The sequence below is a fragment of the Sceloporus occidentalis genome, unplaced genomic scaffold, assembly GCF_023333645.1.
Source record: "Sceloporus occidentalis isolate IW3139 unplaced genomic scaffold, rSceOcc1.0.p SCAF_419, whole genome shotgun sequence".
NCBI lineage: Eukaryota > Metazoa > Chordata > Lepidosauria > Squamata > Phrynosomatidae > Sceloporus > Sceloporus occidentalis.
The window spans coordinates 230,206-357,500 of record NW_028317399.1 but is presented as its reverse complement, the minus strand read 5'-3'; the positions used below and the strand labels follow the sequence as shown (position 1 = coordinate 357,500).

The 127,295-nt window shown below is 39.7% G+C and overlaps 7 protein-coding genes across 7 annotated transcripts in view; 4 read left to right on the top strand and 3 right to left on the bottom strand.

Moving 5' to 3' along the window:
- LOC149272796 (amyloid beta precursor like protein 1-like) overlaps positions 1-13,318 on the bottom strand; it is a 14,806-nt gene extending 1,488 nt beyond the window's left edge. Inside the window, exons 1-13 of the mRNA XM_089506730.1 lie at positions 13,250-13,318; positions 5,881-6,030; positions 5,452-5,581; positions 4,488-4,600; positions 3,793-3,965; positions 3,447-3,619; positions 2,895-3,016; positions 2,646-2,720; positions 1,072-1,230; positions 853-981; positions 565-664; positions 201-335; positions 28-51 (exon numbers count right to left, since the gene is read on the bottom strand). Of these exons, the coding sequence (XP_089362856.1) occupies positions 28-51; positions 201-335; positions 565-664; positions 853-981; positions 1,072-1,230; positions 2,646-2,720; positions 2,895-3,016; positions 3,447-3,619; positions 3,793-3,965; positions 4,488-4,600; positions 5,452-5,581; positions 5,881-6,030; positions 13,250-13,318 (1,552 nt within the window). The remainder of the gene's footprint in view (positions 1-27; positions 52-200; positions 336-564; positions 665-852; positions 982-1,071; positions 1,231-2,645; positions 2,721-2,894; positions 3,017-3,446; positions 3,620-3,792; positions 3,966-4,487; positions 4,601-5,451; positions 5,582-5,880; positions 6,031-13,249) is intronic.
- A 5,930-nt stretch (positions 13,319-19,248) lies between these two features.
- On the bottom strand, positions 19,249-28,192 carry LOC149272795 (kin of IRRE-like protein 2). The gene is made up of 16 exons (XM_089506746.1): positions 28,111-28,192; positions 25,540-25,599; positions 24,419-24,568; positions 24,030-24,179; positions 23,744-23,901; positions 23,447-23,597; positions 23,159-23,264; positions 22,896-23,041; positions 22,563-22,690; positions 21,795-21,921; positions 21,476-21,576; positions 21,117-21,315; positions 20,745-20,849; positions 20,132-20,229; positions 19,943-20,008; positions 19,249-19,671 (listed from the first exon to the last, which is right to left on the bottom strand). Exons 1-16 carry the CDS (start codon positions 28,190-28,192, stop codon positions 19,249-19,251), a joined length of 2,250 nt encoding a protein of 749 aa, XP_089362872.1.
- Positions 28,193-29,319: 1,127 nt separating this feature from the next.
- On the top strand, positions 29,320-68,282 carry LOC149272794 (nephrin-like). Its single transcript, XM_089506745.1, has 30 exons — positions 29,320-29,451; positions 31,420-31,540; positions 58,530-58,727; positions 58,924-59,046; positions 59,206-59,337; positions 59,464-59,542; positions 59,719-59,822; positions 60,042-60,163; positions 60,751-60,922; positions 61,040-61,197; positions 61,294-61,435; positions 61,567-61,691; positions 61,925-62,090; positions 62,377-62,506; positions 62,850-63,022; positions 63,145-63,285; positions 63,498-63,638; positions 64,125-64,246; positions 64,556-64,721; positions 64,988-65,144; positions 65,775-65,926; positions 66,062-66,173; positions 66,407-66,588; positions 66,709-66,762; positions 66,877-66,999; positions 67,313-67,337; positions 67,485-67,593; positions 67,701-67,815; positions 67,958-68,058; positions 68,157-68,282. Exons 1-30 carry the CDS (start codon positions 29,320-29,322, stop codon positions 68,280-68,282), a joined length of 3,903 nt encoding a protein of 1,300 aa, XP_089362871.1.
- Positions 68,283-70,519: 2,237 nt separating this feature from the next.
- Positions 70,520-83,112, bottom strand: LOC149272793 (NF-kappa-B inhibitor delta-like). The gene is made up of 11 exons (XM_089506744.1): positions 83,058-83,112; positions 74,328-74,404; positions 73,565-73,804; positions 73,250-73,467; positions 72,901-73,006; positions 72,030-72,180; positions 71,877-71,924; positions 71,359-71,510; positions 71,148-71,264; positions 70,880-71,044; positions 70,520-70,591 (listed from the first exon to the last, which is right to left on the bottom strand). The coding sequence occupies exons 1-11, from the start codon at positions 83,110-83,112 to the stop codon at positions 70,520-70,522; spliced, it is 1,401 nt and encodes a 466-aa protein (XP_089362870.1).
- A 480-nt stretch (positions 83,113-83,592) lies between these two features.
- On the top strand, positions 83,593-113,419 carry LOC149272792 (peptidylaminoacyl-L/D-isomerase-like). Its single transcript, XM_089506743.1, has 22 exons — positions 83,593-83,608; positions 85,355-85,378; positions 85,578-85,718; positions 91,159-91,290; positions 91,552-91,607; positions 98,614-98,643; positions 100,027-100,056; positions 100,946-100,975; positions 101,882-101,911; positions 102,074-102,103; positions 102,810-102,839; positions 102,960-103,044; positions 104,130-104,159; positions 105,303-105,353; positions 106,589-106,618; positions 106,705-107,916; positions 109,735-109,782; positions 110,664-110,708; positions 111,895-111,924; positions 112,611-112,658; positions 113,178-113,222; positions 113,379-113,419. Exons 1-22 carry the CDS (start codon positions 83,593-83,595, stop codon positions 113,417-113,419), a joined length of 2,214 nt encoding a protein of 737 aa, XP_089362869.1.
- A 261-nt stretch (positions 113,420-113,680) lies between these two features.
- On the top strand, positions 113,681-120,563 carry LOC149272791 (peptidylaminoacyl-L/D-isomerase-like). The gene is made up of 6 exons (XM_089506742.1): positions 113,681-113,711; positions 114,949-114,978; positions 116,946-116,975; positions 117,785-119,011; positions 119,511-119,540; positions 120,421-120,563. The coding sequence occupies exons 1-6, from the start codon at positions 113,681-113,683 to the stop codon at positions 120,561-120,563; spliced, it is 1,491 nt and encodes a 496-aa protein (XP_089362868.1).
- Positions 120,564-122,110: 1,547 nt separating this feature from the next.
- LOC149272790 (peptidylaminoacyl-L/D-isomerase-like) lies at positions 122,111-126,608 on the top strand. The gene is made up of 5 exons (XM_089506741.1): positions 122,111-122,192; positions 122,989-123,018; positions 123,828-125,054; positions 125,556-125,585; positions 126,466-126,608. Exons 1-5 carry the CDS (start codon positions 122,111-122,113, stop codon positions 126,606-126,608), a joined length of 1,512 nt encoding a protein of 503 aa, XP_089362867.1.
- Positions 126,609-127,295: the final 687 nt, after the last annotated feature.

The window sequence follows — 127,295 nt, the reverse complement described above, 5'->3', positions numbered from 1 at the left end:
GACTTCCCCTTTGAAATGATGACTAACCTTTCCTGTCGATCTGTTGGGAGTCTGCTCAAGAGTCCAAAAAGCGAGAGCGAGCGACAGCAAAGAGAGACAAGAGAGAAAGGAAAGGATGAGAGACGGCACAGAGGGGAGTAAGACTGAACGGACTCAGAGAGGAGGGTTTCCAAGGGGGATTAAAGCTGAGCATTCCTCACCTTCTCCTTGTGACGTCTCGGCAGAGTTTTGGGTCGGCACTCTTATTTCAGGATAGTCGCTGTCTTCATTCAGCTTCTTCTGCGTTGAGCTGAGAAGGTCTCCCGCTTTCACCCACTCTGTGTGCAGCCAGCTTTCTGTCGGGCCGCAATAAAACCAATTAGCCCCACATTTATACTCATATTGGGTCTTGGACACGATGGACCACTCTTCGTACCATTCAATGCCCAATAATTATATAATTACCTAAGACTTTGTCTCAATTGTAATTGAGCGTGTTTAATTATCATGTGACACAAGAGCTAATGCTGATAGGCTGTTCAATAGAAAAGGCTCCTGAAAAGATATACGTTAAGATGTACCCACCAATTTGGTCCCGGAGCTCCGTCGTCAGTTCTGGGTTGCGGTAAAGCAAAGACAGGGACTGGTTGACTCGTTCTTCGATGACTCGGAGATGGGTGAGAACCTGATACAAAAACATTCAAAAAGATTTGAAGCCAAACATGTAATCAATCAAAATATTATGTAGATTGGAATCTCTCGGTCTCATCAGCCCTTAGTATATTCCCCAAAAGTCAGAGATTTGAGGAGGGGCATAAACCCGGAGAGCTCAGTAACCTCCGAGAACCTGACAACGTTGAGTTTCTCTGGTACCTGGAACTGAATGGTCTCCGCTCTGTCCGGCTCCGCACTGCTGACATGTTGGTAATGCCTAACGGTGTGCCGCTGGTCTCTTTGCTCTGCCCGGATGTAGCGCTTCAGTGCCAGTAACACTCTCTCCGACTGTCCAATGAGAAGGCGCGAAAAGGTTTAGTTGGAGAAACGAGACACATTAGAGATGTGTAAATAGAGATGTGTGTGTCGGCAGCTTACATCTAGGGGCGAAGTCTGCACGCTGGTGAGGTAGTTCTCCAGGGCTGCTCTTCGGTTATCGTTCAGAGCTGCCACCACGCGGCCGAGATGCGTCTCCACGAGGCGCTGACGTTGGGTGGAGATCTGTCCTTCCAGGGTCTGCAGGATGGTCTGGAAGTGCTGGGGTGTGGAACAAACCCGTTGAGTAGTAACAAATGGACATCTTTGACTCTACGCATACGTTTTCGAACTCTTGATGAAGACTTTTATAGAAAATGACTATTCTTTGTTCCATCGCCTGGTTGTTATGAAGTCAACCAGAAGTTGTGGAGTTCCGACCATTCTGCTTCTGCTCTCAATAAACCGCTTATATTTTGCTAAAATTTGCCAAAGTAACAAATTATTTTGTTACCCGGAGAAATGTTGGCTGATTCCGCAATAACAAATACTCCAAGCCTACAGGCTCTCCCTGCATGAAAACAGGTGTCTGATTCAGATTACATGTTGTGTTTGCGCGAGATGATCCCAAAAGCCTAAACCGCTGAACATTATCCGTGTTATGCAATCGCCTTGCGCTTGTTCGAAGCTGAATATCAGGCGTGTATTACCTTTCAAATACATCCGTTCTATGTAACATTATATACCGCAATCTCCTGTAACACGAGCCTGGAGGATAAATGCAAAAGCTCCCTAAAAGCTATCGTCGAGCTCAGATGTATGGGATCTGCTGAAGGAATCGCTGATGTCTCTGGGCTTGCATTTTGTTACAATAACATGCGCGATGCAGAGCTAGATTTCTGATTCACTGGGGGATTGCTATATATTGATTGATATATTAAAAAAAGCCTGTACTTATTATCACCAAAAACCCTCCTTCCTCCTAACTCTTTTAATTTTTGCTCTCTCCACCTTCTATTTTAGTTGCCCCTGTCATCTTTCAGTGTAATTTATTCTTTTTATTTTATCTGCCATTTCCCTCTCCATTCACCCCTCCCTACTGGTTAACCCCCCCCCTCTATATTGTTAATTTACCCCAGGCCCCCCCCACCCCAGGAGCAACTTATATTACTATGGAGGATACAATCATAGAAACATGGAGTTTAAGGGCTGATCAGCTGCATCTGCACCATCAAGTTGCCTGTTGCCAACCTCTACCATCTCTGCTTGGAGGCTGTGCTAAAGACGTCAATATATTGTACATAGTACCGTGGAGCCCATGTAAGCAATTGGGCAAAAATGGACCGATATGTTTATAGAACAGACCAGCAGGGGGAGCTCCAGGACTATGTGCCTATCTATACACTGCAGAGTCAGCATTAAAAATATATGTTCAGAAGCAGAGACATTGTGTTCAGGGCCTTGTTATATTGTAACCTTGTACCTTATTCGCTGGTAGTCACCTACGTATAAAGACGATCTGATATCACAATATGGACGTGGCTATAAATCAACTTCCTGCTGAACCATAAAGGTCCAAACGATTCTTATGACGTAATTCATGCCGGATTATAATCTGGGTTGTATAAACTCATATATCCTCAACGGGCTCACTTCTTGGGAATCCACCATAAAATGTAAAAAGTGTGCCCATTTACCTCATTGAGCGCCTGGCGATCTGATTTGGGCAGGTTCTTGGCGTGGTTGTCGGCCTCGGCCCATTCCTTCATCACCTGTAAGAACATAAATGATTCCAATAACATCAGTAAAGATGGAACACCCAGGTCCGGAGGAGCCAGTCTTACCCAGAGCATACAACCAGCTGGATGATAAGGGCAAAAAAATTTATCTGACTCATATAATTGGTGGCCAGAAGGGTAATAACCACATTATCACCCTATACTAACCTCATTGATCTGTTTCATACGTCTTTCCTCCAGCTCCATTTTTGCTCGAAGGAAGTTGGCGTGTTCTGATCCATCACGTGGTGACTCAAAGTATATGTCTACTCCGTCGGTGGGACGAGAAACTGTCAGAGAGCAGAGCTATGTGTCATTTCATTGTGGGATCAAAAGCTCGAGGACCTGATCAAAGCAGACCTGCTGATTTATGAGCTCAATTCATGTCCTACAACTTTGCTTTATTGGCAAAATATGGGTTCTTAGGCCAATAAGTAATTAAAAGTAAGTTTTTTCCCCCAAGGAATGAGCATGTTTTATTATTGTTGGCATACATCTAAACCATCTTAGAAACCTTTTCATTATGGATTTGAGGTCTTTTTAAGAAGAATTCACACTGGCGATGACATGCAATGCGCATTGATTTACCACAGTTAGTCTTGTCAGTGTTGAAATCAGTAGAGGTCCTCATGTCTCTTGTTTATGTCTGTTCAATACTTAAGATTGTAAGAGTATTTCTAGAATGTGTATGTGTGCACAAAATATAACATTGTGTCTGACCTTTGACCTCTGGAGGAAGGGTTGGTGCGGCACTGGTGGCTTCCTCCTCGTAACCATGTCCAACAAAATAGTCATCCCATACGGATGGGTCTTGGTCTGCAGTTGCCCCAGCGTTGTCTTCTCCTCCCTCTTCCAAGACTTCGACATTATCCTCCTCAATCTCTACATCATCACTAAATGAAAGAGAGAAAGATTATAAACGCTCCTTGGCAAACAACACTCCATCACAGAGTGGCCTCTACCCAAATGGGTAATTCCTTCTCGCTGTGACATCCTTTATTTCTAGACTTGCCCCATCTTAAGGTTCATGCAATGCCCAGTCATAGGGTGACACATTCCCTCTCACCCTTTCTCCATGTCTTCTGGCTCCGGCTCTGTGATGGGTTGACCTCTGGTTGGTTCTGCCGGTGGTGGGTTACGCGGTGGGCAACATACATATTCCACCCCACGGAAACGTTCAGAGGAACATGGAAGCAACATCCCATAACTGTGAAGATCCAGGTTCTCAGAGACACAGGCCTAAGGTCAACAGCACCAGGGTCATATTATATCTGGAGGAACCCCACATATCAAAGACCCAAACTAAGACTGTGTAACTAAGATTTTTGACCATGTAAAGAATCTATGTGAAAAGGCCTAGAAATATGAAGGGAGATATATCCGTGTCCATGATTCCTGGAGCCTAATATCAATGTTATAGTAGTCCATCAACATTCACAGGAAGGGCCAAACCAATTGATAAGCATATTAGCATCTCATAGGACATATAGAGGGTTCTATTATAAGAGATTTGTGTATCATTAGATATCATCCCTATGATGGGATCTGCTTATGAAAAGGCCGTCATCATGGCCGAGTTTTAGAAGTGATACATTGTTTCTACTGTTGTAGAGTTGATCTTTAGTAGCCTCTGTCACTTGAGTTAGTTGTTCTGCACAAACCATGACATAAGTCCTTTGTGTTATGCTATGATGTCATTTTTGGCTCTTGTTAGCTCCCCCCCAAGGTAAATGAGATAATCCACAAGGCAGGAACTCTTACCCCGCGGGCAGTCTCGTGCCAGTGCTGGTAACTCTCACACACATCCATCTGTTCACGATGCAGGAAACGGCACTTGTCGGGGACCAAGAGAGCATCGCTGACGAACTCACTCACTACGAGAGACATAGACCGCACAGAGCATGTAAGAAACACTAGATTTCCATCGGTGACAAAGAGACCGCCAGAAACACGGACCCCTAGGACAGCTTTCTAGCGGCAGACTTCCGACTGGCAAATGGCAGAATCGCACAAGCATATGGGAATAACAGAAACAACTAAAGCGCGTGAAAAAAGGTCTCAAAACAAGAAACAAAAACAATAGGTTAAAGGCCACCAAAAACACTTGGAAGTTTTGTGTGATTTGCGGAATATCAAGTGGATTTAATTTAGTTCTGGCGCTCTTCTGATATATCACAGGACAGTCAGCACTGCCCTGCCCAGCCCTTTGGCACTACATGAGTTAATAAATAATGAAACACAGAATGGAATGCGTCTCAAACAGGACCTGTCCAAAAACTTCACTCCTACCAGAGAAATCATTTTTTATTTTTCTTCTTTCAATAGAGCTCCTTTTATCCCCCCCCTTTGAGTTTTTCCCAGGTTTTTAGGGCTCATCATCTAAGCAGTTAAATCATTGAGATCACTTTTTTTTCATCTCACTTTAAGTCACCCAGAGCTCAGCGATGAGTCAATACCTACTATAGGAGGCCTTTTTTAAAGAACGACGTCAACGAAGACGCATAAAAAGAGATTTTTTTTTCACGCCACTCCTTGGGAGATGCAGGAAGAACAAAGCACTTCATTTCCATCCAATGTCATCTGTGTTTTCCCTCGCTTCATAAATCTACTATAATTTAATGTTACATTGTAACTCAGCCGCTGAAGGCAACATCAATTGATAACAGATGTTCCATTTTCCTCCTATACGGGTCCCAAGAGGCGGAAATCCATCATAGACGCTCACCCAGGCAGTGATATGGAACCACAATATGCTGGCGACCTTTGCACTCTACCCTCTGGTTCGGGCACCAGTTTGTCACTGTCACCGGTTGGGCGCCCTCTGTAACTCCGGTGATTTGTAGCTCGGGATAAACCTATCCACAGGGAGGAAAGTAAAACCATTAGCGTGTATTGGCAAACAAAGAAAATGGAGGTTACCAGGTAGACCTTGAATCAGTACCACTGATGGGTGGCTTCTAAGCGTCCATCAACTTAATGGACACTTAGAAGCCAAGTGGCGCTTAATTTTATGTTTGCAAGCAGTGATCTTTAGAAATTTGTATGTTTCTAAGAATTGGATAATTTCATCCCTTTTTTATGGGAAGACGTTAAGGCTACGCAGTTGTCCGAGCGGAATGTAGAGCCATATTTGGGTTGAAGATTCCAACCGTACCTGTCTGCAGTACTGTAAGATCTCATCCCGGGTCCCCAGGCAGTTGGGGGTCCCTCGAGGGTCTGACACCCAGTCTCCAGTTAGCAGATCCATGTGTAAAGGAACCCGTCCGCAAAACAGCGCCAGCTGGGGGCGCCATGCCGAGAGGCTCTACGGTGAGAGATAGAGAAGTAGAAAGGGTGAAACAGGTCACAGGTGAAGCAGGTAGACATTTTGTTTAACAAAAAGTATCTAAAATCCTCTGGTCATCACTGTTTATCACCCCAGGGCAGGTAGGATGCAGCTCTACGCTCCCAAGACTAGGGGCAAGGTGAAGGGTTCACCAGTTCCAAAGGCCGAGTATAAGGTCTTGTCTTCTGGATCTTGGTTGCTGTCCCATCTAACTAAAAGCAGCACATTATGTAGCCCCCCCAGTTCTTTATTAAACTAGGTGAAGACGTAAATTTAGAGCAGCAGCGATGGGAGAGAAGATGACAAAGTCGTCGGGGAACTAGCCCTAAACCTAACTCAATTAACTTAATTCCAGAGGAAAGGTTGGAACTTTTGCATGTGTCTGACGGGCACCCACGAGCACAATGAGGGTCTTATAGTCCATAACATCTGTAATAACCGGGGCGCCTCCACTGCCCTGTAGGAATCTCTTAACGCCCCCAACACCAACCCCTGTGCCACATGCCCCAGTTTGTAATGGTCATGAAGAAGGCAAATTATACCAGCTATCAAAATTTCAGCACTTGGCACAAAAATGGAACTTTCCAAATTATTATGTAAACGAAATATCTTTGAACATTTGTTATTTTGACCCAGATAAACACATTTCTGTTTGCCGGGGGGGGGGGGGGGTTGGTGGGGGGGCAGTATGTTGAACATTTGTGTGAATGAGAAAAATAATTAAACCAAGAAAAATAAACATAGTTTTTTTTAAGAAAACTAAACACGGAGGACACAGGAATCCTTAACGAGCTTCACATGTAGCCTAAAACACATGTTATTGGCGTGAACGGAATCGACCGTCTGAATTTGTTGCCCCGTCTCGTCGGGAGAAGTCTTTATGATGTTTAATTGCGTTTTTCTCCACGTTTAGTTTGTAAAACCTGGTGTCTGGAGATGTCTGACCGTGGGCTACGCAATGACTGGCCCTAATCCACACATCTTTATGAGGATCTGGATGGCCATCAAGTCTGCATTTGGCCCTCAAGCAACAATATAGTATAATTGTTATAATACGTCTGCTCATTATTATCATTATTATTATTAGAAAAAGAATAATGGGGTTTATTTACACCAAAAACTTTATAAAGCCATTTCCTGCCGTTTCTATACACATTATTGGGGCTTTTAGGGCATACCCAGCAAATGTTCTGAGCTCCTAGAAAAGAGGGGTACCAGGAAAGGAAAGAGGGGCATCGGGGGATGAAAGAGAGGCAACAAGGGAGGAAAGAGGGGCATCGGGGGATGAAAGAGAGGCAACAAGGGAGGAAAGAGGGGCATCGAGGAAGGAGAGAGGGGCATTAGGGAAGGAAGAATGAACACAAAGGAAGGAGAGAGTGGCATTGGAGAGGAAGGAGGGGCATCGGGCCAGGAGAGACGGGCATTGGGGATGAAGGAGGGGCACAGGGGTTTGAGGGCTGAAGAAGGACTGACTAAGTTAGAGAAGGACACCTGGCAGGGTTGTGTTTATCCTGGATGCTGCTCAGCTTCCCCAAGACTAACGTCCACAGTTACTGCCCTTACCCCTGAGGGTCGGGGATATGATTATGTATCTCATCACTTAAGGATATGATGCTATGGAGGCATCTACATGTCTACCAACAATACATGTCGGGGTATTATCCTGTTAGTAATATCCAGCTCCGCTCTTTGTGATTAATTTCCATCCGCTAAGTGATCGTATAGTATTACATGTCATTATAGGTAATTCTAGTAGCCCTGCATGTCATCGTAGGGTATTACAGTGCCCTGCGTACTATTATATATCTGTTATTGTGTATATTATGGGTATACGGAGACTGAATGGTCGGATTAGTGCTTCTAGGGTTAGATATTTTTTATTATTTTGTATTACCCCCCCCCACTCATTCACCCCCTACTCCACTTTGTCCCGGTTAGCTGAAGGTGATAGGGCCCAGGGGCCACACATCTCAGAGGACCCCCAAAGGATATTTTTTACTCTGAGGGATACCTGGTGTCTCGGATAACCCTTCCTCCCTATCTCCATTTCCACCCTTTGCCCTGTGTATCCTTTCAATGCTACCCCCTCTCAGGCCTTCAAGCTCTAGCTGCCTCCTTCTCACTTTCAGAGATGGGCTGCTATGGCAACCGTTCCCGATGGAGTCCTGATCTCTCATTCTCTGTTGCTATGGTGACTCTTTCCCAAAAGAACGTGAAGGCTGTTACATCTTATTGCTCTCTCCCCATCCAGCTCACCCCCTCACTCCTTCCTCCTCTCTCTCCTTTACATGTCACATGGTCCTCATCCTCCAAAATCCCTTATCTCATCCTCCATCTCTCTCTCTCTCTGCTGCTCGGCTCATATTCCCGTCCCCTTCTCTGTTTCCTCTCTACAGCCACTCAACACTCACTTTTGTAATTTTCTCCCCATTTGTCACATTTATCACTCCCTGGTCACATTTTCTTGAATTTTCCTGTTTTCCCCAAATTGCGAGTCTACATCTAACATGAAAATCTCCAAATAAGCCAAAAAGAGGAAAAATTTAATGGGGGGATCATAATGTTGGCTTCTTGTTTATAAATAAATACAAAATATTCTTCCTTCTTCCTATCCTAGCTCTCCTCTACATTTATATATAACATATATGATGTCATCTTTAGATTTTCCTAATTTTCCTTTTCCATAATTTTTTTTTCTTTTTTTCTTGGGTATTCAATCTAAAATTTTCTGCATTTCTGAGTGGAAATATGCCAAGTTAGACACCTGACTTAATGTGTATATCTCCATTTTTTCTATATTTGTTTTACATTTTTTTCCCCAGGAAGCAGTTATTTTGAACTTTTGATTACTTTAAATTTAAATGACTTAAGTGACTTATTAAATTTATATATATATATATATATATATATATATATATATATATATATATATATATATATATATATATATATATATATAGCACTGTCAAGGCATTGTGTCCAAAGATTTATGTATCTATGTTTCTTCAGGTTCTCTTGAAGTTATTTTAAGATTTTTTTTTGGCACACTTGAGTCAAGGATGATGTCATAATATTATTTCTGCACATTAAGCTGAAAAAGGTTGTGGGTACAGTAGAGTGAGTAGGATGTGATATACACAGTTTAAAAAAAAAATATTTTTAAAGAAATACTTATGTGAAGCTACATGTTTGTAGATATATTTATATATATTTTTTTATTTTTTTTATTTTTTTTTTGTTTAGGGACACTAAAATATAGTGCACAAAAATATTAGATTTTGGCTGACGTTTATAATTTTTTTTTTAGTGAGAGGCAGCCATAAACATTTGCCACTGGAGAGGTTAATGTACTTGACACTAAGGAAAAAAAAAAAAAAGTTAAGGAAATGTATTTTGTAAGCATTTCCGTTTACCGGTCTCACCCATGGCCTTTATTCTGACATATGGTCACATAAAAAAAAGCCGCTATAACCTTCTGTGTCAACCTACGTGTCGAGTAGGTCCAGCCAAAGGGTTAAACATTAAAGGGCCTTTTTCAATAACGGCCAAAGTGATCGGTAAAATCACCAAGGCTCGATTCCTTGCCTTCCAGACTCAGACGGAATGATAACACATAAAAAACAAAAATAGGAATAAAACAGCGGAATGCGATCAAATGATTGATACACCCTGTGAAAAGTTGCCAAATTTAGAAATCGTCAAAGGCCTTAAGGGTACTCCTAGAACGTTAAATGTTTCCAGAAGCGCCCTGCCGCTCTCCCGCGCCGTTAATTTGTCCCAAGTTCGTAATCTTCTTCTTATTAATATTTTTATTTTAAGGCAAAATGTCTGGGTTTTTTTTAACGTGTTATCATTCTTTTGCGCTGTAAATCGATATCAAGATTCTGAGGATAATCCCTAAGGAAGGAAAATATTACTGTTTTCAAACCAAGAATATTAGGTTACTCCCGACTGTTTCTTTTGGGTGTTGACCTCACCCTCTCATATTTCAATGTATTATGTATTGATATATTTTTTTCTGGTATTATTACTCGGCTATTTTGTTTAACTATTTTGGAACTTCAGTGCAAAAAGTTAGTCTGCCGACGTGAGGGACTGAGTACTCAAAACGTCTACCGACGAATGTTCTTCATCAGGGTAAACATTGACTTCTCCACCACCTGCCTTGACGTTCCCTCAACCGGACCAACTACCATTACTGTTAAAACTATGGACTTGTAAGGGACCGTGTTGGCTACCAATGAGGACCATGGCGGACCCCATCAACACCACTTAGGAACGAGAGAATAAAACATGTCCGCTATACTCTCCATTTCTAATGATATGTGGACCATGTGTAGAGCTTCAAAGACAATGCACGTGGTCCACATGTCATTAGAAAAGGAGAATATTGTTGTCTTCCATAGATTTATACAAAAAAATAGGGTGAATGAATTGCTTTTGATTTATTACACGGGGGCTTTTCCTTTTCCATGGGGTAGTAAAATTGCAAATGTCCCTAAACATTTTGAGTGACCACTTGTGGGGCACTTTAGTTTTAGGGGGTGGGGCAGGAGTTGGGATTAGGGGGCAGGGCTTTTACCCAGACATTGATACTTTGTTACTATAATCTTGATAACGAGTTGGCTATAAATTGAAATAGACCAACGAGCTAGGACCGTAATAAGGTCTGGTCTTAGATTAATGGACCCTGCAGATCCTTGTACTGCGCCTCATAAGATGTATATGTTTTATTACACCCCGCGGATGTTCAGCGTTGTAAATAAGGTTAGAGCTCTAATTACGTTAAGTGCCGTTACGTGGCATCAGAAATTCGCTGATATATCCTCATCCAGATCAAATCCATATTTCTTATTCTTTTACATCAAAACGTCACGTCTGCTATAATACCCCACGTCCATTTTATTTATTGAACCAATTGCTATATATTGTATGGGTGGCACTTACAGTGTCTCACGCTCCCTACAGGAGGCTCAATTGTGCCCCCTATGGGGTGGCAACACGACCCACTCGTGCCCCCTCGTGTGGTGGTACTGGCTCTCATTTACATGCTGGCCACCCCACCAGTTTTTGGACAGGACTGGCCCGTCAAGCTTGTTACATTGTATCTTCTTTGTGGTTTTTTTTGTAATATTATATATATTAATTTCTTAGATTTGTTTTTTTTTTTATAGTAAATTTGGAGTTAAAAACCATGTATTCCCCTGCCTTATCTCCAGCGATGAATTCTGGTTAAACTAGGCCTGGTTAATGTTTTGATTAATGAATCCGAATGTTTGTACGTCCTAAGAGACATATATAAGACAGCATTACAAACAGCGTTTAGTGCGTGGGTTTTTTATTTGCACTCGGAGCTCCTGGATGAAAAGCACGAGATGCGTCTGTAAATAATACCCAGCTTCTTGTCTTTAAACACAAATATCAAGGCTGTCCAGGGAGGCCCTCAAGGTTTACGACCCTGTCTGTGTTTTTTTTTTTTACGGTTTCTCTGGCTAAAGCATCTCGTCGGTTAGCAATGTGCCACGGATTGCCCTGATAACCCAGTTAGGGTCTGGACCACGTCAGAACTGGATTGGGATAAACCGGTTGGCGGTCTGGACTTGCCCGGCTGGAATATTCACATTTCCGTCATGTGAGGAAACAATGTAACACATTTCCAATTGTTTTGCTCGTCGATATGTTTGGGGCACAAACGTTCTTCATAAACGAGATGAAAATGCTAAGCGCTTGTTTTGGTCAACACGTCGGGGATCTGTATCTTTCTCCCAAACCCCCCACCATCTAAAATTTACAAAGATGGGTGGTGATAAACCATTTGTGCCCCTACCACTACGGCCATTGTTTATGGTTATTGTCTATGAATCATGTGAGTACGCGCGACATAGCACTCTTGTTCTGGTGGGAGAAAGGTCCCTCTGTGTTGTCTACAGGGCGGAGGGCAGTGCCAGGGGGAGACGGAGGAGGAAGGTTTTTTTTCCACCAGCGTCTGACCCCCACCCCCACCTGCTCTATCCAGCTGTCCATGCGCGCATCAGCCGAGCTGATGCTCGTGAGGTCTGGGGCTTTGATCTAAATCAGGCTCTATTGAAACCTTGGTGCACCCAACGTGATGCAGCATCTGTTGAACCTCACTCCAGCCCTGCGATGACTTTACTGGCCTCGTTACAGGTGCTCATTAAATCTTCTGCACAAACAGACACCCAAAGGATACCTCGTTAAGGTTCTGGCACCGCACCTGCGTTCTCGTAGTTTCCTTGTGGTCTCCGTCACAGAACCATCTCACAAGTGGCTCTGCCAGTCGCCTCATTAGTTCCGCAGCCCCCACATCCACCCCCATTACAGAGACTCATTTCTGACATCCAGCAAGGACTGCTGTTCCATTACAGAACCCATCACGCAATTAGTTCTTCCATTAATCCCCCGTCCTGGCACGCACCACCTCCTGCTATTTCAGTAGAGATTTAACCGCTCACCCAACTGGGCTACTGCACCATTCTCACGCACACACGCAGCGGGCTACAGAGCTATTCCAATTCTGTGCTTGCAGAATCCTTTGCAACAATGTGTTTCACCTCCCAAAACAAAGTACGACCCATGTCCACTTGACCCAATCCCAAAACCCAATCTTCTAAAACGTACCGACCCCGATGAGCTGCCCTTTGTATCCCCAGGTAACCGAAGCACCTCCTTTACCTGCCATGCACAGCACAGTTTTCTTCCATATGATTTGGTCCGTATACAATAGGAACACGCAGTCTCTTAATGAATGTACCGACTGCCAACAGTCTCATCTGCTTTTCCAGAACCGTCCACGCAACCCACCATCTTACCTGCTTCATCCACCACAATCTGCAATCTCTCTATAGACCCTACGACTGACCTGTCTACAAGAACAACCCCCTTCCTCTCTGTTACGGCTCACCACACAATGCTCCGCCATCGTGCCTTCATTTCTTTTGAAGGCCCTGTGACACGACCGAGAAAGGGTTAATTCTAGCAAGCAGAATGCCCTCAAACGCCACCGGCAAAGCGGACGAAATGACCTCAATCTTTCCATGCAGCACCCCACTGCCATTATAACCGAAATACTCCACCCAACCCAGCTGTGCCCGTTGCACCTCCATGTCACCCCTCTGCCCGTTCTACAAACATCAATACCTCTACGTACCCCACGCCACCCTTGCCAGGGCCTCCTCACCTGTATGCTCAGCAGGAGGAGGCAGCTCACACACAGAAGGGAAGACTCCATTCTCCCGGAATTCCCCATAGCGTCTCCAGTCCCCTTCGGCTCGTTGGGTGTAGGTGGCCGGCCGCTTGCGTGGTTAGGTGATGCTGATGTAGCGGCTACCTATGGTTTGAGGCTACTGCCTGCCACAGCCTGAGTGTCACAGATATGATTGGCTGGGCTGCAGATGCTTTGGCTGTCAGTCTGTCACTGGTCACCCCGGTCTGTCTCAGATATTCTCAAAGATGTCTCTGCCTCGGCATGTCACACAGATGTCGGGGGATACGAGTATGTCTGTCTCTCTGTACAAGCCTTGCTTTGCTCTACAAAGACATGCCCCATCCCCCCTCCTCATCTGTCTCCTTTCTCTCTCCTCCCATCCGTCGCTCTATCAATCCCTCCTCCCTCTCTCCATTTCTTTCTCTCTCTCTTTTTTTCACTCCACCCTTTCTCCTCCCATGGAGATCTCTCTCTCTCTACCAAACCAAAGCAGGGAAAACTACATGAAAAATTTAGTGACCATGCAGAATGACAGAGAGAATACACAGATCTGGTCTTCAAAGCCTCTCTGTAAACCTGCGCAGAAAATAATAGTGGATTTATTCTGGGGAAATTATATTTTCTAGTGTTTTTTTTCCAGTTTTAAAGGGAGAGGAACACCAAATATTAAAAAGAATGATACAGATTACTTATTTCTGACATCCCTAATCCTGGTATACATTATACTATATGCCAGGCGCACCCCTTCGTGCTTTACTGATAAATGGAATGACTTGTATAGAAGATAAATTATTCACTTTTGTTTTTCTCTTTTTAAGCTATTTTAACAATTTCATGGCATTTAAAACGCTTCATTGTAGAGAGGCATTTACACTGCGCTCCATGGCTTTATTCCAACATGAATATCTCACAATATATCTGCCCCAAAGAGGGGCAGTTTTGTGTTAGGGGTTTGATAAACGATGAATGTAGGGCACAGAACTTTACTCAGACTTTTTTTGTGACTTTGTGCTCTTTAGAGGTGTATTTGTGTAACTGAGTGGGGCATTTAGAAGAAGAATAATGGGGTTTATTTAACCCGTTTAATTTATAAAGCCGTTTCCTGCTGTTTCTATACACATTATCGGGGCTTTTAGGGCTGTACAACCCTGCGATACCCTCGTACCCAGCAAACATTCTGACCTCCTAGAGAAGAGGGGCATCAGAGAAGGAGAGAGGAGTAACAGGTGAGGAAAGAAGGGCATTAAGGGAGGAAAGAGTGGCACAGGAGAGGAAAGAGGAATTGAACAAACTAAACAGGACAAAACACTTCTGCTTACATATTAAATGGAACAAACGCGTAAGTAAAACTGAAATGAGAGTCAGAGGGGGTGGTAGATAAGTGGAACAGCCTCCCAGCAGAGGTGGTAGAGGCTAATAGAGTGAGGGTATTTAAACATGCATGGGGTAGGCATATAGCTCCAGAATCTAGGGCTTCTATAAAGCCATCATTACTTTCTCACAATCTACATGGCTGCTCTTCCCCGTTAGGTTATCTCTGCCCTACTGTTTAGTCGCTGATTGTTGCTGATTGGTTGAAGGCAGCCTTTGAGACAGGAAGTGGATTAGACAATGCTAATTCTGCCACAGGCTGCCACTCATCTCTTACTGTCCAAGATACCGGTAGTTTTGATGAATGAATTGGCTGGCGATAAAAGCTGCTAATGGGTCCCCTTTAAAAGCCTCACCTGAGAATTTGACTCGTTAGCAGCCTGGAAGAGCTTCTCTCTCTCTTAAGTGTCTGAGATTTTTGGCAAGACGTCTGACTTTCATGCTACGTGGCCCTGAACGAAGTGCTAAGTGCCCTAAAGAAGTCTTCTTACCCGCGTCTCACTCACAACTTAAAACCTATACATGGTATAGAGAATAAATTATAGATGACCCCCCTGCATTAAACATAAGGAAGGAGATTTAGAAGGGCTACTTGCGCTGAGTTATTATGTGATGCCGCAGAGCCCAGCCTTCAGACACCCGTTTATCTTTCTCAACAGACGGCTTCGGATTTTTATAAATCCACAAACGGCCATTAAAATGTCAGGAGCGGTAAATGAAAACTAAAAAAAACACACCGGGAGCGGAGCTGTAAGCGCCTTTTAGGCTTATAATGGACATTTCCCTGCCGGTATCACTGAATTAACAGAAGGGGTTGAGTCTACCGTCCCCCCAGCAAAGATTTCGACAGAAATTGAACCGTAGAAAGAAATATATCCTGATAGAAATTGAGGAATTCACTGTTTGTTAAACGGTATATAATTGTAGTGATGACATAATATTGGAATACCTCCTAACGTGTCATACGACCAAATAAGGGCACTTTTGTTTTAAGGGTGGAGCTTCAGCCAGACTTTTTATGTCACCAATTGATAGTTGTTTATGTACTTAAGGCCTTTAGAGGAAGAACATGATTGAATATAATTCATTTTCCTTAATCAGTCGTTGGTCTCGTCTTAGATTCAGGAGCCGTATGTCTATCCACACGTGTTTAAATCCCCTCACTGTATTAGCTTCTACCATTTCTGCTGGGAGGCTGTTCCACTTATCTACCCCCCTCATTGTGCCTAATTTCCTCCTGGAGCGACGTGTATATCTTTTGCCTGGGAAAGGGTTAATCTGAGCCCTGCAGAGGCATTATCTACCTTTCAGTTTATGATAAATGACCTGCTGTGAATGCAGCCTGCTAAGTAAGTCAGGTTATCTGCTGGCTGCATAATAAAGATAAGGAGGCTCTCTGCTCATGTTACCAAGAAGAATGCAGATGGCCAGTAGTGGGCGCCATTGTGCTTCCAAATTACACCTTCGCTGCTGCAGTAATCATCTGGAAATCCATTCTTTGTACAACTCCCATCATGCTCTACCAGCCTGGAAGTCACAACAGGGGAAAAATAATTAATCGTTAAATAGTTTCTTGGTGTTATCCAGCGCTGCAAATCACATATCACTCATTTTACTGATGCATTTTATTTTACGTTTGGTTATACATATTTCTCAGCGTGGACAATTGCCAAAACCCGCCGTTTCCCATGATCCCTCTGTGCAGACGGCGTCGGGATCCTCCCGTCAGCCCGAGCAGGAAGTTGTAAGCCGCTTCCTGTTCTCTCCCCGCGGTGTTTTAGTGGACGGCGCAGGAGCCTCTAGCGCTAGAAATTGTTTCCAGCCGCGCAGGCCCCTCCGTAACGCTATTATCACAGATACCTCAGGGGAGGGGTAAGGGGTGATTTAAACCAAGATGGCGGCTCCCGCACACAGCACAATAAAATATATGTTTAGGAAGCAAAGTATGAATGTTATGTGCTATATAGGGCCAGGAATTAGGATCGGGAATAACCTGCAATGTGACAGTTCTTTCATTGAGTCTTTTTAATGGAGGCGCGAGACTGCTTTAAATCTGTTTGATGAAAGTTGTCTCCCAAAATCCAGGGACAGTCTAGATCCTCAGTCTAACCTCTCCTAAATGATCCACTACTTCCGCTGCTTGAGTAACCACTTATGTCCGTACAATGGGCAGCTGGTCATTACTTTTCAGACCCGTGGTGCTTCGGGGAGACCTCCCGCTGTGTCCTGTGGTTGATTAACTAAACAGATAAACGCTCTTGGGGTTGGCTTTTCATAACGCATAGTTAATGCAGACAGTGGAAGCTGACTCGAGTTTGCATATGAAAGAAGAAAGCTAAGTGAGTCAGCAGGGGGCTCAAGGCCAATATCTACCTCCTTGTGAAGACTAGAGGAGTGTGAGTTGGCTCAAAAGCTTCCAATGTAGAGTTCTGGTCCTCATTAAGTGTCCATCTATACTGCTGGTCTTGGGTGCCGCTCAATAAGTCCAGTCTAGACTTGGGCTTAGCTCTATCACTGGCCGGCTCGCCCATCAGCTGAGTTTGTTCTGGTGATGGATACTCTACTGTCACTCTATACAGGTGGGACGCCCAGCCTCTTTTTGTCAGTTGGCCTTAACACGAAGAAGAAGAACACTTTTTGGAAGCCTTACCAAAGCTTGAGATCTTTAGACTATGGCCTCATTGGACCTTCATCCATCTCCAGCTACGAATCCCACCATGTCCTAGAATGCTGCCCTTGGCCACCAGACTCTTTTCAAAATGCTGTACACCTAAAGCGGTGTTTCTCAACCTTTTTTTCTGGCCATGTAACAGATTTTCTAGTTATTAATATCAAGTACCTTTTGCCCAAAATGCAGTAGCAGGTTGAGTCCCACCATGTGCCTTCATGTGAAAAAAAAAATGGTGGCTTAGGACCTGTGCTGTGTTCCCTTTTGTAGTGATGAGGGTGGGAATATTGTTATTTTTTAAATATATATTATACATTTATATTGTTAATACATGATAAATGTTTTCTTAAAAATAAATATACTTGTTATTGTTTGACATTTATTTTTTTAATTAAATATAAATATTTTTCATGAATTTACAGATAAAAACAGTCATTGTTTTGCATTTTAATATACACACATAAGAAAAATAACAAAGGAAGGCAAAAATATATTTATACAATATGATATTTAGAGCAGGAATTTACTTCTATACATAGAATGGAAGAAAACAAAAACTTTTAAGGCAGGAAAAAGCGTGAAGAGTCCGGAGTTGGGGGGGGGGTCGTCACAGATAAAATATGATTTAAAAAAAAAAAAAAAGCTTATTTAGCTAGATAATTCTTAACTTTTAATTTACAATTAAAAATTTGTGACCTGAATCATGTAAATGTGGAGCATGAACATTGTCTATATACAAGTAGTATATGCAAATTAGCATTTCCAATAAAATATGATTAATTTGCATATGATCTTAATATTTCAATAAATGTAAAAAAAATTCTCGTGATCTATACATTTTCCTGCAACTTTGCTAACAAAAAAGGCTTAACTGATTTATTACTTCTTTATTATATGATTTATTATCATTAAACATTTGATCTCAATCTTTGGAGTGTTGAACATCTGTGGTTTAGCCCTCATTGGAGTGAAAGGGGTTAATAAATAAATTAGCAGCCTGCGGAGGGTACAAAATATATTTAAAGCAAAAAAAAAAAAAAATTATTAATTACCAACTTTACATCAATATGAGCCAAGCAGGCAATTTCCATCCTGTTACTCCCACTTAGTGCTTCAGAAAAAGAAAACATTTTCATAGAAATTTGTAGGCAAATTCCTTAACCCTTTGGGGGTAGATGTGTGATAATAAGCAAGAGCTTTTACTCCTCCAAGGAATACCCCCACAGTTCAAACCTCCCATAGTTCTTATGCCCTATAGGGCCCTTCTACTGGTAACAGGGAGGGTGGGGGGTGCTTCAGTTCATAGCTCACCCCTCTGGGACCCAAAGGGTTAATATTTACTCATTCTATATTAAAAAAACAATAGTGATTAAAACCACATTGCATTATATACAGTGCCGCGCTTCACTCTATGTGAAATACTAAAAGGCATTTAATTCTGCAGTACCCAACATGGCCACTAAGTGTTGCTGTTGGCATGCCCCGGTCTTGTCACGTTTTCAGCTGTCGTAATACTCGTTTGTTTACCCCAGCCTTAAAATCAAGTCTTATTTAGAGGCAAATTTCTCGTGTTGTTCTAAATAAATTAGCAAAACTTTGTTTCTTCTTCTTGATTGTTTGATATGGGTGGGCGATGATGGACGTATTTGTTCCTAGAAGTCCTTATTGGAGTGCAGCTTATACTTTTTTTTATTTTTTACGTTTGTCTATTTCTGGTTTTCAGTTTTTGCCATGACACTTAATGTTTCTGGCCTTATAGGATTGTTTAGTGAAGTATCAAAATGTCAACAGGAAGACACAAGGCAGCCATTTTGAACTTGTTTAAAAAACAAACAAACAAGATGGCTTCACGTTTGTTTCTTTCTCTCCAAGCTAAAGTCCTTACGCTTGAATTTCCTCAGCCATTTTGGGCAGTCCGGTATGAGAAAGTAGGTCACACGTGAGTCTGCATACGTTGCTGTGTAGGCCGTCCATAGTCGGAAGTTGTGGAGAGCGAGGCGTAGGAGAGGCGTGAGAGAGTGGGGCCTTGTTCCAGGGAGTCGTAGCGCTCGGGACGGACGTAGCTGCAGAAAGCTCTAGCGTAAGGTGCTGGATGGTGAGCAGGGCCTAGTAACATATGAGACGGGCCTTGGGGCATGTGGATGCGGTCACTTGCTGGACGCGGAGTGGTGGCATATCGGTGCGCATATTCATATAGCTTGGGAGGCCCGGTTAGAGAAGGGGTAGGGCACATCGGGGCAAGAGAGGCAGGCGTAGAATAAAGCGGACGAGGAGGAGAGGAGAATTCTGGGTAGGCAACCGTTGTTGGGCGGGATTCTTCTTGAGCGCGAACTTTGTAGTAACCATTCGTTGGATCCTGTTAAAGAAAAAAAATAGTCACAAAAATATCCAGAGGGGGAAAAAAAAACCACTTAAAAATAATGAGAAAAGGAAGAAAATAATGAATAAATAAAAATGTAATTTAACCTGTAACTAAAAACACGCTACTAGAGTTTATGTTTTGATCTTCACAAAAGTAGTTAAAAGTATCCAAAATTCCATAAAATATCCATTACTCTTCTCTAATTAAAAAATTCAGATTTTTTTAATATAATGTTTGAATGATTGGTAGTTCTTATTAAACTCACTTGAGGTTCATCAGGAATGTCGCTGTGCTCCGTCTGTGATGTCCCCCGAGACTCCGTGTCTGTGTGCTGGGGCAGAGAAAAAAAGGATATATTAATTTTTTCCCCAAAAAGTTCAGAATTCTTAATTTCACACCTGTCTGACCGCAGTGCATGGACAGCTGAACTACAACGAGAATTATGATGTCTCACCAGTGGTTCCTTGAGGTCTTCTTCAGAATCACTGGGGTGTTTTTCACTGTGCTCACTCCCGGACATGTCCACAGCAAGAATTTGAGTGTCTTTAACATCTAGAGAGAGAAAGAGAGAGAGTTATTGAGAATTCTAGAGAGGCGTACAGTAGAGAGACTGCATGGCAGCCAAAGACAGAGAAGCTAGTATAGAAAATTAAAAAGCGTAACCATGCATTTCAATCAAAAAAACGGGGAAAGAGCTCTAAAGAAGAGGTGTCAGACGTTATGATTGATGGGAACTCGCTAGAATAATTTTATATGGTAAATAATGTAAAACTTCCAACAGGGACGAGTCAAAACCCACAGCCTATACTTGGGTAGACTTAGACATGTCTCATCCGGAATGTAAGAAAAGTAAAGGCCATGAGAGACTCACAAACACTGATACTGAATGACAGGGGGAAGACGGTGATAAAACCGTTAGAGACGCTCATAGCACGAACATTCTAAACACTGGTATTCGGATATACGTTTCTCCCTTACAAGGAAGAGAGATATAGAACAATTGATGGCAGATGTAGCCAGGCGGACGCAGATAGAGGTTATCGGAAGAGACGAGAAGCCTTGCTCACCTTTTCTTGGCCGACGGCAGCACAGCACAATAATCGTCACCAGCACAAAGAGGCAAAGTGTCCCCGAGCCCAAGGCGATCGCCAGGAGAGTAAGAGGCAAAGCAGCTGGGAAAAAAAGACAACGGAACGATCAGATGATAAAGCTGACAGCTACAGCTTATATAAAAGCCAGATGATGCCATTGGCTCATTGTGTTGTTACATAGTTGCACAGGTTGAAAAAAAAAAAATTAGATTTAGATTCCATCATGTTCCACCCGGACAGGTCTTTGTATTGTCCTTGAATACATGAATGGTGCTATCAATGGGATGCCTTCTTCCGGGGAAGGTTAATAGTTTGGAAAGCCTGTCCCATAAATATAAGAGAGCTCACCTTGTTGCCTAAGGGAGATGATGACAGAGTCCTCCCCGAACTGATTAATCGCGCTGCAGTTATATTCGGTCAGGTAATCAGAATGCTCGGTCCCATCAATAATCAGGTAGGAGACTGCACCGTTGTTAGTCGCCCTTGTCTCCACTGAAAAACGACCCCAGGTTCCTTCCTCGAGACTCTGCTTGTCCCACGTCCAGACCTGGAAGACAAAGAGATGTGAGAAACAGGAAGACTTTTGGAACATCAACAAAGAGGACGGCGTAGGGGAAATCGCCGCTTGTAGAAGAAGACATTTAGAAAAGGGGCAAAGGCTCAACAAGAAGATATCAGAAGAGCATCGATAGGAAAATGAAACGTACGATTCTGTCAGGGGTCGGTGTAGTCTCGACCGTACACTCCAGTCGTGCCTTCGCTCCAAGAGTGCTCTCGTAGTTTGTATCACTTGTGATAACTGGAGGCCCTGGATGGTGAGCACGAAATCATGAATTAACACCAAGCTTTCATTGTACAGAATTCAGAATCTTCAGAGATTTATTACACTTCCTAACCAATTCATAAAATAATTACCTCCTAAGCAATACATTTTGGGGTAAAGTGACTGATTTTATTACCCGACAATCTTTGGGTTGCCCAGAACATTCATGGCAATGAATTTCATAGCTCCATCTTTTTTTTTACCTCTCACGGTCAGTGTCACTTCTTGCTCCATGGTCCCGATTCGTGGCACGATGGCTTTGCACACGTATGTTCCGGCATCTTCTCGGGTAACTTTATTCAAGGTCAGGGTGTTTCCATTACTTAGGACCTGGGAGACATACAGCTTTCTTGAGAAACACGGCAAATTGAAAAAAAAGGACTACCTGAACATACAAAGAGGCGTTTCAACGTCTACAAAGCAAACTTCCTGAAGCCCTTTGTGGACAATACATCCCGTTCTCGAAAAGAGACCCAGGAAACAAGTATCACGCAGGACCAACAATAAATTTCTCCCTCATTCGCTCACTCCCGACAGGTTGTTATAATTATCCCCCACCACGTGAAGCTGTGAGAAAAGACGGATAATATATGACGGTTGGGCTTACGAACAGATATTTTTAGAACGGAATGGAAGCCAGCAGGATATCAGGACCCAGTTTATGGAAACAAGATGCTAATGTTTAGTATTCTTTTAACTTCAGTGTTTATAATACAGTTTCCTTTATGTAATCAGCTTTAGAAAAGGTTTATGTAGAATTTAGGAACCTGTCATGTTAAACCAGGAACCTTCTTTTAGAAGACAGGAACATCTATGAAGATCTAGATCAGACTCCTTAACGTTTTTCACATTATTTCTCTCTGGTTCTTTGCCTAAGCCACAGGCTGTAGGTCAATAGCCATCATGTAGATGGTTCCCCGATAAATGTGAAGAGTACTCCTGGATTCTAGACATTGCTTTTTTGGACTTACCTCTCCAGATCCTCTCTTGCTCCAGAACTGGGTCGGGGTGGGATTCCCAGTCCAACCACAGAAAAACGAAGCATCTCCACCTACATCCACTGTCATTGGACGGGGCTCGGTTAGAAGACGTGGGCCAACTAGAAAAGTCACCAATGAAATAGATTTGTGGTCAGTTTAGTGGACTTACTTCCAAATTAAGCTTTTTACTTGGTCAATAATGATCAAAAACCCTAAGCTAAATATCAGTATTTACTAATTACCCCTAAAAATAATGCCATTTATCTTATAAAGCTTTTGCTGCCGGTCTCACAAGGTGCAGGAATCATAAGACGTAATACTCACACAACACATTTACTGCTGTGCTCACGTTGCTGCTTCCAACGCCGTTGGTGACCTCACATGAGACGGGAGCTGTGAAGAATGTATGGTCCACGGTTACATGGTAGCGGTCGGTTGACACGGGCAGTGGTACGCCACCTTTCGCCCATCTACAAAAGAGAGGAGCGGATGTACATAGATTGAGTCAAAACTAGTATTTACAACGCACCAGCAAGAAACAGTTAGTACCTAACTTAGCTCGACAAAATTAATATGGACTAACTGACCTGTAGCCGGCGACCTCTGGGTTGGAAACAGCAGTGCAAAGAAAAGTGACGGAACCTCCTTCTGAAACTGTTGGTGGATCCACCGAGAGCGTCACTTTTGGGGGATCTGTAAAATATGAAAGTCAGATAAATAGGTATCCCCCGCTCATCTGCTGCATGATCATCATGGGTCGTGATGTTTTGTGGCATGAGTCTGCAGTGGTTGCCCCATTTGGTTCAGTTTGAAGTTCCAGATCAGACTCGCGGACCTTGAGCATTATCTACCATGATCTAAAGAGTGAAACTCACATTGCACACTCAGCATCACCGATCTTTCCCGTCCCTCCGGCAGGGCATCATTCTTGACTCGACATGTGTAGGTGGAACCGCTGTCTTGGAGAGTAGGGGTGATTTGGAGACTGCTGACAGCACCCTCACTCTTGCCATCTGATAGCAACTGCTACATGGGGACAGAAGAAGGTAGAGAGGCAGAATGTAAGAGTAAGTGATGGGAAAATGGCAGCTCTATCGTTCAGAATAGACGAGTCATTGGTCAAGGTGAGACAGCCACGGGTCAAAGGTATAATTCCATATTAACCAACTGACCTTGAAATAAATTGCCCAGTCCAGCTGTTTTCCATCACGGTACCATGTGATCTCTGCTGCAGGTTTTGCTACAGGAGCGAGACACGTGAGATTGTATGGGACGTTCAACAGGACATTGAGGACAGGAGACCCTGGAATCATTGGTTCTCCTGGTGGAACTGAAAGAAGTAAACCAAGACACAAAATAAGGTATGGATATCAAATATATATCAAAAATATCAAAGGCAGTTTAGAAATTTAGTCGAAAAGGCCATGCTCCATGCCAGTGTGAGTTGGGCATACTCACTTAGCACAGTCAGATGAGCTCGCTGTGACCTCAGCGCTGCTTGAGTTGCTTGGCACTCATAAATGGCATCATCATTCAGCTCCACTCCCTCAATGTGCAGATTGTGTTCCCCTAACGCAGGGTCCCCAACGATAGAATAACGAGACCATCCTATGTTAGAGATAAGAAGGTGAGTCCCTCATGTGCTTTAGCCTTCTAGTGCACAAGATAGTCATCATTATGACCCAGAAGCCTTCTCCTGATCCACAACTCTTAGATTAAAAACTGTGCTTAGTCCAGTTACACAATAACCATTAAAGTTTGAAGAACAGTGCTGCCAACCCTGAGCAGAAGGTGGTCATACGGGTGTTGGTTGAACACACTCTGGTGCCTTCCAAAATCTTGATTACCTGGTAGGTCTCTCTCGGCTCCCAATGCCAATCCATCCATCGTCCACTGGACAACCCCACGGTACCCTATCACCACGCAGGGCAGTGTTACGGATTTTCCAGCTACAACCACCTGGTCCGAAGGCTGTTGTGAAAAGTGGGCTCCATAACCTGCCAGGGAGGAGGACATAGATTAGCAGGACTCCAGAATACCAAGAAGTTCTGGAGGCACATCTCACGTTACATCTATATCTGTTGCTAAAAACTCTTCTTTGTCTCCTGTTTGGGACAAAAGCCAACATAATTTTTTTTTCTATGACACCTTCAGACGATTTGCTTATTGAAAGCAACAGATTTCTCCAACCATAAACATACATTCTATCACTGTATAGAACTCTGGCAAAGTTAAGTAATACGTTTGCAGAAATACATTGTAACCCACTCCGGATACAAAAAAAGAAGAAAAACAATTCACAATATCATTGTGTTGCTGGAGTAGAGTAACATCAAGTTAATGATGTATTATTCAGAAGCAGAAGCATGTTAAATTGATATACCTTGACGGGAGGGTAAGATATTTCAAATTTCATATGTTGCTAGACAGCCTGGGGGCAGCAGTTTTCCGTTACACTTGTTTTGTTAAAAGTGCTTTGTGAGCCGGAGGCTGTTGTTGAGACACCGCAGGAAGTGAAGCGTGCGAGGGAAAATTAATTCCCCCAGTCTGCCCATAAACAGTATAATGTCAATATGCAAAATACGTTTCATATAGGATGAAAGCGTTGCATTAGTATTCCAAAAATGTAGAAAACATTAAACATGGAAACCAGTTTCCGATCAGTGATGGGCTTTAGGATTTTTTTTTGCAGGTTCTGGTCCAAGTGGACACTCTGTACATGGGTCGACGGGAATGCTAGTAGGCCATCAGAATCACTCTGGCATTTGAAGGGTTGGTGGGGAGGTCAAATATGGTTCTGGGTTTTGGAGAAGATCCCAATACTTTTAAATAATGACCCAGAATTCAGCTTTACGGGTGACTTTGTCATCTTGGAGAAGCTTTGGGGAGAAGACACTAAATAAAGTAATTAAAGGGCTATTTATTGGCATAATCATTTTATTTACGACGACGGAAAAGAGTGACATACGGGACAACAAAGAGGAGCGCAGAACTTGGTCATTGTCCTGCATCTTGCAACCCAAAGCACCTAAAAGACACGGGATAATGCTGAACTAGGGATACCTCTTATGAGATCACCATGGGAATTACATGGATCCTCGGACATATTCAGCCCGTATGTCTCCATATGATTAATGTCCTCCCCGCCATTCGTCTATCATTGGAAAGAATCTCTCTTTTTGTGCGATTTTTGGGGCCAGGCCTCTTCCTTTGTATTCCTGGCTGTCTCTAAAGCCCTTTCCTGTCCCCTGAGTGTCTCTAACAGATTTTTAAAAGCTGTTTTTTCAGAATTAATCCACTTTCACTCCCTTTCATGCTTTCTTTGGCTTTGTGTAAACTGACAGCATGATACTCGGTGGGGTTGAATGAAGGAGGGGGGTAGGGTCCTAATCTCTTGTTCTGAAAAAGAGGGGTAAAGAAGAAAAAAAAAACACCCATGGGGGGGCAACAAAACAGGGATTTAAGGCAACCTCTGCTGGAAACGTGCATGGCGGCGCACTTAACCAATTCACTGCCGGAGGATCCGCTTATATTTCTTATCTGGGAGTCTGTGTTAATCTGATTATTAACTCTATCCTAGGTCTGTTCTTTAAAATTGCAAACTACTTCTCATGATGAATAATTTAGTCCTCGTGGTGATGAGTTGACTTTAAACTGGGCTAGATTCAAGTGCTAGCTCTTCTGCCAAGGATAGGAGGGCCATTGTTCCCCTCCCTGTCTGTGGGGGGGGCTGCGGAGTGTTAAGTGGAAGTTAATGCACCATATGGTGTGTTTAAAAGACCATTTGTCTCGTGTGCTGGTTGTGGTTTTTGTGATATGTTTATTGGAGCGTGATGGATCCTATTCATACATGTACCGCCGGGGTCACAGGCCTCCCTGTTACACAGAGACAGAGGGGCAGACAAACGGGGGAAAAATGCCCACTGTGACAATGGAGCCATAGAGAATGTCACCCAATTAACCAGTAAAATTCCAGAATGGCCGGTTCCAGTTAAGCGAGCTTATTGTTTCAGCATAGAAACCAAATTATCCGACTGCTTGTTTGCCTAGCTGCAACATACCATTTCTACCGGATGGCTGTTCCAGGTATCCCCCACCCTTCTCCTAACTCTGCCAGGCACCAACTTATATAGTTCCTCCTCGGCGGGACAGCAGGATTCGGGACTGCAAACCCGCCGAGAATGTACACTGCGCATGGAGGGTAGCGCTTCCAGTTTGAGTGGCACGCTACCTCCCAAGCCCCGCCCCCTGGCATGTAGAACTTTGCCCCAGAATTGTCCATCTTCGGGAATTCCGAAGGAACTGGTGAAGATTCTCTATGGCTGACTATGGGTTTTAGCCGCCAACCGGGCCGCGGTCAATTCGCGTGAGACTATGCCCAGGTGAGGTTGGCCTCCTTTTCTCCTCCAAGGGCCAAACATTGAACACATTAATAACCTGTACTGAAAGTCTCTCGCGTGCTGACGAGGCAGCCAACGTTGAACTGCGCCGTGATTATATATAGAAAAGCGTTCGGCTTGTGAAGAAATTGCTGGCTCCAGGCTGTGCGGCATTGTGATGGGTGAAATAACTTTCCATTTTTACTCAGAGCCAAATCTCACAATTACGAGGCGTATTGTGCTCGAATTGAATGCCACCAGGGCGTCTGCTTAACCCCTGCGAGAGCGCGCACAGCCCTCGAAATCTTCCCACCTCGAACAGGAGGCCGGCACAACGTCCTCGGTCTTAGACTTTTCTCATACGTTACTCAACTGTCAAAGACGTACCATAGAGAGCAAGTGTCCGATGTGGCCCCTGGGAGCCTACAATTCTGCCATGGTGTTATATATAAGCACCCCACCAAGAAATGAAGATTGTGTATCCATGTGAAAAGTTTCATCACCATCTAGAAAGCCTAGCGTGTCTGCAGCGATGAAGTTCTAGAGCCGGAACCCCACCAACCCGCCCGCCATACACACCAACAAATTCCTCTCTGTCACCACTTGAAGGCAAGATAAGGAGCAGTGGTCGTTACATATTAGCTCCCGAAACGATCTACACATTCCCTTGAGTGCAAAGAAAATTCTTTAGCCCTTCTTCAGTCGCTGAAAGGGTTACGGAGTCTGGGCTTTAAGCAGACGCTTTAATAATGAGATGTTCTTCCAAGGCCTTGCAGCACCCAGGCCCCATGGATAGGCTCTCCCCCTCTCTTCTCCTTATCTCTCCATTCAGCTCTGTTATCCCGTCAGGGGATTAGCACTTTGCTGAATGCAGACTTAAGTGGTTACAATTAAAGGAGAAGGAATAAGGAGAGGCTGGCATTATGCTGCCCCGACTCAATGGGATTTGAGATATCGCAGCACGGAATATTCTCTCCGTTCCTGATAATATGAAAACCGCTTATCAAGTAGCGGAACGTGATTTTTCTTCCATTAAAGGCAGGCGAAAGCTGGAACGGCAGCCTCTGACACAGGGGCGGACGTAAGAGTCTCCGAACCCACGTAACACATTTCCTCGCATATAAAACACTCTTCTGGTAGACCTTTTGTGCCGCACGGACCTGCTTCGAGTCTCTCCAAGCGCTTTAGAATTATAATCAGATACTTTTTTCTGTGTGAAAGCCGCGTCTTAATAAGGTCCATCGATGCAGCGAATCGCACCGAACGCCGCGGGATTAAGGAGCTTCTTTGGAAACGACCAGAATACGGACGATGATGGGTCAGATTCTGGAATGCTAATATTTGGCAGTATCCAAAACGAGGCCCTTTTTCTAATTTCACTTCGGGAGAACCTTCTCCTAATTGTGGAAGATGGTTTGGTTCAGTTATTATTTCTTTAGATGTAGGTCTATCCCAGGCGTTCTTAAAGTCAACCAACTCATCTGAAAGACTGATACATGCCCCCACCAATAGTATTTCCTACTGTTACCCCTTAAAACCACCCTACCCTTAATTTAAGGGCCAGTCTTCCTATCCGAACGTGTTCTTCAACGCTCGAGAACCATCACTACTTCAACATCAATGGAATTCCTCATTACCATGTCCATAGCAGCTCTTGAGTCTGGAGAAGGAACATCATTTTGGACGTTAACCAGACCGGCTTGGCTAGTGTCAACGTTCTCAGGTTGTTTTCCAGATACTATGAGTAGCGCAAACATATATCATACACCGTATGTGTATTTTAATTCCTTCTGGATACACTTGGAGAGTCGATCGATCCATCAAATCGATGGTGCAAAACCCAACCTGCACATTATTTCCCAAAATAACTAATCATGGCCCCAAACTAGAATTATCACCCAAAATGACCAGTGCATGCAGAATGGTTCAAACCCAGAATTAGTACCCCCAAATAACCAGTAACATCTAGAATGGCCCAACATCATTACCCAAACTAACAAGAATGGCCCAAAACCATCCAAAATGATTTCTTTTTTGGAGCCTACAAAGGTGGACCTAGACCCGGGCAGGTCCTTGTTTATCCTTGACTCGGACTCTTATGGCGCTCAGTTGCAGTTGACAAAGCACACGAGAGACAATCAGTGGCTTTGTTGGTGTCACCTAATTCCTGTGGGACCAAGCCGTTTCACGCGCTGATAAGCATGGCCAGTCCGAGGACTCACATACCTGCAGCTTGTCTCCAGATATTGTGATATCTGCAAACCTCCAGCTCTACTATTAGGGCCCCTTCTCCCTGCCTCCGAGATGAAAGCACCACTTCACGGAGTGGAATGGGAGCCACTGTTATCTCTGGACGTGTCCGCACCGCGATGACAGCCAGACATTTCTGCAATGTGACCTGCTCACCCTACCTATCTCCTCTCTCTGACGAGGTGCTGGCAATAGAAAGGCGCAGGTTGAATGGTGACATTTGGACAATGGAATTCATCTTGGCCAGAAACGTAAGGAAATATTTACTGAGGTACAAGAAGAGATAAAATTGCCTCCTCCCGGGGGCTCCTTTCGAAGCCAAGATTTGAAAATCCATGCAGATCAACAACAATTCTCATGATCCTTCACCATGGGAAATGCAGTCTAGAAGACATGTTAACATTGAGCTGGTCCCAGGAGGCTGTTGACTTGGTTTAACACAATCCCTTCTTAATTCTAGGTGTGACATTTCTTAACTAAACCCAGACACCTGTGCGCAAGGAAGGATACACTTGTATGCGCTGATCTATTAAGGGCCCCTAATGGTGAAGAATAGTGTAAAAGCTAACAGCTGGGCCATTATTTGGGAAATAGGGCCCCCGGGACCCCTTTCCAAGTTGTCTCTGTGCTCAGTCCTCATATTGCACTTTTATGTACACACATGCATAGTATAGAGCTGCGTATACCGACAGTCAGTCGTGTCTGTTCACAACTACAGTGGATATAACCCCATGTGGTGCATCCACATATAATAATATACATCCTGCTGTTTCGGGAAATGGCCGGCCTAATACTCAGGACTGTGTACATATAATAATACTCTGCAGTCCTTCAGTTAACAAACAGACAGAAACTGTATAGAAGCCCAAACTGTGCTACTAGTTGGGGCATCCTACAGACCACCTGCCCCTAGAGACCACCAGCTAGAACTCAGAACATCCTACAGACCACCTGTCCATAGATACCCCCAACTAGAACTCAGAACATCCTACAGACCACCTGCCTATAGATACCCCCAACTAGAACTCAGAACATCCTACAGACCACCTGCCCATAGATACCCCCAACTAGAACTCAGAACATCCTACAGACCACCTGCCCATAGAAACCAACTAGAACTCAGAATATACCACTGATGCCCATATCGAGAAGTAAGTACATCCTACAGGCCACCTACCCCTACCCATTTAGACATTTAGCCTCTAGAGGCCTCAACAAGAAGTCAAAATGTCTCTACATAACCCCCACCTAAATGTCGGAGCATCTTACAGGCCAACAATTGCACCAACAGAACCCCTCAATTTGTGGTCCAAGTATCTTCCTTAACATCCTATTGCCCACCTATCCCACCAAAAACATCTCCATCTCCTCCTATGTCCCTGGATACCCACTAAGTTTCTACTTTTAGCATCTTACAGCTCGTCTGTCCCACCCGGCTCCCTGAAAAACCCCAAGACTCAGAGCGCAATAAGGCACCGAAGATTGAAAATGAATGAGGCAGTATCCTGATTAAGGTGCGAGTAATGGAAAGTGTAATCCTCGCAGGACGCCGGCTGCTCAGGGCTTAATTACTGCAGTAAAACTTGGCAGGTGAGTATCTCCATCTCGCTAATAGTGGAATTATTTGATAAGAATATCTCAGGCTGTCCCTAGAGAGAAGCACTGTTCAAACACACAACTTGGGCCCAGCAACCCAGCAGTCAACGGGTTAAACCCCTGACGAGAGGCGCCGGGGAGAAAAATCAAAAATGGGGGGAGGACCCTCATACATAGCCAAATAAATTACCCATAGGGAGGCAAGACACAGAACAACCCCCCAAGACCAAGACAAAACCATTCTTATTTTGGGGTGTTTTCAGCAACTGGATCTGGAGCGATCCGCACCCCACACCACATTTTTCATATAAATTGTCCAAAAATCATTAACATAAATAATATTACTCTACTACAAAATATTATCCCTGGACCTCATTATTAAAAAAAAAAAAAAGAAAAAAAATGGTGAATTATTGCAAAATCAATGCCTTTTTTAGAGCTTGTTTTGTAAATTGCGATACATTCTCCAAATTGTTACATTCTATCTATCTATCTATCTATCTATCTATCTATCTATTATCTATCTATCCATTATCTATCTATCCATCTATCTATCTATCTATCTATCTATCTATCTATCTATCTATCTGTGTTTGAGAGATTATCTTACTTTTTTTCATCAGACGTGTGAAGACAAGGACACAAAGTATCAGATGATGTATCTCCATCCTCAGAATTCTTCTCCCCTCTTTCTCCAGGTGTTAGGTGGACGGGGTTCGGTTGGCGGCTGGGGACGGGGTCCAGGTATGTAACACACTCCAGGGTTTGTCTCGTCTCGATACAGGTAGGACACGGTGCTGTGTGTGTGGGTCTCTCTGCTGTCACCGTGGGCTGTCTACTCTCCGCTTGACTAGTTCACTTGGATATATCTACTCCTCTCTGCATCAGTCTCCTGTGCTCCCTCTCTCTGCAGTGGATTTAATGAGACTCTATTCCCTCCTCTCCTCTCCACCCATTGGAGAGAAAGTTCATCCTGTTAACAACAAAAGTCTTTTTTCCCAATCTCTCCTCCCACTCTCTCTGCCTCTCCTCCTCCTACCTCTCTCCCCTGATATTCTCTCCCTCCCTTTTATCTCTTTCATAAACTCCGAACACCCTCTAACAATGGAGGCTTACCACCGACTCAGCGCGTCTCAATTAAAAAGAAAATATTTCCTGCACCCCTGGCCCACCTGGGGCCAAATAAACACCTCCTGATAAATTAGCCAGGCTAACGCAATGTTATTCCTCTCCCTCCGACCCTTTGCGTGCCGCGGCTTTCATATGCAACCTGTTGTCTACAAGCCGAGGACTTTAAGGGCTTAGAACCCAAAGTGTGTTGGGTTGAATTTAGGAAGTTGGCGTTCCGTTGTATAATGCTCGGGGTAAAAACACATTCTTCTCCACGCAATGTTTTTAGTTAATGGTTTTGGTCAGTGGTTGGAAGGACCAGCCTGGGTAGTAGAGGCGGCTGGACTTGCCCTTTCACACTTTGTGTAACTTGATGAAAACTCAGTGGAACATCTTCGAGTTCCATCAAGAGAATGTAGAGAGAACCTGGCGGTTCTGTGGATGTCCTGAGCTTGGTCTGAACGTAGCTGAGATGCACTAAAGGTTTGGTAATTCTTTGGTAACAGCCTGAGAATAATCGCCGGGGATTGTTGTGTTACGTCACAGGAGGCTACTTCTAAGGTTGATTGGTTGGACTCAAGAAGACTGCTGAATCACAAAGTTCTCAGTAAAGTCAGCAGAGACCCTGGACGGCTCTGTAAAGTTACGAGCTACTGGGTACCCGAAACGTTCCCTCTGCTGCGTGAATGCTGGCATGGGATGGGGGTGAGGATGAATGGAGGCGAGGAGTGTAATTTTTACATCATTAAAACTCCCGATGAGGTCACGATGTGCACAACGTTTCAGGAACCTCCCGCTTTGTCTCTGGTCAGTGCTCCAGCAGAACCAAACTAAACAGTGAGCCTTCTGCTGGAAATTTTTCCTCGACTTATTCTGCCCGGCTCAAATCCTGACCATAAGGCAAACATAGAGACCTAGAACCTTCCAGCAGATCGGCCCCCATCCGGCCCCCGTCTAGTCGCCCGTTTCTCCTGCTGTAAAGACTCAAACCTTGATCAGTCGTTGGTCTCGTCTTAGATTCAGGAGCCGTATGTCTATCCCGTGCATGTTTTATACCCTCACTGTATTACCCTCTACCCCTTCTGCTGGGAGTCTGTTCCACCTATCTACCACACTAGCAGTAAAGTAAAGTCAAGCACATGATAGCTAATATCTTTCGTCTTGCTTAAGTCTCTGTTTGGAGAATATACCCATTGGCTCATGGATGGTCTCTCTGGCACATTAGTATTTTAGCTGCTACAGCGGGAGTCTACTCGGTACTAAAATGTGATGTCTCACTCTCGTCTGAAGACGCTTTTGCAATCACGCAGACACTCCTGTTGTCACATGGAGTGTCTCTCTGGTGTACCTGCAAAGGTTGTGCATTGATAAAAAATCGCAGTCTAGTGGCTCAGCTCTCAGCGTTTCACGCCAGGGAGGAGATCTAAGAATAAACTCACTAACAAGACACCATGATGTAAACCTTTGGGGACCAGCAGCAAATGTAACTGCCGCTCGTTTCTTTTTCCATCCCTTTATCTCCACCGGGGCCCAAACTGAAACCCCGGTGAAAAGAGACCAAAGCAACTTCATGTATGGGACAAATAAACAAACTTATAAAAATAATAAAAATAATAATCATAATATACATTTTATTACATAATTATTATTATTACATGATTTTATTATTTATTATTTATGTTATTGGTAATATTATTATGTATTTATATTATGATGATTATGATTATTATGATTATTATTATTATGTATTTATATATTATTATTATTATTATAGCATGATTTTATTATTTATTTATTATTTATGTTATTGGTAATATTGTTATGTATTTATATATTATTTTTATTATTATTATTAATATTTGTGAAACAAAGAAATCTTAGCTGATCTGCAAGTGTATTCTTTCCTCTTTCTATGGCAACAGCTTATCAGTGCTAGTGTTTGTGTCACATGACAGTTCATCATTCCCTGAATAATTATGAGTCAGGCAGCATTTCTGATGATTAATGAAGGATTGCTAGAAATAATGTTTCTAAAGCTATACATTTTTATATAAACTTCTTAAATTCACATGAAAAAGACCTGTTCTAATTAACCCTTTCTTTTTAAAGTATCTGGAAACTCTAAAATAAAATTAGATTGTGAGCTCTGCGGCACAGTGGCCTGGTGTGCATTGGTAATTCTCACACTTATATCTTTCCCCACGGTGTATTCAGTGCGCCGCATAAAAAATTGATTTGTCATCGGTTATCGCGCCTCTGCCTGCAACTAAAACTAATCCCTCCAAAGCACGGGAGGCCACTAAAGCGCAGCATGCCTCACTTTCTCAACTTTATTTCCTCTCTGCAAACATTAAGCCGGGTGCCGTCAGACACTGCAGGGAAAGGCAGCCCATCAGGGGTGTAACAGCCTGAGACCCAGGGGCTGGAAAGTAGGAGCTCCTCTTTAATGACTCAAACCTAAATCAGTCATTGGTCTCGCCTTAGATTCAGGAGCCGTATGCCTATCCCATGCATGTTTAATACCCTCACTGTATTACCCTCTACCACTTCTGCTGAGAGGCTGTTCCACTTATCTACCACCCTCTCAGTAAACTAAAACTTCCTTCCATTCCATCTCAGCCTCTGTCCCTCTAGTTTTAGATTCTGGCCTCTTGTTCTAGAATTTCTCCTCCTTTCCCTCCTGTCCTTTATACATTTTAATGTCTCTCTCCTATCGCCTCTCTCTCTTCTCTCCTCCAAGCCAGACATATAAGTGCTACAGCTTCAGAAACCAGTAAGAACCCAACCACCGATCATTTTGGTTGTCCAAATGCAAGAGGTTTTAGGAGGACAGGTAAGTGGACCTCCCATGGACCTCTAGTCCTCCTGCGGGGGCCAGCCTCAAAAGCTTTACCAAAACAAGATCACAAGGTGACAAACGCACGCAGATTTCCCACAGAGCTCTCCTCCTCCTCCTCCCGGGGCTCTTGGTTTTTGCTGGAAGATGGAGCTGGCATTTCGTTATCTCTGATTATACGAATAATAAGGATTTGCCGATGTTCTGCTCCACTTCCAATGATGATTAACGCAAATTGGACAATAAAAGGGCTGCGATATTTTCATTTATAAACTTAGCGATGTTCCCGCTTCAGGGCGAGATAATACTTGATACATTTAACTTGTGAGGGAAAAGGAGATTTTGTTTATACATTCTGAGAGATTGCGCAGCCAATGGGAGATGCTATCTCAGCCTCGGCGATCTTCCGTCGGAGGAATAGCATTCTAGTTTGGAACCCCCGTCTAGTACTAATACCAAGGTCAACGTGCCAGCCTCGTTATTTCAAATCGAAATCGGGACACCTTTGTTGGGGAGGTGGGGGTTGGCTGGAGGCAGGGAGAAGTGGGACTGAAGGCAAGAAGAATCCCAGTAGAGGCAAGATTGGACGGTGTCGGAAAATTAGGTCTGTCGCGTGAAAAATGGGATATATGGGACTGGTCGTCCATTGGTTGTCACTGGAGGGAATGTCTGATTAAATGGTAGAATTTCATCCCCACCTACCAAATACATCCCAATTTCTATTTTATATAAAACCCTGAATTGAGGGGACTTTTCCACCTAAGTATGGAAATGACTATTCCCCAGTTATCGCTCCAGGTAACACAGGCGGTAATTGGCTTATTCTCGGTTTATTACAGATTATAATGCAAACCTCCCACTCACTTCCGGTGCTATCTCTCCCGGCTCGTTGTCGAAGCTGTTAATGTTCATCTCTTCCTACATGAGCTTTGCTGGAGAAACTGGAAGCTGTTCATCTTCTATAGGGACCACCATACATGAGTGAGGTCCCTGACCAGGCCCCGCGGTGATGCTTCCTGCCCAGCATAAGAAAAAGTTACCCTTCATGGACACCAGGGTCACTTGCAGGACCGGTGGAAGTCATTGGTGATGATGGGGCATTTGGGAAACCCTGGAGGTCCCGGCCCTGTAGCCTCCGCTTTGCGTCCGTTCCCTGGTCCCTCGGTGGGGTGTGACTTGAAGCCCCTGGACCTCTAGATCTGGCCAACATGACAACATGCGTTTTAACTCAGATACATCCAGCATTAGGAAAGACAGGCATGGGGGGTATCAAGGCATAAAAGAGGGGCATGGGGAAGGGGAGAGGAGCATCAAGGAAGTAAAGAGGGGCATGACGGGCAGAATGAAGGGCATCACGGGAGCAAAGAGGGACATGTTGGTTTGGGATTTGAGAGACTGGTCCAACTATACAGGGACACTTGGGAGGTATACATTCAATAGGGATTTGTTCACACCCCACTGGCATATAGAGCGTTAAAGAAGTGTGTCTTTCTTTCCAAACATGCAAATTTAATTAATTACATTAACACATTATGTTTGCCTTTGCAAATGTTGAATTCCTTCCCCCATATTAGCGTCAAATTCTTCAAACCTTTAATTGACATATTTGGGGGGAAATTTTGGTGGCTAACGGTTTATATTTATAAAAAATATACAAATCTATATAATATATAGGTGTCTATAAAAGTCTATATATATATAATATGCATATATGTCTATATAATATATACATGTCAATGTAATATATAAAGGTCTATATATAAATATATATATACGTGTCTATATAATATATACAAGTCTATATAATATGTACATGTTTATATAATATATATATGTGTCTATATAATATATACATGTCTATGTAATATATAAAGGTCTATATAGTATATATATATATGTCTATATTATATATATATAATATAATATAAATATATATATATATATATATATATATATATATACATGTCTATATAATATATACAGGTCTATATAATATGTACATGTTTATATAATATATATGTGCCTATGTAATATATACGAGTCTATATAATATATACGAGTCTATACTGTAAAGACGTATGCAGTGCTGAGACCTCTCCGTATCAGGGGAAGGCGGCTCTGCAGACTTCTGGCTATAATATATAATTTATCACTGCATGGAACAGATAAGAAGAATAAAATGATCTGGAAAGGAAACAGAGAGAGATTCAGGGTATTATAACGACCCCCACTATAATTGAAATTTTAACCCATTCCCAGACTGCACAATGCGGCGGGGCCACAGGGGTTAAAGCTGCCTGTCTCTATGAGACAGCAGAGATTAAAGAAACAGCTCAGACCGTCCATCTGTAAGCGCGAGAGACCGTCAGTACGTCAGTGGCTATTCCTGTCTGGTTGTGCCCTCGCCGCCAGGCAGGGTTCCCTCTAATGCACCAGGAGGTTAGGGCTTCTTTAACCTTTTAAGCTCCAGATGGAAGCATTCTGAGCTTCGCACAGTTGATCTACCCCTGGCATGTTTTAAAAAGCATGCTCGTGTATAGCTCAAAAAACATTCTGGATAAAGTCCTTGGTTTACATACGCCCTTGATCTATACACTTGAAAGCACAATTTGGAAATGGAATATGATATTTCAACTTGTGAACCCAGCATGATGCAAGCCATAGCCAGTATAAGTGAGCCCCGTCCCCATGTTGCTGGGATAAATCACTCCTGGATCCTACTTCGGATCTGCTGCTCACGAAAATACAAACATGTCAACAAAAATTCCACCTGACAAAATCTAAGGTTACGCTTTAAACACAGATGTTACAGTTCGGTTTTTAACCCGTTCAGTTGGTTCACCGTCGCTACTCCTCTGACATTGAAAGAGTTAAGAGGCCGCGTACGAGCCGTGCACAAGACAGAGCGGAGAATTTCTCCCCATCAGATACGGTAGATTTATAAATACATCTGTTATCGCTCTTATCCCGTCTCGGAGCTGCTGCAGCTCCGTCTAATTCTCTCCCTTGAATAGTTCAGCCGTATCTGATCTTTATGATGGCTGTACTGCAGCCTCCATACTGCTCCATCTAATCTCCCTTACGCCTTGCGCTGTGATGCGTTTCTGCTGCTGTAAGCACGCTCTGTAATGTTGGCGATACAAGTTAACGGAGCGGTGATTTACAAGCGGAAGCCCTGCACTGAACACGGCATGTCATGTGGGCACCAGGACCGTTAGCCAAGAGTAGATGGGCAGGGGGTAGAGCGGCAAACCATAAATATTATTGGCCTGGAGGAGAAATCTTAGAACAAGAGGCCACAATCTAAAACTAATGGAAATTTTAGTTTACTGTGATGGTGGTAGATAAGTGGAACAGCCTCCCAGCAGAGGTGGTAGAGGGTAATACAGTGAGGGTATTAAACATGCATGGGATAGACATACGGCTCCTGAATCTAAGACGAGACCAACGACTCATTAAGGTTTGAGTCTTTACATAAGTAAATATATACCATATATATTAGGGTGACTGAGTTGTCCCTTCAAATCTAAACATAACTTGGTTTTTATTTTAAATATCATTAAACGATCTTCCTAGATTGTAAGCTCCTTCGAACAGTGCCCTCCTTACCTTTTGTATCGATGAGCCCAAATTGTCACGCGCTACTTATTGTGTCCCGATTACTAATTGTAAAAAGATGCGGAATACGGTGCTGCTAAATAAAAAGTAAATAATCATAATAGTGAATGGTTTCCCATCATGAAATCAGTGAGTTTAATTGATTGAATATTATCCTTAAGCGATACTGAATGGCAGACAATTTATTTCAGTTCTACTTAGTTCTGACGGCGCTTCCGTTCCGATTCTTTCATCAGATACAATGTATCCTTTCCGCGTTGGGATAAATAAATAAAAAATACAATAATAATAAATAATAATAAATAATAAACGTCCCATGGTTTGAAAAATCGGATCATCTTAACATATACGCATATACATTATAATATATATAATATATAACATATATATATATAATTTTATATCTATATATACAGGATATACAATATATTTATGTATATTGATATATATATTTATGTATATTTATATATCTATATATACAGTATATATCTATCTATATAATTATATATAAAACTGATAATAGAATGTGAAATGGGACGGGCGTCTTCTGTCCTGATAAGACAGGAGAACGTTTTCGCCACTATGTTTAACCCCTTAAGGACAATGGGCGGTCCGTAAACCCATTAAAAACAATGCATTTTGAGCCCGTACATATAAGGGCTTTGTCATTAAGGGGTTAAATTACACAAAAATGTAAAAGAGGACCCGTCGGCTGTTCCTGTGAAGCCACCGGCCTGGCAGGCTAAGGGCTGGGATTCTAGACGCAGGTGAGTCGCGCAGGATCAAGGGAATGAAACGAAGGCTCCTATTGTAGCACTAATTGTATCGCGCAGAATAACCCGACCGTATTATCATATGAATTATATGTTTGGAAACACGTCAGGCTGGTTGCCTTTCAGCGCCGTTTGAAGTAGTGTCGAGATATAATAGTCATTCAGGAAATAATTCCCAGCACGCTGCTAATATAAGGCTTCACAATGTATCACATCAAAGTGAATATTGGGTAGAGAAGATTTAATATCAGGCTCTTTGTCGAGATAATATTTTAATTATAGAGGCGCCGTCGATGGGATAATGGAGATACCCGAAGCTTGGTTAAACAGAGAAGATATAAGAAAAGAAAGATGTGGCTGGAAGGAATCGCGTGGTTAATCCATTCCTGGGGTTGAATCATCATAGAATCGATAGCAACTCCCATGTTACCGGCGGGTGTTAGAACGTGAGGCCGTGTATAAAGTATCCTCCAATCTCAGCGTCTACCAACAGTGGCGGGGGAAAAAATACAAATTAAAAAAAATATATAAAAAATTTATAAAAAACTAAAAAACAAAAAAAAACAATACAAAAAATAGAAAAAAATACAAAAAAAAAAAATAAATAATACAAAGAAAATACAAAAAAAAAATAATAACACAAAGAAAATACAAAAAAAAATACAAAAAGGGAAGCACACCTAAAAAGCATATTAATTAAAATTTTGAGGTTGTCTAACAATGACGGGAGAATGATTATGTTTGTCTTTTGTGAGTCGGTGTTGAATATGTCCCCAAATGGCCAGAGAGGGGCAAATATGTCTTAAGTGGGTGTGGTTAAAGGCGAGGCTGGGGTGGGGCTTTACTTTTAATGTTGTGATTTAATAATAGCGATTTATTGTACAGCGCTGCTGAATATGATGGCATTATAAAAAAGTATGTAATATTAATCCTAAAATCATTTATGGGACTAAGAAAAATAATGTATATTTATTTATACTGTTTAATTTATTGTATTTTATCCGTATGACCAATTCCTCTAAATTTCAAATTAAATGTTTTTAAGATTTTAAGTATGGTGGCTATGTTCGCAAACATGCTAATATAGTCCCTGTTGTACCGCTCTACTGATTATGTGTGCGATTTAAGGAGATAATAAGTAGTCAATTAGAATCCAGATTCGAAAACGCGTAAGGAAATCTATACCGTAACCAATCGCAGGACGGATTAGCTTTAATTATGGAAGCTGTTTAGTAAAGTGCGAGATATCTCGCGCGCGGTTCTCTGTCCTCTCCAACCCGCTTACGGAGAAGTTAAGTGGGGGGGGGAGGGTAACGGCGAGGAGAGAACAGATTGTCGGCTCTGGTGATTTGAAGAGATTTAAAATGGAAAGGCAGATTTCCTGGAGCTGCGGTGCTTTTAAATATGTTTCTTCCCTAATCTCCGCATCCAACGCTCTCGCAAAGAGACATCTCCCCTGGCGCTCTGTCCACGCGTGAGCTCTGGGGGGTCCGCTCCAGCAACTGTCCCCGGACTCCTTTTGAAATAAGGGATTTTACTTGAAAGCTGGAGGAACCTGACGCACAAGATTCGGGGCAAAAATGCTCCGAGTTATAGGGTTCACTGGCTTCGGTGTCTGACAGATGGGTATTAATGAAAGAAGTGAGTTCCGGCACGGAGGGGGTTAACTCTTTAATGGCACACCCCAATGGAAATAAAGTCTGATTTGGGGTTCCCGTGTATAATTTGTGGGGTTACACACGGAACCTTTAGTCGAAGTTGACTCCTTTAATTGAGCCGACATAGAAAAAGATGTCAAGTTTTATAAGCTTTTGGGACCTCAGAGGTCTCTTTTCCAGGTGGGGTCACACAGACAGCACTCTCAGCCTTTTATCCACCACTCATCTGCGCTCTAGCCTAGCCGTCACTGTTCTCACAGCCTGCACTCTGTCTGTCTCTCTCCCTATTGTCTCATTCTGTCACTCTCTCATCGTGCTCTGTCACCACCTCTCACTTTCCGCAATCCGCCCTCTCATCCTGTAAATCACCCCATCTCCCTTCCCGATGTCTCTGTATCACCCTCTGTCATCTTGTTCCCCCTGTCACTGCTTGCCTGCTTGCCTCTATCACGTCCTGCCATCTCATGCTGTCTCCCCCACTCTCTCTCTCTCTTTAATCTGTCACATAGAAGCTGTTGGAGAGATTGAGGATTTCTGCTCTGGCAGGGATTTGGGATTCTCGTTGTGTTTATTTATCCCGAGACATATGCATTAAGTAAATGTGCAGATAATATACCCTATGTACAGACAACACGTAGAAATGGATGTGAATGATACAAAGTATCCACCAGTCTTTCTCTGACCAATGACAATAAACGTTTAGAAGATCCCTCAAAGGGTGCCTTTACTGGAATGTAGACCTTAGTTCAGCTTGAATGGACCTTCACTGATGGCCTATCTATGGACCAACATAGAACTGATGCTTGGAGAGCTTCCATCGCATTCCACTGCCGATGGCCACCACTTGACAACTTCTTAGGGTTATAATTCTTAATCTTCTACGCTATGCCAATCAGATCTTCAGCCAAGACTTTTTCAGAATTCCCAATTCCATCCTACGTCATCCAGGTCAGACATTGAGAAGGGTCACACTATCTTCACAGCCTGGGTTCATAAGGGTCAACCTGAGTTGAAAGCCATTAGTGCCCCTTCCTGGAACGCAATTATGACCCATGTGCTCTTCAGTCTTAAGCTTTTTGACCCTCTTGTTTTAGCAGATCACCCTTCATGCCATCATAGTTCCTTCCTAGTAGAAATTGCATAACGCCATCTCATATAAAGATACTGGGATTTGAAATGCTGGTTATCAGTTGGGAGGCAACAAACCCTAAATAATTACTAGCCTGGCTATACCACCCCTCCCCAAACCTATTTAAGTTGTCCCCATATTATATATCGATGAAGTAGAATATAGAAATAATTTTTGCAGGTTGACCTATTATCTGATATTGAGCTTTTTTCTTAGTATAGATGTAAAAATATCCAGTTATGGGCCAGTGTGTGTTACTGGGGGGGGGGGCTCTTGACCCTTTCCCACTCAGCAGGGGTAGTTATTAAGCTCATAGGTGTCTGAGAATGTTGCGTCCTGTCCTGTATTCCCTGCCCCGACACCTGCATAGGGCAGCTGTATACCAAACCATCCATATCTCTCGGCCTTCCATTCAAGCTGTCGGGTTTCCCATGCTCTGTGGAGCTGCGTGCATGCGGCACTCACTGGTTGTGTGGGGGAGGGAAGTGGGAACGGGACCTGCTGCTTCTATTCATTCTGGATGGAGAGCTGGCTGCCTGGGGTTGGCGGGGAACAGGGAACGAGTTCAATGCAGAGGCAGCAGGGGTGACACACCATCCTTCCCATTTTGTATGAGGCCCATTGTGAGCCGTGCACACAGCCTTCCTGAAACATGTGGCTTCGCTCCCACACGCTGCGGGGAAAGAGGACAGGACTGATGAGGTCTGGTCACTTCTTCAGGACTAGCTGCCAACCAAACAGGCCGGCCTTTTAATTCTTCCGTCGCCGAAGGCTTCGGTGATCACCGAGCCGGTCTACACTCAAACTCTTGAGAGCGTATTGTGCCAGGTTGTGGTGGGCAGATGGGCAGGAGAAAGAAAAACGTCTCAAAATACTTTCTCTTAAAGTCAAAATCCTATCTTAACAGTTTCGGCGCTGGGATGCAGGTCTAAGATGGAACCGAGATGGAATGAGCGTGCGAGCGCCAGTCGCACCATTTGGTGTTAAGCACCACAGCTCCCCAGCTGTTGAGGTTCTGCTGGGACCTCATGGCAGATGTCGTCCAATATAAGCTCGGAGGCCGCTCTCGGATACATTGCTTCAGCGTGATACAAACATTCTTTTACCATCTTACGCACATTCTCTCGAAGCACACAGGTTCATGGCGTCAACCATGTTACCAACACTCAATGATACAATCGCTGTATTAGCCACGCACACTCTGGGGTTCTAGGTAGTAACTACAACACAGCGTCGGGGTTAACTTTTTTTAATGAAAAAAAAAAAACATTTTAAGGGGAAACAAAAAGAAATGTATTTTTTTTAAATCCCTTAATGTACGCAGGAAACTTTTTTGCACGTTTCATTCATTGCCGGGGAAGACTCCCTTTCCCTTTCTTCTAAAGTCAATTATCCCGCATGCATTAATATTTTTTTTTTTTTACACGCCGCCAACATTTCTGCGGAAGACCCCATTTCCTCGGCTTCTTGAAACGGTCAGCGCGTGCATTAAATTCCTACATGACCACATCTGGTCCAGCCGCGCACATTCTAGGGACACTTTTGCACTTTGTATCCTGAGCACGCCCGGCCTGGCGTTAACACACGCGTCCGCTCGGTGCCACGCGCGTTCTGCCAGCGCTAAGGGAAGGTGACCAGATGGCTGCAGATGATTGAGGGGCAGACAGAACGGCTTCCTTTTTCTTTTTTTTTACCCTCCACAATAGCTGCAGATTTCAGCGAGCGCTTCCTGAGAGGCCTGAACAGAATTCCTTCAATAGCAGGACGTTTGTTTATTACCGGGACCGGCAAACATTAGCCGCACACTTTATTCTGCGAGGAAGCCCGGTGCTCCGGGGGGGGGGGGTGTGCGACACACACTTGTTTGTTAGCAGAAGTGTGTGTATGTTTGGAGGGGAAACGTGCGTGTTTGTTTTATACAGATTGAACTGTAAGTGACATGTACACGCTAACGTGATGCAGCCATCTGGATCCATGTTAGAACCCTGCCGGCAGATCGGCCCTCATTCTAGTCGCCCGCTTCTCCTGCTGTAAAGACTCAAACCTTAATCAGTCGTTGGTCTCGTCTTAGATTCAGGAGCCGTATGTCTATCCCATGCATGTTTAATACCCTCACTGTATTAGCCTCTACTACAGCTGCTGGGAGGCGGTTCCACTTATCTACCACCCACTAAGTAAAATAAAACCTTCTTCCATTCCATCCAAGCGTGTGATCCTCTAGTGTTACATTATGGGCTCTTGTTCTAACGTTTCGCCTCCTTTAGTTTCCCTCATGTACTTTGTGAAAGCCATTTATATATTGAAGTGTCTACCCCTCTGTCTTCTCCCCATCGAGCGGTAAATGTTGAGGTCGCTTGGTCTTTCCTGAGATTGGAGGGAGAAGTCGATGAGTAACACTCTATAAGGTCCACCATGTTCTCTCACCAGGTCTACGATGGAATGTTGGAGACAATTGAGATTCTGGAGTAACAAGGGGCAAATATGTATAAAAATGTATCCTATCCAGGGCGGCCACTGGCCTTAAAGTGCCAAGTCATAGCCAGTCTGACCATGGGCATAAAATCTGGGACCAATCACAAGCCAGACTTCAAACGCACCTTTAGGTTTTGATATTAAGATATATATATTTTCTAATCCATCAGTTTGAAGTGATTGATGACCGTCAACTATCTGTGTGATTAACCAGAACCTATCTATCTGCTGGACGTCATCTCCATGTAGACCTCGAACCCTCTGCACCCCCTAAACGAAAAGCGACCCTCTTTGGCCCTTTGAAATATTAGGATGTTGAGTTGGTTGAAGTTTATGTTCAGACAGCAGAACGTCTCACGCAGGGAGCCAATTTTTACTAAAAATACCACTTTTTTTTTCATACAAACGTAAGCAAAAAAACTATTTGGAATAATGACGTTTACACCTCATAAAACTTCAGCTGAAGTTTTGAAACCTGCAAAACCCGAGTGTTTTTCTCATTAAAAGAGACAAGAATTTAAAATAAAAATAAATAAATCAAAAAATGGTTAACGTGAAAAGAGTGTCCAATGGGAAAAAGTAAAATATATGATTGATTTGTAGACATCTTATGAAAAAGAAATGAAAATACATTTTTTTTAAGAGAGCCTCCTTTTAGAATTTGGTCTTAGTAAATCATCGGGGGTAGTGGTGTCCGGCTTCCACCACACAGCATTGGGATATTACCGGTAGATCTCACACCGGTGATAGTTTTAACACTTCATAAAACTGTCCACATTTTGAGTCCAAAAATTCCTTTTTCCACATCTGGCTTTTTTCCCCCTCGATCTTTCTTTTTCTAAGCCAGATGGACAGCATTTCTTTACATTAAGGAAGCCGGTGCGGATAACGCCAGCGCTGAGAGCCGTCGGAAGTGTGTGCTCGGGGGGGGGGGGGGGGGGGGAGGTGTTTATTTTGCTAAAATCAATATTTAACGTGGTTTCTCAGCCCTGTGACTATGGGAGTTATCTCACCCCAAACGGTCAACTTCTTTTGTTTAAATAAACGCCCCCCGTTGTTCTTTCCAATTAAACACTCGTCTGTGAAATTAGCATTTAGATTTTCTTTAGATTTATTAAATTATGAAATAAATTATTTTAAGTGTAACCTAAATTGACGCCTCTGGGCAATTATAGCCCCGCTCACGGACACATGATTGGATATCTATTGTGGGAAATACTTTCCAAATATTTAACCCAAATTGTAAACTACACTCCAATTATATATTTATGTATTTATTGTATTTTTTGGTCATTGTAGTAAAGTAGAATTTTTTTTATTTTTTTTCTTAACAATTATTCTTACGGTTCCGTTTTCAAACCACCCTTCTCATTGGACATTTTGAAATACGAGTAAAAAATTAAATATGCAAATAAATTAAATAAATATAAATTATGCTGGCAGACATAGATATTTTTTTTAGATTTGTACACCAAATAAAGAATTTTCTTTAAAACGTGTGAATTTATAATGATAGTAGCCATGCCTACCAAGTGCCCCTGTTTAGTTTGACCAGTCCTTCTCCCCAAACCTTGTGTCTTTCCTCATCTCTTTTATAATTACCAATAACAAACTTTTTTTTTTTGTTATTTTTCATTTTAAATAAATTCAAGAGGAAGGACAACGAATATAATTAACGAGCCCAACATAATTTAATACTAATCTGATTTTTAATGGGAAACAGGAATTTGTTCAAAAAATATTGTCAATGTATTGGATTTGTAGAAAAAATGGGGAATTGAATATCAGATAGTCATAGAAATTTGATTACGTAAATAATTTTTATATTTTTTGTATATATATATATATATATTTTGTATAATTTTTGATATTTTCTTTGGCGTGTTGTATATTAAAATTGTTTACAAGCAAATTTGAAATTTTGCCCCCCCAAAATGTTTTCATGGCTGTTAAATTACATTTTTTTTTTGAAAAACAAGAACGCGGATAAGCAGGGATTTCGCAGAGTTTTGTGACCCCCGTGGCTATTGTGGACCGTGATATATATTCACGTATTGGAAGCCCTTTTGAGCGTACGCATGTATGTGTACATAGAAAGGCATCCCATTCTGGCGGGCCCTGTTGCCCTGACGATGGGCGAGCCGCACTGCTGTGTGGTAAAGGCTTGAGTGAGGCCTACCTGCTGGGCCCAGCTATTGAAAGGTAGCAGGCATTCATCAATAGGCCTGGAAACCCATATGCTTGGACATCAAAGCAGTATGGTGACACATTATAAATCAGTCATGGAGAATTAACCACTTCAAGCATCTTTTATTTTGCTGGAAATCCCTATTTTGTGAGGTGTCCCTTAAAAAAAATACTCGCTAATCCACAAAAGGGACCTAAAACAAAGTGGAAAAAGTATCAAGCTGAAGTTTTTAGATTTTTGTGATGAGGTTTCAGAGTTAGCTCTTGCAATATCTTAATTTCCGGAGACAATCATATTTTTTTCTATATTTTGTAAATAATATGAGAAATATTTATAAATATATTAAAAAAACATTCAAAAATGCTCAAATCAACCAATGTTTACTTATCACTCTTCATAGAAAATTTACATAATTTTTTATAAAAATCTGTGTTGGGGGGTTAAGATAGATGGGTAAAAAGTGAAAAAAAAATGGCTACCGTGGACTGGCTATAAAGTTATTCAAGTGAAAAAGATGTGAGCGGCCAATCAGGAAGAGGAACTCGGATGCATGATGGAAAATATAACATTCTACTCGCAAAACTCAAATAATAGTGACAATGATATAATAAATATAACTTTGTGAAGAAATGCTTATTGACCTTAATGCTTCAAAAGAAGGTGTTTTTTTGAGGTGTAACATTTATAAATCTGCTTCCTAAAACAAAAAATGTATTAAAATTTGCACTAAATTGACTATATTCACTACATCCGTGTTTGCTTTTTTTTTTTTTTTACTAGTGTTGAGAATTACAAATAAATCATTTTTCATCCTAGAGTTGGGTGTCGATAATTTTTTAAAAAGTTCAAGTCGTAACTATTTTTGGCAATTAGAGTCATTCCTGATTTAAAGATAGACTACAAATTCCCAAAATTTAATATGACTTTTATTCCCAGACACTTTATTTCAGTGAATGTTTGGCCATTTTGAAACATGTTACCAGAGGTCGGAATGGAAAAACACCCAACTTCATGGAAATTTCTGGAGACCCCCCTGGTCCATTGTTTCTTTTTTTTGAAAGGTAAACCTTATTGACCTTTTTAACTCCTGCCACTTCCCGAAAACCTGTCTACCTTTTACAAAAAAATAGTTTGCACATCTCCGGTGATAAGACATGCTGTTCAGCTGCCTCTCCGTGGTCTGTTTGCACTTCCATCTGCCCGATGACTGAAGCCGATCTATAAATACCTAGAGTTTGGGGCATTTGCGGTATCTATCAGTAAAATGACCCCTGTCCCTCTGCTTCTTGTCAGTGTCTTCTCTGTGCTACCTTTTTAGCCTTTGTTAGCTTTAGAAAATGTGTTTGTTCAGCCAATCTGTTTGTGATCATTGCATTGTGTCTTGCTTCCTCATTGTCTACCGAGTAAAGAAAAAGATCCTTTATGATTCGAGTCCCCCATATCTAGGATGTCACATCAATTAGGACATTTTTTGTCTGTTTCAAAAATGATTTACTTGGGTTGGTTGTTCAATCAATGGCTGCCATGTCTTACAATGTGAATTCTAACAAAAAAAAGGCTTTGTGATACCTTTTAGTGGACCAGCATACTTCAGAAGTAAGGAGGGTAGAAGAAGGGACTTATTTATGTCCCAAAAGTTTTGTCATCAACATCTGCCCACAAACCAATGTTCTAGACTTCATCGGACTGTGTTGAGCTATACAACCTGTTTTTGTCTTACAATGTGTTTAGCTCATCTGGTTACTACCTTGAGGAACTCAAGATATGTAACTTACATGTGATTGTATGTTCAAGCTTGTGTTTCACGTAGTTATGGTGGTTTTTTGTAGCACCTTGACCTAGTGCTATTTTCACTTCTTATTGTCACTAAAATCGTAGTTTTTGAATAAGTTTAGCACCAAAATATATTAAGAACTACCAAGACAGCTATCTCCTTTTATTGTCTTCTACTTATTCTCCTGTAACAATAAAGTTGGGTATCCAAGGTGGTCTTCCAAAACCTCATAAGCTGTTTTTATGGCAACACACAATTTTCCAATGGTAGAAAACCAATGGTAGCAAGATTGAGGTTAATAGGGTTTGTCTATAACATCATATCAAATGGACATTTCACCAAAAACCTTGGGCTTCTACACCAAAACCCATGAACGGCACTTTTCCAAGCCCTTTCCATAGGTATTTGATCATATTATTGGAATTTCCTTATGGGGACCAGCTTTTTTTTTTGCTGAATAAGCCGAAAGTCCCATTGTCAGTGATAGCCTCTGCAGAGCTTCTATCTCTTAGGCTCTCCAGGAACCCCGGGGGTTAGAAGCTCTTTCATGAAGTATGCATGCCAGTAATTCCTCAACAGAAAAGACGGATTAAAAACATAATGCACAAAAGCTTGACAATAAGAACCAGTGGTACCGAGGGCTTTAAATTGCCTTTGTAGACTTTAAATTGAATGTTTTGCTTTTATGTGCACTTTTAAGACAGAAAGTCAGTAACCCCCTTAACTCTAGAATTATGTTACTTGGTCAGTCATCAAACGCCGCACATATGTTTAAAATCTATTATTATTATTTTGAAAATGGAAGAAGTGCATAGGAATAGGATGGTGGCCAGCTGGCTCTTAACCGCTGTCAAAAGCTATATATGCCTAAACTGTTATTTCTGCTGTAACAACATATGTTTTTATACAGGATCGAATATCGTACGAACTGGATGGCACACTGGGGCTGGCAGCATTTCTCTTATGTGCCAAAGTAGCCCCGGGCAATTACTCTGAACTAATGCAAATGTGGTTGATTTGAGATATGTCCACATGCCAGCTTAAATTTGACTGTCGCTGTTGAAAATCAGAAAAAAAACTCTGCTCTCTACACATCCTTAAGACACCAAGTCATCGCAGTTCAAGTTTTAGTCTTTAAAGGAAACCTATGAAATGCTTTCGTCCATTGCAAAGTCCAAAACACATGATCCGGATTAAATGAGCATGGACCGAAGTTTAGGGTCTTTAAAAGCCAAGAGTAGAAGACAAGCCTATGACGTTCCTTGTAAACCAACAGGAAGACAATGACGCTCATTATTATTTACCGCTACAGTTTTAGAAATGCCTCCAATGTCCAAGGAATGTTAATGAACTCCAAATTCAAAAGTCATCAATAATTGTTCCTTGGAAGCTTGTACATAACCTCACCCGACGTAATCTATGTAATCTCCATCCTACGTTTTACATTGGGAGAAATGGCAGTTATTTGGTAGACCTCCATTGGTGGTCAATGGTAACATCAACATTCACAGAGCTCCTTTCCGATGTCGCTCTTGTCAGTTCAGTAACCAGTATTAGGATGTCAATGAATAATGGAGGCCTTCAGCTGTTGTCTTCTCAGAAATGGTTAAAGCCACCATCTGTAGGTGGAATCGTCAACACTTCCATGCATGCAGAAGTTCATGGGTTTGCTTGGATTGGAGCTGGCAGAGGTTCTCAAAATATTACCTATATGTTATTTCTAGTATTTTACATAAATCTCAGGGTTTTACTTCTTCTGACTCTTAAAACAGGAAGCTCCCAGGTGAGAACTTTACTTAGTCTGTGACTAAAACCTCTAAAATTGTGGAAGAATAATAAAAAAACGGTTCATGGAAACTTGGCACCGGAGAAAGAAAGCAATGTGTTAATATCTACGTCTTTCTATCTCTCTTCGTGCATTAAATGTATCTTCGCAATCTTGATACATTGTCTTATTGGCAATTATAGTCTTTGATGCGCCGTGTTGTATGGCTTCACCAATCCAGCATCTGTATTCCTTTCCTGCGGGTTTGTAGACTGCGTTGTAATGGAACCAATCTGCTGAACGCGATCATCAGCGTCTATTGATAGTTCCTTACGTCTTTCAGTGCTACATGTATATTGTGTACAAATTAATCTCCTGGATCAATCGTCTTCACGTTTCTGATTTTATAGGAATTGAGGTTTAGCTGGATATTAATATTTAGCAGCATACCTTCCAGGTGCCTCTCTAGCTTGTACAGTCCCTCTCTCCTCCCCCGATGCCCCTCTTTTCTAGAAGGTCAGAATGTTTGCTGGGTATGAGGGGATCGCAGGGTTCTACAGCCCTAAAAGCCCCGATAATGTGTATAGAAACAGCAGGAAACACTTTATAACTTAAACGGGGTAAATAAAACCCCAATGTTCTTCTTCTTAATGCCCCACCCAGTTACACAAATACCCAGCAACAGGACACAAAGTTTCTGACATACAAAGGGTTAAGGATTTGCTTGTCTGGACATGGCACGTGACTATGTGTGTTGTGTCACATTGGGTCATGGTTTTGCACACGTTTTTGTACTGTGTTAACATGGTGTTTGTATGTTACACTATTTCAGGTGCGCACAATCCTATGTTTGCCTAATTGTTTTTGTGCTCGTTTTCCATCTGTGCCTGCGTGTAACTTTTGCGGCCCTCGCGTCTTCTTGTGTGTTGGCGTTCCCATGACATGTTCCCCTCCGCACGAAGGTTGCCATATGTGCCCGTGTGGGCCGGATGAGGGCCTTGCCAGCAGCTTTGGCTCATGAAGGATACTCAGCCTGTGCCGGGAGGTCGAGGAAAATGATTCCTCCGATTATATGGCGTGTCAGGTTCATTAACCCCCCTACGGAGCTCATTAAAACCCAAGGCAGAGCATTCCGGCACAGTCATTAATCCTCTGTCCTCCACCCCTCGTCTGCAGGCCTTTAACCGAAGACGTTGCTGTGGGGAAGGGGGAGCGATATTGTGCCATCTGCAGCAGAGCGAAGGAGGACGGCACGGCAAAAAAATAGAGGCCAGGAGATAGAGGGGTGCAAAGACGGTATCAGAGGGATGAATGGATGCAGAGCGAAGATAATCAGAGAATGAGGAAAACAAGAGAAAGACCAAAGGAGGTCGTATGGACAGAGATATGTAAAGGGATGGAAGCCTACATACTGTTCTCGAACATTTCTAGTTCTAGGTATATTTATTTGGATATAATGTCCTACACCAAGCGGGAATCCAGCTACATTTTGTCTATGGGCCGTTATTGACAGGAATGGCAGTAGACTGAGATAGAGAACTCTGGAGACTCATGAAACTTAAGGCTAAACTTAAAAGGGGGCGGCGGCTTACAGAAGCAAAATGGTTCCCCCCTATACAGAATGCCTAAGAAATCCAAACAGTAAAAATATTAACCCAGCACTTATTTTTTCTAAACCACTGGTTAATGAGACCCCTTTTCACTCATCTTTGGGAATACGCGAAATTATCCAATCATGATCTACGTTCTACTGTCCAGCAAAGCATTATGGGTATGCACCGTTTACGCTGTATATTTTCTACTATACCATAGTTGAAAATGAATTTCCCCGAGAACAGACACCCCAATCTTTTTATCCGAGTGATATATGCTTGTTTCTGCCCCTGTGTTTTTTTGCTCTGCCTCTGTCCTCCTTTCCCGACAGAGTTTAATTGGGATTTTCATGGTTTCCTAATCCAGATCTGTCCGAGTTCAGTTGGTTTAATCTGAATGCTGACGTGTTACATCTGTTCCTGCAGATTGCAAGCGACGCTGCAAGGGCACCTTGCGCATAAACAAGACCCTTTAACGCAGTAAGGGGCTATACCTTACCACCATGCTACCTGGGCATTTATCGTACCCTTACACCCTTTTTATTGCCACCCCTCCTAATGAAAAACACAAAACTGTATCATCTCGCAAGATTCCAAGGCATGCTATCCAGTGGTTACATTATCTTTTATGCAATGGATTTAGTGACAACCCTAGAACAGCCATTGGAAACCCAGAATCCTAAATATGTATTTATTGGTTTTATTTTTTTTTAATAGTAAAACCTTCAATTGATTAATTTTTTCATGTGGAATGGATGGCAAGTGATTCAATGGTTTGTGTTAAATCGTCTTTACTTACATGGCCCTCTTCTTCCTTATTGAGACAAATAATACAGGGCTGTTTAAAGGAGTGCCCAACGTGCTCAAAGAATATTCAATAATAAAAAAATCTATTATTAGAAATATCAAATGTTAAAAAAAAGGTTAAAGCTAAATTTTCATGGAAACCTGTCTTCACGGGTCACCCCGAGGACCTGCTGGCATTCCTACAGACAGTGTCGTAGAAGCTTAGCTCACATGTCATCATGCTACGCGTAGCCAAAGATGAGGGCGACTCGTGGTTCACAAGGCTAGAATTTTGGGTGGTTGGACAATCATGTGGTGACACAAGCTGAAAATGTATAATTTGGAAGTGCCAAGTGAAATGCGAGAAGAAGAACCAATGATGATGTACAGGTGGCTTCAGCCATATTCCATTAGTCTTTGGTTGTTGGCCAAACGTTGGGGATAGACAAGAATTTCATGTTAACTGGGGAATGTTATGGAAGATGTATATTGCTCTATGGACGGACATGGCAGAATACATCACTGTGGTTTTAAGCCAGGTGGGACCATTTAATTAGCAGTCAATCCCATCTGATAACCTCTAGCTGTGTAAGGTCGGAGGTCGGATGGAGAGTAATTAACAAACTGCTGTGTCTGATAAATGTATGTGTGTAGGAGGGACTCCCCTGCAAGAGTCCTTCAAAACCCTCTTCATCAACATCTACAATTCATTAGACTTCATCCTCTGTTGATTCCGAACATATTGTGGACGATGTCACAACCCGCACACACAGTAACATTCCGGTGAAACAGTACGCTAATTCATTCCACGGAACTTGGTACCCATATCAAACCCAAACTGTCACTAAACAAAGGGCTTTCGAAGTCAATCTCCGCAGAAGACATGTTGACAAAATCTATTTGAAGGAGCCATACGGAACTGGGGAGGCAGCAGATGACCGGAATCACAAGGACATATTGTGAGAAATTAAATTGTTTATTCTTCTAAGATAAATGCACAAGAAATGTAGAAACAAAATGATTTACAAACAGAATTTCACAGAATGTGCAAAACCCATGGGTTCCTGGTAGAACTTGGCAAAACGTTGAAAAACACTTAAGCGACAAGGTTCAAAAATTCAACCAATTCCTGATCTACATGAGTCTCTTAAATTGTTTTGGTGCCTCCAATCCGACACTTTGAAGACCAACTAAATTAACGTTTTCTTATCGTTGACAACCCTACAACATTGTTACACGCTGAATAAAGAGTAGGACCAATAAAAATGGTGGACTCTCTTTTAGGTGATCGTTTTTCGTTCTCCTGCTGTAAAGACTCAAACCTTAACTGGTCGTTTGTCTCGTCTTCGATTCAGGAGCCTTATGCCTATCCCATGCATGTGTAAATCCCCTCACTGTATTATCCTCTACCACCTCTGCTGGGTTGCTGCTCCACTTATCTACCAACCTCTCAGTAAAGATGGCCTCTTGTCCTGAAAAAGACCTCCATCGTCTGGAATGGAACTTTTTTTTTCTCTAAAACCAATTTTTACTCATTTTAGATCCACACCTTAATCTCATTTACCAGAATGTCACATGTATTCTAAGATGAGCCATCATGGCCGCTGATGTGCCATTGGGGTCCAGTAAATTGGAGTCTTCAGGACAGCGGCAGGACAGAATAATAGTTCTAGAAGGACAAAGATGTTAATCTTCTAACCTTTTTTTAATATAAAAATTCTGTTTTTGGGGCCAATGCATGAATTACAACGTGTGGGGCACAAATTCTGTTTTTAGGGTGTCACAGCACCTCAATAATAAAGATAGACCTTTCCACCATCTTTTCACCTAAAAACAGCTTGATACATCGTTACACATACTTCCTTTCTATTTTAAAACAATGACACCTCTCATTGTCGACGCTTCTCGTCACCTAATTAAAAATCACATTTAGTTTAAAAAAAAATAACAATAAAAAACTTTTGGGAGAAACACTACTTACAGATGGGTTTAAAATATATACTTAATTATTCTACGTGCAAATGAGGGCCGTTCTATTTAAAAAAGGACATATGGAGCTGGAAAAAAGAGCAGATAGCTTTAGATACGGTGACAGGCTGTGAAAATGTAATTTGTTTACTCTGTAAAAGAGGGAAATAAACAGCATATGATTCTTATATACAATTCTTTTTTAAGGTAATATATAGAATTTTCACCAAGCTTTTTTAAATATAGAAATTACATTATCTGGTAAGGTTAAGAAAGTAGGAGAAAAAATATTTTTCTGTAAGGGCAGTTAAGATGTGGAATTCGCTGTCATTGGAAGTTATTATTAGTTTTTTTATTTTATTTATATAGCAATTCCCACAGTGCTTTACAGTTCATACTTTCAGAGTGTCTGACAAAACTAGAACTGAGGACTAACAGGTAAAGGTTGTCAAACCATCAGAAATATCAGGAGTTTTCCAGATGATTGTCACTCCCACGTTCTGTGATCTGTCACCTTTGCGCCCCCTCCTGGGGACAGGCAGTACTGCAATGGGAGCGTGTTGGAGTCGTCTTTTTCAGAAAACTAATTAATTCTGCTTAATCAATATGTTGCACTCTTAACTATAGACAAGATCATCCTTGGCAGCCCGGAGGGAGCTTCCAGATTAACTGTTTAGGGTTCATATGAGTTACTTGGCTATTAAACAGGTCGGAGATACCAGTCGGGGTCTCACATGGGTAACAGTAAAGTCTGTATTTCATTCACGCTCTCTCACGCTATATTTTTTTTTAGTAATTGCTCTTTTCCTGCATAAAACCCCAGATTACAGCATAAGGTCTCTGTTATCAGGCTCAACGATGGGCTGACCACTATATGTGAATCATACCACATAGTGAACCTTATAAGTTTGTAACTATATAGCGTCAAACACATGCAGATACACATACACACGTACACACACACCCAGATAAACACATACACACACACATACATACACACACACACACATACACACACCCAGACACACATACACATATATATACATACACACCCAGACACACACATACACACACCCAGACACACACCGACACACACACATATATAAACAAACCCAGACACACACATATATATACACACATACACATATACACACGCACATACACACATATACACACCCAGATAACACACATCCACACACATATATACACTCACATACTTGGAAGAGGCCTCTGTGTATCATTGGTGAATTCTCTTGGGCAGAAGGGTCCAACGGCGGTTGGAAAACAAGTAATGATTAAATGCTAATTACCTCCAATCATTAGTATTCTTAAGTGATAAATATCGCACATGGAGGTAATTTTTAAAAAAGGCACAAAACCATAAAAATAGCTTCACACAGCACTGAACTTCACACCCAGCTTCACACACCCCTGAATGTTCGAGCTTTGCAGCGGCTATGGGTCTTAAATAAGACTTCAGCGCTATTTCAAGAGGATCTGTCACTAAATCATCGTATATTGATCTGATAATGCTAGCTCTGCCACAGGCTGCCACCGATCTCAACTTCCACAACAGTTACACTGTTACAAGCTGTGAATAGTTTTAATAAATGGAACTTAATCTCTAATCCAATCGTTTCATGTACAATTTTAAATACAAAAAGGCCAAGGAGATTTTTTTTTTCTGCTGTATGGCAATAAAGCTTCTCAACCTATCAGTGCTCTCTGTTTTTGTCATATGACTATAAAGCATAAGAGGATTTGGAATTCCTCACTGGACCATTGTAATGACACAGCAGGCTATCAAAGTAGGTGAACGGATCCCAGAAATATTATTTATATTAGTAAACAAATTAATTGATGTTATTTAATTGTATTTAAATATTAATTAATATTAATGATTGGTTTGATTCATGGTAAAACTTCTAAGCTTACATGAAGTCAGGCGTTCCATGTGTATGTTTGGATATAATTATCTGTCGAGACGTGGGAGTTTGGAGCTGTCTCTCCTACGCCCTGGACATATTGGACCTGAATCAGCAGAAAAGTTGCATGTCAGCTCGCGTGTGACGGAGTGGGATACGTACGTCTCACTGGTGACCCTCTCAACAATCCATTATAACAATTAGAAGAGCTAATATTCGGGAGATAATTTATCCAAAGACTTTACAACCTGTTCAGTATCATTCCTGGAAAATCTCAACCGAAAAAAAAAGTTCAATTTAAGAAATTACTCGGTTCCTGCGTGACGTGTGACGTCTACGACATCGGTACATGGGCTGTGGAAAGTAACATCAGGACAACCAAAGATAGCAGTCCACATCTACACTACATAAGAGATCCTAGGTGGTTCTTATACTAAATCTGTGGGTGGAAATATAAAATACATACAAATATTGATTGATATTTAGGATTAGAACTGGGGGAAAAAGTCACACTTTCTTCTTACGCAAATAAGTTGTGGCTTTTCGGAAAAGTCACAAAGAACCTTTTTAATTCCTGCATTGGCCTCTACAACTTCTGTTATGAGTAATAAAAACGTAATAATTATAATGTTTATTATCCGTAACCTCAAGTTTTGTAGACCCACAGCTCTGATCAGATAATGGACTTTAACGTCAAGATGATGGAGTAGAGATTGTGGTGGACTGGGTCAAACACATCGGTGACACATTTAACACACAACTCATGGGTTCCCCCAATGGATACCTTGGTGATCTTATTAAAATCCATTTACAAGGTCTTATTATCATTAGCAAGTCAGGTGGATTACGTATCACAAACATATTGAGACATTCTATCCTGTGGAACACAGTATGTGAGAAGTCCTATGGCTTGACATATTGTATCGAGTTAAAGAAACTGTGTTTTTAAGGGAATAACAAAAGGTTCATGTGACAAGTTCCTACAAATATGGCAGCCTTGGTTAAGAATCCAGTTGCACCCATCACGAAGAAGCTAACATGCCCGACGTCGTGTCTGGCTGGTAAATCGTACGGATCTCACTTGTACTCTCGATGACGTGTCATTAAATTCTGTTTAAAGGCTGTTAATGTGAAAGGAGGAGGCATGGTGTATGTCTCTCTGGAGTGACAGTGCCAGGATATTGAAACTAGATGCTGAGAACGGACTCCCACTTCTTTGTAGGAGGACTGGAGGAAGATGTGCTGAGGTTGGCAAGGGTGGAGAGGAGAGAACACCGAGAGGAGGGAGGTCAGAGGAGAGGGAGAGAAGGAGATGGATACATTATAGGGATTTTGGAATGTTGGAGCACTGGGAAATCTAAATTAGAGTGACGAACACAGTCCTGGAAGGAACTATGCAGTTTACTAAGATGGAAAAAGACATCTAAACAGAGGGAAAATATCTGGAGATTTTCACAGAGGGATCCGAGTGAAGAGATTTTTAGGTGATTCGACGGTAAGAGCTGGGAGACTGGCCTTGTTCCCGATATCTCAATTTCTCTTACTGATACCTCCTACCACTGTCCTTGTTACCCCAGTCCCTTTCATTCTGTTGCATCTTCAGATGCCCCTCACAATTGTCAGTTGTTCACCTGTCTCCACCATCTATCTCAGATACTTCTCATTCCACCATAGATGTCTCTGAATGGGGTATTGGAGACACGTTCAATTCACCCCTCTCTCCACCATCTTTCTTTATAATAGGCTTCTGTTCACTAAATACCCCGGTTTTTGTAATACTCTCCTCAACAGTTTTCTAAAAATCTTCCCTCTTGCCCACACTTCTCTCTGATACCCTATTCCGATATCTCATCCTCACTCTCTCTAACGCCATGGCCCCCCTTGCCTCTGCCTCATTAACCTGCTATGTGTGGATAGTGATTTTCAGGTGTGTTTCGCAGTCGGTACCCTCTCGGGGGGGCATGGAGTCCATGATGATTACCCTCAGCTGCTGTCTGTGGATCTTCATACAGGGTAGGCATCTGCAAACCTTCAATTTTTTTGTAAGAACGTTCAAAGTATTGGAATTAGCTGTCGGATAGTAATAGGAGCTCGCAATCTTGCACTGGCGTATAACCATCACAGTTTTGTCCCTCTTAGGTGTTTTTGGTGTGGAGCAGGCTTTCCGCGTCCAACCAGATGATGTCACCGCCGTAGCTGGATCCAAGGCGATACTGCGCTGTGAAGTGGAGCACGCATCGGGCCTTGTGCAATGGGTTCAAAATGGACTCCTTCTAGGACCAGACAGGAACATTCCTGGGTTCCCTCGCTACACGATGACCGGAAACCCACAGAAAGGTGTGTGTGTGTGTGTGTGGGGGGGTAATAATTAATGGAGATCAGCGGGAATTTCTTCCATTTAAGATAATTTCAGGACTTTTTTGGATATTTAGGAAATGCTTGATGACTGGTGTGTTGGATTAGAAGTTTCCTGCTGTAACCCTAAATTTACACAAACGTTTGTGAATGTCATACATGCTTACTGACTCCTCAGGTGAATACAACCTTCACATCGAACGTTGCGAGCTGTCCGATGACACCGAGTATCACTGTCAGGTGGGAAGGTCGGAGGTCAGCCACGGGATGATATCACGCAAAGCCCTTCTCACCATCCTGAGTAAGGATCCTCTACTGAGCATGAGCCCCTTTATTAGTTTAGACAAAGGTCCTAGTGTTTAAATCTTCTTTCAGAAGTGTTGACAGTCTTCTCCAATTAAATCAGTCCATTTATATGTTGTGATAACATTTGCCCCTCTTTACCCCTCGCCTTCTCTAGTTCCCCCCCAAGTACCACATTTTCTGGAGCATGTAGCGGGCAGTACCGTTACTTGGGTATTTGGTGTGGAGTATCCGGTGAGCTGTGGTGCTCTTGATGCCAAACCAGCTGCTGTCTTGACCATCACTAAAAGTAAGTGAAGGAACTCAACAAGACCATCGAGTATTTTATCCAATAGATGATTCTTTATGCCCATCACTTGGGAAAGCTGTGTGATCCCCTCAGCACAACACATGGAATGATCTGTGTCTTGTACAGATGGAGTAGAAGTTACGGGAGAATCGACCACTTCTCCTGGGTCCACCGAGAAGCTGGAGAGCACACAGATTGCGGTAAAGTGAGTAAAACCACCGGATGGAGATGTCGCAGATTCCGGAGATGAAAAATATTTTTAAGTGGTGAAATTATCCAATAACAGTATTTGGGAAAAGCTATTGGTTTTTTTTTTAAATTACCTGGAAAATGAAACAATGTAACAGGATCCATCCATCTTTCTGTTGTCTGCACTTTTAGGGTCACCCCACAGAGCTCCGATAACGGGAGACTGCTGACATGCTCTGCCCTCAATCCGGCTCTCACGACCCCACTAATGGCGAGCTTCACCATGAACGTGCTATGTAAGATAATCAGAAATTATACCCATTATAAAAGTGTAACAGCGCTACGGAATCCGACGGCGCTATATAAATAAATGTAACGTAATGTCCAATGCTATGGACAACCCTATTATACGCGTGCCCCCTTAATATTCACAAACCTGTACTGTTCCGCCACCCATTTATATTATTTATTATTTATATTATTTTGTTTCCTTCTTTACCCCTCCAATCTTTTAGTTCCCCCCAATGCCCCCATTATAGAAGGGTACAGTGGTCCTACAGTGAAAGCCGGAGAGACTCTGAAACTTATATGCATCTCACGAAGCGGAAACCCATTGGCGACATTGCAATGGTCAAAGGTGAGTTTCCAGGAAGGTCCGGTGCCCAACCTGCTCTGATCCTATTATCACCAAGAGCAGTTCGAGCAGATCTTTATCGCAACTGTTACATTGTATACACATCACAATAATGTATCTAAAACGTAAGAATTAATAGAGCTCGTATATGAAAGTGTTGCACCATTTTTAGTTTAAAACGCTATCTACCAGTAATGTTCTTACTTTATCCTGCCCAGGGAAATTTCCATCAGGCTTTAATTGGTATTGATTTTTCCTAATTCAATTACACAACTTTGGGCTGACTTGGCTCCTCATCTCTTCATGACTCAAAAAGCATCTGACACGCAGGTGTAGATTTAAAATCCAAGGACCGTAAGAAAATGGGTGATTGCGACTGTTTCCAATTGCCCTCCATGTGTCCAACCACTACCCATGGTGATCCTAAGAAACGTGTTTGTGTAGACATGAATCTAGTCTTCCTTACAAGTATCTGCCGCGGAATCTCTACTTATTTTTGTGTAAGAATGTATCACTAGTAGAACACCTTTGTGTTGATCGAGGAGGTGTCTGATCTGTTATTTTACTGTTGTTTATTTTAACCTCTGTAGAATGATGAGGTTGTTTCCACTCGTTGGGAAACAGATGCTTTGACTCAGTCATCCCGAAGTCATCTCACCCTCGTTATTGTACCCGAAGACAACATGGCTGTTGTGACATGCGAGGCAATGAACCACGTCACACCACAAGCCCTGGGAACCAGCATCATGCTGGATGTTGTGTGTGAGTCTTTCCTCCTTGAAACTTAGTCTACTGGACTAATGGGATTGTAACTGGTCCAGTTTTTTTCCTTCCTTCCTTCACTATTAATGTAGTATTGGTTTCTTTGTCCTACTGCAGTTCCTCCTACTCAAGTAACCGTCCTTGGGTCATCTTCTGCGAAGGAGAACTCATCTCTGTCCTTCTCCTGTTTCACGGCACCTAGTAAACCCCCTGTACAGATCCGCTGGTGGCTGGGCCATAAGGAGCTAGTGGAACCTGTGGTCACCTTAACGGATGTTGGTATCTCCCTATGCAATATGATACATTAGAATGGGTCAGTATGGATAGATTTTTACATCATGCTTTTCATAAATTGCTTTTTTTTTCGTAAGGGAGCGCATGGAGGAAAAGTGACCATGTCGAACATTACCATAGTAGCTTTGAGAACCCACGATGGAATGGCTTTAACTTGTGAAGCCTTCAATGAAGCGATACCAAGCACTGCCTCCAAAAGCATCAACCTCAACGTACAATGTGAGGAAAGGCAAGGGAACATTAAAATATGTTTTTTAGCCTTTAAAATTATACTGGCGGGCATAAAAAAAAGGATTGATGTAACAAAACAAAACTACTTATATATTTTATTTGACTCATTTGTTCCTCAGACCCACCCCAGAAGCTCTGGATAGATGTTCCTCCACCAGAGAAACGTTTTCGGGCAGGAACCCCTGTGAAATTAACTTGTTTCTGCAGCGGAGGGAACCCCAAACCCTATCTCAGCTGGACAAAGGTCAGGTGCAAAATTAAAAGTCCTTCAGGCTCAATTTTCCTTAAAATCTTCCCTTTCACTGGGTCCTTATCGTAAAAAATATTATTTTTTAAATAAAAAGATCTCTAAAAACATTCTCTTTTTAATGTATTTTTAGAGGGAGGAGACCGTGAAAGAAATCAAACAATGGTCCATCATGCTTGAGATACATTGTATTGCTTTAAAAATACACTTTTTATAATATGTTTCCTCAGGACAATAAAAGTGTCAAGGATGCGGTTGTGGCCTCCGCGGGGAAGATCACCTCTCGAGAGATTACCGTTGTCACCGTGCCGAGTGACAATCAAGCCACGTATAGATGTGACGCCAGCTACGATGGGAAAGCAGTCCTGAAGGAATCAACAAAGCTACACGTTCAGTGTGAGTGAGTCCTGGAGCTACTAACTGAGTGGTTGGCAACTCCAAGACCTTGGTGACCATGGTGGTAGGACGGACACTCTGCCTGGTGAAATGAGGGTTCCTTTCTCAATGTCCATGTCTTTCTTGGTTCCATCATTATCTATTCTATTCTGTCTTCTGCCCCTTGTTTATCTGATTCTCTGTACCCCATGTCTTTACCTAGCTTCATAACCCCTCTTGCCCCATCAAACCCTTCAACAGATAGGTAGTCTGTAGTTTGGGGCCATTGTCTCTTCTTGTCGTGTAGTTCCGCCAATCGATGTGAAAATAACCAGCAATGCCAAGGAGTTCAAGCGTGGGAGCACCATAACACTAAACTGTGTCACCGGCAGCAGCAATCCGGTTGCCACCATCTCCTGGGTGAAGGATGGAAAACAGTAAGTAAGGGCTTTACTAGTATTAGAAGCCAACGTGTAATAAACATACACATGGTCGTTATTCTGAGGCTGTGTTACATATTCAGATGCTTAGAGCATTTGGTCCAGAACCACCTGTATACTACAGAATCTGTAGACTTTGGAGGTTGGGTACAGATGATGGAACACGCATCTGGTCCACGGGCTTCTAGTTTAAGGATGTAAAAAGTCATAATGTAGGGGCTTTATCCATTCCATGTGTTATGGAAAAACAATTTTAAGGGATGAGAGGCAGGTATACTATTTGTTCCAGAGACTGTGATGAAGAATAGATCCAGAAAAACTGTGAAGATTTTGTTTGCAGGTTGGTTGGACAGAACCTGGGGATGAGGCCGTCATTATATAATGGAATGTCCAGCTCCAGTCGCATCACGTTCGCTGCAGTCTCCACAGACCATGCAAAACGCATTGCATGTGAGGCTTACAGCAGCGTCCTGAACGAGGGAGTTAACACCTTTTACAAACTCAACATCTTGTGTGGGTATTCCTACCTATTGATCCGCTAGAGAAGATGCTTTTTGTAGGTTGAAGTTGGAACCAAAGCACCCTTTGGTTATGTTGACCTCAATAGGGTTCTGAATGATCTCCTTTTTTTCCAGTTCCTCCTGAATTCAAAGACGAGCAGCCAAGGTTGGTCCAAGCTGTGGAGCACGGAGGTGCCCTCATCCCCCTACACATCAGAGCCAACCCTCCAGTGACTTCCTACAGATGGAGCCTTGGGCCAGTGAAATTAACTGGAGGTGAGAGGAAAGAATAGCATATGGAACAATATGGTGAACGGTGGAATGGGTAGGAGAACATGGAAGCCTCAAGGGCCTTCTGTTAACTTACCAGCATCTATGGTGCTGGTAAGATGCTGCTATTTTATATATGTTACTCTGCTACATTCTGATGTATGGTTTTAATGTATTCGTAAATTATTAAGACTTGTATCCTTCTTTTCCCGGTATAGAAGGAGCTTACAGACATCACTTACGAGGGGAAGGGAATCTTGAGATTTGGAACGTGAGCCGGACCGACAGCGGCGATTATAACATAACCTGTGAAAACGCAGAGGGGAACAACAGTATGATCGTTCGATTGGATGTGCAGTGTAAGTGGTACTACGGCAAATTAATTAATTAAGTAGATCACAGTGTGTGGCTCTGTCCACTGATACAGTGACAGCGTTGGCCCACAACCCAATTAAATACAATGTTTTATTATATATATGTTTTACAATATAAATGTGCTATTTATATTATGAATTATTGTATATCACAAAGGACCATTGGCCTTAATGAGCCTGAACATGTTCTAAAACATTTACAAAACTAAAATCTATATCAATTTACTATTATATGAGACTTTTGAGACTTTAGTGTATAATTTTCTAGTTGTAGACGGATTTTCAGGGGTAATGTTCCTCCATAGGGTCAAACTCACCATCTGGTTGGAAATTTCCTATTTGTACATAGACTTTGACCTTATCCATCTACACCGAATACAGGCGGGCAAGAAGAGAGTCATAAAATGCAGTATTTTAAGTTAATTACTGTATAGAGACCCTATCCTAAACTTTCTATTGACACCTTCTTAGATGCACCATCCATTCGCAGTCTTGGTGACCCCACAGAGGTGGACATAGGAAAAACCGCAGAGATCGTGTGTACGGCTGATGCGAATCCCGTGACAGATACAATGTTTCAGTGGAGATGGCTGGTTTGGAATTTATTCTTATACGTCGTTGTATTTGTAACAATGTATCCATGTTCCCCCATCTGTCTCTATGTCCTGTCCCTCTCCTGCTCTGTCACACCTTTATACCCCAGAGGCCATGTGATGAGAGTTTGGTTGGTTGTGGAGGTTTTTTTATGACAGCCCTTGGGAATACAAAATACATTGTAATATTATTTTCTTTAAGCACCATAAACTGACCATTGTCTTCAACATTACACACATGAGATACAATACATTAGGTGGGTTACAGATCCAAAGTTTCACTTTTTCACTAAGACATTGTTCTTGTAGGGCGAGGAGGAGAGGGATCTCTCAGCTTTGGAACGCAAAGTCAGTGGTCTCACTGGCCGTCTATTAATTGCAGAAGCCAAGAGATCCGACGCAGGCCGCTATGAGTGCATTGTGGACAATGGAATCCTTCCACCGGCCAAAGCTGATGCTCGCCTGGTTGTTCGATGTATGTAAGACTGGGTTATGTATAATCTTTAAGGGAGTGCCAGTAAGGTTCAGGAGACACAAGAGAAGCAAGGAATGTTAGACAATCCAATAGGAGACATGAGTCTCATCCCTGAGTTTTAATTTGGAACACTGAGTTACGGCAACAGATTAATTCAATATTAGAAGATAGATAGATAGATAGATAGATAAATTGATGCTAAATACTCAATAGAACTTGTCGGTTAATTACTGATAACATTGTCCTTTTTCTTCATGTGGCCGCAGTTAAGCCAGAGATACAGAAGGGGGTGCACCTGAGCAAAGTGGCCGTGTCTGGGGACGGGAAGAACACAGCAGGCCTTGTCTGTAAAGCCGAGGGGATCCCAAATGTGGCTTTTAGCTGGGCAAAAAATGGAGTGTCTTTGGATCTCAAAAATCCCAGGTGACTCTTCTGTGCATTTTTCATTCTACGGTTAAAAGTTTCCTCTTTCTGTGGAGTCCGTTCAACTGTCCATGGAACCTGGCACAAGTAATATGAAATGGTGTATTATTTAAAATAAAAACAACTATTATATGATCGTTTCCTAAAGGTCAGATGAAATGTTCATTTTTAAAACCAATGGTGGACTATTTCTCAGGAGTCTTGAAGAACCTTCCTACCTGAGAATCTCATAGGTTTGACTCTATTGTATTCCCCAAAATGTGCTCTTGTAAAGTGATCTCTATTAAAGTTGAGCCATAAACACCCATATACAATTACACAAGTCACCATATGACATTTATACAAGTCATACATCCATTATTGGACTTCTGTCCCAATCGCCCCTGGCCAAAAGCAATACAAGAGATCCTGACACATTAAAAAATACCTCACGTGAATAACATTCGTAAAATTGATACAAAAATAAAATAACCAGCTTGAATGTCAAGGTTAAATCCCACGGAGAGAAAGTGTCCCCATCCAGCGGACTTCAAAGAGTTGGAAAACTTTGCTGAAGGACATCTGAGGTCCTACTGCCTCCCTTCACTCATGGCCGTCTCGTCCTTTTCTTATATTCCGCTGCTCTTTCAGGTATTCAGAGAAGACCCTTCACGAGACGTGGATTCACACCAGCACTTTGGTCATCGCCAATGTGAGCGCTGTTCACGATTACGCTCTCTTTACATGCACGGCGACCAACGCCCTCGGGGTCGACAGCTTCTCCATTCAGCTCGTCAGCACCAGTAAGAGCGGACGTTAGATCAGGGAACTTTAATTCTTCATCGAGCCAATGGGTGTCGTTCCTGGTCCAGATAATGACATTGATCATCTCACATATCTCTGTGTCTTTTTTTGTCTTATTTGTTGTTTTTTTATAGGTCGGCCAGACCCTCCTCATGGTCTAAAAGTCGTTGGCTTCACACATAATTCGGTGACACTTGGGTGGAACCCAGGCTTTGATGGGGGAGAAAAGCAACAATTTCGGGTCCGGTGAGTTTCTTTCTGGAACAACATTTCAGGTTTAAAGTAATTATTACCATATCCCTGAAAATACTTTATTTCTAGAATTAAGTGTCTTAATTATTTCTATGAATGAACCAACTCTCCTGCTCTTACTATACTGAACCCTTTACCCATAAAATGTCCTCTTCTCTATCATTTTCTGCTTTTTCGTTTAACCATTATGTTTCCCTTGTGGGTAATTTATGGGGGGTTTGTTTTAGGTACCGATGGCCAGGAGCTGACAGCTACATGTATGTGGATGTTTTCCCACCCCAGGCGACGGTCTTCACACTCTCCGGGCTAAAAGGCTTAACTACCTATAACTTCTCGGTGAACTCGGTCAATGTATTGGGGGACAGCGACTATGCAGACAATGGGGCCGTGATTAGCGTCACCACACAAGGTTATCAACTAGACTTGGTTGTGATAGTCCAATGAGAGGTGGCACATAGTCGTCCACTCACTGTTACATGTGGTGAAAGATCATGATAACATGTAACATGTATGTGATACTCTCTTACAGATGATCACAAAATAGTGATTCCTGCACCCAAACCATCAGTGGCACCCCCGGAAGGTAAGATAAAGAAGAAAAGTTGGGTTGATTAAGTATCAAAGTAAAGTATTACGTGACTCTCAGTAAAGTCTGATTATTGTCAAATAACAATATTATGTTTCTTTCTCTTGGAAGCCCGATCTTCTATTCCGATGCTCATCATAGCGGCCGTGTGTGTCGGGGCAGCAGCCCTTCTAATGTCGAACGGTGCGTTTATCTGCTGCCTGGTAAAGAGACACCGAGCAAAACTACAAGCAGGTAATAAACCGACACATCTGTTGGGTTTCTAAGGGGTAGTTTGTGGATTTATAACACTGAAATCACCCCTCGGACAATTAAAAGTCACAAAAGAGTCAGGGCCACGGACCCGAACTCCCTGTTCACTAATGGCTGCGTCTCCCAGAGACGATGACAAGGTCAGAATTCTCTGCTTCCAATCTGGATACATTAATATTCCTTCCGTTCCACACGCTGGGTATATTTCTAACCCTCCCTACAATCACCACACTTTGGTCACCGGTGGTCACCAGTGGGATGTCTTAATTCATTTTCATTTTGATGCTTCTTACAGGGGATGGAGTAAAGAAGGAAGAGAGGTGAGTTATAACACTTAATTAAGATTTCTTCTCTTATTTCATCCGCGTCCGTCTGCATGTCTCCCTGTAATCAGTTACTTAAATTCGTATAAACCCCAGCCAGCCTTTATACGGCTACATTTGTGTGTTCTTGTGTGTCTATCACAGTGGACCTAAGGCTCTCAATGAGTACGGTGATGGGGAATTGATCAACACCCACGCCAAGAAGACCCTGCTGATAGACAGCGCGTCAGAGACGGGTTCCAGCACATACCAGGTGAGATAACCGTGCTGGAACCTTAGGTTTCATCCTCAATTCATTTGGAGTTAAGACTTAACTCTGGTTAATTAATTTTTTGCCCGTGGCACACATCTTCCTCACAGGAGAGCACCTCAGAGTCTGGACTGTATTACTACCCAGGTCGGGATTACTGGCCGACTCTTTCCCCTCACTATGAGAGCGCCGAGAGGGAGGACCCCGGACCCCATGGCTGGCCAGGTATGCGAAGCTTGCAAATCCACCAAATAATAGGACGCAGTTACTATTCCATTAATGGAAGATCACTAAATAAATACGACGTTTTGACATATTTCTTCAAATAACTAATGATGTTTTGGGGTTTTTTTGCCTTTTATCCAAGAGGGTGACTATGAGGACTGGGTTGCATCCAGGAATGCACATGAGTATGAAGAAGTGGGACCGGATTACTCCTCCCGGACCCAATGGCAGCTCGGAGACCTTGTGAGTCACACAATCTCTACGGTTACATTGTAACAGCTCACTGTTCTTTTATGTAACACTCAGCCAATCATTACTGTTCCCATCTTCTAACCCCACAGGCCAATCACAGACAGGAGAACCCATGGGCAGAATACCAAGGTCCAATCGGGATTTACGACGAACCAGACGTAGCCATGTCTGCAACGTATGAGACCCCTTATGGACATCAGGGGCATTTAGTATGATAGGTGATACGGCTTTCCCCAACAATCTCCAATCAGCGAGCTCCAAAGGCTGACGAGCCAAGAATTAGAAATTAAATAAATGTTTTTAGAATGTATTTCTATTTTTTGGATTTTCTGGCTATACAAAGCAGCTGAGAGATCTGTGCCGCATGTTCATAAGGTGCGCCAGGTCACTTCTGGGGTAAAACCTCAGAGGGGTATCAGTTGGATGCCCCCCCCCCCGATGTGTCTCTTGTCCTTGTATGAAGTAATTAAGTATAATTCTTGTCCCCTGGCCTTCTTGGCATCAGATTTGTTACCATTTATTTACATTTATACCAATTTTAATTACTTCCGGCACCAAGGAGCAAGGGCGTGGTGGTTAATATATTGAGCGACTTAATTATAGACAAAAGCACAAAGATTTGTCAACCAACGTCATTCACAGTAATTAAATATCAATTCATTATTAAATCCATCCTCAGGCAACATCGTTAACATTTTGTATTTTTCTATGAATTTTTTTTTTACAGCTTACGCTACCCCTGTAGGCATGCAGTCTCCTCAATACCCTCTAGATGGCGCTATGTTCATAATAATTCCTTTCTAATCGTACCAACAATATTTTTTAAAATACATTTTAAATATTTGTACTCATTAAATCAGGATCATTTTGTGTTAATTATTAGATAAAGCGGAAAATAAATTTCTCTTAATAGGATGAAAAACATATATGTAAGAATTTTTTGTATATTTGCCAAAAAAAAACCTTTTTTTAAAGTATATAAAAATGCATTGAAACATAAAAAAAGATATCAGAACATCTTTATTTGCATTGAAAATTGAGGTTTTTAAAATTCATTTAATTTTTGTATTTTACCTGATCCTCTTTTTAATACAAAATTACATGCAAAAAAAACAAACACCCCATAAATTAAATAAATAAAAGGGCCAGAGGACTTGTTAGATGCATAAAAAAACTTTTTAAAAAGTCAGTGTTAAAAATAAATCACAGTTTTCACTTATAAGTTTTACTTTTTTAATGTAAAAAAAAATATGACAGTTTATGGGAGGTGCAAATAACATCTGGCTGAAGAAATGTTCTTGAAATAGCCCGTTTTTGCAAAAATTTACTAATGAAACAGTGAATCTTTAATATCCTGTAAAAGTGGTAAATAGCAAGAGAAATTTACTATTTTTTTGCACTTTTTTTAAACTAGCGGCTGCACAAGGATTTAGGAGGATTCTTTTATCGCGGTGATAAACCTCTCCCGTCCTGCTCGCTCTTCACGTTCTTAGACCAATGTGGTCCATAATAAATTAATATGTGATCCATTTCATGGAAATGATAAAAAAAACTGGACCAAGGTTTGTAAAAAGAGAACTTAGATCCAGCTGTGGAGTCTGTAGAGACAAAATCTGGACCTCCAGCTTCTGTGAAGGCCAACGCAAATCTGACCCAAATAGCCGATTATTATAAGAAAGGGTCATTAATATTATTAACTCCTTATTATTAGTAATGTTTAGGTTCATTGGAAATTAGATCGCCAAAGACTAATGGGGACTATGACCACTACCCACCGAGACGCCAAGAGCTGTTTTTCTCAAGTCATTGGTTATGGGAGATGGGTGCTGCTATCACACAACAGCCTCAGCAGCCCGTCGTTGGTCTAAACGTCCAAAAGGTTGTTGGCATACAACAAGGGTGTCCAACCTGCGGCCCTCCAGCTGCTGCAGGACTACATCTCCCATACTCCCCTGCCAGCCATTGAGCTGATGGGAGCATTATGGGAGATGTAGTCCTGCAGCAGCTGGCGGGCCGCAGGTTGGACACCCCTGGCCTACAAGATCAGGATGGAGGGCAACATGGGTTATTTGGGATAAAACAAAATAGGTGAATGTCCAGCAGAGAAGAGGTTAACAGTTTCACAGAAACCAGGAATTGCAATATATATATATATTTATATATATATATATATATATATATAATATGTGGTAAGAGTTGGTACCATGGAATGATTCAGGGACCCCCTGGACATCTCTGCCCAGAAGCAGTTTAAATTCACCTACAGAGGGTATTTAACATTCTGAGTGTCAGAAAAATAAGGTCAGCTATGGTTTGCCCTTTCTCTGTCACTCAAGGGGTTACATCCCAAATCATTAAGGACAAGATGCTCCATTAGGAGATACATGATCCTTCCACCGGTGGAAGGATGTTGACTCGGGACTTTGAGAAGTAGTCCGGATCTGTTCGGTTCCTATAAGGAAAATGATGATGATGACTGGCGGCTCGATGACATCACACGTCTGCGCTTCAACAAAAGCTTTATCTGCGGAAGGAATAAGGTCTATTAATTGCAATAAAAAGCAAAACAGCCCAACTAATAAACAAAATATTCTATTATCTGCCGCGGAGGCACTTGAAATAAATATAATTTTACGTTTACACGAACACCAAGGAATGTTGGATAAACCACATATATGCTGTAAATCCCAAGTGCCCCTGTTTAGCTTGTGCAGTCCCTCTTTGGTCCGCCATACATTATTCATCGTCTAAAGGCTCTACTCGGTTAATTAAATGGGTAGCAATAGGGCACAAAGAACTTGGTGCTTTCTACCTGCTCGGAGTTCTCTCCGGGGGACACCAGGTGAGCGGGCTGCTCGTTCTCCAGGTTTCGAGTGCTGGGGTCTCCTCCAGAACAGAGCAGAAGCTGGATCAGATACTCAGTGGATTGTACCGGAGGGAGGGCGGCTGCCATGTGAAGGGCTGTGTTTCCATGAGCCTGGCACAAAAAGGGGAGGCGCATCACTCACTGACCAAAGCATGGCACTGATTGCAAAACCAAAACTTGCTCCATGTTGGGGGGACAGAGATGCGAGAGTCACCTTCATGTTGATAAGGCCGGGCAGGTCAGCGTGGGGCAGGTCTAAGATGAACTTCACCAAGGGGATGTTTCCCGCTTGCACTGCCAGGTGTAGGATTGTTTTATTGCTCTTGATATCCTGTTAGAGAGACTGGGTTTCAGTCACAAGTTTCTCCTGGTTCATACAATACATTATGCCTGTTCTGCACCATGGCACCATGATTACCGCTCACCTGACTGGTGCAGTTGGCACCCAGTTGCAAAAGGAGTTGGACACAGGTCAAGGTCTCTTGTTCCTGCTGTTGGGTTTCGGAGGTTGGGTGGGTTATTCGGCTGGTATAGGCAGCGTTGTGGCAAATAACAGCGCAGTGAAGAGGGGTCAGACCTGGACAGAAGAGGGAGAACCAAAGTTACCCCAAGTATAGTCAAGAACCATTGTTATCTTCAGTAAATGGCAGTAACAATGTGCCAGTCCTAGTGCAGGCAACTGCCCATCACCTCCAGTATGGTGAAAGCCTGATTTATTCCTAATTTATTTTATTGGGATGCTGCTAAAGTGCGTGAATTGGGGCAAAAAGCGGGCAAATCAGACACCTTTGGGTGAAGGTGACCTTTATACATCATCATCATCGCTGCTAAGTTTCTAACTTCCAATACCTTTCATACAATACACTGCCTAAAGACAAAGGACTTCTCCATTTCCCTTAAACGTTGCCACAATGTATCAGAGATAAATGGGCTCCTTTCTCACCATCATAGTTTCGAGCCTCCACGTCAATATTTAGTTGATGCTGAAGAGCTAGAAGCACCTGAATACCAAGGAAAGACGGAACTAACATTAGATTTATATCTTGGAATAACCGTCGTCATTCTAAGTAGGAATATTCACTAACCCAGCCAGAACTCACCTTCAATATGTCGGACAGTCCGTAGGTACCAGCAACGTGAAGCGCGGTCTGCCCGTTCTTGTCAGAAGCGTTTACATCAGCGCCAAGCATAATGAGGTCACATACAATGTGAGGCTGATTGGCTGCCACCGCGACTAGTAAAGGAGACTGCCAATCGGAAATAAGGAAAGTTATACAGAAATGAAACCACCAAAAAATGTGACGCTAAAAAAAATGTAACGGGTTTTATGAATGAATAAAATGTATCTCATACTTTAACTTCCTCGCACCAATGGGTAAAGAGCTGTCAAAGATTTGGAGTCAAGCTAAACACAACCTACGACGCAGGCAACGGCAGGGAATATGATGGGTTAATTTGTCTACAAGAGGAAGTGATCGTCATGGAGACCAGAAGTTTCCGCTTGTGGCTGAGTGTCACAGGACGGCGAGGACTGCTCCGTAACCGGTGTTTAAATAATCAGATTTCCATGCGGGGAAGGATTTATATATTGTGGTCATTATTTAAAAAATATTTTTTTTTTTCTTCCTAAACGTCATTCAGAGTTGGGTCCTACTACACCATTATGTGGCCCTTCCATGAAGTCATAACTCCAGGGTTTTTTTTATTAATAAAGTCCTTTAGTGGACCCATTTACGTTGCATAGTGGCCACCATTCTGTCTCTGGTGTCAGGGTGAAATTTGTTGATGATGTCATATGTGGTAATGTGATGTTACATCGTATAATACCCCTGTAATGCCCTTGCTTTGTCTGACTTGGACATGGAAATGGATATGGAATGGAAGCCAACTGGGGTATTAGAAGGGGCCGCCTTAGTGATATATCTATTTGGCTGCTGACATTTTTAGCTACTGACAGAGGGTATTACCTTCCCATTGTGCTCCTTGGCGTCTAGCCGACCGTACTGCAAATACTGCTCGGCCACAGCGTAAGAGAGAGCCCGTAGACCCTTTGCAGCATAAAGATGAAGGATTCTGCAGGGGAGAAGAAAGCCATGAGTTTGATGGTTAGAACCATTCACCACTGAGAGTCATCGGTCCTTCCGATATACCCCTTCTCTGTTGCCCTCCTTTCCCCTCTTTGCTCTCCCATAAGATTCAAGTGAAAAAAATGTAATGAATGCCGTGTTGACCAAGTTCGGACCATGGACCACTATTTTCAGGAAATAAAGCCTTTTGTAAGCTTATTGATTGTCACCGTCACAAGTAGGGACTTACGTATCTCCATCCTCATCACGCTGGAGGAGCTGTTCAGGGCTTAGTCTTTGAATCTCAGCTCTGGCCTCTTCCAGGTCCATTGGGATCATGTCTGGAACCACAGACCCCGAAATCCTCAGGAAAGACTCGGTTCCTGCTGCTGAACACATTCCTGCATTGATTTCCACCCAGGAAGGTGCATGGCTGAAGGAGCCGATATAGGAACCAGGTGACACCACCTGAAACAGTAGATAATTACTGTTTGATTGGTTGACATCTGATGGCAGACAAGTTCTAGCTCATTAGCTGATCTAATTGCATGCCGGAACATCTCACCCCAAGGTTGGCATCCAGGTTTTGAGTCTCGGTTCTCTCTGTTGCATATTGCTCCCCCTGGCTGTACAACGCGGCAGATCCAGTTGAGTAGATACCCTCATGGACAGGGTAGGTATACTGAGGAGCAAGTCTTTGGTATGGATGGATGCCATCTGATTGTTGGTCGTGAAGATGGACAAAGGATGCAGAACCCACTGCGCCTACAAAACGGCAAATAAAGATTATAGGTAACAAGTCTTTCTGTATAAAGAAAATGTATCATTAAATTATTAAAGTTTTTACTCCTTTATTATTGTAGATCACCGCCATCAGAATTGTTGCATTTTTTTTTTGTAAAAGTCTTAGATAATTATCAAGGATTTATAAAGTTCCCCCAAAGGAGCCAAAGAGAAAGCATTCAGTATCCCGTAAGATGCAGACAGCGATAACTCAGAAACACACCTGATTCTTGATTGAATTCCAGCAGAGATGCAGAATCCTTGAAAAAGAAGCACCAAAATATGTTTTATATAAAATATACATCCAAGACACAAAACAACAATTAAAAAGAATATCATATCAGGCGGCAGCTGGCCTTAAAGTGCCAGGGCCACCTCGTCATCATCACTCCAGACCTGTTAAATCCTTATGGGACTCTCTTTATGAATGTTGGTCCACTAAAGAGTATCAGAGCTGTCTTTAAGTTATCTTCTCTGGGACAAATATGTCAATAAAAGTGAACGGCGGATTGTATCTCCCATGCTTTGCTCTTCTCGTGTCTCACCTGACTTGCCTTATGCTTGCGTTTGCGTTCCAATAGTTCTTTGACAGTTTGGGGTGGAGGACAATACGGCCTACAGTCTGAGAGAGGGAGAGAGACGAAGAGCTTTTAAAGAGTGGAAAAATCTTCAGGATCGGTGGGATTAAGGACCTCTTGGAGAATCTGAACTCAATGGACTTCTGTTTTTTTTTTGTTTTTTTTTTAAAACCTACGAATGTAACTGTATCACCCGAAAAGAAACAATCATTAAACACCAACTACAAAGTAACATTTTAGAAAAAAACAAAGTAGCTCAATATAGGAATCATCTGGTTCATTGTAGAAATACGTCATCATCCCTAATTCTACTTGGGTGGTATTTGGATCAAAAGTCAAACCAAAAAGCCAAAACCATACATCAGTTAATTACTTTTATTTTGTGTATTTGTATATTCCCATTCCATTGAAAGCTATTGACCAAAAAAACTAATTTGGACAGCGATGGTTCAGCTTGAGGGAGATTGAACCGTGAGAAATATCTTCTAGGAGCTTCTAGAGCTCTAATGTTTCTAAAGCTCATATAAATACCGAGTTAATTGTCAGTCTCTCGAGTTAACGCTTTACTTTGGGTTCTTGTGAACTTAAGTTTCGTAGAGTAATTCAGCTGTGTCCATTGCGGGTCTGAGTGGGACGTTCACGCAGATGTCACACTCAGTAAAGAGAAGTGGTGTAAGCGTGGGTGTGTGGCTGTGTCACATAGTGAGTCCCAAACCTGAGCAGGAATCCCCGCGCGTGATTCAGTGTTTTGGAAATCCACAAAACGGTGTTTACAAGTTAATGACATCATAGTCAGTAAAAACCTGTAAACATTGCAACTATCGATAAATTAGATTGATTCGCAAGCACTGGGTGTCCTTTTTTTTTTTTTTTACCACCATTCTCATGCTTAGACAGGGTGGTGGGAAACAAACGATACCTAGGTTTATACACAGGCTAAGAGTACTAGGAGTTGCACGCGCATTAAACAGTACAGGTAGATTAAAAATGATTGAAAGGGATCGATATGAAAAGCTACATTTTGTGATTGCAGGAGAGAGAGAATCGCTATCTGCAAAATCCAGAATATATCATCAGGGGCATCCCCTTTAAACCTTCTGTCTCGGGGCTTCTCCCTCAAACACCCCAATTCATTGTATTTTTGTTGTGTACGGTAAAGATATGATCATTCATTAAAAGGGAAATGCCATCTGCTGTCACTCTGTTTAATAAATACGTGCAGAGGGAATCCCCAGATATCTAGCTTTGTGCTCTGGCACTTCCCGTGACCTTAAGTATTGTCTGACTCAATTATATATATATATATGTGCACAGAGATGGGGTATTTACATATGGTGTATTTTTTATCAGAAGCTAAATACCCCATGCCCCCCTTTCCTCCTAAAGCCCCGTTCTCCTCCATTGATTCCCTTATATCCTTCCCTGATACCTCTCTCCTCCCCTGATGCCCCTCTTTCCTACCCTGATGCCCCTCTTTTCTAGGAGGTCAGAATGTTTGCTGGGTATGACGGGATCGCAGGGTTCTACAGCCCTAAAAGCCCCGATAATGTGTATAGAAACAGCAGGGAATGGCTTTATAAATTAAACGGGTTAAAAAAAAACATTATTCTTCTAATAAATGCCCCACTCAGTTGTACAAATACCCCGCAATAATACACATAAAAAGACTGGGTAAAGCCCCACCCCCAGCCCCGCCTCTAACCACACCTATTTGTGGCATCATGGCCATTTAAAACATTTGGTGGTTTGAACAACCCAATACTATATAATTTAAGCCATTTCATCCTAAAAACAAATTGTAAAAAATACATTCTTGGCAGAATAACTTGATTCAGTTCAGAGCAGGTAAAATGCGTAACATTGTTTTTATTACCTTTGCAAAGTCAGTCGGACTTGTTTTAGGTAATTTAGTACAGTATATTAGCCTACATGTCCTGTCTAGAAAAAAATCTTAATTCCCTGACCCTCAGATGCTTCAATCATTCATTCAAACAATGTTAACCCTTTAATAACCCATCACATATAGTCTATTGAGGTTTCTGGCTGATTCTAGGAACCAAATGGTTCTAAAAACAGCCCTTATGGAAACCATGGATTGGCAAGAGGTAAAGATAATCTGAATGGAGTCACCTGTATTCAAGCAGGGATTCCAGCTGTGATATAGCACCAATCGGGATGCTCAGATGTCATTAAATCAGAGGATTGTATTAAGGAGTCGGCTCCAGACTGTGTGACCCTGAGAATCTGTCCCATTCACCCCAGGACTGGGGTAAAAAAAACCCCTAGGAATTAGCCAATCTACCCCAAGACACTGAGATTGAAGTTAGAGACAACCCCTGACGGTTCCAAGGTATGGCATTATTGCCGTAATGACCTCGCTGTTGTATTGTGAGATCATGCGTTACGGTTCTTACCTCTGGAGGCAGAAGGGGTAGGATTCATACCCTCCTCACCTTGCGTGTTTTGCCTGTAAGGGTCCAGCCTTTTATCCTAATAGACCTTCTCCTCTCCCTCTGCTCTCAGGCGGTTAAATGAGGGAGCCGATGGCTGCGCGACATTTAAATAAAGAGGAACTAAAATTCAAAGCGCCCCCCCCCCCCGCGCGAGGCACAGGTGGAAACAGCGCAGGAGGAAGCTGGCGGAGATAAGATGGTCCGATAAGGGAGCCGGAGAAGAAGTTACTAGAAAATGGAAAAAACGAGAGTTAGCGGTTATCGCGTAACATTTGGGAATCGCACGTTACAGTATTTTGAAAAAAATAAACAAATATAAATTAATGTTTTAATGACATCAGAGTGAAACGGAGTCACTGATGAAGGTGTATTTTTTTTTTTTATTATTTCTAATAATTATGTATGGAATCTTTATTTAGATGAAGAACACTTGGATCTTTGCCATCCACACTATGGAGGGGGGCTGTAATCAGGACATTTCAAGAATAAGTGCCATTACAAACAATATTTTCCTTCTTGAGCATAACCCCCAGCGCTGTATACAGTAATATAACCCCCAGCGCTGTATACAGTAATATAACCCCCAGCGCTGTATACAGTAATATAACCCCCAGTGCTGTATACAGTAATATAACCCCCAGCACTGTATACAGTAATATAACCCCAAGCGCTGTATACAGTAATATAACCCGCAGCGCTGTATACAGTAATATAACCCCCAGCGCTGTATACAGTAATATAACCCCCAGCTCTATATACAGTAATATAACCCTCAGTGCTGTATACAGTAATATAACCCCCCAGCGCTGTATACAGTAATATAACCCCCAGTGCTGTATACAGTAATATAACCCCCAGCGCTATATACAGTAATATAACCCCCAGCGCTGTATACAGTAATATAACCCCTAGCGCTGTATACAGTAATATAACCCCCAGCGCTGTATACAGTAATATAACCCCCAGCACTGTATACAGTAATATAACCCCCAGCGCTGTATACAGTAATATAACCCCCCAGCGCTGTATACAGTAATATAACCCCCAGCACTGTATACAGTAATATAACCCCCAGTGCTGTATACAGTAATATAACCCCCAGCGCTATATACAGTAATATAACCCCCAGCGCTGTATACAGTAATATAACCCCTAGCGCTGTATACAGTAATATAACCCCCAGCGCTGTATACAGTAATATAACCCCCAGCACTGTATACAGTAATATTACCCCCAGCGCTGTATACAGTAATATAACCCCCCAGCGCTGTATACAGTAATATAACCCCCAGCACTGTATACAGTAATATAACCCCCAGCACTGTATACAGTAATATAACCCCCAGCGCTGTATACAGTAATATAACCCCCAGCGCTGTATACAGTAATATAACCCCCAGCGCTGTATACGGTAATATAACCCCAGCGCTATATACAGTAATATAACCCCCAGCACTGTATACAGTAATAACCCCCCCAGCGCTGTATACAGTAATATAACCCCCCAGCGCTGTATACAGTAATATAACCCCCCAGCGCTGTATACAGTAATATAACCCCCCAGCGCTGTATACAGTAATATAACCCCCAGCACTGTATACAGTAATATTACCCCCCAGCACTGTATACAGTAATATAACCCCCCAGTGCTGTATACAGTAATATAACCTCCAGCGCTGTATACAGTAATATAACCCCCAGCACTGTATACAGTAATAACCCCCAGCGCTGTATACAATAATATAACCCCCCAGCGCTGTATACAGTAATATAACCCCCCAGCGCTGTATACAGTAAAAAAAAAACAGTGCTGTATAAAGTACTCCTTTTATCTGCAGACCTGGAGGCCACCATTGCTGACAGTCATGTGATATTTTAGGTGACTTTTCCGGCTCAAAGCCCGTTCCTTCATAGTCTTCCATTAGTCAGAGAGTCTGACTGGGTAATTAAGACCGAGCCTTTCTATGGCTGCCCACAGGCAGTATGATAAGGAGTCAGGGTGTTTGTCTAGTAGATTGGGTTCACATCACAGAGCGAGAAATCATACAAATTGATAAAATGCTGCCTGAAAGCATTATATTACGGGCCACGAACTACAACTGCTTTACAAAAGCAAAACAATATTTTTAATCTGATGCTGGTAATAAAAAACTTTGGTGGGAGATTCACTTTAATTAACAAAGTAGGAAGGATTGAGTATGTTTTCATGGTAGATTAAAGAAGAGAGTTCTTCATAAAGAATTTAGCGTAGATCTAGGCGAATAATCCTATTTTACGTTAAAAGTCCTGCGTGTATCACACAATAAGATTTTTAAGAAATAAACCGCAGTTTAGGTAATTCATCGGGGTCATGTCAATTATTTTGGAAATTATTGGGCCAGGTATTATTACTCATGATTTGTATGAGCTGTACTTACAATGAAATTGTGAATGCATGACTCGTAATGAATAATTATTTACTAAAAACATCAAATTTTTGATTTAAAGCAGGGATTTTTTAAAAGTTGTAATTTTGCTTTCCTCCGAAAAGACGCGTTATCACGCATTCAAATGTACAAATAAAAAAACAGAAAGAAATATATAATAATATTATAATAATAATAATAATATAATATAATAAAAATAGACTCTTTTTTTACTTTTTTACATATTCTTCAATTTTGAAATGAAAACATTTAAGTAAAATATCATTATAAAAATATATCTTGTCATTTTCCAAGTTACTTGATAAAAAATTTCCAAATGATTCAAAAAAATATAAGAAAATGAATTACAGTAAATACAGTAAATGAATGAAATAAAGTAATAAAGAAAAATTTATTTGATTGTGGATTTTTTTTTTCGTTTTTACCGAATTTTGCAAGCGGGACTGTGCAACGTACAATAAATATAATCATCAGAAAATATGTATTCTTCAATTTCACTGTCAAAAAAAATTCTAGGCAAAAAAAATAAAATTATAATACAAGGAAGATGTTTAACCAACTTGCACAGTTTTTTATTTTATTTTATTAACATTTGGGTGAAGATCTGGAAAAGGAGCCCAGACCCTATTTATTTAACATGTTTTTCCCTTTAATGGTTTAATTATTGCGTACAATATATATTTTTTTAAAAATCCAAACACGTTTAATGGTTCATTAAATTTTCAAAATTTGATATTTCTAAAATAAACTGATGATGTAATGAACATAGAGACATTTACCGTAAAAAGTTGTTCGTTGGAATCATCATTTATTTGCCTTGAGCCAATATCCTAAAGAATACAAAAATGTTTTTTGTTTTATACTTTATTTTCCAAAATAAAAAAAGAGCTGGTGAATTGTAACAGAAATAAAAAAAAAAAAAAAAAAAAAAAAAAAGTAAATCATAAATCTTAAATTATACGCATATTAAATACCAAAATATTCAAATTTATTTAGATTACCTAAAATTAAAAACATACCCAACCTAGGGGTAGAAGTTAACAGCGTTGGGTATATATATATATATATTATATATATTATATATATATATATATATATATATATATATATATATAATACGGACATAGAATTCCATCCAAGTGAATCCATATTCGTTCTTTACAATTTATATATTTATTTCCGAAAATTCAAGCATTTTTTTCCCAGCCGAACTAAATTTGAGTCCAAAATGTTCAATATTATAATAGTGAATATTTGTTTTTGTTTTTCATTAAAATATGTGCTTAGTCTTATTGTTTTTAACTCTTTAGGAGCCCCCGTCCTAGCACTGAAGGTAACGAAAAAGATTTGTGTTCAGTAAATAAGTAAACTTAATAAGGTTTTGGGGTTTTCTTTGCTGGTTTTTACATAATTATGACTTATGGGATAAATCGGTGAAGGGTTGCGTGACCCTGATGTGGATGCCACAATATTACGTGTCTGTCAGAGGCCGCTAGAGCTTTGTTGATGACACCCGGGATATATTGTTCCATACGTTCCTTCCATATGTCGGCCCGCAGACGTGACGCACGTGACACCCGTGACATCACACCTTTCCTGTGCTTCACTTCTCCCTACCACAAGCCAAGGTTAAACTTCACTGAGGGGGAAGCGAGTGCAGCGCTGGCAGACAGAAAGGAAAGGGAAGTGGGCAAGCGTTGTGAACCCCATAGAAAAAGACACACTAGAAGCAGTGTGTACGGCACTGTGCAGCGTCGCTACTGCAAGTGTCAGCGATATTATTGGCAAGATTGTCACAATATGGGGTGCTGGAACTGTCCTCACTTAGCTGAGAGAGTGTACTCACCAAGGCAGTGAAGAGGACTGGAAGAAAGTGAAAGTGGTAGGATAGACTGTGCCGGCAGTATGTACAGCACTATACGTCGCTGTGCCAATTGACAGAGCCTCGTATGACATATGAGAGCAGATGTACCGCATGGGGATGTATGCTGGAGCCACAAACTCGCCCTTTTAGTTACTTTAAACAAATGGATACATTAAAATTCCGTAATTGTTTAAAACATAACATATGAAACAAATTGGAATTCTAATTCACACGCAATCGAATTCTCAAACACCTTTCTCTGTATGTTATGCTTTGCACATACACGTAGGAATCCTGCCCCTGGTGGCCAAGCATGAAACTGCGTGTTAAATGATTCACTGGGTGACATCACCCCCCTCTAATAACTCTTACTCTGCTTTATGACACATAGCATCATATCTGAAAAACTTCCTTTTCTCCTTTTTTTGGGGGTGGGGGGATTTTTATTTTCCCAATAAATACTGTTATTTTTCTTGGGAATTTAATGTTGATAAAAAAAACAATATTACATGTTTATTTAATGTTTATTGGTAAATTACAATATAATATATAATTATATTAATATTTATTTAACCCCTTAAGGACAATGGGCGGTCCCTAAACCCATTGAGAGCAATGCATTTTGAGCCCATACATGTACGGGCTTTGCCATTAAGGGGTTAATATATGCTTATTTATGTTTGCTGGTTCTGCTTACCAAACACCTGAGCACCCCTATGGATTGTGGTGGTAATTCCTTATATTTATTACTAGTTTTAGATTGTGTCAGGCTAACTAGAGAGCTCTGGCAGAAAGGGCCTGTTGAGCATGCGTAATGCGGGCTCTCTGGGCACTCTGGGCCTAAGTAATGTAGGAACAATGTAGGACCCCACTGATGAAAATGTTTCTCCTATATCCAAAAAAAAATGATGGACAATACATTTTCTGGCAAATGTAAAAAAATAAAGTAAAAGTTAGAAAGCTCTAAAGATAATAATAATGATAATAATAATAATAATCAGGTAAAAAAAACAAAAATGTAAAGACGCTACTCTTCTGAATGTGCTTTCTTGTGGCGCCACCTAGTGGAATAATCATGAAACAGCAGTGATGTCAGTAATTAGGTTATACTGTACTGCTGTTACATTCAGACGTGTAATCCCTGGGGGAGTGCGGGAGGGATAGAAACAAATGCATAAAAATAGGGCAAAATAAATATTTACCCATGTGCATTAAGCATACTAATAAAATATATGTCCACAAAAATATCTTCAAAATGTCAATATTGATAAATCTTAATGCTTTTTTCTTAAAAATCGTAAAAATTAACTTGAGCGCACCCTGCTGGCTAGACTCTGGAACAACAGCTGTTGAGAAGGTATATTTTATCATTTTTTTCCTGCCCTGTGGATAGATGTCACATGTACATTGGTAACTAAGAGACGTTGCATAATATTTGTAGACTGAGTTAAAAAATGCCGGTTGCGCAAAGTACATTTTTTTTTACTCACTGACTGAGTGGTGGATAAGTGGAAAATCCTCCCAGCAGAAGGGGTAGAGGCTAATACAATGAGGGAATTTAAACATGCATGAGATAAGGGATGTGGCTCCTGACGAGAACCAGGACTGATTAAGGTTTGTGTCTTTACAACAGGGGAAAAAGGGCGACTAGACGGGCTGAATGGGTCTGATCAGCAAGCAGGCTCTAGGTATTCAACTGGGAATACTTCTTATTTTTTTTCCCTTTTATTCCATTTCAACCAAATTCCTACTAAATGTTTATTTTCCTATATGTTCTTTGTATCACACGATCTCAGTTTTCCAAAGAAATAGGTTATTGAGTGAATTCAGCGTCAGATAAGTCCTAGTCTTTGGAGTTACTGTATAACGATTAATAAACATTGCAGACCTCACACCTTTTCTCGCTGCCTATGTGTGTAGATGATTAAGATGATGATTAAGTGGAAACACTCACCACGTACAAAGTAACGTTTCCCCGACGCATCGGTGCCACTACCCACGTGGGACATTTTTATATCTGGTTTCCTGCCGCAACAATGTAACGCAGAGAAAGACGAAAGGTTGAAACGTTACACGTGGATGAGCCTCTCCGCTGGCCATTTTTAGGTCTTTTTAAACCGCATATATGTTAATATATAGGGTCGTCAGAATTACTTATAAAGCGGTAAAGAAAAAAGCGGATTTCAGGAATTGGTTACTGTGCTGATTCTACTACACTTTTTGATCTTCGAAACAATGTTGCGTAACCTGTGCGGAAAGTTACTCTTGGTTAACCCTTTAAAGCAGCGCATAGCTGATTCGGCTCAAACTGTAAAAAAATAAAGGTGCGAATATTTGGTCCAAATAGACATTGTCTGATATAGAGACTTTTTGATGTTGTAAGTTTCAGGGGCTTCAAGTCCTTTCAAGCTTTTTTTTTTTTTTTAACCAATGAGAGTGCTTTCTGCGCATGCCCATGGGGTCTGAATAGAGACCAGTTAGCTGCCCCAATGACACTGACTAGAGGTAAGTATATCAAGTGCCAAACACTTTTATTGCCCGGAAGATAGGGGGGCAGAAAATATGGGTGAATGGATATGGGGGGCATGGGGGGGGGTATGGGTAGAACCCCCCCCCAAGCAGGTATTTAAAGAGAACTCAGCTTTCTTATGTATTAAAATGCTGGCCGGACTGTCGCTTTGAACAGCCCGTCAAAGAGGTTACTCTGTTGCCAGTGACCAGTAGGATAATAATTTAAATAATGGCTAAGGTTTAGAAATGCATTGATGAGAAGCACAGGACTGGAAACCGGGACAGTTGGCAGGTTTTAGAACATGAAAGATAGAGGAAGTGGCTGACTGTACGGTGCCGCTCTTAATAATTCCCCCCCAGACGAGTTCTTTTTTTTTTTTTTTCATATGAGGGAGAGGCGAGAACCACTGAGACTTCCTGTCCTTCGTGTCAAGAAAACATAGAATGAGCTTGCGAGGGGTTTTCGGAGACATCTAACGGGAGCCAGACCATGAAGGCACCACGAGGCGCGATCCTGCAGGCTTCGCTAATATGGCTGCTTATCGGTGAGGTGACTCCGAGGGGTTTAACGACCAACTGTAGGCCATTGATCGGGGCGAGCCTACCAGGAACCAATAAATAGAAAGACATGGCCTTATTTAATCCCTAGACCGGTGGCCATCTTCTTCAGGAGTAGGCAACATGTCTGTACCTCTGGGGTACATTTAGTATAGAGTGGTGATGATGTGGTCCCTTTAATTGCGGAACCCTTAAAAAACGCATTACGCAGAACAATGGCTGTTTTTGTGCTGCCCTGCACCATGTATAACCAATAATAAATATTAAAGGAACATCATGGGAACCCATTGTAACAAATTTGCCATTCATAAATAATAATTATTAAAGATTATTCAGCCCTTTTTTTGCGGGGTGCAGTAGTCACGGTGAATCTGTCTGGCTGAGGGTGATGGGAATTCTAGAATAGTCTAAAAAAAGCACTGTCACAATTTTAATGAAATTGCACATATTACTTACATTTTTCTTATTGTAAAATAAGGCATATCTAGATTGTTTTTAATCATTTATAGCAGGCTAAACATTTTTAACCCTGCGCATTTTGCAATTTACTTAAATGGGTTAAAACTGGATTAAAAACGCTTCTTTAAATAAACATTGAATTACAGTGTGCCAAGATCAATTTATTATACTAGCCAGATTAATTTAATAATTGTATAATTAATCGAACTGAGACTTATGTTAAATATTTGCATTGCTGATGAAATGATTACTTTTCTTCTCTTTATTGAACTGCGTAAAGTGTAAACATTGGGTTATTGGGTAAAAAAGCAAAAAGAAAGCAACGTGCCTAAAAATGATGAAACTTTGAGTAATATATCTTTATTTTTTTTAAAAAAATCATAATATATACAGGTAATTTGTCAAATAGTATTCCCCTCCACAAAATAATACAAAAAATATAAATAAATAAATATAAATAAAAAAATTATATTCTCGGTACAAATGTATTTTTTTTTTTAATGTAGCGGTATAAGAAAAAACAACTGTTTTACGTGATGTGGGAAATAAATGCATCCTGTAACGGCACAATTGTTGCCGGTTTTTTAAGGGCAACGCGTTTTGAATATCGTAAAATTTAAATTTAAATATTTACAAACATTTTTTTTTTTTAATTGTTAAAATTGACTTTCCTTACATGTTTCAGTGATCTAAAAGTCTCTTTTTTTAATCTTTTTTTTTCAGCCTCTGCAAAATCCTCAGATTCAGGTAAGATATGTGAATAAACACACGGCTCTCGCTAGATAAACAAAGAGAGACTTTGTCTAACAGCACAGCGGAAGTGCCTGGATCGTTCACGTTAAAAGCCCGGAGAGAGCGTAACAAACATCCTGGTAAAATATTGGTAAATTGCACACATTTTGCCCTCACTCCTTTTTTTTTTAACCCTTTCCCTCATATTTTCCAGAGGCTGTTTGCGGAAACTGTTATGAAATTGACAATATAACCCTGGCAGGGGTGATCCTTGGGGACATCGTGCTAACTGGTATTATAATCTTGGTTGTATATTTCTGCACTAAACAAGCCTTCCAGAAACGCATGGAAATCGGTGAGTAATATGGTAAAAAACGATGAGCGTTACACAGTCATTTAGGTGCAAAGTGGTAAAAATGCCACCCCGAGCCAGTTACAGATATTGATAGACACTATGTGGACTTTTAAAATGAATGTGTAATGTCTACTACCGTAAAAAGGTAGAACAGCCCTCAAATCCATTATTGGTCCAGATAGAAACCCAGAACCTGCCCCACAGATCGGCCCCATTCGGCCCCCGTCTAGGCACCCGTTTCTCCTGCTGTAATGACTGAAACCTTAATCAGTCGTTGGCCTTGTCTTAGATTTAGGAGCCGTATGTCTACCCCATGCATGTTTAAATTCTCTAACATATAATGTAGGATATAAATCTAATGTTCTTTTTTCCACTCTAGACAAGAAGATCTACATGAACATGCCCGTCAGATAACCAACGCTTCCTCACTCACTCCATCTCCTGACTTCAACTACAGGCTCAGAGGCGCATTTACTTTGATAATTGTTATACAAAATAAAGGACCATCCACCGCACAGTGCCAAACAGAAGATCCTTTGATGGTTTGGACTATAATTCCCATTAACCTCAGAGAGCCGAGAACCAACTGATACGATGGTCAGGAATAACCAACAGGGGAGGCAGAAAGATAGATAGAGCCACCAGATTCCCATCCAACTACTCATGAACTTGGACTTTTTTATTTCACAATTGGGTCAAAGGAAGATTGGGTGTAGACGGTAGCCATTGCCTGGATCATTGTAAAAAGCATGTCTTTAGCCGAAAGTGATACCTTTGATACTCGATGTTGGCACAGTCATAGGTAGAAGACTCTTAGTCTTTTAGGACCTCAAAAGGGACACCTTTTTCTTTGTAGGCCCCAACAATAGTACCACCTACACCATCTTCTCTTTGATTAAAGTGCCCATTTTCTTAGCTGTGGTGTCCTATTAATCAATGTTTCTTTTTGAGATAATTGGTTTAAAATGAAGGGCTATATAACTTGTCTCCGTTCCTCTCCATCCTCCTTCTACGTACCAATCAATCACCATCGCTGAGGTGGAGAAGCACCATGGGTTTTGGAAACCGGAAGTTCTTGTGGTGCGAAATGCCTCACAAACCATGAGCATTAGGCTTAGATTTGTCCCGGCACAGAGCAGAGATCGCTCCGCAAGCGTTGCAACCCACACTTCTTATTGCCACAGGACACCAAACACACATATTTTTGGGTTTGTTGGTTTATACCTCTGCAAAACCTCATGTTAGCCCCGGAGAAAAGAGAAACTGAAGCCCGTGGTTGCTCTTTCATCATTAAGGATTCTGGACCTTCACTCAAGAAAATGAGTAGCCCCATGAACCCTCATCAATCTTCAAAAAAAATAAAATGAAATACCCCCTTAATACTGTTAGTACATTCATTTATTTCATATATGATTTTTTTTCACTTTAAATCATGTTGTTCACATCAATAAATGTATCTATCGCCTTTATTATTAATTTGTTTATATAGCGTCACAGTTCCCGCAGCGCATCAGGTTACGTTGTACGTTATGATAAAGCTTTAACCACTCCACTTGCAAAATGAATGAGCTCTTCCTCTGCTAAAACCACAAAACGGGTTTTTTTTTCTCCTTTTCTTTAGTTTTTTTTAATTTAATTACATTTTTTTAAATTACTTTTCTTAAGCACAGATACATTGGTTTTGGTGTAAGCCTTGGAAATAAAACATGTAAAGTTCTATGGAACAGCAAATGACTCTATACAACTTAAATATCATTTCACTAAATGCTGTTTAAATATTTTACTCTTCTACCGGGTGTCGTGTTGGTCTGCGATGATGCCGCGTTTATGTTGCTGGTTCCTGGACTGTAGATTCCTCGATCTCTAGCTAAATGACGACGATAGGAACGGAAGTCTGACAACAGAGTCTTAATCCGAGCGGTATTTTACATACTTACCAACTTTTTAGATTCTAATTTCCAAGTCAACCAACAGAGCGGGATGTTATGTGGAGGTAACGGCTGTTCAAAGAGGTTACATAGGATACATATGGGGTAACCAAGCAAACTCGAGCTTTGGGTCTTCGGGGGTTATTGCTCATATGCCCCCTTATATCGGAGCCTTTGAGGACCGTCTGAAGGTGCAGGGAGTTCCACAGACCGGCAGCGCAACTCTTTAATATCTTTGGAGGTTATGTATCAAGAGAGTTCTGGCACGAACATTCTAAGTGTGGCCCAATCAACCTGAACATTCCCTTTGTTGCTATGTCGATTGCACCACCTTTACACCCTGAAACCATAGTTGGTCTATTACGTAGCCTCTGATAATTCTTGTCTAACCAATGACTTTAACACACGCATCAGGTATAAGGCTCTAGGCCCGTGTCTGTCTAACCGATGCATTTAGCAAGTTCTTTTTAGAATTGTGTAAAGTGTGGTTAAGCAACTCACCCTTTCCTCTTTCTGACCAAGCGCTGGGTCTCGTGACCAAATTTCTGTGTCTCATACATTCGGTTCCTTCCCAGACAGGGAACATGAAAACCAAGCTGAAGGGGTAACATCTACACCTGGGCAGAGGACTATTCCTTTGGGCTAATGCTGGGGTAGAAGTGAATCTGAGGATCCCAGGACACAGACGAGAGATTCCCGGCAACCAACAGAGGCTCCAGAGAAACATAGGGGGATTGTTAAGAAATCTCAGTGTTCCGGCTTCAAACACCATGATCGGATCGCCAAAACAGATTCATCGGCAACTTGCTCCATGTGCCATGTTCCTCCTTCTCGCTGTGTTGGGTAAGTGATTTGTACCCTTCTGGACGCTTCACGGGCAAAACCCTAAAACATTTCGGCTTCCAGAAACCTTCTAAAGCCTTTCACAAGACGTTTGCTTTCCATCTAATTACATTCATTTGATTTTCGAAATTAAATTGTATCTAATTTCAAATGAAAATCTGGATACAAATGTAGCAAAGTGCATTATTTTCACACCACATATTATCAAAAATCTTATTTCAGATAAAGTCGGAACCAATAGTGTTTTTTGACCGACGTGATGGTAACTTGGTTTTATGCGATATTAACACAGAAAAATAAATTTTTGTGATTTAAAGATTATTATTAAAAGAGTATATTCAAAGTAGAAAACCTTATGTCGTTAAGTCATGACCTGATTTGCCATTAGAAGTTTTAGTTTTCATCAGAATTTAAATTTAATATCTGTTTAAATCCTCGTTATTTTTTTTTTGTAAGAAAAAAAGAATAGTGAGTGAAATAAAATCTGAAAATTTTCATTTGAAAATCGTATGCCTCCCACAAATAAATTACTCTTTTTTTTTTTTAAGATAATTAGTTTTGAGGTTTTATTCTAATTTGGCCATTTCTTTCGCCAATGTCAAAAAATCAAGATATAGAAGACCTCCTACGACTCATCTTTATGGGGAAACAAAATGACAAATATTGTTCGTTTTTCCAGATATCCCATACATTAAAATAAGGAATTCATTTTAGTACCTATACCCAAATCTATAACATAGAGGGGTATTTTCATTGGACTGAACCTTTGGAACCATTTTTTTTCTATTTCAACAAACTGATTACTGGGCAGATCCCAATGAAATCAAAACCACAAACGGCTATTTTTAGAAATGTACAAACTTTTTTATTTTGCCATCGTGAAAATGAGGAAACATCTGCGTGATTTGGCAACGAGGAACTTGATCATCACATGAAAATGTAACAGAGAGGACAAAAAAAAGCCTACAAATGAAGTCGTCATTGGCCCCTGGATGTAAGGTATAGAGAAGCTAAGCCATGCCCTATATATATATATATCTATCTATCTATAAAATCACGTGTACGATTGCAGGTATCAAAGCTGTACAATGAACAGTTTTGACTTTCCACCATAATTATTGTGGGAACATATCCTCTTTATACTTAACTACCCTACTAGAATGTGATCAGGTTTGTAGTCCAACAAACAGTTGTGGTGCAAAGGGTTACCTGTGCCGGTTTCCTTTTTTTTTTTATTGATTTCAATAAAATTAATAAATAAATCAAAATAAGATCAGGAAAGGAAAATAATAAAAAAGTTATAATTAAATAGCTATCGCGTGCTTGCTATCGATATATATATATCACGTCTCCTTCCAATCCCATTCAATCTGTTTTTATTTTGACATTTTCTGTTTTGTTATAATGAAGAAGTCGGAGCTCTGTGTCATTTATATAGTTTGTAAAGCCTTCCCTGATTGCGGAAACTCTGTTGGTAAATACATTTACTTGGTTTGAATTGATTTACGCCATTAATAAATAGCTAGTCTGTTAACACAAAAGTAGGCCGAAGTGGTCCGTTGTTGCAACTTCTGTTTGAGGCTCACCAACATTTTCTGGGTCAACTGACCACAAGCTTCCTGACCCTTAACGATAAAAAAACAAAGGTATTTTTGTGTTTCCACTCAACTGACTAAATATTAAAGCTTCCGACAGCTACCCAGGCAGAACCAAGCAATTAATGATTTACATTGTTGCACGTAGCTGGTGGTATCTCAAGGACATGCTTCCTCACTAAGGGGTTATTACTTTAAATTTACCATTTTTCTTTCATTAATTCCACCACATTAACCCTTTCTAAAACACATCTTAAGCATAACCCTTAGAGGCCCACTTGTGTTTTGTCATCCATTGGGTCCTGATTTTGGCTTTGAGAGAGCATGCTTCACCAAGGTCACATCTCAGCAGGGCTCCTTGTCTCCTCAGTGTTTACTTGAAAGAAACGTAAACATTTTAAGCTTCTGTAGAGCAGATAGTTTGATTGTAACTTCTACAGGGCAGAATCTGAATGCTTTATGACCAAACTCGTGACCTAGGATTTATGAATCCCAAAGCAGCATCTGTATATCGCGTGACCTTCAAAACCTGACATTGTCTCCAAATGTGGTGATCTGTACAAAAAAAATTAATAATACTTTTTTTCATTGTTTTGTTTTTAGGAACTGCTTTCGGACAAAATGGTGAGAATTTTGTTTTTTTAACATGAAATATTGGAATAGCGAAGAACATAAGCCCAGACAGCCATGACTGAATACATGCTTAGGAAAGCTTTTTGTTCCCTAGGAATTTGTTGATTCTTTTATTTAGGTTTCCATGAAAAAAAGGGGAACATTTGAGGATGTGTTCATTCTTTACCTGGGGGAGGAAATCATAGCTGGAAAAATCATGTGCAATAACGAAACTAACAAAAATTAACATGATCCCTTAATAATTAAATAAAATACCACAAAAAAATCTGGTGTCTCTTAGGCCTTTGAAGAACCAGAATTTGACTTGCTTGATTTATAGGTGTCTTTTCCTAACCCCAAAAAACTATGTATGGCATTGCTGCTTGAAGACATTCTGTCCTGTAGATTAATTGTAATTCCGTACATATATCTCATATATCTCTTTGTGAATTCTTCTTTCAGACTGTGGGGATTGCTTCCACCTGAGCTCGGGGGCAATTACCGGAATTGTCTTCTGTGACATCTTCATCACTGTGCTGATTGCCCTAACTGTGTATTTCATATCAAATAAAATCCAAAAAAAGAAAGAAGAAGGTAAGTAAAGCGAGATTTAATCTTGTAGAATGTGGTTTTTTTTGTTTGTGGTGAAACAGTATGCAGGGGGGGGGTGTGAAAATCGAACAATTGTATTTTATTAATGACAAATAAAATATGTAACCCAAAGCGGCATTTTAAATTTTGTTAATAATTTGGAGTAAATTGTTTTCCCTTAGAGATTGTTGAGTACTTTGTAAAATAAATGTAAAAAGTTAGAAATTAAACAATGTATCTATCAATTATCTTTTTCTCTTCCAGAAAGACATAGAAACAGCCAAAAAACTGAGTTGCAGGAAAGTGAACGAACTTACGAAGTGAGTTTAAGGAGCTGCCGAGTTTGGTATTTAAAGAAAGCCTGTGTTTTGTGCTACAACCGATCCAACAAGCAAAAAGCTTCCCACCTTGTACCTAGAAACTCAAAACTCTTTGGGTTAAACCATTCCATAAACCGCACGGTAGTAGCTGAGCAGCTTTGATTCATTTATTTAAGAATAATATTGTTTGATTCAACTGGATAGGCCAACTAATCCCTTCAGGGTTCCTTAGCCCCTCAGACCTGATGGGGTCCCCAAAGACCCTGATGTGAAAAAATGAAAAGTCGGAAGGAGAAAAGTCACGGTGACTAAGATCCGAGCCAAACCGAATACCCATCAACGTCAACAGGGCCAACTAAACAGAGTCTCAAATTCAATTCCATTTTAGCTGCCTGCCCTCTGGCTGGAACTCGGGGCTTTGCGAGTAGACTCCTCTCTTCATTTAACCCATTAACCCATTAAGATCCAGACAGCTTCAATACCTTTGAATAGTCTTACCACCCCCAGGGGCTTTAGCACATACCTCCTGGCATTAGCGAGTAACACCTTCTTGCTGCTACATCTTTGAATGTCTTTTAAATCCCCACTGTTTTTGGTGTAAAAGGATAAAACAAAGGACAAAAATAGAATAATACACATTACCAAGTATATACAGCTATGTATCAGAATGGCGTTAATGTCTTCATATGCAAGAAGTACTCAACTACAAACGTATCGATCGCTGACACTTTTGCTTTGAATGTATAACGTAGCCTATAAAGGTGGGGACGGAACACATCCCTTTGTAATCTCAGTGTATTTATCTGATATTTAAATGATACGTAAATGTTTGAGTAGACATTGCCTCTCCGGCTAGAAGTCACAAGGATTCCAGCATTATTTATTTATAAAATTACTATAGATTTCAGAGTCTCGTATAGTGGGAAAAGCATACAAAACCTGCTGGAAGAAAAAGGTGTCGGTGTCATCTCAGGTTTCTCGGTGCAGACAATGACAGCTGAAGATTTAGTGCCTATAAATTATTATAATAGAACGGCACACACATAAACATTATTCTTTACAATCCTTTATGCGATGGCCGGTAATCTAACACATCTGTATTTTTTTCCCTAGGAGCTTCAAGGACAAGCAAGGGACATCTATAATGACATTGGAAGGGCACGACGTTAATCCCTATCCATGTATCTGGAAAAAAAAAAACATGTCTGACTCAACCCATCATCAAAAGCAGTTAATGAGACAGTACCATGAGAAAAATAATTTTAAGGCAACTTGCGTGAGAGTTTTTAGAGCAGGGCTTTCCAGGGGTCTCCAACATATGGTAGTCCATGAGCTACAGGAATTGAAACCAGCCTAAAATGGGACGTAGCCAAGAGAGACATCCTACCAGCTCACGAGCCCCTCATAAAGCAAAGCCAGCTCACTTGCCATGCATTAAGGCCCAAAAAACAAAGCTGAGGCTATTTTGGCTTTAGCTTGCACTCTTCCTAACAAGCCAAGCCCAGAAGCCAGAATCACAATTTTTAAAATAAATTATCTCTGTTCAAGCAATTAAATATACGAAACATTAATGGTTGGCTCAAAAAAAACAAACAAAAAAAAAACATTTACATTATGGTAATTTAATTTTCCCTTGTAAGGGCTGATCGCCCTGACACTTGGGGGAAAACAGCAATATACTTCAAATTTCTGGCCATGACTGAATAAGAAAATGGCATTTCACATTATCTAAATATTCACTTTTTACACACACTTTTTATGTTATCTAAACATACATATTTTACACATACATTTCCCATTATCTAAATATACAACTTTTACGCATACATGTTACCTTATATCAACATACACCTTTTACACATACATGTTGTTACATTATCTTAACATACACCTTTTACACATACATTTCCCATTATCTAAACATACATTGATACACATACATGTTACACTATCTGAACATACACCTTTTACACACACATGTTACATTATCTGAACATACACCTTTTACACATACATTTCCCATTATCTCAACATACACCTTTTACATATACATGTTACATTATCTCAACATACACCTTTTACACATACATGTTACTTTATATCAACATACACTTTTTACACATACATTTTATGTAATCTAAACATACACGTTTTACACATACATTTCCCATTATCTTAACATTCACCCATTATACACACATGTTACATTATCTGAACATACACCTTTTACTCATACATTTAATATGATCTCAACATACTCCTTTTACACATACATTTTCCATTACCTAAACATACACCTTTTACACATACATGTTACATTATATCAACATACTCCTTGGACACATTCATTTCCCATTATCGATGAAATAATTTACACACACATTACACATTATCTGGACATACTAACTTTCTTAGTAGGCAGGACCATTTTTATTATAAATATAGTTGCTTTTTGTTTGTGTAAGCGCATGTATATTTATTGATAAATTGCTCCATATGATAATAAACATTGTTAAACTGTAACTTGTTTTTCCAATTATTATGACATATTGTTTCACTCTCAATGCTGATACTTTTGATTGTAATAGTACTATTATAAAAATTGAGAGGTACTTGGAGTTTTTCAGCGTACATTGCAGGTTTTCTCAGTATGACTCTCTGTTTTCAACATTTACGGGGGGGGGGGATTTGTATGATGCCTCGTCCTGGGGTTTATGCTTAAAATGCAGAATGTTGAGGGAATTTTGCAGTAGAGACGAATAACACCAGGTTACATAGTTACAATCCTAATCCTAATTCTGATATTTTTTTCTAATAACATCCTCTTTGTGGGTTTAATCTTTACTCTTGAAACTGTTGCACAGGAAATAAAACAGTAGTTTTCTGTGATATTTCTTTCCCCTTTCTTATACTTTGTCATTTTCCTCCCACCCGCTTCATCATGGCATCTAAAAGTTACGTCTTATTAAGAAATTGGAATTATTTTGGTTTATTTCTTTTAACTCTCTCTAAACCACAACATTTTCACCCACTCTTCCTTTTCCGACCCAAAGCACAAGGTTGGAATGTCAGTTTACAGTGAACAGCTTTAAATTAAACTTTTTTTACCCCACTAAAATCTTGTTTTTTATATGCTGTTCAACACTTGCAATTTTTTTACAGGTGGACATAAATGGAATATGTTGCACGTGATATCGCCATCTGGTGGCATTCAATGAGAACTGCATAAAAACACAACTAATTAAACTTCAAATAGATCACTGTAAAAAGTAAGAACTGCTTTGTTTTACAATAAATCTCATAGACTTTTCAGAAATTTTCCAAAATTTGACCCTACATAATGCATAGTTAAATTAGTTAGCCATTTCAAATATTATCCAGTGGGATTAACTATACATGACGCAGGGAAACCCCAGCCTTTCTTAGGGTACGAATGTTTTATTGTTAACACATTAAAAAAGACGTAGCTTTTAGGGCCTCAATGATCTCTTCTTCTGATGGAATCCTTCACAATGCTTTTTAAATCCCTCCAAGACCCTTCACTTTGTCCACCATCAGACAAACATTATGGATACTATACACTGGTTTTGCACCGTCTCTTTTAAAGGTTAGGGGTTAGAGAGTTAGGCATTTGATTTAGGGTTAGAGTGTTAGGAGTAGGGTAAGATGGTTAGGGTTTAGGGTTAGAGGGTTAGAAGGTTAGGGTTAGAGTTAGAGGGTTAGGGTTAAAGGTTAGAGGGTTAGAAGGTTAGGGTTAGAGTTAGAGGGTTAGGGTTAAAGGTTAGAGGGTTAGAAGGTTAGGGTTAGAGTTAGAGGGTTAGGGTTAAAGGTTAGAGGGTTAGAAGGTTAGGGTTAGAGGTAGAGGGTTAGGGTTAGAGGGTTAGAAGTTTAGGGTTAGAGTAAGAGGGTTAGGGTTAAAGGTTAGAAGGTTAGGGGTTAGTGTTAGAGGGTTGGGGTTTAGGGTTAGAGGGTTAGAAGGTTAGGGTTAGAGGTAGAGGGTGAGAGTTAGAGGGTTAGAAGTTTAGGGTTAGAGTAAGAGGGTTATGGTTAAAGGTTAGAAGGTTAGGGTTAGAGGGTTAGAAGGTTAGTGTTAGAGGGTTAGAGGGTTAAAAGGTTAGGGTTAGAGGGTTAGTCATTAGGTTTAGAGTTAGGGTTTAGGGTTAGGTTAAGGGTTAGGAAAGGGATTTAGGGGTAATAATTTCCGAGGTAGTAGCAGGTAGTAGGTAGAGAATGCAATATAGCAGCAGGAGATGTGAGCTGGAAGATAGATGGGGGATTTGATCAGCGGCATTACAAGAGCAATCAATGGGCATTACATGCATTTTATACACTAGTTTCTGCATGCTCGTTAATAAAAATTATAAATTTTTTGGGTGCTTTTCTCTTTATTTGGTGAGTTTTGGCACCAAGTAAGGTGGTTCTAACTAGTTTTCTCATGGGGCCTTATAATCAATTATTAGGCTGATCTCTATTTGATTAGAACTTTCATTAGTTTGGAAGATCCTGTTTGGAACACAACCACAAGGCCATGGGCTGCGCTAAATATTTGCTCCTGCTGTTCGGTTGCATCATGTGAAATGAGTTGGGTTAGTTTATTTCATGCTGATAAACCCTTTGGAGCTTAATCTTAAAAATAGACATCTGTCAGCAAAAAAGCCCCCAAAAAACTGTAAATTATGGACATAATGCTACAGAATATTGTGGTTTTGTGTTGAATTAAGGTGGCATGGCCAGGGATCCTGTTTTAGGTATAACATTTCTTATAATAGTACAGTTTTTTAGGCTATAAAGCTATAATTCAAAGTATCGACCCCCACCCTGTCTAGATAAATAGACTATATTAACATCTACCGCTTCTGTGGAGAGGCAGTTCCACTTATATACTGCCTTGACAACTAGAATTGTATGAATGGCATTTTAAATACATTTTGCATAATTTGTGCATTTGTATGTCTGTTTTGCCACCATTAAAACCCTTTTTTGGTGCCATTTCATAAATAGATACAAGAGATACATATTAAAAGAGCGTATGTATCAATATACATAGATACATCTATGAAAAGAGCGTATGTATCAATATACATAGATACATCTATGAAAAGAGCGTATGTATCAATATACATAGATACATATAGGAAAAGAGCGTATGTATCAATATACATAGATACATATATTAAAACAAACCCTTATACATTGTCCCCTATTACAGAGGGTATATAATAATGTATAGGCATCTGGGTACATCCACACAGAGCTAAACGTGTCACCTTCTGTTTAAATATCTAATGCAAATAGCTTTTTCTTCCCGTATGTTTTCCTTTGTTACACATCAGAATATTTCTCTGGCTTCGCAGGTTGATCGGCTGTCACCTGACGTTGCTCACCTGCTTGTGAATAGCTGGGGGGGAAATGGGAGCTGGGGCTGCTGAGTTGTGGGGGGGGCTTTGAGATTAACGTATCAGGTGCTGAGCTCAGGAATAAATACTTAGGATTCGGGACGCAGGAGGTAACTCGTCCACAGTCCCAGGAACCAGGTAAGCCTCTCGTCTCACCTGTATTTTCCTATCAGCATTTACGGAGTATTAAGTATTGGGTGTTCTAGAAGTTTGCGAATTGGAGAACATAGAAGCCCTAAGAAGTGCTACCTAACGAGACGATTATATATCCAGCAGAACGCAATATAGAGTTGTATCTGTAGCCGTCTATCATGATATAGAATGTCATCTATACTATATGTCATTCGAAATAGAATTATTTCTCTATAAGCTATGGGAACGAATGCCGTCTGCTATATACATATAATGGAATAAAATGCTTTGGGCCATGGAATGGAATGGTATCGGTCGGCCAGCTTCGGAAGAAGAAACCTTTGAGGTCCAGACAGTTTGCGTGACATTCTTTTCCCGTTTTGACCTTTAACAACGATATCAAACGGAATGTAATCTATATCATGGGCTAACGAACCAGGGGGTGAGGAGGATATGACCCCCATCCAGATTATTAGAAGAAAATAAAACTGCATATTTATGTTATCATGATGGGAAGGGGAGCTCTTTATACCCTGCGGAGCTTTGGCAGGGTTTTTACATCCCTAATAGAACGTTCAATTAATACTGTATTCAGTAGTGTTTTGTATGTATGAAATAGAATTAATGTAGAAACATAGAACCGGCAGGCAGATCGGCCCCATTTGGCCCCTGTCTAGTCTGCCCGTTTCTTCTGCTATAAAGTCTTAGATTCAGGAGCCATATGCCATATGGTCATTTCTTAAGTCAGTATGGCTCCGAATTCTAGAGGAGGTTCTGGGAAATCTCTTCTCCATAGTGATATCTCTGGTGGCATCTGAGAAGGTACTGTGGTGGAACGGAACATGGTCATGGTGGACTATGGTAGGAGCAGGCTAGAGAATAAAATCAGAGCTAAAAAGTAATATCAAATAGAATGCAATGCATAGGAAAAGAGAAACGGACAATTTCCCAACAACCAAATGGAAAAAACCCTATGAGCAGAAATAACACAATCATCCCAGAATCGTTAAATTCACCTGTATCACATTAAATATTCGTAAGCAATATATAGACCACTGGTCTATCCAGAATGGATTACATGCCGTAGGCAGAGGACAATGTTATTTAAATGTGTTTTATTTATTTATTTAATTTTTAATGTAATATTTTTTATTTTTTTTTAAAAGATCCAAAATGGGCTGGTTTTGGGGCCCAGTCCTATGGGCAGTTATCCTGTCGATTTGTTGTAAGTATATGTGTAATATAGGATTTATAATGCTTTTTTTTGTGTGGTTTAACATAACTGCAAATATTTGAGGGGGGAAGGTAATTATAGCGTTGGCCTTATATAAATTAAAAAAATATAGTGATATTACGAGCCTTCAGATCTGATGTTTTTATAGTGTAAAAAACATTTTTATACAAACATGAATTCCCACTTTCAGAACAAACATGATGTGGAAATCCCCTCCCTGATTCTTATACATTTCTTTTTTTAGGCAGAGGAGGTGATTCAACGTGGACTAAAGGTAATTTGAAAACAAACATTAGATTTCATTTAGAAGAAATGATATTCTCATGAATTGATACTATTATTATATAATATTTATTATGTATATTATATATATATTATTATTATTATTATATATTTATTAATATAATTTAAAAATTGACCTACCTTCAATCTGTTCCAAAATCTACTTATGTGTATGATGCTGTTGTGGGATATTGTGAATCATTTGAATATTATATTCTGAATTATTTTTTCCTTTCTTTGTTGAAACAGAATGGTCAATGAACGGAGGACAACAGCAAGAAGGCAAAGGAATGAAATGGGGTGAGTCCACGCACACCCTAATCACCCAAAATATGACTTATGATTTACTTGAACAAATGCGTTGGCTCGTTTAAGATCAATAACAAAAGTCATTCTACTTTTTCTTTCTTTCTAGAACAAGGCGGTACATTTTCTTGGGGAAGAGGTAATTAAATTGCCGAAGTGATAACTACACACAGTGATACATTTTTTTGCCAGACTATGATTATAATTGTAATCAAATAATGTTTCCCATTTCAGAAGAATAAATAATACTTAGATAATTTCTTTATAGGTGAAGGAGGTCAGTTTCATGGCTCAAAAGGTAATTTGGAAAATCATATTATCTGTGTGTTTTTTAATAGGAAAATAAAATGAACAATTTAATTCCTCGCATAGAAAAGGATAATTTTAAATATATATATATATTTGAAAGCTATTTTCTTTCATTCATCTTGCATTTGTATGGTTTATTATATTTGGAATGAGCGATTTCTTCAGTTGACACCAAAGAAGCCAATTTTATGTTAGCTAACCAGGTGGAATTACTTCCAACCATCTCTCTATCCTCCTCTATCCAATCCCCACCCCACCTGCTTATTGCGTATTTACCTCCCCATCGTGATCATATGGTGAAAGTTTTGTTTCATCATCGGGGAGATTGACAAACTCAAATGCCAACACTCATGCTGCCAACTTTTAGGGAATCCACCTGTTATTAAAAAAAAACAAGATTTCCAGAGGACTAATTTACTTTTTTTTTAATAAAAAATTGAAGGAGGGAGTTCCGAAGAGAAAGGAGGAATGAAATGGGGTGAGTTCATCGTAATACATGATTACATTTTATTTTTTGTTGAATCGTTTCAGAATAAGGACAATGTATCTAAATCATTCTACTTTTCTTTGTAGGACACGGCGGTAAATTTTCATGGGGAGAAGGTAATTCCAGTACTGAATTTTATAATAATTTTATAACATAATAAATGCAGTGATAGGAGAATCAGTGTATTTCAGGTTTTTTTTTAGAATTCCCATTTTCAGAACAATAAATACTACTTACGTATATTCTTTACTTAGTCTTATATTTTAATTGTAGGTAAAGGAGGTCCCATTCCTGGATCAAAAGGTAATTTGGAAAGTCACATTATTATTTTTTTCCATAACTAGCAATTATGGAAAAACATTTTTCAATTAAATTCCAATTTTTGAATGATGTTTCCTTTTTAATGGTTTATTATTTGGGGGATGGGCAGTTTCTTTAGAATTTGCATTACAGCAAAGACGTTCATTAGATCATTTTAGAGCCATTGATTGAAGAATTTTCCTCCTTTATTTATCTTTAGCTGAGTAGGGGGGGGGCTGGGAATATTTCCCTTAATTTTCTCTATACTCCCCCATCCCATCACGTCTCCTAGCCCTAACCTCTTATTTCATTTCTACAACCCCATCCTAAATCATAACGTTATGGAATAGGCTGGGGTCAAAAGGCAGTCGCTGCTTAGTAAATAGAATCTCCTACCTCCCAACATATTGGATGAGAGACCTTCATTTAGGAGGCAAAGTTTGAACGTTGGATCGCTATTACGAGTTTTGAAACCCACGGCGGTTACTATTGGCGTAGAGATAAACTAAATCGAGAATGGCTTTACCTTCAAGTCGATAAATAATGTTGAGTTGAGTCTGGCTAATTTTTTGTTGAGTTGACCTTCATATTGTGGTCGTTGAACATTTTGTTTCAAGTCTCACGCATGTCATTGACAAACCCAAAAGCCAAAACTCATACCCGCCAGCTTTTGGAGAACCCACCTTATTCTTATAAAATTACATTTTCTGAAGACTAATTGATATTTTTTTTAAATTAAACAGAATGGATGATAGAAGGAGAGATTCCTGCCGGAAAAGGAGGAATGCAATGGGGTGAGGACACATACCATGTACTCCATGAACAATTGTGTTGGCTCATTTTCCAAAAAGCAAACCATTTTGAAATAAATCTATTTTTGTTTTTTTTGTAGAACACGGCGGTAAATTTTCTTCAGAAGAAGGTAATTTAATCGCCGAAATGACAAATACACACAGTGATACAGGAATCGGTGTATTTCACTTTTTTCCTAAATAGAATTATAATTGTGTTCAAATAATCTTTCCCATTTTGAGAAGAATAAATTTGGAAAATCATATTATCTCTTTTTTTTATAATAGGAAAAAAAACTTCCTCGACGCATAGAAAAGGATAATTTCAAATATATTTATATATTTTTTTTTAAGCTAATTTCTTTTATTCATCTTGCATTTGTATGGTTTATTATATTTGGAATGAGTGGTTTCTTCAGTTGACACCAAAGAAGCTCATCAAACTGTATTACATTTTTGGAAACCCATTGATTTGTAGAATGGTCCCCCCCTTTCCCCCCCGTGCCAATTTTATGTTAGCTGAACAGGTAGAATTATTTCCAACCATCTCTCTTTACTCTTCTATTCGATCCCCACCCAACCTGCTTATTGCGTCTTTACCATCCCATCCTAAATCATATGGCGGGGAAGTGGTTGGGCTCAATAGGTAGTCAATGACTAGTTAATGGAACCCCCTACCTCCTAACATTTTGGAAAAGAGAATTCTTTTTCATTTACAGAGGAAAAAATGTTGTTTGTGAATTGGCCCTCAAATTGTGAAGGTATAGTTTTAAACTCTTATCGGGGAGATTGACAAACTCAAATGCCAACACTCATGCTGCCAACTTTTAGGGAATCCACCTGTTATTAAAAAAACCAAGATTTCCTGAGGACTAATTTACTTTTTTTTTTAATAAAAAATAGAAGGAGGGAGTTCCGAAGAGAAAGGAGGAATGAAATGGGGTGAGTTCATCGTAATATATGATTACATTTTATTTTTTGTTGAATCGTTTCAGAATAAGGACAATGTATCTAAATCATTCTACTTTTCTTTGTAGGACACGGCGGTAAATTTCCGTGGGGAGAAGGTATTTCCAGTACTGAATTTTCTAATAATTTTATAACATAATAAATGCAGTGATAGGAGAATCAGTGTATTTCAGGTTTTTTTTTAGAATTCCTATTTTCAGAACAATAAATACTACTTACGTATATTCTTTACTGTAGGTAAATATATATTTTTATTGTAGGTAAAGGAGGTTCCAATTCTGGATCAAAAGGTAATTTGGAAATTCACATTATTTATTTTTTCCCCCATAAGAAAGAACTCGCCTTTTTCTTATAAAATGACATTTCCAAAGGACTAATTTACATTTTTTTTAAATAAAAAATAGAAGGAGGGAGTTCCGAAGAGAAAGGAGGAATGAAATGGGGTGAGGATACACATACCATGAACAAACGTTTTGGCTCATTTAAAAAAAAAAAAAAACCATTTTGAAATAAATCTATTTTTTTGGTAGGACATGGCGGTAAATTTTCATGGGGACAAGGTAATTACGTAGTTGACATTATATAAATATAATAAATGCAGAATGCCAGGAACCAGTATGTTTTATTGTTATGTCTTAAAAGATTATAATTGGAAATGTTTCCCATTTTGAGAACAATACAAACTATTTAGAGATTTTCTGTAATGGGTCTAATAATCTCTTTATAGGTAAAGGAGGTCCCATTCCTGGATCAAAAGGTAATAACGGAAACTCCCATTATTCATATTTTTTTGTAATTTGACTTTTTTTCATGTTTTTAAATGTTATTTTAATTTTGTATATTAAACAGAATGGATGATACAAGGAGAGATTCCTGCAGGAAAAGGAGGAATGAAATGGGGTGAGGATAAACAAACCATGAACAAATGCTCTGGCTCGTTTTACAAAAAAACGCACCATTTTGCAATAAATCTATTATTTTATTTTTTTTTTGTAGGACACGGCGGTAAATATTCGTGGGGAGAAGGTAATTACAAAGCTGATATTATAAACCCAATAAACACAGTAATACAGTGACCAGTTTAAATTATTTTTATGCTTTAATAGAATTATAATTCTATAAAAAAATAATGTTTGCCATTTTCAGAACAATAAAAATCACTTAGAGATTGTCATTAACGGGTCTAGTAATCTCTTTATAGGTAATGGTGGTGACCGGTCTGGATCAAAAGGTAATCTGAAAACTCACATTATTCCTTTTTTTTGTAATTGGAAATCAATGTTTCAATCCAATTCTGCGAGGGATAGAGAATAATATTTTTTAAATATTTTTGAATTCTATTTAGTTAATTTTGCTTTTTATGATTATAACTTTTTGGGAATGAGCAGCTTCTTTCAACATCAGATATGAATTAGGTTCTTAAATCCTTGAGCATGGAGATTTTACACCCCTGTGCCAATTACGTTTTAGTTGAGAAACGAACTGGGCAGACCCCCCCCTTAATTATCTCTCCCCTATCCCATCACCCCTAAACAATATGGCGGGGGAGGTAGCTGGGGTCAATAAGCAGAACTGCCTGTAGGTTACTATTGAGGTAGATATAACTTTTTACGTTGAGAAAAGGTGTTGAGTTGATTCTTGCAAATTTTGGGGTGAATTTGTGATAAAATTGGGGGCTATTGAAAATTGTAATATTTGTTACAATTCACATGAGTATAATTTCCCCAAAAGCCAACACTTTACCCCATCCTAAGATATTTATAGTTGAGTGGCCTGTGGTCATTAGGCATTCTTCCTCCTAACTAATTGGATGAGGGACCTTCACATTTACTTGTTTTGGGGTGAGAAAAATGTTTACATTGTTTCGCTATTATGGGTTAAGGTTGAAACTCACTGTAGCTTAATATTGATGTAGATATATATTAAAATCAGAGTTGCTTTTCTTTCAAGTTGACAAAAGACGTGGCGTCTCTTTAATTTTTAGGTCAGCTGGCATTAAAATCATGGTTCTCAAAAATACCCGGTGTTAATTTAAAATGACGCTTTCTAAAGTCTACATTTTTTGAATTAAACAGAATGGAGCGTAGAAGGAGAGAGTTCAGAAGAGAAAGGAGGAAAGAAATGGGGTGAGTATAGACTGACGGCACAAATGAAGATGAACTTGTGTTGACGCGTTTCACAACACCACCAAAGCACTTAAATCAATCTGCTTTAATAGAATTATAATTCTATATAAAAAAAAAATGTTTGCCATTTTCAGAACAATAAAAAAACACTTAGAGATTTTCATTAACGGGTCTAATAATCTCTTTATAGGTAAAGGTGGTCACCGGTCTGGATCAAAAGGTAATCTGAATTTTTCTTTTGTAATTGGAAATCAATGTTTCAATCCAATTCCGCGAGGAATAGAGAAAAATATTTTTTTATGTGTATATACATTCAATTCAGAGTTACTTTTCTTTCAAGTTGACAAAAGACGGGGAGTCTGTTTAATTTTTAGGTCAGCTTGCATTAATATTATGGTTCTCAAAAATACCCGGTGTTGATTTAAAATGAAGCATTTTTTGAATTAAACAGAATGGAGCGTAGAAGGAGAGAGTTCGGAAGAGAAAGGAGGAAAGAAATGGGGTGAGTATAGACTGACGGCACAAATCAAGATCTACTTGTGCTGACGCGTTTCACAACACCACCAAAGCACTTAAATCAATCTGCTTTTGTTTGTAGGAGACGGCGGCAGATTTTCGTGGGGAGGAGGTAATTACAGCGCTGATATTATACAAATCTCATTTAATCTTCTTAGAAGTGTAATTTCAATTAAAAAAAAAGTTTATCATTTTTAGAACAATAAAAAAATACTAAAAAATAGTAAGATATTTTCTCTACTTGCTCATTATAGGTAAAGGAGGTCCCCATCCGGGATCAAAAGGTAATTTTTATTCTCAATTAGAAATCAGTGTTTCAGTCAATGTTTCATTAGGCGCAGCGAATGATATTTTAAAATATTTTTGAGTGTTATTTGCTTTATTTGATTATTTTTGGTTTTTTCTTTAGATTTTTACTTGACATTAATAGGTTTATCAGATTGTATTAGATTGTTTATAACCATGTCTTGAAGAATTTGTACCCCTTGTGTCAAGTGAAGTTTACTTGATCTAGGGGCAATAGCCTCTCCTCAGTTGTCGTTATTAGTTAATAGAACCCCCTACTTCATAACGTATCAGATGAGAGGCGAAACTGACAACTAATTGATCATTGGGATAAATTAAAAGTTGCTTATCTTTGACAAAAGAAAAGTTGAGTCTGGCTACATTTTTGGTGAATTGGCACTCAAATTGTGGTTATTGAAAATGTCAATGTTTTGTTCCAATAAGCGTGATTGAGAAACTCAAAAGCCAACACTCATACCCCCAGTATTTAGAGAAATCACCCTATTATTAAAAAACTACATTTTTGTAAAGACTAATTTATTTTATTTTTTTTGTTCAACAGAATGGATGATAGAAGGAGGGGTTCCTCCAGGAAAAGGATGGATGAAATGGGGTAAACTTAACAAATTTGTCATTTGTCATTTTTAGTCGCCGACAAATGTCATCGTTTGTTTTATGATGATAACAAAACCTTTTAACATCAATCTACCTTTTTGTAGGACAAGGTGGAAAACACCCATGGGGAAAAGGTAATTATAGCACAAATATTATATATATATATATATATATATATATATATATATATATATATATTTATTTTTAAATTTATTTTTTATTCCTTAAAATATCACAAACTTAACTTCTACCACTCATACCCTCAACTGTTAAAGAATGTACCCCGTAATTTTAAAACTAAAACTAATTTACATTTTTTTTTATTCAACAGATTGGACGATAGAAGGACAAACGAAATGGGGTGAGGAAGATTAACAAATAGTTTTTTAATTAGAATAACTGCACTACAATGACAATTGAAATACAATCTTATATTTGGACTTTTTTTTTTGTAGAACATGGCGGAAAAATTCCATGGGGAGAATGGGGTATGTTAGTGTGGAACGATTGTTGGTAGTGGTATGCCTTAAAAATACATTTCTACACAATTATCAATTCCCATATAAGAATATCACATGTTATTTGGAAATTATCTTTATAATCCTTATACATTTATTTTTTGGGGTAAATGAGGTTTTAAGATTTCCTTTAAATTTCTTTAAGACAAAAATAAATAAATAAAGATATTAATAAAATATTTTTTATATTTATATCATTTACATTTTAAGAACAGTTCATAGAATTTAGAAATCTTTCTACTAAGCTATAAAAATTTCTTTATAGGAAAAGGAGGTCAATTTCCTGGAATAAAAGGTAATTTGGAAATTAGAGCACATTTTCAGAATCTCTTATGCAAATCCGATGTTGCCGTTTAATCTGACACCTACTCGTGCTAAAAGAATATGTGCTCTCGGGTTATTTATGTATTGATAATATTGATTTGGTTATATCTACAAACCATTAATTGCACTCACTGGTATGTTAAGCAAATAAAACATTTAAGATCTGTTTTATTTATTTATTTATTTATTTATTTATTATAGTTTCCTCTTTAATCTCAGAATAAACTGCTTTTTTCAGTTTATCGGGCAGCAACCTATCAGTACCTGCTTGTCTATCACATGATTAAATATCCCCAGCAAAAATAGTGAACAGTAGTTTGACATCTCTTTTACTAAATAATATTATTATAATATAATAATACTAAAATAATACTATTTTTTTTCTTTACAGGAAAAGAAGGTTATTTTATGTGGAGACCAGGTAATATAAAAAAAGCTTTGACCTCACCATGACAAATCAAATATACTTTCGTAGTTTTGACACGTTACACTATTTTTCTTTTGCAGGTTTCAAAGGTGGGGCTACAGTTGGCAGAAAATTTGTCACCACATTCCTGCAGAATCACGGATCCAACAAAATTCCTCAAGTGGAGTTCCTAATTACCGGCATCTACCCCTCCACTCTGGTCATGCTTACCATTAGCAACACTGATTTCCGGAAAGAAGTGACGGTCAAAAAAGGAGAAACTGTATCCGTTCCTATCAAAGAACCCATAGAGATGCTCGGAACGGACACATCCCCCAGATCAGTGGTCATTGAAGCCGATCATGGGGTGACAGTTGTTTCACGTAGTTCTAAACCTGGCAGTTCTGATACAGCTTTGCTTTACCCAGTAGACTGGTGGGGAATTCTCTATTACATTGTTACACCCCCGTGGGGACCTGACACAGAATATAAAGAGTTTGCCATCATCTCCAATGACAAGCCAACAAATGTCGATATCTATCTAAAAGGACATGTGAAATTCCAAGGAAAGGATTATCCGAAGGGAAGCATTCTACGTGTCACCTTGCAGCCTCACCAAGCCATCCAGATTCAGAGCAAAGACGATCTGTCGGGCACTAAGGTAGTAGCCCAATATCCGGTATCAGTCCTAAGTGGGCACACATGCGCTCAGAAAAATGGAAACTGTGGCCATGTCTACGAGCAGCTCCTACCAGTGGAACGCTGGGGAGATACCTACTTTGTTCCCGGTCTGTCCTTCCAGCCTAAATCAGACATTGTGATGGTTATGGCTTACAAACCCACTGAATTTACATACCAATCTGGGACCAAAAAAGGACAGAAAACCATAAATGAAGGAGAAATGGTCACCTTTGATGTCTCACCATCATTCCCTTTGTCTCTGCGTTCTAATAATTATATTCAAGTCCTTTTGTTTGGCACTGGTGGATCCTTCCCACCTTTTCTCTCTAATGCACCTGATATTATGAGTTTTGGTCTTAAATATGTAATCCCTGGGCAAAACAACGTTGACAACAATGAGGGTGTTATTATAATCAAGATGCCGGGTCAGTCAGGAATCACTATCGACGAAAAGGCTCCAAAAGGAATTCAGTGGAGAAAGTTCCCAGGATCAGAATACTCTTGGGGAGAGTTTAGATTACCCCGTGGCTTCAGTTTTCACACCATAGAGCACCCCACAATGCCATTTGGACTCCTCAGCATTGGTTACTCTCCAAGTATGAGCTATGGGTCTATCGCACCTTGTCTTAAAGGTAAGCACCGTGTCTCGAAATTATATATGAAGGCTGTGCAATTCCAAAAGATCAAGATCTAGTCCAGCAGGTTGTTGGAGAATGTAAACATTTAAGAGCCATAAGACATAGGTTTCCTGACACTGAATCATAACATAACGAAGAAGAATCAGTCTTATTGCTCAACCAGTACATAATTACTCAAGTAAAATAAAGAAAGAAACTATTATGCTCCAAGGGTCCCCATTCCGACCTAAGCTACTTGGCACATCACTTTTTATAGTTCTATTTTTTATAAACCATAAAATTGAAGCATTTTATCAGAAGTTGATGTCGATTGTATTTGTATATAATAATAATAACGTTAATCATATACTTATAACAGTAGATATGATGTAAAAAAGCTTCTTTACTGAGTTGTACAAATCCATTTATAGGAAGAAGTGGCCCAGTTCCTGGGAGTAAAGGTAATTTGGATAACTGGAAAATTTGGGGAGTGTGATATTAATTATTTTTTTTTACAAAATTCTAGTATTTTCTGCAGTTTTTGAATTTGGGTATCTAATCTACTTCTGCTACTTTATAAGGATCACATTTAAAAAAATATATAAATTGAATATATAAAATACATTATTCTGTGTAAACACCCCCCCCCACACACGTATCAGGTACATTGAATATCTTTTAAAAACAGAATGGACAGTGGAAATGGAACAAGGAGGTGGAATCCCATGGGATAAAGGTGAGTAGAGAAATTGTACTTTTATTTCATTCTTAAGCGCCAATCCCAGGCCAAGGTCAACAGAAGTCGACAGCTCCTGTTGAGTTCTTGGAGAGTTGTGTCCAGATTTAGCTTCATGACTCTTTAACGTGTTTAATGATGGAGTTTATCTAGCAGGAAACTTCTCTAAAAATTCAAATGAAGACCCATACATAGCATTGAGATATTATTGACTGTTTGATGTTTCTTTATAGGACAAGTATTTCCACTTCCTGGATCAAAAGGTATCATTCGATTAACAATATGAAGCACAGATGTAAAATGGGAATATAGAACTTAATGATGTGAAGCATTTTGGTTTGTTCTAATCGTTCTAATCGTGCAGAAGACACATCATGTTTACAGAATTAAATATCAATAGGCTCTACGCAATTCCCCGTTATTAGTATATAATTGGTTATGCTAATATTACTAAATTTAGACCAAAGCAGGAACCACTCCCATATTAAATACATTTTATCTTCTCAATTTACCCAAATTAAATTATATTGTGATGATCATGTAAAAGACCATGTTATATTATCCTTTTTTTGGATTAAATAGAATGGACCGTGGAAATGGAACAGGGTGGCAACGTTCCATTTGGACCAGGTAATTATAGTTCTAATACTAGACAATCAAGAAGAATGCAGAATGATTAAGAACCATACATAGTATGAAGATATGATCTTTATTGACCGTTAAATGTTTCTTTATAGGACAAGTATTTCCACTCCCCGGAACAAAAGGTATCATTCCATTAACAATAGGAAGTATGGATATTCCAAGCTGTTTTGTTATTTAGAACTGGCATTCGTTTTAATCCGAATGATTTGTTGCATTTGAGTTCGTTTGGGATTTGGATTTGGGAATATTGTGTATTTTGTGCACAGGACATGCCGTGTTTATATAATTAAATATCAATAGGCTCTACTCATTTCCAATATATTACTATAATATTGATATTAATATAATAATGATATTACAAAATGTTCTCAATATACTTAAATAAAATAAAATATAATGTGATGAGCATGTAAAAGACCATGTTATATTATCCTTGTTTCTGTATTAAATAGACTGGACCGTGGAAATGGAACAAGGTGGCAAAATTCCATTTGGACCAGGTATGGCTATGAAATCAATATGAATTCCGAATGATAATGAGACCAATTCTGTTTGCTGTGTAACACTTAGGGTCTCCAGGTCTCTGTAAAACATTCTGTTTACCATATTTTGACCTGAAAATAGGTAGGGGCCCTAGTTTTCTGCTGAAATAATCAGAAAGATCCTGCAAAGTTCATAGCGAGAATTTGAGTTGGGTTTATGTTCACTATCATGATTAAGCCAACAAATATGATGACTTTTAATTAATAGAGGACTTCTTGAACTTTCTGTAAAACTAGAAACTTAGACCATACATAGTGTTGAGATATAATATTTACTAACTCTTAAATGTTTATTTATAGGACAAGTAGGTCCGCGACCTGGAACAAAAGGTATAATTGTGTTAACAATATGAAGTGTTCGTTTTTCAAGTCGTTTTTCTATTTTAAAATTACATTAATATGAGTTAAAATATAAAAGTTTTAAAAATTAATAATATGAAGCACTTGGTTATGTGCAGATCATGGATCTGGGGATATTGTATCAAATCCCTCTCCATCTTTTGATTATCTGCCAATGATTTATTGGTATTTTCTGGGACTTTGGGTATTTAATATGGAACCCCCCATCCCTACACTCCCTGACTGAAAGGAAATTCCAGCATCTGTATCAAAAATAATTCTACATGAAAAAGGTATTTATCGCCATGCTCCATTTCACTGGGATGTAAGTTTTACACCCAAAAAGACATTTGAGATAAATGACTATATAAATTGGTAAACGGTTGTATATTAAAGGAAATAAATAATACAAAAAATAATTTTATCATCTTAATTTGAAATACAATGTTATAAGGTGATAGTTGAAAAGATCATGTTATGTTTTTTTCTGCATTAAACAGAATGGACCGTGGAAGTGGAACATGGTAGCCCTCCACTGGGACAAGGTAATTAAATCTCCGACAATAGATATATTGGCACAAGGTACTTACTCTGCAAAAAAAAATATAGGGGCTCTTGATTAAAGCTGAAATATTGAAACCTCCACAAGAAACTCTTTGATGCCAATTTCAGTCCAATATCAGCAGAACCCGATGGCTTTATGTAGATTTTACATTAAGACAGACGGCATCTGAACTGCGGAATTACCTGCTGAGTTCATGGCAAGAATCTGTGAGGGTTGCATCTAGGCCTTGTTGTATTAAGAATTGCACCAGGTCTAATCCAGAAAATGCCACCCACCGCCTGCTCCGTACCACCATCCTTACTGCTGAGTGCCAGGGTATGACGTCTTATCCCAGTGCTTTGCCTCGGAAATGAACTTGGCACGGTTCTCCTTGGTGGTAATGGGCTCGTCGTAGGGGACCAGTGATCTCTCATTGAACTAGCCTATAGAACCTCAGACCTACAGGAAGCCCTGTGAAGGGGCAGAGTGGCTTTGGGCCTGCTACCCTAGACCTAGGCCTAGTCAACCTAAGCCAAAATATACTTCTGCATCTAAGATCACTACCATGATTTCCCAAATAAATATTTCACATCTAACCTGTTACTAATGTTAGTTAGTAGAAAACTTCTTGACATTTTCATAAAAATCTGAAAACATCCATATATGGTATTAAGATATAACCATTACTGTTATCTATTTCTTTATAGCCCCAGAAGGTCCACTTCCTGGAACGAAAGGTATAATTCCATAAAAAATATGAAAATATGAAGTATTTTTTATTTTAAAATTATATTATTTTTAATAAAAATTTGCCAAAATCGATGATAGGAAGCAACGGTTTTACGCGGATCATGGTTTTGGGGATATTATACCTTAATTCTTCTTTTTATCTGAAAATAAATCAAAGTCTTAAAAAGCATTCTACATAAAACCGGCATTTTGTGCAGGTGGCTGCCATGTTTTATGAGTGCAGACACATTTCACTGGGGCGTAAAGTTTCTTGTTTCCCCCACAAAAAATATTTGAGATAAAGAACGATATAAATTAATAGATGGTTGTATATGAAATTTAAAAAAAATAAACAAATACACAGAAAAAAACTTTTACCAAAGTAACCCCCAAAAATGTGATGTTATGAGAATTTTTACAACACCATGATATCTTATCCTTTTTTCTTCATTAAACAGAATGGACGGTGGAAATGGAACAGGGGCCAGGTAATTATAGCTCTGATGTTACATACTTTGGCACACGGCCTACCCAAAATTCCACCTCAAAAAATGAGGCCATGTGTCTAAGTCCATGATTATGATTAAACTAAATAAATATTTTAACTGTAACATTTATTTTCATAAAATAAAACAGAAATATAATATTTACTGAATGTTTCTTTATAGGTCAAGTACGTCCACTTCCTGGAACAAAAGGTATAATTCCATTGACGATAGATTTTCGCAGCTGTTAAACTATAGAACTTTTCTCAACTTGATTGAATGAGGCATTTGGTTTGGTAGTGGTCTTGGACTTGGAGATATTGTAAAACATTCCTCATCTCCTTAACGTTATCTGGATATCTTGGGTTTGGTTTAATCATAATATGAAAAACGTACCATCTCTATACTCTCTACTGAACATGTATGTACGAAAGAAAATGTCCACATCTACATCACCCCTTAAAAAATATGCTACTTAAAAGATGTATTTTGTAGAGTTGACTATTATGTTTCCAGGGTTGATCATGCAAAATAATAATAATAATAATAAATTAATCATAATAATAAAATCCATATATTTCCCCAATAGAAAACACATAGACCAAAGAGTATAATTTTAAGTTGCTTTAAGTTGTTTGTGATTCCAAACTTTAAATGGCCATGTGATACTTTTTTATTGCCCCAAACAGAATGGACGGTAGAAATGGAACAAGGAGGTGGACTTCCATGGACGGAAGGTAATGCTGTTTTTAAATATGCTGTTTGATTTTATCTCTAAAAAGTTCAACTACAAATTTCCATTAAAGGAAATATATCACTAAATACATCATATAAAAATAGAATTAACACAATTATCATTTAAATGATGTAAAATTATATCTTCCATAATGAATCCTTCATGTATCTTTCTAGACAAAGAACGCCCACTGTCGGGGACAAAAGGTAATCGGCAAACATTAGAAATGGATTTATGTGAATAGTAAGCCTGGAATTCCCATTAGACATATCAAACCAGAAGTTAATGGAGAGCAGTGGTAGGGAGTGGGCATTTCGGAACATTACCCCAATGCACGTAGAAATAGGAAACTGACCCAGAGACTCTGGAGACATGGAGCTTCCCTTTAGGGGCTCTAGGTCAAGAGTTCCCAAGTATGCGTAATAAGTATATATTTCCTGTTCTCAATTGACATGAATAATTATATGTTATACTGTGCTATATTGTGTTATGTTTTTTGTGTTTTTTTTACATTAAATAGAATGGACTGTGGAAGTGGAACATGGTCAATTTCCATGGCCAGAAGGTAAGTTAAGCTCTGATATAAGATACATAAGAATGATAACAGAATTTATTATGCTTATCAAACACACACAGTGTCCCTGGTTTTCATCTGAAACAATGTGAAGAACATGGCATTAAGAAATCTTCTTTACGGAATGCTATTTTTTTTTCATTATAGGGCAAGAACGTCCACTTCCTGGAACAAAAGGTAGCGTTTAATTCATAATATGAATCTTTTTAATTCCTGGCAGTTTTGTGCCATGTTTTATGAGTGCAGTTAACTTTCGATAGTCTCCCATCAACAATAGAAATTTAGCATAAATAACAACAATAAAATGAAACACACTTGCACAATAAAAGCACAAGAACATTTCTTTACCCCAGTTTTCATAAATACCTTAAAGTAGAATGTGATGACAATGTAAAAGCCTGTGTTATATTATCCTTGTTCTTCACCATTAAACAGAATGGATCGTCGAAATGGAACAGGGTAAAATTCCATGGCCAGAAGGTAATTATAGCTCTTATATTTGATACACGAGATAAAAACATTCTATGTCTAATAAAAGTAGGGTCTTTGGTTCTAGCTGAGCTGATTAGAAACTCAACAGGAAAGTATTTAGCGCCAATTCCAGTCCTAAGTCAGCAGAACCCGACGGCTCTCTGTAGCCTTGACATTGAAACCGACTGTGTCCGAGCTGCGGAAGGACACTGGAAGAGTTGTGATGGAAGACCACCCTCATCTTTTTACTTTTCTGTAAAAGTTAACCCCTTCACGACAAAGCCTGTACATGTACAGGCTCAGAATGCATTCTCATTGAGAACAATCCGTTGTCTTTAAGGGGTTAAAAAATTTAGAACTATACATGGTATTAAGAAATCTTCCTTACCGAGCTTTAAATATTTTTTTGTAGGGAAAGAATGGCCACTTCCCGGAACGAAAGGTAGTATTCCATTACCAATATTAAGTGGTTATGTTCCATGCACTATTGCATCAAAAAGAACAAAATAAAAATCATTTTAATAATGAATTTGTTTAATCTTGTCATTTGCATAAATAATTGAAAATAGAATGTGATGACGATTTGACCATGCCATGTTACCTTTTTTTGCTGCATTAAACAGAATGGATCGTCGAAATGGAGCATGGTAGAATTCCATGGCTGGAAGGTAATTATAGCTTTTCTTTTATTTACTATATGGGAATTTACTCAAACCATGGATATAAGGCACTTGATTTTGCGCCGGTTAGTCCACCATATATTCCTCTCTACCTTCTGATTATCTGCAAATGAAATGCTTTTTTACGAAGCCCTATTTATCTTTCCATAGGACAAGAAGTCTGGCTTACCTGGTTAAAAGGTAATTGAAGAGATTGTGTTATGGGGAAGTGAATTTGTTCTCCATGTAATTCTGTAGATATTTCTAAGAAAAGTTCTAACATAAAGAAAAAAATGTCAATTGTAGATAGAGGACGGCTGTAGTTGTGGTGTCTATAGGTGGTGAATCAGTCCCGTCTTACTGCCGACTTCTAGATAAACACATAAAGTCCTCGCCGCTTGAGATGATGAAAGGAAAGTCTTGTGGGTTTACTCCCTAAAGCTCCAGGGCGGTCAAAAACACAAGTCGGTCCAAAATATACTAATTATCACTAATGGCAGAATAGAGTGTGTAGAGGATTCTCGTTTTACACATATAATAATTACATGTTATTTTAAAACTTTTTTACTTAATTTTTGTTTTTATAGAAAATGAAGACAAATTTCCTGAGATGAAAGGTAAATTTACAAAATGTTAAATGATTTTTTAAAGATTATTATCTATAAAGTCAAATCTCCCTCGATTATTCATTAGACCATTAGAGTACTTATTAGACTTGCGTATTTTAATTGACACAAATTTTGATTGTTATGATTTTGGCAAATTCCTGCATTTCTACTAATCTCTGTAAACAAGGAAGGACCTCAAACGAAGCTAACGAAAAGAAATGAGAACCATCCTAATATTCTTTAGAAATTCGTTCAGTATTTGTGAATTTTTCCGGCTTCTCTTTACTCTGTGGGGTGAGAGAGAAAATTGCACCTAATTTAAATTCTAGATGGAAAAATTCTCCAAATTTAATTCAAACCAACGGATCAGGAAACACAATTTGTAGCCTAAAAAAAAGATTCAAAAGGCTTTCTATTTTTTATTGTATTAAACAGATTGGCCGATACAAATGCTGCGTGTAATATGGGGTGAGTAAACATACAGAATGAGTTCACGTACAAGCTATCATTAGCATGTTTTAATGCAAAAAAATATGAATTATCACATTTTAAATTTCCTCTACTTTTTGCAGAACAAGGCGGTAAATTTCCATGGCCGGAAGGTAATTATATCGCGTGTAAAAGTTTTTGGGGTTTGGTTATAATCTGTCACCCAAAGAACGTAAACTCTGGATTTCATCTTATCTCAGTAAGAGCTCGTCTAGCGGTCTCTGTCTCGCTCACCCGGTTCCTACAGCTTTCTGTTGGCGTAATATTAATCTGAGCCAAGTTTGGGCCTAAAGTCAGAGAATCCAGGAGATCCGGGTCCCAATTCACTCAACGGAAAATATCTAAATACTTTAACTGAAGTTTATAATTATCAACTCGGAAATTCCTCGAGCTCAGCTCTGAATTTTTGTGGATAACCTCTTTTTCAACTATTTTACCCATCAATTCATAATGAATTTCTTTTTTTTCTATGTAATTGGTAAAAATGCTATTTATATATTTTTCAACTGAGTCCCTTGTATCGTTTCCTAGCAAAAGAAAACTGGATTTCATGGCTAAAAGGTAAATCTTACAAAATAAAATTGAGTTTGAAAAAATAGTTGTAGATACATGACTGCTGGCGATGCGCTTCCACATTCTAAATCCCCTCTACTTTTTGCAGATAAAGGTGTTAAATTTCAATGGCCGGAAGGTAAATATATGGCGTGTAAAAGGTTTTGGGGTTTGGTTATAATCTGTCACCCAAAGACTGTAAGATCTGGATTTCATTTTATCTCAGTAAGAGCTCGTCTAGCAGTGTCTGTCTCGCTCACCCGGTTCCTACAGCTTTCTGTTGGCGTAATATTAATCTGAGCCAAGTTTGACCTTCTGGGTCATCTTCCTAAAGTCAGAGAATCCGGGAGATCCGGGTCCCAATTCAGTTATCTGAGGACCTCTAAATAGTTTATCTTTTTATATATTTTAACATGTTTAGTTGAGAACTAGGAAGTTCATTGAGCTGTACTGCGGGTTTCTCTTTTTGCCCCATTTTACTGGTCAGTTCATAATTAATGTTGGTTTCTGTTTAATCGGTAAAGAATGCCATTTATAGATCTCTTTACTGAGCCTTATCTATCTTTTCTTAGGAAAAGAAGGCTGGCTTTCCTGGTTAAAAGGTAATTGAAGAGATTGTGTTGCGGAGCAGTGAATCTTTGTAATTATCACAGATATTGGTTTGGCTGGACATCTAACATAAGGTCATCCTCACTATTTTAATCCGCATGCGGCGGGACGGGGAATGCCAACAAAAAGAAAATGGCCTTGAGTTGTAGAAGCCCCTTACGTGTTCCTTGGCATTGGGGAAGAAGGAGAGGAAGGCCTTGGTATACAATACACTAAGAGGATGAACATGAATAAGATAGAATGAGAAGGATGTATATAATTTATATAATACACAGTATTTCAAGATTTTGTTTATGAAGTACTTCGCTTTTTTTTTTTTTTTATAGAAAATGAAGCAAAATTTCCTACGATGAAAGGTAATTGTTAAACATTTATATTTATTTTTTAAAAATATTATCTAGAAAGTACAATCTGATTAGTAAATACATTAGACTTGTGTATTTGTATTTATAAGAATCTCCTAAAACAAGATGGGAACCTATAAGAAACTCAGGAAAACAAATGAGAAATGCTAAAACTTATTAGAAATGAATTCACTCGTTTGTCTGTTTTCGCCGACTTCCCCCTCGATCTACGGAGAGACCGGGAGCCGGAGAAAGGGAAGGAGAAACAAAAAATGTTTTTTACTGAATTCTCAGAACATTGAAATAAGGCATTTTTGTTTTGAATTAAAACTTTCTAATATACGTTTTCCTTATTCCAATAAATAGAATGGATAATACAAATGCAGCAACCCCAATGGGGTGAGTAGACATACAGTATGAGAAGATTGACTCAGGAATGATCATAAGCATGATTAATTGCAAAACAATTACTGACCTCCACATTTTAAATAACCTCTACTTTTTTTGCAGAATTTGGCGGTAACATTCCATGGCGGGAAGGTAATTGTAGCATCTGTTAAAAGTGCACCAAATATTTATAATCTTTTACCCAAAGAATAGGTGTCACTTTTTCCCTCTATAAATTAATGTTACTTATGAAAAAAATTAGATGCCAAGGGTATTAAAACCTGGAAGAAAAGGTAAATTTAAGTCACATCTTATAAAAAAAATATTTCATCTTTGAAGAAAAATCTAGAGTTGAAGAAAAATCTAGAGTTAAAATATTATAGATGGAAAACACATTTTACTTTATTTCAATTTCATTTTATTTTTATTTAAAGGCCCTGAAGAAGCAACTACAGTCGGCAAAAAATTTGTCACCACGTTTCTGCAGAATCACGAATCCGACGAAAATCCTCAAGTGGAGTTTCAAATTACCGGCACCCACCCCTCAACTCAGGTCACGCTTACCATTAGCAACACTGATTTCAAGAAAGAAGTGACGGTCAACAAAGGGAAAACGGTATCTGTTCCTATCACAGAACCCGTAGAGATGCTCGGAACGGACACATCCCCCAGATCAGTGGTCATTGAAGCCGATCATGGGGTGGCAGTTGTTTCCCGTAGTTCTAAATATGGCAGTTCTGATACAGCTTTGCTTTACCCTGTGGAATCCTGGGGAATTCTCTATTACATTGTCACACCTCCGTGGGGACCTGATCCAGAATATAAAGAGTTTGCCATCATCTCCAATGACAAGCCAACAAATGTTAATATCCATCTAAAAGGAGATGTGAACTTCAAGGGAAAGGATTATCCAAAGGGAAGCATTCTACGTGTCACCTTGGAGCCTCACCAAGCCATCCAGATTCAGAGCAAAGACGATCTGTCGGGCACTAAGGTAGTAGCCCAATATCCGGTATCAGTCCTAAGTGGGCACACATGCTCCCAGAAAAATGGAAACTGTGGCCATGTCTACGAGCAGCTCCTACCAGTGGAACGCTGGGGAGATACCTACTTTGTTCCCGGTCTGTCCTTCCAGCCTAAATCAGACATCGTGATGGTTATGGCTTACCAACCAACTGAACTTGAATACCAATCTGGAACTGACAGGGGAAAGAAACCTCTAGAAGAAGGAGAGATGGTCACATTTGATGTCTCAGAGTCATCTCCTTTGTCTCTGCGTGCTAACAATAACATTCAAGTCTATCTCTATGGCACTGGTGGAATATATGAAGGCCAACCCATTGACCCACTTTTCACAGCTATGCCTGATACCAAGAGCTATAGTTATAAATCTCAAATCAACGGGGAGGAAGGCATTGAGAACAACAAGGGTGTTATTATAATCAAGAAACCGGGTCAGTCAGGAATCACTATAGATGATAAGGCTCCAGAAGGGATTCAGTGGAGAGATTTCCCGGGAACAGAATACTCTTGGGGAGAGTTCAGGTTGCCGAGTGGCTTCAGTTTCCACATTGTTAAGAATCCTAGAATGCCTTTTGGCCTTCTAAGCATTGGTTATTCTCCAAATATGGCCTATGGGTCCATCGCACCTTCTCTAAACGGTGAGTACTATCTCTGTATAAATTTATGAATACGTTTATGAATAGATAGTTTGGGATGGTTCATCTTAGTCAATTAAACAATAGGTGAGAAGTAACCCAAGAGTAGTTCTTCCATACTTGTAAAGGTAATAACGCTACTGGTGTCTGAGGCCGCTGATCATTATATATGTGTAATAACCGTCGAAAAAAGGGTCTTTTGACTAACAATGCTAAAGTTGAATTAAATAATCATTATCAGACGATTAGATTAGTCAAACATATGAGCTGTATATAGTACACATGAGCTATCGGCAATAACTTATTGAAATAACCTACAAATGGATAAAAATGTAGCGAATACTAACTTATTTTAAATTTTTTACAGGACCAACAATGAAAATTCAATATCACACATTTGGTTAGTATATTTTTACTAACATAAAAAGTAATAGTCATTGTTTTTTTTTTCACACGATGGAAATATACATTTTAAATTATATATGTATATTTTTTTTTGTAGATTATGGTGCTATCGTTCCAGGGAAAGAAGGTATTTATAACGCACTTTTACTCCAGAGTCAAATGTTCAAGTTATAGAGAAATTTATATCTATATAGTTCTACATTTTAATTGTATTATTTATGTTTTATATTTCCATTTCCTTTTTGGGCTATATGGTAGTAAAGTAAGACGACAGATCTCATGTTTAAATTCTGGTGAATTTAGCTTTAGAATGTTGGTTTAAGAAGATTGCAATGACTTTCATTTGCAAATAAAGAAACATGAATTTTGCCCAAAAAGTCAGAAAATGAAAAAAAAATACCATTAGCATTTTAAATGCAAAACTATGTTTAATTTTTAAATTTGCTCTACATTTTTTGCAGAACCAATCGGTAATTTTCCATGGCCGGAAGGTAATTATATCGAGTATAAAAGGTTTTGGGGTTTGGTTATAATCTGTCACCCAAAGAACGTAAACTCTGGATTTCATCTTATCTCAGTAAGAGCTCGTCTAGCGGTCTCTGTCTCGCTCACCCGGTTCCTACAGCTTTCTGTTGGCGTAACATTAATCTGAGCCGAGTTTGAGTTTCCGGGAGATCCTCCTAAAGTCAGAGAATCCAGGAGAGCCGGGTCCCAACTGACTTTTGATAAACCTATAACTGGTTTCAGTTTACGATTATAGTTGTCATTCAGGAAACTTATTGAGGTCTCCTCTGGATTTCAGTGGATTAATGTTTTTCCCCCATTTCACCCATACAGTCATAAATAATGTTTTTTTCTATAGAATCAGTAAAGAATGCCACTTATATATTTTTTACAAAGCCCTATTTATCTTTTCATAGGACAAGAAGTCTGGCTTTCCTGGCTAAAAGGTAATTGGAGAGATTGCGTTATGGGGAAGTGAATTTGTTCTCCATGTAATTCTGTAGATATTTGTAAGAAAAGTTCTAACATAAAGAAAAAATGGTCAATAGTGCCATGTAATGAAAGACTTTTAGCAGCGTTGTCTGTATTTCTCTTACCAAATCATGTTGAGTTTCATGAAATAGATGTAGATCGAGGACGGCTGTAGTTGTGGTTTCTATAGGTGGTGAATCAGTCCCGTCTTACTGCCGTCTTCTAGATAAACACATAAAGTCCTCGCCACTTGAGATGATAAAAGGAAAGTCTTGTGGGTTTAATCCCTAAAGCTCCAGGGCGGTCAAAAACACAAGTCGGTCCATAAAATACTTTTGATATTATCAAGAATGGCAGAATATAGTGTGCGGAGGATTCTTGTTTTACACAAATAATAATTACATGGAGTTTCAACATCTTTCTTAATTTTTTTTTTTTAGAAAATGAAGGCAAATTTCCGGATATGAAAGGTACATTTACAAAATGTTGACTTGTTTTTCAAGATTATGATCTATAAAGTACAATATTGGACTATTCATTAGACTATTTATTAGACTCTTCATTAGACTATTCATTGGACTATTTATTATACTATATATTAAACTATTTATTAGACTATTTATTAGACTATTCATTAGACTATTTATTAGACTTGTGCAGACTAATTGACACACATTTCAATAGTAATAAATCTTTCAAATTTTTGCATTTCTACGAATGTCCTAAAACAAGGAAGGACCTCAAATGAAGCCAATGAAAAGAAATGAGGACCTTCCTAATATTGGTTAGAAATTCGTTCAGTGGTTCGCCCGTTTTAGCGGCTTCTCTTTACTCTGCGGGGTGAGAGAGAAAATTGCACCTAATTTAAATTCTAAACATAAAAACTCTCCAAATTTTAGCCAAACCAAAGGAATGGGAAACACAATTTGTATCTTCACACCGAATCAGTATATAATATGAATTTTAATTGAAGGCTCAAAACATAGAAACCAAACACTTTAATTTACTAAACTTTCTAATGATTTATATCCATTTTCTTTATTGCGTTTAACAGAATGGCCGATACAAATGCTGCGTGTAATATGGGGTGAGTAAACATACAGAATGAGTTCACTTCCAAGCGATCATTAGCATGTTTTAATGTAAAAAATATTAATCACATTTTAAATTTCCTCTACTTTTTGCAGAACAAGGCGGTAAATTTCCATGGCCGGAAGGTAATTATATGGCGTGTAAAAGGTCTGGGGGTTTGGTTATAGTCTGTCACCCAAAGAACGTAAGCTCTGGACTTCATCTTATCTCAGTAAGGGCTCGTCTAGCAGTCTCTGTCTCGCTCACCCTACAGCTTTCTGTTGGCGTAATATTAATCTGAGCCGAGTTTGAGCTTCCGGAAGATCCTCCTAAAGTCAGAGAATCTGGGAGATCCGGGTCCCAATTCACTCAACGGAAAACCTCTAAATACTTTAACTGAAGTTTATAATTGTCAACTCGGAAATTCTTCAAGCTCTGCTCTGAGTTTTTGTGGATAACCTCTTTTTGAGTTATCTTACCCATCAGTTCATAATGAATTTCTTTTTTTTCTATGTAATTGGTAAAAATGCTATTTATATATTTTTCAACTGAGTCCCTTGTATCGTTTCCTAGCAAAAGAAAACTGGATTTCATGGCTAAAAGGTAAATCTTACAAAATAAAATTGAGTTTGAAAAAATAGATGTAGATACATGACTGCTGGCGATGCGCTTCCACATTCTAAATCCCCTCTACTTTTTGCAGATAAAGGTGTTAAATTTCAATGGCCGGAAGGTAAATATATGGCGTGTAAAAGGTTTTGGGGTTTGGTTATAATCTGTCACCCAAAGACTGTAAGATCTGGATTTCATTTTATCTCAGTAAGAGCTCGTCTAGCAGTGTCTGTCTCGCTCACCCGGTTCCTACAGCTTTCTGTTGGCGTAATATTAATCTGAGCCAAGTTTGACCTTCTGGGTCATCTTCCTAAAGTCAGAGAATCCGGGAGATCCGGGTCCCAATTCAGTTATCTGAGGACCTCTAAATAGTTTATCTTTTTATATATTTTAACATGTTTAGTTGAGAACTAGGAAGTTCATTGAGCTGTACTGCGGGTTTCTCTTTTTGCCCCATTTTACTGGTCAGTTCATAATTAATGTTGGTTTCTGTTTAATCGGTAAAGAATGCCATTTATAGATCTCTTTACTGAGCCTTATCTATCTTTTCTTAGGAAAAGAAGGCTGGCTTTCCTGGTTAAAAGGTAATTGAAGAGATTGTGTTGCGGAGCAGTGAATCTTTGTAATTATCACAGATATTGGTTTGGCTGGACATCTAACATAAGGTCATCCTCACTATTTTAATCCGCATGCGGCGGGACGGGGAATGCCAACAAAAAGAAAATGGCCTTGAGTTGTAGAAGCCCCTTACGTGTTCCTTGGCATTGGGGAAGAAGGAGAGGAAGGCCTTGGTATACAATACACTAAGAGGATGAACATGAATAAGATAGAATGAGAAGGATGTATATAATTTATATAATACACAGTATTTCAAGATTTTGTTTATGAAGTACTTCGCTTTTTTTTTTTTTTTATAGAAAATGAAGCAAAATTTCCTACGATGAAAGGTAATTGTTAAACATTTATATTTATTTTTTAAAAATATTATCTAGAAAGTACAATCTGATTAGTAAATACATTAGACTTGTGTATTTGTATTTATAAGAATCTCCTAAAACAAGATGGGAACCTAAAAGAAACTCAGGAAAACAAATGAGAAATGCTAAAACTTATTAGAAATGAATTCACTCGTTTGTCTGTTTTCGCCGACTTCCCCCTCGATCTACGGAGAGACCGGGAGCCGGAGAAAGGGAAGGAGAAACAAAAAATGTTTTTTACTGAATTCTCAGAACATTGAAATAAGGCATTTTTGTTTTGAATTAAAACTTTCTAATATACGTTTTCCTTATTCCAATAAATAGAATGGATAATACAAATGCAGCAACCCCAATGGGGTGAGTAGACATACAGTATGAGAAGATTGACTCAGGAATGATCATAAGCATGATTAATTGCAAAACAATTACTGACCTCCACATTTTAAATAACCTCTCCTTTTTTTGCAGAATTTGGCGGTAACATTCCATGGCGGGAAGGTAATTGTAGCATCTGTTAAAAGTGCACCAAATATTTATAATCTTTTACCCAAAGAATAGGTGTCACTTTTTCCCTCTATAAATTAATGTTACTTATGAAAAAAATTAGATGCCAAGGGTATTAAAACCTGGAAGAAAAGGTAAATTTAAGTCACATCTTATAAAAAAAATATTTAATCTTTGAAGAAAAATCTAGAGTTGAAGAAAAATCTAGAGTTAAAATATTATAGATGGAAAACACATTTTACTTTATTTCAATTTCATTTTATTTTTATTTAAAGGCCCTGAAGAAGCAACTACAGTCGGCAAAAAATTTGTCACCACGTTTCTGCAGAATCACGAATCCGACGAAAATCCTCAAGTGGAGTTTCAAATTACCGGCACCCACCCCTCAACTCAGGTCACGCTTACCATTAGCAACACTGATTTCAAGAAAGAAGTGACGGTCAACAAAGGGAAAACGGTATCTGTTCCTATCACAGAACCCGTAGAGATGCTCGGAACGGACACATCCCCCAGATCAGTGGTCATTGAAGCCGATCATGGGGTGGCAGTTGTTTCCCGTAGTTCTAAATATGGCAGTTCTGATACAGCTTTGCTTTACCCTGTGGAATCCTGGGGAATTCTCTATTACATTGTCACACCTCCGTGGGGACCTGATCCAGAATATAAAGAGTTTGCCATCATCTCCAATGACAAGCCAACAAATGTTAATATCCATCTAAAAGGAGATGTGAACTTCAAGGGAAAGGATTATCCAAAGGGAAGCATTCTACGTGTCACCTTGGAGCCTCACCAAGCCATCCAGATTCAGAGCAAAGACGATCTGTCGGGCACTAAGGTAGTAGCCCAATATCCGGTATCAGTCCTAAGTGGGCACACATGCTCCCAGAAAAATGGAAACTGTGGCCATGTCTACGAGCAGCTCCTACCAGTGGAACGCTGGGGAGATACCTACTTTGTTCCCGGTCTGTCCTTCCAGCCTAAATCAGACATCGTGATGGTTATGGCTTACCAACCAACTGAACTTGAATACCAATCTGGAACTGACAGGGGAAAGAAACCTCTAGAAGAAGGAGAGATGGTCACATTTGATGTCTCAGAGTCATCTCCTTTGTCTCTGCGTGCTAACAATAACATTCAAGTCTATCTCTATGGCACTGGTGGAATATATGAAGGCCAACCCATTGACCCACTTTTCACAGCTATGCCTGATACCAAGAGCTATAGTTATAAATCTCAAATCAACGGGGAGGAAGGCATTGAGAACAACAAGGGTGTTATTATAATCAAGAAACCGGGTCAGTCAGGAATCACTATAGATGATAAGGCTCCAGAAGGGATTCAGTGGAGAGATTTCCCGGGAACAGAATACTCTTGGGGAGAGTTCAGGTTGCCGAGTGGCTTCAGTTTCCACATTGTTAAGAATCCTAGAATGCCTTTTGGCCTTCTAAGCATTGGTTATTCTCCAAATATGGCCTATGGGTCCATCGCACCTTCTCTAAACGGTGAGTACTATCTCTGTATAAATTTATGAATACGTTTATGAATAGATAGTTTGGGATGGTTCATCTTAGTCAATTAAACAATAGGTGAGAAGTAACCCAAGAGTAGTTCTTCCATACTTGTAAAGGTAATAACGCTACTGGTGTCTGAGGCCGCTGATCATTATATATGTGTAATAACCGTCGAAAAAAGGGTCTTTTGACTAACAATGCTAAAGTTGAATTAAATAATCATTATCAGACGATTAGATTAGTCAAACATATGAGCTGTATATAGTACACATGAGCTATCGGCAAAAACTTATTGAAATAACCTACAAATGGATAAAAATGTAGCGAATACTAACTTATTTTACATCTTTTACAGGACCAACAATGAAAATTCAATATCACACATTTGGTTAGTATATTTTTACTAACATAAAAAGAAATAGTCATTGTTTTTTTTTCACACGATGGAAATATTATACATTTTAAATTATATATGTATATTTTTTTTTGTAGATTATGGTGCTATCGTTCCAGGGAAAGAAGGTATTTATAACGCACTTTTACTCCAGAGTCAAATGTTCAAGTTATAGAGAAATTTATATCTATATAGTTCTACATTTTAATTGTATTATTTATGTTTTATATTTCCATTTCCTTTTTGGGCTATATGGTAGTAAAGTAAGACGACAGATCTCATGTTTAAATTCTGGTGAATTTAGCTTTAGAATGTTGGTTTAAGAAGATTGCAATGACTTTCATTTGCAAATAAAGAAACATGAATTTTGCCCAAAAAGTCAGAAAATGAAAAAAAAATACCATTAGCATTTTAAATGCAAAACTATGTTTAATTTTTAAATTTGCTCTACATTTTTTGCAGAACCAATCGGTAATTTTCCATGGCCGGAAGGTAATTATATCGAGTATAAAAGGTTTTGGGGATTGGTTATAATCTGTCACCCAAAGAACGTAAACTCTGGATTTCATCTTATCTCAGTAAGAGCTCGTCTAGCGGTCTCTGTCTCGCTCACCCGGTTCCTACAGCTTTCTGTTGGCGTAACATTAATCTGAGCCGAGTTTGAGTTTCCGGGAGATCCTCCTAAAGTCAGAGAATCCAGGAGAGCCGGGTCCCAACTGACTTTTGATAAACCTATAACTGGTTTCAGTTTACGATTATAGTTGTCATTCAGGAAACTTATTGAGGTCTCCTCTGGATTTCAGTGGATTAATGTTTTTCCCCCATTTCACCCATACAGTCATAAATAATGTTTTTTTCTATAGAATCAGTAAAGAATGCCACTTATATATTTTTTACAAAGCCCTATTTATCTTTTCATAGGACAAGAAGTCTGGCTTTCCTGGCTAAAAGGTAATTGGAGAGATTGCGTTATGGGGAAGTGAATTTGTTCTCCATGTAATTCTGTAGATATTTGTAAGAAAAGTTCTAACATAAAGAAAAAATGGTCAATAGTGCCATGTAATGAAAGACTTTTAGCAGCGTTGTCTGTATTTCTCTTACCAAATCATGTTGAGTTTCATGAAATAGATGTAGATCGAGGACGGCTGTAGTTGTGGTTTCTATAGGTGGTGAATCAGTCCCGTCTTACTGCCGTCTTCTAGATAAACACATAAAGTCCTCGCCACTTGAGATGATAAAAGGAAAGTCTTGTGGGTTTAATCCCTAAAGCTCCAGGGCGGTCAAAAACACAAGTCGGTCCATAAAATACTTTTGATATTATCAAGAATGGCAGAATATAGTGTGCGGAGGATTCTTGTTTTACACAAATAATAATTACATGGAGTTTCAACATCTTTCTTAATTTTTTTTTTTTAGAAAATGAAGGCAAATTTCCGGATATGAAAGGTACATTTACAAAATGTTGACTTGTTTTTCAAGATTATGATCTATAAAGTACAATATTGGACTATTCATTAGACTATTTATTAGACTCTTCATTAGACTATTCATTGGACTATTTATTATACTATATATTAAACTATTTATTAGACTATTTATTAGACTATTCATTAGACTATTTATTAGACTTGTGCAGACTAATTGACACACATTTCAATAGTAATAAATCTTTCAAATTTTTGCATTTCTACGAATGTCCTAAAACAAGGAAGGACCTCAAATGAAGCCAATGAAAAGAAATGAGGACCTTCCTAATATTGGTTAGAAATTCGTTCAGTGGTTCGCCCGTTTTAGCGGCTTCTCTTTACTCTGCGGGGTGAGAGAGAAAATTGCACCTA

Bases quoted from the DNA above. Each gene is read 5' to 3' on its own strand.
- LOC149272795 (XM_089506746.1), bottom strand. From the start codon at position 28,192: ATGGACCTTATTAAGACGCGGCTTTCACACAGAAAAAAGTATCTGATT. The intron at 22,691-22,895 runs GTGAGTATTACG...TGACTTTTCTAG, and splicing joins CACAGCAGTAAATGTGTTGT to TTGGCCCACGTCTTCTAACC. The intron at 21,577-21,794 runs GTAAAAAAAAAG...CTCACCATCCAG, and splicing joins AGTGACACTGACCGTGAGAG to GGCCTCCAGTTATCACAAGT.
- LOC149272794 (XM_089506745.1), top strand. From the start codon at position 29,320: ATGACAGCCAGACATTTCTGCAATGTGACCTGCTCACCCTACCTATCT. The intron at 66,763-66,876 runs GTAAGATAAAGA...TTCTCTTGGAAG, and splicing joins ATCAGTGGCACCCCCGGAAG to CCCGATCTTCTATTCCGATG. The intron at 67,594-67,700 runs GTGAGATAACCG...TCTTCCTCACAG, and splicing joins CGGGTTCCAGCACATACCAG to GAGAGCACCTCAGAGTCTGG.
- LOC149272793 (XM_089506744.1), bottom strand. From the start codon at position 83,112: ATGTCCCACGTGGGTAGTGGCACCGATGCGTCGGGGAAACGTTACTTT. The intron at 73,468-73,564 runs GTGAGATGTTCC...CTACTGTTTCAG, and splicing joins ACCTGGATGCCAACCTTGGG to GTGGTGTCACCTGGTTCCTA. The intron at 71,925-72,029 runs GTTCTGGCTGGG...AGGTGCTTCTAG, and splicing joins GTCCGACATATTGAAGGTGA to CTCTTCAGCATCAACTAAAT.
- LOC149272792 (XM_089506743.1), top strand. The intron at 104,160-105,302 runs GTAATCTGAATT...TTTGTTCAACAG, and splicing joins TCACCGGTCTGGATCAAAAG to AATGGATGATAGAAGGAGGG. The intron at 111,925-112,610 runs GTAATTATAGCT...TGCCCCAAACAG, and splicing joins GGAAATGGAACAGGGGCCAG to AATGGACGGTAGAAATGGAA.
- LOC149272791 (XM_089506742.1), top strand. From the start codon at position 113,681: ATGGAACAGGGTAAAATTCCATGGCCAGAAG. The intron at 114,979-116,945 runs GTAAATTTACAA...TTTTTTTTATAG, and splicing joins CAAATTTCCTGAGATGAAAG to AAAATGAAGCAAAATTTCCT. The intron at 116,976-117,784 runs GTAATTGTTAAA...TTTTATTTAAAG, and splicing joins AAAATTTCCTACGATGAAAG to GCCCTGAAGAAGCAACTACA.
- LOC149272790 (XM_089506741.1), top strand. From the start codon at position 122,111: ATGACTGCTGGCGATGCGCTTCCACATTCTAAATCCCCTCTACTTTTT. The intron at 123,019-123,827 runs GTAATTGTTAAA...TTTTATTTAAAG, and splicing joins AAAATTTCCTACGATGAAAG to GCCCTGAAGAAGCAACTACA. The intron at 125,586-126,465 runs GTATTTATAACG...GTAATTCTGTAG, and splicing joins TATCGTTCCAGGGAAAGAAG to ATATTTGTAAGAAAAGTTCT.